This window comes from Ovis canadensis, chromosome 1 (genome assembly GCF_042477335.2).
Source record: "Ovis canadensis isolate MfBH-ARS-UI-01 breed Bighorn chromosome 1, ARS-UI_OviCan_v2, whole genome shotgun sequence".
NCBI classification, from domain to species: domain Eukaryota; kingdom Metazoa; phylum Chordata; class Mammalia; order Artiodactyla; family Bovidae; genus Ovis; species Ovis canadensis.
In genome coordinates, this window is record NC_091245.1 from 180,233,528 (window position 1) to 180,377,706 (window position 144,179).

The 144,179-nt window shown below is 37.8% G+C and overlaps 1 protein-coding gene and 1 long non-coding RNA gene across 2 annotated transcripts; both read right to left on the minus strand.

The window, feature by feature from the left end:
- Nucleotides 1-5,989: 5,989 nt before the first annotated feature.
- Nucleotides 5,990-12,477, minus strand: LOC138929763 (uncharacterized). The gene is made up of 3 exons (XR_011445954.1): nt 12,059-12,477; nt 10,206-10,293; nt 5,990-6,113 (listed from the first exon to the last, which is right to left on the minus strand). It is a non-coding gene; the product is annotated as an uncharacterized lncRNA (long non-coding RNA).
- Nucleotides 12,478-18,486: 6,009 nt separating this feature from the next.
- SLC9C1 (solute carrier family 9 member C1) lies at nt 18,487-120,864 on the minus strand. The gene is made up of 25 exons (XM_069592633.2): nt 120,670-120,864; nt 119,012-119,112; nt 116,229-116,357; nt 107,886-108,051; nt 99,654-99,782; nt 90,037-90,198; nt 85,021-85,120; nt 81,498-81,641; nt 79,335-79,509; nt 69,082-69,163; nt 67,005-67,171; nt 62,901-63,026; nt 59,552-59,649; nt 55,666-55,785; nt 47,722-47,917; nt 42,837-43,025; nt 41,620-41,769; nt 38,615-38,666; nt 37,251-37,399; nt 33,231-33,356; nt 31,862-31,960; nt 29,868-30,041; nt 21,920-22,051; nt 21,601-21,786; nt 18,487-18,618 (listed from the first exon to the last, which is right to left on the minus strand). The coding sequence occupies exons 1-25, from the start codon at nt 120,812-120,814 to the stop codon at nt 18,487-18,489; spliced, it is 3,429 nt and encodes a 1,142-aa protein (XP_069448734.2). The 5' UTR covers nt 120,815-120,864.
- Nucleotides 120,865-144,179: the final 23,315 nt, after the last annotated feature.

Consider the following 144,179-nt stretch of genomic DNA (forward strand, 5'->3'; position numbering starts at 1 on the left):
ACTGACTTAGTGGACTTGAGTTTGAATAAACTCTGGGAGATAGTGAAGGATAGGGAAGCCTGACATGCTGCAGTCCATGGGATCACAGAGAGTCAGACATGACTTAGGGACTGAACGACAGCGACTAATATATACAACAACATGGACGAATCTCAAATGAATGAGTGGACGAATCCAGTCTTAAAGCCTATCTTTTGTGACATTCAAGATGAGGCAAAACTGTAGGGACAGATAACACACCAGTGGTGGCCAGGAAAAGGAGTAGGAGAAGGTTTGAACTTCTAGGACCAGGGAATTTTTTTTTGTTGTTGTTGTTCTGTATCTTCTGGTGGTGGAGGCATGATTGTTTTCATTTCTCATGATTCGCAGGGCTGTATACCCCAAAGTGTGCATTTTACTATATGTAATAATTATATCTCAACAGACAGAGATTTTAAAAATGAAAGAAGTTAACTTGGGGACAGGGATTATGGATTTTTAAAGTTGTTCTTATAGTTGGTGGTTGGTTCCAGTTTGGTCGCTTATCTGTTCTTCACTCCTTCAGCAACTATATGTTGAGTGCCTACTGTATGTTGATCACTGTGGATTCTGTGATGAACAAAGCAGATATAAGCCTACCCTCATGGATCTCCTTGAAATGAAACAAAGGGCCAGAAGACTTGATTGCTTGTCCTAGAGTAATGTAGAGGTCATACCTACAACAGAGGGCAGTGTGGGGAGGCAGCTCAGAAGAAATCATGTTAGAGAAATTGGGTATTAGTTGTATAACACCAGACCCATCACTCTTGCCCCCGTGGATCAATCCAGGCTGTCTCTGTGAGGGGTTTCCTGGAGCAATTTCTCACAAACTGACTGAGAGGTGGACAAGCAATCCAGGAACGTTTCTTCCAGGCCCTACGGGCCATCTTTTGAAAATTCAATCTCCATAGAAGACAAGGCTCTTATCTCCCAGTTTTCCTGGGAGGAGAGGCATCAAACTTCAGCTAGTTCCTGGCTCCAGATGGCAAACCTACCCCCAGGTAAAACGGTAAGAGGAAATTTTATCTTTTAAGGACAATCAGCAAACATACTACCAAATGAAGTCAGGATAACTAATGTGTGACAGATAATGCAGTCAAGTCCTCTTATTTGAAGACTAGACATTATTTATTCGGAAAAAACTGTTTACAACATTTTGAATTAGTTTGGCTATATATTAATAAAAGGGCAAGATTTCTTTAGTTTTGTAATCTCCTTGAAGTGAAGTGAGATCACTCAGTCATGTCCGACTCTTCACGACCCCATGGACTGCAGCCTACCAGGCTCCTCTGCCCATGGGATTTTCCAGTCAAGAGTACTGGAGTGGGTTGTCGTTTCCTTCTCCAGGGGATCTTCCCCACCCAGGGATTGAACCCAGGTCTCCCACAGTGTAGACAGACGGTTTACTGTCTGAGCCACCAGGGAAGCCTGGAAGCTATCCTCAGTGGATAGCCAATGATCCTCATTACATTCTGGTTTAATATTTATTCAATATGCCAGCTTTCCCAGAGCACAGAGTACCTTATTCTTGATCTCCACCCTGAACTCCTTTCAGGGTGTGTTGAAGGTCAGCAACTGCACTGGCTAATGATTCAATTCTTGCAGAACCAGATGGCGAATGACTTTTAGTTGGAGCTTTCAAAGCCAATCTGACTTTAGCTGCCAAGGCAGGTTAGAGGCCTTTTGGATAACAGTGATTCTTTGAACTTTTTCAGTCTCAAAATACTAGATGGTATAAATCTAGCTCTAGGTAGTCCTTTTTAGACTTTGCAATTAGAAATAGAAGCTGAGAAAGCTATTTATGCTAAGCAAAATAATTTTGGAACATTTTATGACAGGGAAAGAACTGGTTTATTTAAGAATGCTTGTAGAGTCAGGAATATAATAGCTTAGTTAAGACTTAGTTAAGTTTTAGTTAAGACCATTTTTCTTTTCCTTAAAAAAGTCTCATAGAGAGAGTGAAGGCTGTGTGATGGATTAATATTGAGATGTTTTCCTGAGTATAGTTTTCTATATACTTTTGGGTACAGAATATGAGTTGATTAGGAGTCCTAGCTAATGTCAGAGAGTTATGTGTTTGAAAACTATGACTGTTAATTGCTATTATTCCTCATAAAGGAGTTTTTAACTGTTTTTATTTTTTTAAATTTTGTTGAAATGTAGTTGATTTACGATGTGCTAGTTTCTGCTATACAGCAAAGTGACTCAGTTATACACAATATCTTTTTTTTTTAATTTTTTTTTTATTTGGTTGCACTGGGTCTTAGTTGTGGCATGCAGGATCTAGTTTACTGACCAGGGATCGAACTCAGACCCCCCTGCATTGGGACCCCAGAGTCTTAACCACTGGACCACCAGGGAAGTCCCAGGTATATATATATATATATATATATATATATATATATATATATATATGTCCTTTTTCATCTTCTCTTCCGTTACAGTTTATCACATGATATAGAATATAGTTGCCTGTGCTATATAGTAAGACCCTGTATTTTCTTTATTCATCTGTGGATGGACATTTAGTTTGTTTCTGTATCTTATTTATTACAAATAGAGCTACTACGAACATAGGGGTGCATATATCTTTTTGAGTTATAGTTTTGTCTGGGTATTTGCCCAGGAGTGGACTTGCTAGATCACATGGCAACTCTGTTTTTAGTTTTTTTGGAAACCTCTGTACTGTTTTCCATTGTAGCTGCACCAATTTTTATTCCCAGCAACAGTGTAAGAGGGTTCCCTTTTCTCTGCACCTTCTTCTGCATTTGTCATTTGTAGACATTTTAATGATCGCAATTCTAGTTTTAAAAGGAGGCAGTAACACAGTTCCAATCCCTCTAAGTGAATTTGGGGCTGGAATTTTGCTATCTGGTGAAGGGGTGTTAGCATATGACTTCCTGGTGGCAATAATACCACAAAAGATTATTTTTAATAATAAGGGAATGGTTTAGAAACAAAATGGGAATTTTTTCAGCTCACTGAGAGGGCTCCTACAATGTACCCAATCAGGTGGATGGTATAGCACTCTTCCTTGGCATTGTTTGGACTATTTTTTCAGAATGGATGACCCTTGGGAAGAATGTTCTTTTTTTCTGCAAAGTTTCCTATTTTTCGTTAGTAAGACTAACATGGAATATGGAAAATTAAGTTATATACATGGCAAAAAAATACAAACTAGGCTTAACCATTGTAAAAGTTAAAAGCTAAGCCAAAAATGAAGTCCCAAGGGTGAAAAGACCAAGTAAAGCCCTTGTCTAAAAATATTAAAGGCAGACAGGTATGCTTCCTCTGAGGAGTCTAGTGGAAATGAGCTCTAAGCGCCCTTCTCAGTCCAAAATCTGCATTAGATTCTTTCTGGTGAAGGAGGAGTTCTGGGCACACAACCATCATATGCTGAGCAGGGTGGTATACACCTTGCAAGGTACTGAGTTTATTTCACATCTCAGTGCCTTGTGCAGGCTTCTTTTCCCACGTGGAGATGTTTACACTCAAGGACATGTTCCTAGTCAGACATTGACAATGACTAATATTTGTGGAATATGTCCTTCTCTTCTCCAATGGCTTAGATTTCCAAAATAAAATCTAGAGAACTTAAAAAGCATTGTAAAGTATTCTGAATTCATTTGGGGGATGTAAGTCCAAGTGTCCTCACGTCTAGCTGTGACTTTGAGTAATTTTCTGAATTCTTCAAGCTCCATTACTAGCGCCTACCCCCCCACAGTTTGTGTAGTGATTGCCCAAGCTGAAACGAGGGCAAAGCTCTCAGAAGAGTGTCTCGTGCACACTGCTCTCACTTTCAGTGGTGACTACCACTGGACAGCCCTTCTCCCTCCTGGTGTCTGGTTCCAGATCAAGGGCTTCACCCTCTGTTGCCTTAGCATTCCTGGCCTGTCACCACCTCCTCATTCATTCTGCTGAGGTGGAGTGGCTGGCTTATCAGGTTGAATTTGGAAGCAGAATCTGGATGTTCTTGTTTGGCCCCTTCTTTATGATTTCTATTGGGAGTGATCTCACCCTTAGAAACCTTAGTTTTTGCTGTTCTCAGCTATGTAGTAAGCTTAATGACAAATGCTCACAGTAGTCAAACTGTCCAAATCTGGGGGTCAAAAGGCAACCATGCATTGTAAGTCAATTCAGTCACTAATAAAGAAGTATGTGTGGGGAGGGCAGGGTGGGATATGTTTGTTTTAGGTTCTAATTGCCTCAATCCTTTGTCTTAATTTTCACTTGGTTCAGAATTCAGGAAAGGGTACTCATTAATAAGATCCTTACGGTATTATGCTAAGTGAAATAAGTCAGACAGAGAAAGTCAAATACATATAACTTATATGTGGAATCTAAAAATAAAATGAGCTAATGACTATAAAAAAAAAGGAAACAGACTCTCAGATATAGAGAACAAAGCAGTGGTTACCAGTGAGGCGGGGGAGAGGGGAGGGACAATATAGGGGTAGGGACCTAAAAGATACAAACTATTATGTTTAAAAATAAATAAGCTACAATACAGGAAGTATATCCAACATTTTATAATAACTAAAAATGAAATATAACCTTAAAAATTGTGAATTACTATGAGGTACACCTGTAATATATAATATCCTACATCAACTACATCTCAGTAATAAAAAAGTCCTTCAGATATTAAAACAGCTGTCATGTAACTATCACCGGAAAAAACAAATTGTTGAGGTTAGTTTTGGAGAGAAGTGACAGCAGTTTTTCTTTTTCTTTTTTTTTTTTTAATTTTTGGTTGTACTAGGTCTTCATTGCTGCATGTGGGCTTTCTCTAGTTGTGGTGTGCAGGCTTTTCCTTGTGATGGCTTCTCTTGTTGTTGAACACAGGTTTTAGGGCTCACATGCTTCAGTTGTTGGAGTGCGTGGGCTTAATTGCCCCGTGGCATGGGGGATCTTCCCAGACCAGGAATTGAACCTGCGTCCTCTGCATTGACAGGCAGATTCTTAATCACTGGACTCCCTGAGAAGTCTAATAGCAGTTTGATTTGACTTCTCAACAGCAACAAACCAAACTATCTCCTCCACAAGCACATTTTATGAATGGAATCGCTACACTTGGCTTCTTTGAAAAATGTGCCTACCACCAGTTGTAGCAAGAACAAAGTTTGGAATAACATTTCCCAACCTCTGGGTGGAGGCATGATTGTAAAGATATATATTTAAATTTTTATTAATTCTTCAGGTGTTTATTTAGGACCTACCATACTGCAGGTGTACATGGTACAATCACTAATTGTAGACTTGTTATCAAACTTCTGCTCTGTCTCTTACTAGCTATGAGGTTTTCCACAAAGTACTGAATTCACTCATTACTCATTTGTAAATTGGAAATAATAGTACCTACCTTATATGATTACTGTGAAGATTACATAAGTTTATAACTGTAGAGCATTTGTTATATAAGAGCATACAGAAGCAATGCAGTACCTCTTCACTGTTAAGATTATTTTTAAAAATCATGTGCTGCCTATTGTAAATATAATCATGAACAAAATGGACACCAAAAGTTTTATTTAAGGCTAACTTACATGGTTAAGTCTTTCTATGGGTAAATCCTTTCTATTTGCTATTTTAAATCACTGAGGGCTTCCAGGATGAGTGAAATGCAATAACACTTCACTGAATGAAAGACAAAAATCAACACTTGGTTCAAGAGCAACACTTAAAATACTTTTTAATTGCATTTAATTTTCATAAAGTGAATCAAACCATTTTTTTTTCCAAGAGTAATATACAAACTATCCAGGTAGCATAAGCTTATTTTCTGGTTCTAAAATTAAAACTTACTCTAAGATATTCTGGGGTGTTTTAGATATTTTAAATAATAGATATTTTAAATCCAGGAGATTTTGCAATATATATATATATATATATATATATATATATATATTTATATTGAATGAAACAGTTGCAAAGTCCAAATTTCTTTCAGTGTGGCACCAAGAATATCCACATAGGATTCAACTCAAAGTTGCTCCCTCTTGAGGTAGGGAAAGGTGCTTCAAAAACAGGAGGCATCGCATGACAGCAGGGCTACTACACGTGCCAGTCTTCTAAACAGCCTTGTCAAAACATTTCTAAAAGAAACGGAAATGAAAGAAAACAATCAGACCCAAAAGAACTCCGGACTCTTTTGGCACTGACCCACAACCCAGGATAGGATGTCCTGGAGGGTCAGTTTTATTGCCACAAGAAATATCTGGTCATTATTAATGACACCAAGGAAGGAAGCTGAGCAATTGAATGTGAATCACTTGTCATCATAAGGGGTGGTAGCATGATTTAAACAGGGAGTATGAATCCAAGAAACCCCTGGGATCTGTTGAACTGGGTGTGGAAGTTTATGGACTAGCAGGAGGAGGGTTTACTATTGTGGGAATAACTGACTGGAGTCATTATCACTCACTGAGTTTTGGCTCTGTCTATTACCATCTGGTGGCTCAGATGGTTAAGAATCTGCCTGCAATGCAGGAGACTAGGGTCCGATCCTTGAGTTGGGAAGATCCCCCAGCTGAAGGGAATGGCAACCTACTCCAGTCTTCTTGCCTGGAGAACTCCATGGACAGAGGAGCCTGGCATGCTACAGTTGCAAAGACTTGGACACGACTAAGCAACTAACACTTTCACTTCCACGTTTCCTAACAATATGGATTTCTGAGTGTAAAATGTGGTACAAAAGACAACAGACAACTTTCAAGTAATTTATATTTGAATAATTCTTGATGGTTTTACAGTCATATTTTTCATTATGAGTAATAAAACCACATAAAATAAGAGAGATAAATAAGACCATCCCTAGTCTCCCTTTCTTAATTACATCATTTGGATTTACTTTTCTGGCCTTGTTTACACTAAACATGTTATATGTACAGTTTTGAATTCAGCTTTTACATTTTATGTTGAACTACTCAACCATAGTAGTATGACACCCCTTGCTTTATGGATGTTCTGTAGTGAAATTATACATTTTTTCTTTGTTGAACACTTTGGCGATTTAAAATGTTTTGTCACTAGAAATGGTAGTGTATTAGACATTTTGCACATTTGTCTACTTGTATACCTTGTATTTGGAGAAGGCAATGGCATCCCACTCCAGTACTCCTGCCTGGGAAATCCCATGGACGGAAGAGCCTGGTAGGCTGCAGTCCATGGGGTCGCGAAGAGTTGGACAGGACTGAGCAACTTCACTTTCACTTTTCACTTTCATGTACCGGAGAAGGAAATGGCAACCCACTCCAGAATGCTTGCCTGGAGAATCCCAGGGATGGGAGCCTGGTAAGCCGCCACCTATGGGGTCACACAGAGTCGAACACGACTGACGTGACTTAGCAGCAGCATACCTTGTATTACTTTCTTTGAATTGATTTTCAGAAGAGAAATCACTGAGGCAAACTGTGTGAGCATTTTTATGACTCTTGTTGACAAATTGCTTATCTACCAGCTAAATATGAGAAAATAAGTATCATTCTATTTTCATTTATTTCAAAGAAAATAATTCTACCATTTAATAAAAATGGTTCTTTAAAAAATGTTAAATCTTTGTTGTTGTTTAGTTTTGCTTTTTTAATTTTTTCCACATTTTGGGTATCGTCTTTTCCCTGAATTGGCTGTTCATAAGTTTGCCTGTTGGTATCATAGTGTTTTCCTCATCATTTTGTACACATTTTCCCAAGGTAAAGATATTCATTGTGTTGCAAATAATTCTTTCAAACACCTTTTAGTTAGCCTTTAAATCTATTTTAAAATATGATCTTTGTCAGAGAAAGTGGTATTCAACAGTTAATGTATTTTAAATGGAGATAAAAAATTTATCTGAAGGTCATACAGTTCAGTTCAGTTCAGTTTAGTCGCTCAGTCATGCCCAACTCTTTGCGACCCCATGAATCGCAGCACGCCAGGCTTCCCTGTCCATCACCAACTCCCGGAGTTCACTCAGACACATGTCCATCGAGTCAGTGATGTCATCCAGCCATCTCATCCTCTGTCGTCCCCTTCTCCTCCTGCCCCCAATCCCTCCCAGCATCAAAATCTTTTCCAATGAGTCAACTCTTCTCATGAGGTGAGAAAGTACTGGAGTTTCAGCTTTGGCATCATTTCTTCCAAAGAACAACCAGGACTGATCTCCTTCAGAATGGACTGGTTGGATCTCCTTGCAGTCCAAGGGACTCTCAAGAGTCTTCTCCAACACCACAGTTTAAAAGCATCAATTCTTCGGTGCTCAGCTTTCTTCACAGTCCAACTCTCACATCCATACATGACCACTGGAAAAACCATAGCCTTGACTAGACGGACCTTTGTTGGCAAAGTAATGTCTCTGCTTTTGAATATGCTATCTAGGTTGGTCATAACTTTTCTTCAAAGGAGTAAGCGTCTTTTAATTTCATGGCTGCAGTCACCATCTGCAGTGATTTTGGAGCTCAAGTCTGACACTGTTTCCCCATCTATTTCCTATGAAGTGATGGGACCAGATCTTCGTTTTCTGAATGCAGAGATTTAAGCCAACTTTTTCACTCTCCTCTTTCACTTTCATCAAGAGGCTTTTTAGTTCTTCTTCACTTTCTGCCATATGGGTGGTGTTATCTGCATATTTGAGGTTATTGATATTTCTCTTGGCAATCTTGATTCCAGCTTGTGTTTCTTCCAGCCCAGTGTTTCTCATTATGTACTCTGCTTAGAAGTTAAATAAGCAGGGTGACAATATACAGCCTCGAGGTACTCCTTTTCCTATTTGGAGCCAGTCTGTTGTTCCATGTCCAGTTTGAACTGTTGCTTCCTGACCTACATACAGGTTTCTCAAGAGGCAGGTCAGGTGGTCTGGTATTCCCATCTCTTTCAGGATTTTCCACAGTTTATTGTGATCCACACAGTCGAAGGCTTTGGTATAGTCAATAAAGCAGAAATAGATGTTTTTCTGGAACTCTCTTGCTTTTTCGATGATCCAGCGGATGTTGGCAATTTGATCTCTGTCTGCCTTTTCTAAAACCAGCTTGAAAATCTGGAAGCTCACGGTTCACGTATTGCTGAAGCCTGTGCTCAAACAGTCTTCTATCTTAGCACACAGGACTATAGTCTTCTCTGCTCCCCACCCTGACATATCCTTTTATTTATTAGACTGTGAAAATCTTGTAGCCAGGGCTCATGTCTAATTCAGCCTGTCTAAACAGCACATAGTGCAGGCGGCTGCAACCGGCGCACATAGCGCGGCCGAGAGGAGCTACCCGACGTCCGAGGCCAGGGACAGAAGCCGGGAGGACCCCATGCCCGAGGGGCGGCGGCCAAGAGGTGTTACCCCACGACCGAGGTCGGGGGCAGCGGCCGAGAGTGCCAGGCTGCGACGGTGCAGGAACGGCCGGGAGGAGCAACCCCAGGTCCAAGGAGCGGTGGCTGCGCGGGTGCAGGAGGGCCTAGAGGAGCTATTCCACGTTCAAGGTTAGGAGGGGCGGTTGGTGAGGAGATACCCTCATCCAAGGTAAGAAGCAGCGGCTGCGCTTTGCTGGAGCAGCCGTGAAGAGATTCCCCAGGTCCGAGGTAAGAGAAGGTCATACAGAGCACTTATAAACAGAAATATTTCCCCAGACACGACATTTTGTACTGCCAACAGCCAGGTTGGTCTACTCATTGTTTCCTAAAAGTCAGTCTCTTGCGTCTTCTGTTCTAAGCATCAGCTTCTTTTCTCTAGGAAGACTTTGCTATGCTTAGTAGCTATCTGTTTCTTTTGAATTCATTTAACTTCAGTTGACACTGTCCACCGTGTTTCTGGTATTGTGATTTAATTGCCTTCTGTGTGGTATGTTTTGCCTCCTTAACTAGAACATAAATTTTTGAGCATGAAGTCATAGCTTATTGTCTGCTTATATCTTCCATATTACATGGCTGCCTGTAAAACAACCTACCAAACTGGGAGCAACTAGTGTTGCATGTGAGATTAAATGGCAGAATAAAGAGAGGGAACCATGAAACTATAGTTTCCAGAAATTCAGATAAAGGAATCTTATTTTAAAGTTAATTTTCCCAGTTAGAATTTAGAATTAGTGCCAGTAGAAGAATCTTCTGGCTAGCAGAAGGTGGTATAAGCGTATTATCACACAAAGGCAAATAAACTGTCTTCCTTCTACATCTCCAGGAAGACGTATGCACCCACTCATGTTGGGAAAACTGAACCTGCTTACCAGACTTCCGTTTAGGCTTATTTGAGGTGTTCTTATAGATGCTCTTATCCATCATGATCTTAGCAATTGATTTCCTAGGCTCTTGATTCTAAAAATGGAGATAGGAGTTAAGTTAATAAGATGTATAAAACAGAGCTGGTGTCAAATCTGGTCTGTAGGTCAGGGGACCTACAGCTGGGACTCCTGGCAGTGGCAGCACTGTATGGGGACCAAAATGCTCTGTAAGGAACCACTTAATGTTGTGACAGGCTTTTTAATGATGTAAAGGAAAAGCTACAGTTCTGGGCTGGCAGTAATCAGGGAAAACTTTGAGGGGAGAGGGAAGGGAGTTGGCTCAGAAACACTACCAAGATTTACCATCAGGGAGAACAAGCATTTATTAAATAACAGAATTTGTTGATCTTCTCTGTATGTCTAACTAGCTGATGTTTCTACCATTTAATGGACTCTCACTTTCAAACTACTTCTTCTGTGTTAACAACTCTCATGCAAATCATTTTCTTTTTAATTAAATAAAAGCTGCAGTTTGGGACATTATATACTGGGAGAGCATTAGCTTTCCTGGCTCCTCCCTTCGTTCCCCCAAATACGCTATTAAGATAAATCCTACAAGCTTGGCAGCCTACCAAGGCTAAGGAGAAAGATGGCTTAATCAGTAAGCAGGAAGGAGCCATCTTGTATTTTATCTTAAGTGTCTTACTCATCATTTTTTGTTTATTTATTAACTGTAATTTCCCTTTGTTATTTCCTAGTCTTTAGCAGAAACTATGTTTGGGAGAATTAGAGGAGGTGATTATATTCATGGTTTTTTTTAAGGAAGTTAATATGGGAAGAGCAAAAGACATTTGGAGAAGCAGTTTACAATGTTAAGAAGCAGTCTCAAATACTTTGTGGTGTACCTCCCATTTCTTTAATCTCCATAGCAGCACCATATGAAAGTGACTTATTATTTTATCTGTTTTATAGACAGGGAGAGTGATGCTAAGGCAGGTTGACAGATTTGTTCAAGGTCACATGGCTAACTGTGATGGAATCAGTAAGCAAACCAGAGACTTTCATGCTACACCCCACACTCTCAACCCCTAGGCTACTGAGTCAGCAGTTTGAGGCAACAAGCAACAACTAGGGAGGGTTTGAGGGAAAACTTCCCCAGGAAGACTCTAAAACTCAAGGATAAACTGAACTTCCTGCTTTTATGTAGAATGAGAACTTATGTATTAAAGAAGAGTGTTGGGCTCTTCAAGACCTGAGAACTTGGACACATTTGAGTTAAAGACAGACATGAATAAAATACCTTCAATGTCCCTCATGGAACTTTTAATAACCTTTCATTCAACATGTACTCGTGAGGCAAGTTTCGGGGGAGAAGAAGAACGTGTTTTGAGTTTGATGCCTTCTGCTAATAGAGTAAGTGGACTGAATCGATGTAAAATGTCTTTAACAATCAAATATACAATTTTCTGATGTATTCATTTGTAGCAGCTATTTCTCATATTCTGGGTATTATAATTAGCATCTCCTGGGACAATACTACAAGCTTGGAAAAGACTAGAAATAAAAGTAAATTCTCTACCTCACTTGAAACTCACTAAAATCCAGTCTGCAGTTAGGCTGGTGGAGATCTAGTGAGGTCCAGGTAGGCTGGTGGAGATCTAGTGAGGTACAGTTGTCTCTAGGTACTTGCAGGGCCCTGGTTCCGGGACAGCACTCCCTCTTCCCATGAATACCAATATCAAGGGATGCTCAAGTCCCGTATGTACAATGACATAGTACAGTCAGGGCCCAGGAGCCACATGTTCCGTGTTCTAGGATATGAAGAACTGACTGTATTTTCATTCTATTTCTCAGTTTACCTGAGTATATGTCTCTTCTTGAGAGAGATTTTCACTTGTTCCACTTTTGGCTCCTTCAAAATCAATATGTGTCTCTTCTTGAGAGAGATCTTCATGTGTTCCATTTTCACCTGCTTCAAATTGAGTATGTGTCTCTTCTGGAAGGGGATAGTCACATGTTCTGGACTCAGCTCCTTCAGAAAAGACTGCATTAATTCAAACACTGAAACAAACAACCATATTAATTAGTCCAACTATCCAATTCAGCCAAGTTCAAGTCACTGTGATCTGAAATTGGTGGCAATTTCAGCTGGTAGGAAATGGGGTCACTTAAAAAAAAAGAGATTAAAAGTCTTTTATTATAGAGATTGTGTAACAAATGTGCAGAAAGTTTGGAAAGTACAGAGACTTTACTGTCCTACCATTGCCAAAGTACTTTTATATCAATATGTATTGAGCATGCCAGGCCCATTGGTAAGCAATGGGGATACATAAGAAAGCAAATAAATGATCATCTGTGCTCTCTTGGAGAAGATGGATCAGCAAACATACGAACAAAAAAATACATGATGGGAAAATAGGACTGTGTGCATAATGGGCTATGGGAGCACAGGGAAAGTGCAGTTCTGTGAATTTGGGATGTATTGGTGATGCTGAGATTTAAGGAACAATAATTTTACTCCATGGAATGGGGAGATGTGGGGCAAGCACTTTTAGAGGGTTCTAGGCAGAAGGAAGGGAAAAAAATGTGCAAAGGTTCAGGAACGAGAGACCATGAGGTCTCTCATATTATGTGAACCATTAGCCATTTGGTATGGCCACATTTTCGATTGTGGGGAGGGAAGGTGTCTGAAGAATGAGCAGATGATGAAGTTTCCCGTACTATGTCCTAATTCTGCTTAATATGAAGATCAGTGGGGACCCATGAAATGACAGTATTGTGTTCACATGGATTCAAAAGCTTATAATTGTAACGCAATAAAGATAAAATTTGTTTAAAATTAGCAAGACAATGTTGTATCAGTGCTACTTTTACGTGACATGTATCATTGGTCTTTTCCAAGGTACTGCCTGGGAAATTAATTGTTTAATGCTTATTAAGCATTCAGTTGTGTTAATTTAATTAACCAATCATTTATCATTAGACATTTTGATAACTTCTGATTTCTATTCTTATAAATAATGCTTAATTACCTTAATTACTTTTTTAAATTAATTTTTTATTGAAGGATAATTGCTTTACAGAATTTTGTTGTTTTCTGTCAAACCTCAACATGAATTGGCCATAGGTATACATATATACCCTCCCTTTTGAAGCTCCTACCCATCTCCCTCTCCATCCCGCCCCTCTAAGTTGACACAGAACACCTGTTTGAGTTTCCTTAGCTATACAGCAAATTCCCATTGGCTATATCTATTTTACATATGGTAATGTAAGTTTTCATGTTACTCTTTCCATACATCTCACCTCCTCCTCTCTCCCCATGTCCATAAATCTATTCTCTATGTCTCTATGTTTCTCCATTGCTGCCCCGTAAATAAATTTCTTCAGTACCATTTTTCCAGATTCCAATATATGCATTAGAATATGATATTTATCTTTTTTCTTTCTGACTTACTTCCCTTTGTATAATAAGTTCTAGGCTCATCAGTCTCATTAAAACTAACTCAAATATGTTCCTTTTTATGGCTGAGTAATATTTCATTGTGTGTATGCACCACAACTTCTTTATCTATTCATCTGTCAATGGACATCTAGGTTGCTTCCATGTTTTAGCTATTGCAAATAGTGCTGCAACGAACAATGGGATACATGGGTATTTTTCAATTGTGATTTCCTCAGAGTATATGCCTAAGAGTGGGATTGCTGGGTCATATGGTGGTTTTATTCCTAGTTTTTTAAGGAATCTCCATACCGTCTTCCATAGTGGCAGTATCTATTTACATTACTACCAACAGTGCAAGAGCATTCCTTTTTCTCCACACCCTCTCCAGCATTTATTGAGTGTAGACTTTTTGATGATGGCCATTCTGACTGGTATGAGGTGATACCTCATTGTAGTTTTGATTTGCATTTCTGTAATAATGAACAATGGTGAGCATTTTTTCATATGTTTGTTAGCCATCTGTATGTATTCTTTGGAGAAATGTCTGTTTAGGTCTTTTTCCCACTTTTTGATTGGGTTGTTTGTTTTTCTGGTATTGAGTTGTATGAGCTGCTTGGATATTTTGGAAATTAATCCTTTGTCAGTTGTTTTATTTGCTATTATTTTCTCCTATTCTGAGGGTTCTCTTTTCACCTTGCTTGTAGTTTCCTTTGCTGTGCAAAAGCTTTTATGTTTCATCAGGTCCCACTTGTTTACTCTTGTTTTTATTTCCATTATGCCATGAAATTAAAAGACGCTTACTCCTTGGAAGAAAAGTTATGACCAACCTAGATAGCATATTCAAAAGCAGAGACATTACCTTGCCAACAAAGGTCCGTCTAGTCAAGGCTATGGTTTTTCCAGTGGTCATGTATAGATGCGAGAGTTGGATTGTGAAGAAAGCTGAGCACCGAAGAATTGATGCTTTTGAACTGTGGTGCTGGAGAAGACTCTTGAGAGTCCCTTGGACTGCAAGGAGATCCAACCAGTCCATTCTGAAGGAGATCAGCCCTGGGATTTCTTTGGAACGAATGATGCTAAAGCTGAAACTCCAGTACTTTGGCCACCTCATGCGAAGAGTTGACTCATTGGAAAAGACTCTGATGCTGGGAGGGATTGGGGGCAGGAGGAGAATGGGACGACAGAGGATGAGATGGCTGGATGGCATCATTGACTCGATGGACGTGAATCTGAGTGAACTCCAGGAGTTGGTGATGGACAGGGAGGCCTGGCGTGCTGCAATTCATGGGGTTGCAGAGTCAGACACGACTGAGCAACTGAACTGAACTGAGGAGGTGGGTCATAGAGGACCCTGCTTTGACTTATGTCATCGAGTGTTCTGCCTATGTTTTCCTCTAAGAGTTTTATAATTTCTGGTCTTACATTTAGGTCTTTAATCAATTTTATCATTGTGTATGGTGTTAGGAAGTGTTCTAATTTCATTCTTTCACATGTAGCTGTCCAGTTTTCCTAGCACCATTTATTGAAGAGGCTGTCTTTACCCCATTGTATATTCTTGCCTCCTTTGTCAAAAATAAGGTACCCATAGGTGCATGGGTTTATTTCTGAGCTTTCTATCTTGTTCCATTGGTCTATATTTATGTTTTTGTGCCAGTACCATACTGTCTTGATGACTGTAGCTTTGTAGTATAATCTGAAATCAGAAGGTTAATTCTTCCAGCTCCTTCCTTCTTTCTCAAGACTGCTTTGGCTATTCAGGGTCTTTTATGTTTCCATATGAGTTGTGAAATTTTTATTCTAGTTCTGTGAAAAATGTTATTGGTAATTTGATAGGGATCACATTGAATCTGTAGATTGCATTTGCTAGTATAATAATTTTCACAATATTGATTCTTCCTACCCAGGAACATGGAATATCTCTCCATCTGTTTATGTCATCTTTGATTTCTTTCATTAGTGTCTTATAATTTTCTGTGTACAGGTCTTTTGTCTCCTTAGGTGAGTGTATTCCTAGCAATTTAATTTTTTTTGTTGCAATGGTGAATGGGATTGATTACTTAATTGCTTTTTCTGATTTTTCATTGTTAGTATATTGAAATGCAAGTGATTTCTATGTATTGATTTTGTATCCTGTAACTTTACTAAATTCACTGATTAGCTCTAGTAATTTTCCGAGACTATCTTTAGGGTTTTCTATGTCATGTCATCTGCAAACAGTGAGAGCTTTACTTCTTTTCTGATCTGAATTCCTTTCATCTCTTTTTCTTCTCTGATTGCTGTAGCTAGGACTTCCAGAACTATGTTGAATAATAGTGGTGAAAGTGTATACCCTTGTCTTGTTCTTGATCTTAGGAGAATGCTTTCAATTTTTGACCATTGAGAATAATGTTTGCTCTAGGCTTATCATATATGGCCTTTACTATGTTGAGGTAGGTTCCCTCTAAGCCCATTTTTGAAGATTTTAATCATAAATGGATGCTGAATTTTGTCAAGGGCTTTTTCTGCATGTATTGAGATTTTCATATGGTTTTTATCTTTCAATTTATTAATATGGTGTATCACATTGATTGATTTGCATATATTGAAGAATCCTTGCATCCCTGGAATAGATCCTATTTGATCATGGTGTATGAGCTTTTTGATGCGTTGCTGAATTCTGTTTGCTAAAATTTTGTTGAGGACTTTTGCATCTATGTTCATCAGTGATATAGGCCTATAGTTTTCTTTTTTGTGTTGTCTTTGTCTGGTTTTGGTATCAGGGTGATGGTGGCCTTGTAGAATGTTTGGAAGTGTTCCTTCATCTGCAATTTTTGAAAGAGTTTTAGAAGGATAGGCATTAGCTCTTCTCTAAATGTTTGATAGAATTCTCCTGTGAAGCCATCTGGTCCTGGGCTTTTGTCTTTTGGGAGATTTTTGATCACAGCTTTAATTTCAGTGCTTGCAATTGGGTTGTTCATAATTTCTATTTCTTCCTGGTTCAGTCTTGGAAGATCAAACTTTTCTAAGAATCTGTTCATTTCTTCCAGATTATCCATTTTATTGCTATATAGCTGTTCATAATAGTCTCTTATAATCCTTTGTATTTCTGCATTGTCTGTTGTAACCTCTCCTTTTTCATTTCTAACTTTGTTGATTTGATTCTTCTTTCTTTTTTTCTTGATGAGTCTGGCTAAGGGTTTGTCGATTTTATTCATCTTCTCAGAAAACCAGCTTTAGTTTTATTAATCTTTACTACTGTATAGACATTTTGATAACTTCTGATTTTTATTCTTATAAATAATGCTTAATTACCTTAATTACTTTTTGCTTTATTTATTTACAATAAATGTCTAGAAATTATATTATTAATTTATCTTTATTGAGATATAATTGACATATTTAGAAATTCCATGATTTAAGCAAGGGGTATAAATACTTTTAGGGCTTTTGGAATTTTGTGATAAACTTATTTGATCAATTTGTACTGGTGTCAAGATAAGAATGTATATCAGAAAAACTACATTTTAAAAAGTTTTTGAATTTATTTTTAATTGGAAGATAGTTGTTTTACAATGTTGTGTTGGTTTCTGCATTCAACAACATGAATCGGGCATCAGTTAGTTCAGTTCAGTTCAGTCGCTCAGTCGTGTCCAGCTCTTCGCGACCCCATGAATCACAGCACGCCATGCCTCCCTGTCCATCACCAATTCCTGGAGTTCAAACTCATGTCCATCAAGTTGGTGATGCCATCATACTAGCTCATCCTCTGTCGTCCCCTTCTCCTCCTGCCCCCAATCCCTCCCAGCATCAGAGTCTTTTCCAATGAGTCAACTCCTTCTCATGAGGTGGCCAACATACTGGAATTTCAGCTTCAGCATCAGTCTTTCCAATGAACACCCAGGACTGATTTCCTTTAGGATGGACTGATTGGATCTCCTTGCAGTCCAAGGGACTCTCAAGAGTCTTCTCCAACACCACAGTTCAGAAGCATCAATTCTTCGGCCCTCGGCTTTGTTCACAGTCCAACTCTCACATCCATACATGACCATCCATATGCATGAATCAGGCATAAGTATACATAAATCCCCCTTTCTCTTAAACCTCTCTCCCACTCACTACATTTTTTGAGCTTTAGTAATTATAATACTTTAAAAATCTCATAATGAAATAGGCTAATATTTAATTTCTGTTTCTTTAAATATTAGTAGTGTTGAACTTTTGTCTACATTTTGTTTTCAATAAAACTTTTCTTCCATGAACTGTCCTTTGTTGATCTCTTGATTGGTAATATTTCAGAGAAGTAAAAAATATTAAAGAATATTTATTCCATAATTCAAATATAACTCAATTTTTAAAACTATCTCAAATTTATTTTCCAAATTTTAATCAATAGCTTATAGCAGTTATTAAATAATCATTTATATTATGATTCAATTTCATTCATGCAAAATTTGTATGGAGAATAGGCTTATAATAAGGTTATTTATTCAGGTCTATGATTTATGTCTCTGTTATTCAGACAACACAACAACATTTTCATTATTACTGCTATATAAAATGTTTTAACTTTTGGAAAGAACTAGAAATTTCCTCATCAATCTTTTCTTCATTTTATTTTTATATACTTATAATGTTTATAATATATGATACTTATTATAATTATGTATTTATTTTATAGATTAAGTATAGAATAATTTCTAACTATAACTTAGATATTCTCAGTCATAGTTCACACATTGGATATCAAATATGGTAGTTAAAAGATTCCTCAATACTTTAGGCAGAGTGCATACAAGTTTCCAAATACTATAGGGTTATTTCATAAAAGAAAAATAAGTTCCCAATTATTCAAAGAATTCTAACTTACATACCTGATGTTGTTGGATGAGCTGGTTTATGTGAAGCTATATACTTTCTAGTGTTCCACCTGAATCTTTTCGAATAAATCGAAGTTTGAACAATTGTTACCTTTGTGAAATCTTCAGTGCCTTGTATCTGAAAATCGACAGATTACAAGCTAATTTCTAAGTAAAAATCTAACAATGAAATGTTCTCTAGTAAGCTCCTATCTCAGACCTTCTCTAAATATCTGGGCCTGAAAACTGACACTGTAAATAGACATTGAAGTGAAGTGAAGTGAAAGTCGCTCAGTTCTGTCTGACTCTTTGCGACCCCATGGACTGTACAGTCCATGTAATTCTCCAGACCAGAATACTGGAGTGGGTAACCCTTCCCTTCTCCAGGGGATCTCCTGAACTCAGGGATTGAACCCAGGTATCCCGCATTGCAGGTGGATTCTTTACCATCTGAGCCACCAGGGAAGCCCAAATAAACATTAGATATAGCTAAATACTTGGATATGTTAGCTTTGTGAAAGTCAATATTCTCTATACTCTCACTGATTTTAAATTATTTTGTCCATTTTTATTACAAATGAGAAAAACAGTGAAGACTTAATTATCCATGACCCTTTAAAATATCACCCAGAGTATTTTTCTATGTGGCAAAAAGAAAGTCTGAATGTCAATGGATTTCAAGACATCTTCCAGTCCAAACTCATAGTGAGGAGAGCTTTATGCCCAGGACAGTACACAGAGTTGGGCAGGTTTGGGCTGCCTAAAGACTCTCTTTCTTGGTTATCTAAATTCCCAACCCAGAATCCCTAACTAAGCTCTATTATCACGTATTCAGGAATAGAGGTAGGGAGTACCATAGTTAAGAATAATGTTTCACTTCCTCTCACTGGCTATCAGATTAGTGGTATCCACGTGGAAAATTTTCTTATGACCATTTCTCAGTTCAGGATTCCTCTTATCTCCAATACATTTTTCTTGTGTCCCATATTTACCTTTTAAGCACTTCTATCATAACGGGACATGGAACAACAGACTGGTTCCAAATAGGAAAAGAAGTACATCAAGGCTGTATATTGTCACCCTGCTTATTTAACTTATATGCAGAGTACATCATGAGAGATGCTGGGCTGGAGGAAGCACAAGCTGGAATCAAGATTTCCAGGAGAAATATCAATAACCTCAGATATGCAGATGACACCACCTTTATGGCAGAAACTGAAGAAGAACTGAAGAGTCTCTTGATGAAAGTGAAAGAGAGCGAAACAGTTGGCTTAAAGCTCAATATTCAGAAAAGATCATGGCATCCAGTCCTATCACTTCGTGGCAAATAGATGGGGAAACAGTGGATACAGTGGCTGACTATTTTTCTGGGCTCCAAAATCACTGCAGTTGGTGATTGCAGCTGTGAAATTAAAAGACGCTTACTCCTTGGAAGGAAAGCTATGACCAACCTAGACAGCACATTAAAAAGCAGAGATATTACTTTGCCAACAAAGGTCCGTCTAGTCAAGGCTATGGTTTTTCCAGTGGTCATGTATGGATGTAAGAGTTGGACTATAAAGATAGCTGAGTGCCAAAGAATTGAAGCTTTTGAACTGTGGTGTTGGAGAAGACTCTTGAGAGTCCCTTGGACTGCAAGGACATCCAACCAGTTCATCCAAAGCTCAGTCCCGGGTGTTCATTGGAAGGACTGATAGCTGAAACTGAAGCTCCAGTACTTTGGCCACCTGATGCAAAGAGCTGACTCATTTGAAAAGACCCTGATGCTGGGAAAGATTGAGAGCAGGAGGAGAAGGGGACGACAAAGGATGAGATGGTTGGATGACATCACCGACTTGATGGACATGGGTTTGGGTAGACTCTGGGAACTGGTGATGGACAGGGAGGCCTGGCGTGCTGCGGTTCATGGGGTCACAAAGAGTTGGACATGACTGAGTGACTGAACTGAACTGATCATAGCTGTAAACATTTATGGATCTATTTTTACATATTTCTTTTTGCTTGATTGAGAGATCTCTTGAGGGCAAGTTGCAAGACTCATTTGTTTTGAACGCTCTAGCATCTAGCATTGTGTCTGTCATGTGTGTGAAGTCACTCGGTTGTGTCCGACTCTTTGCGACCCCATGGACTGTAGCCTACCAGGCTCCTCTGTCCATGGGATTTTCCAAGCATTAGTACTGGAGTGGATTGCCATTTCCTTCTCCAGGGGATCTTCCCAACCCAGGGATCGAACCCAAGTCTCCCACATTGTAGACAGACGCTTTACCGTCTAAGCCACAAGCCTAAAAAATACTTTAATTAAATCTAGGTCTCTCTTTCAATTTACTTTCTTTAGCAGTATTTTATGTGTCCTCTGATTCCCGCAGACATGTACCTCTCTTACTCTACCCAAGTCCACACACATACATGCACAAACACACACATATACTATGATATTCCTTCATTCTCTCTTTCTTTTTATGGCACAGTTTTTCATTTTAATTGGGCTTCCCTGGAGGCTCAGACAGTAAAGAAACTGCCTGCAATGCAGGAGACCCAGGTCCTGGGGAAGGGAATGGCTACCCACTCCAGGATTCTTGCCTGTAGAATCCCATGGACAGAGGAGCCTGGTGGGCTACATCCATGGGGTTGTAAAGAGATGGACATGACTGAACAACTAACCACACACGTAACTCAACAGCTTAAATATGAGAAAGTCCTTCATTGTTACATTCACTTTCAAAGTAGCTGAAGAAATACCAGTAATACTCACTTCAGCTTAGGACTGAGAGAACTTTTTTTTACAGCACTGTTGAAATAATCCAGAGAGAGTAGTCCTGCAATATGTACATGAACTGAATAGGTCCTCTTTTGCTATTTACAATTGTACCAAAATATAACTGTGGTCAAAATGTATAGCTTGGCCTGATTCATTGATAGTGAATAGGAACAGGTTGGTGTTTGGGCTACCCAGTGCTAAAGCAGTCAGTGAACTTGGAGCGTGTGTGCTATGTGTGTGTTCATGGCGTGGCAGGGGAATGGGAGAGAATGGGAAGGTGGCAAAGTGATTCTTTTTCTACTATTAACTCATTGTTGGACAGATGGAATATTGACCTGAAGATATGAATCAATATTTCTTTACCTGATGACATGTTATAGGAATTAAGAAAGGAGCCTTATAAGCTTTGCGTAACTGACAGTCTTCCACAGCTCCATGGATGAGGATGACATAAATTACTGTTTCATCATAGATATCGGTTTTGGTATTCTTTGGTATATCTTTTACATAAATGTTACTGAGTTTTAATTGCATCTTGTAATTCCAATCCTATAAGAAAAATACAATTTCACAGTCTATTGTTTATAAAGATTAATATAAATTCCTAAATAATTAATTTCTAACAATACTTTAATTCATTTTCATTCAGAGAGAAGGACAATTTCACATAAGCACCTCTTACCTCATAAGATAAATGTTCCCTGATTTTTTTGGCAGTAATAGAAAGTCCAAGTTTTAGCCACATTCTGTATTCAATGTGAGGACAAAATTGTTCAAAAGCTTCATACAAGTGATTTTTGGGGATAAAACATGTCTGGAAAAAAAGAGGATATAAACTTACTATTTCATTCTGTGCATTCATGATTCAATGAAATGAAATTTTCTCTTATATACATGTAATATTAAAGTTAATAATACTTAAATTATGCAGATTCATTTTATTGCCTGAAAACCTAATGAAATGTATCTATTTAGTAAATATTGGTGCAGTCTTGTTATATATTAAGTATTAAAAGGCTGTATGATTTAATGAGACTTCTTTATTATCTTATAGATTCTGAAAAAAATAGAAAACAAAGACTCAAAGATCATTTAACCTTTTAAATAAAGACATAAATATTTCTAAAAACATTATTTGGGGGGAGCAAATATTTTGGTCAGTAATAAAATTCTCATACTAACAGTGATTAGACTACTGACTCTTAGGAATAAGCTGCTATGAAGACACATGAGATTGTGTTTGTTGGTTTTAAATTCTCTTGGTAATCAGCCATGAGTATGTTTGCTGGGTAATATAGTAAATATGTTTTTTTTTTTTAGTTTTTTATTTTTTAAATTTTAAAATCTTTAATTCTTACATGCGTTCCCAAACATGAACCCCCCTCCCAGCTCCCTCCCCATAACATCTCTCTGGGTTATCCCCATGCACCAGCCCCAAGCATGCTGTATCCTGCGTCAGACATAGACTGGCGATTCAATTCTTACATGATAGTATACATGTTAGAATGCCATTCTCCCAAATCATCCCACCCTCTCCCTCTCCCTCTGAGTCCAAAAGTCCGTTATACACATCTGTGTCTTTTTTGCTGTCTTGCATACAGGGTCGTCATTGCCATCTTTCTAAATTCCATATATATGTGTTAGTATACTGTATATGTATTTAAAATAAACTGCTAAACTGTTTTCAGATGAGGTTGTAACATTTTACCCTTTATTTAGCCACATATGAGAATTTCAGTTGCTTAACATCCTTGCTAATACTTTGTGTTCAATCTACGTAGTTTTAGCCAATGTAGTATGTATTTAGTGATACCTTATCATGATTTTAATTTGCATTTCTCTGAGCATTAAAAGACGCTTACTCCTTGGAAGAAAAGTTATGACCAACCTAGATAGCATATTGAAAAGCAGAGACATTACTTTGCCAACAAAGGTTCACCTAGTCAAGGCTATGGTTTTTCCAGTGGTCATGTATGGATGTGAGAGTTGGACTGTGAAGAAAGCTGAGCGCTGAAGAATTGATGCATTTGAACTGTGGTGTTGGAGAAGACTCTTGAGAGAGATCCAAGCTGTGAGGAGATCCAACCAGTCCATTCTGAAGGAGATCAGCCCTGGGATTTCTTTGGAGCAAATGATGCTAAAGCTGAAACTCCAGTACTTCAGCCACCTCATGCGAAGAGTTGATTCATTGGAAAAGACTCTGATGCTGGGAGGGATTGGGGGCAGGAGGAGAATGGGACGACAGAGGATGAGATGGCTGGATGGCCTCACAGACTCGATGGACGTGAGTCTGAGTGAACTCCGGGAGTTGGTGATGGACAGGGAGGCCTGGCGTGCTGCGATTCATGGGGTCACAAGGAGTCGGACACGACTGAGCGATTGAACTGAACTGAACTGAACTGAACTGAGCACTAATGATATTGAGCGTCTTCTTCATATGTTTATGGGCCATTTGTATATTCTTTTATGAAGTATCTGTTCAAATCCATTGCGCAATTTTAAATCCTGAAGCATAGTTGATTTACAATATTTTATTAGTTTTAGGTGTACAACATAGTGATCCAATATCATTATAGATTATACTCCATTTAAAGTTATTACAAAGTATTGACCCTATTTCCTGTGCTGTACAATATATCCTTCACACATGGTAATTTGTACCTCTTAACCCCCAAGCAAGAATACTGAAGTGGGTTGCCCTGTTTTGTCCTACCCCCTTTCCTCTCCCTACTGATAACCACTACTTTGTTTTCCATTTCTATAAGTCTGTTTCTGTTTTGTCATATTAACTTGTTTTTTTTTTTTTAGATTCTGCATAAAAGTGATAACTTAAAGTACTTGTCTTTCTCTGTCTTTCTATTATTTCATTAAATATAATACCCTCCAAGTCCATCCATGTTGTTGCAAATAGCATAATTTCATTCTTTTTTGGTTTAGCAATACTGTATATCTCAAATCTTCTTTATCCGTTCATTTGTTGATGGACATTTTGGTTGCTTTCACATCTTAGTTGTTATAAATAATACTAGTGTGAATATGGAGGAACATGGATCTTTTCAAATTCATGTTTTTATTTTCTTCACATACCTATCTAAGAGCAGAGTTCCTGGATCATATGATAGCTCTATTTTTAGTTTTTTTGACCAACCTCCATACTGTTTTTCATAGTGGCACAAATTTACATTCCTGCCAACAGTGTAGGTTGGTGGTGTTGTAGTTGTTTAGTCACTAAGTCATGTCTGACTCTTTTGTGACCCCATGATCTGCAGCTTGACAGGCTCCTGTGTCCATGGGATTTCCCAAGTAAGAATATTGGAGTGGGTTGCCACTTCCTTCTTCAGGGGATCTTCCTGACCCAAGGCTCAAACCTATGTCTCTGGCATTGGCTGATGGATTATTTACTACTGAGCCACCAGGGAGACCTTGGAGGGTTCCCTTCATCCACATCCTCACCAATATTTGTTATTTGTAGACTTTTTGATGAGAGCCATTCTGACAGAGGTGAGGTAATAACTCACTGTAATATTGACTTGCATTTCTCTGATATTTACCAATGATGAGCATCTTTTCATGTGCCTGTTGACCTTCTGTATATCTTATTTGGAAAAGTATCTATTCAGGTCTTCTGCCCATTATGTAACTGAGTTGTTTTGATATTGAGTTGTATGAGCTGTTTATGTGTTTTGGATATTAATCTGTTATTGGTCATGCAATTTGCAGATATTTTCTACTGATCAATAGGATGACTTTTTATGTTGTCAGTGGTTTCCTTTTCCACGGAAAGGCTTTTAAGATTAATTAGGTACCATTTGCTTGTTTTTGCATTTGTTTCCTTTGCTTTAGGAGACATATTCAAAAAAATATTGCTATGGTTTATGTCAAAGAGTGTTCTGCCTATGATCCCGACTAGAGTTTACAGTTTACAGCCTTACATTTAGGTCTTTAATTAATTTTCAATTTTGTATTTGGTGTGAGAAAAAGTTATAATTTCATTATTTTATATGTATCTGTCCAGTTTTCCCAGCAACACTTATTGAAGAGTCTGTATTTTCTCCATTGTATATTTTTGCCTTGATTTAGATTAGTTGACCACAAGTACATAGGTTTATTTCTGGATTCTCTGCTCTCTGTTCCATTAACCTGTGTCCCCTTTGCCTTTAGCTTCTCTTCTTTTCTCAGCTATTTGTGAGGCCCCCTCAGACAACCATTTTGCCTTTTTGCATTATTTTTTCTTGGGGATGGTCTTGATCCCTGCCTCCTGTACAATGTCACGAACCTCCATCCATAGTTCTTCAGGCACTCTGTCTATCAGATCTAATCCCTTAAATCTATTACTCCCTTCCTCTGTATAATCGTAAGGGATTTGATTTAGGTCATACATGAATGGTCTAGTGGTTTTCCCTATTTTCTTCAATTTAAGTCTGAATTTGGCAATAGGAGTTCATGATCTGAGCCACAGTCAGCTCCTGCTCTTGTTTTTGCTGACTGTATAAAGCTTCTCCATCTTTGGCTGCAAAGAATATAATCAGTCTGATTTTGGTATTGACCATCTGGTGATGTCCACATGTAAAGTCTTCTCTTGTGTTGTTGTAAGAGGGTGTTTACTATGACCAGCGCATTCTCTTGGAAAAACTCTGTTAGTCTTTGCCCTGCTTCATTTTGTACTGCAAGGCCAAATTTGCCTGTTACCCCAGGTATCTCTTGCCTTCCTATTTTTGCATTCCAGGCACCCATGATGAAAATGACATCTTCTTTGGGTGTTAGCTCTAGAAGGTCTTGTAGGTCTTCATAGAACTGTTCAACTTCATCTTCTTCAGTGTTATTGGTTAGGGCATAGATTTGGATTACTGTGATATTGAATGGTTTGCCTTGGAAATGAACAGAGATCATTCTGTCATTTTTGAGATTGCACCCAAGTACTGCATTTTGGACTCTTTTGTTGACTATGATGGCTACTCCATTTCTTCTAAGGAATTCTTGCTCACAGTAGAAGATATAATGGGCATCTGAATTAAAATTGCCCGTTCCAGTCCATTTTAGTTCACTAATTTTTAAAATGTCCATGTTCACTCTTGCCATCTCCTGTTTCACCACTTCTAATTTACCTTGATTCATGGACCTAACATTCCTAACAAATCAATACTTTGTTTTAAAGTCTGTATTCCTGATGTGAGTATTGTTACACAGCTTTTTTATTTCTATTTGTGTGAAATATTTTTTCCCATCCTTTCACTTTCAGTCTGTGTATATCTTTAGCTCTGAAGTGAGTCTCTGGTAATTAGCATTGTTTTTTTTATCCAATCACCTAACCTATATCTTCTGACTGGAGCATTTAGTCTATTGACATTTAAAATGATTACTGATAGTTCAGTTCAGTTCAGTTCAGTCGCTCAGTCATGTCCGACTCTTTGTGACCCCGTGAATCGCAGCACGACAGGCCTCCCTGTCCATCACCAACTTCCGGAGTTCACTCAGACTCACGTCCATCGAGTCAGTGGTGCCATCCAGCCATCTTATCCTCTGTCATCCCCTTCTCCTCCTGCCCCCAATCCCACCCAGCATCAGAGTCTTTTCCAATGAGTCAACTCTTCGCATGAGGTGGCCAAAGTGTTGGAGCTTCAGCTTTAGCATCAGTCCTTCCAATGAACACCCAGAACTGATCTTTAGAATGGACTGGCTGGATCTCCTTGCAGTCCAAGGGACTCTCAAGAGTCTTCTCCACAGTTCAAAACCATCAATTCTTTGGCGCTCTGCCTTCTTTACAGTCTAGCTCTCACATCCATACATGACCACAGGAAAAACCATAGCCTTGACTAGACGGACCTTAGTCAGAAAAGTAATATCTCTGCTTTTGAATATACTGTCTAGGTATTGCCACTTGTTTTCTGTTTTTTTTTTTTTTTTTTCAATTCTTCTCTGTCCCTTTCTCTCCTTTTAGTTTCTTCCTTTGTGGTTTGATGATTTTCTTTAGAGGTATGCTTTGTTCCTTTTTTTCTCTAGCTTTATGTGTGTCTAGTTTAGGTTTTTGACTTGTGGTTACTATCAGGTTCATATATGTTAACCTGTAACTAGATCTACTTGTTTTAAACAGATAGTCATTTAAGTTCAAACATATCCTAAAATTACTTTCTTTACTCTCTTCTCCCAGGCTTTATGTCTTTGATGTCATATCCCTAACTATTTATTCTAGTCCTGGTTAACTTTACAATTTTTTTGTCTTTTAATCTTATAATAGCTTAATTGACTGATCCACAGGCTTTACTATATATTTGCCTTTACTAGTCAGTTATTTTTCCTTTCTTGACCTTTTTTACTGCCATCCCCAAACAACTCTTTTTAGTTCTAAAATGTTCATTTGATTCTTTTCTTCAATATTTCCTACGTCTTCTCTCATAAAGACTATCTTTTTCTTTAGTTGCTTGAACATGTTTCCTTTTAGTTCTTTGAATCTATCCTTAGCTCTTTAGTGTCTTCATTTAGTCCATAGTCTGGGTAATTTCAGGGTTGTTCCACTCCCCCTTTCCACATTAAGGGTCACATTTTCATGTTTCTTTGCTCGCTTGGTAATTCATGATTCCTGAAGATAAATTGTTGATATTCCAGATTCTGTTATCTCCCTGTGATCATTGCTGATGTTTGTTGCAATAGACCCCTTCATTTACTGTCTGATAACCTTGACTTTGTACAGGTTGTGTTTTACGATTTGTTTTGTTTAATCAGTAGAAAACTCTAGGCATTTTCCATGATTGTGTAATTTCATGGTACTTAACTTCCAAACTGAAATCTGCCAGGGCTTGCTCTCAGGCTTGTTTTAGTAAATTTAGAGTTAGTCTTCCTAGGCCATGATACTTGCTCTTAAGGTGTATTCCTTCTGGTCGCTCACCTGCATGCCAGAGGTTTTAAAAAGTCTCTCTTTTCTATCAAAACAGAACCTTAAATTATCTCAAATCCCTGATACTCCTTGACCTTTAACATCTCTGTTCCATTCTTACCAATCTGGCGATTTAGTTTTGTCTAACCTTGTGCATTTGCAGCCTATCCCTCAACCAAGGACTTGTGGACCACACAGATTCCTCAGGTCTCCCTCTGTGAACTCTGATCCTATGCCCCGCTCTACAGATTCCAATCTACTTTAGCTGCCGCAATTTCTAATCTCTCTCATCTTAGTGCAGCAGAATCATTATTTTCCATTTGGATTCTTATTGAACTGCAGTCAGGAACTGTCCCAGTCAGAGGGTGGAGGTGGATGTGGAGCTCATCTAGTGAATTTTTCTTCTCTTGAGGTTTCCAGACTTAACATTGCCTGTTTTCCAATGGTTGAAAATATTTGCCTCATATATTTTGTCAAGTTATGGTTATTTATGGTAAGTGTGCCCCTATGTTCTTAGTAACTTCCTTATATCCAGAAGCAAAAGGCTAGAGTATTTTTATGCAAATGTCAGATATCATATAATTTCACATAAATATTCTAATATGCATTGTTGAATGATAGAGACAAAATTTTCCTTTGCCATCTTCTTCCTCCCCTTCCTCTTCCCTTTTTATTCCTTTGATTTGTTAAAAAATAAATGGGTTATTGGCCTGTTGACATCCCACACTCTAGATTTAGCTAATTATTCTCTCTTGGTGTCAGTTAACTTGTTTCCTGCATTTTCTGTAAACTGGTTGGACCTAGAGGCTTCAGGTTTTCTCTTTTCTTGTGCAAGAAGAGTCCATGGTGCTAGTACTTCTGTTGCATCAGATCATGAAGCATGTGATGCCCAGTTGCCATTGTTTTAGTGATGCTAAGATTGTCTGTAGGTGATGTTAGCATGCTTTTTCATTATAAAGTGTGCTACTTACATTCCACTCAGTAGTTTTAGTATCAATTGGTGGTTATTGCGTAGGTCCATTATTTCACTGGGGCTGGCTAAATGGAGATATTTTAATTCTTTTATTCTACACTTATTGGTTTGAATTCTTCTATCAGAATAAGTTTCCTCATCTTATTTTTTTTTGTAGTTTCTTTGAAAGAGTTCATAGAGGAAAGGCAAGATAAATGTTTAATTATTTCTTTTTTAAAATAAGCAATCCATTTTTAGAGACATAAGTTGATATCCTAGCAATCTTTTTAAAATAAAAAACTTGATACCATTATCAACTTATGAATTTTTATATGTTTGTGGTTTCATTATTTACAGTCATGTTCTTTTTGAATTCACATTAGGCCAGTGGGAGCTCCTGTTGCTTTGAGGATTTTGTTGTGAATTGTGTGTCAGAAACTTCTGTTCACTGTGCTCAACTTTCTATTAATAAATCCCAGCTCTTTGACTTTTTCCCTTCTTTGCCCTCCAAATTATGGCATTGACATTTAACATATCCCATCTAATTTCCCATGAGACATCTCATACAACCAGTTTCTCTCGTTAAATCCTTGTTCCAATATGGTAGGTTAACTTTTGCAAACCATTTTGCTAGGGCACTACATTGTGTACATAAAGTTCTGTAACAAGTTTTATTCCTTTATTATTCTTATTTCTTAAAATATTTTCATTAGACTACAAATACATACAAATACAAAAATAACTTTAAATTTGGTACTAGATATTTAACAAGCTATAATAATAAGACATAAGGTGACATTTTCTGACCTCTACTACAGTTTTGCAGGTGGCAGAATAGTTCATGGGTGCATTAGTCAAGCAGTTTAGCTCTCCTATTACTGCCCCACTGATCACAAAGTCTGTATAAGTTATCTGGTAATCTTTCTCCTCTGACTCCCAGATTATTTGATCAATTCCCAAACCTGGCTTTGATCTTTGAAGCTGTTCAATAACAAAGAAAAAAAAAAAATACATGTACCAGTTAACTTACCAAAAGTATTTAATTTATGGCTTTTCCCTTTAACAATTTTAATATTTAATGTATTACTCATAACTTTTAAAGTGAATTTAAAACATTCTTAAATACTCACATCTTTCTGATTCTACCAACTCAACCAATTAATACCTGTCATAGAATAGCTAAATGCCTAACTCAAATATAAGATAAACAACAGCTTATCTTAATAACTTTCAACCCTAATGCTGATCCTTTTAAAGTTTCTTGTTATCTATGGGAAAGTATGATGCTGGGAGCCAGCATGGGGAATCCTGCCCATGGCAAAGGTCATGAGGAAGGGGGCCTAGCAAAAAGCAAAGGCTGAGATCAGGCCTCAGGGGTACCCCTGGATTTTCCTGAGCATCTACCCCTAGAACCAAAGTCTGCCTGCTTTATTGCGCTATGCTTTCCACCTACTCTTCTGATGTAACAGGGGACTATCCCCTACCACCTTTCTCTGGAAAGAGTTAACTTAGAGATCCAGATAACAGTCTCCTGCATATAAAAGGAGTGTCTCAGCTCAAACCCCTCTGACGGCTCTCTAACTTGCCTGACAGTTAGAGACTTTTACAACTTGTGATAGTTTACAGCCCCCAACCGCGAGAGGCACGAAGCTTAAAGCATCTTAAAGATATAGAGCCTTTTCTAAAAGGCAAAAAATTATATTGGTGATGGATTTCACTGTTGAGTCAATGACTGCTGCCAGGCCTCCATATTCTTTATCTTTTAGGCACCTGGAGGATATTAATCAATGTAATTGGGATATAGAAAAAGGAATATAGTAGTTTTGATGTTAGCAACACTAGACTTTTGAGTTAATGAATTTTCTCTTTGTTATAAATCACTGCACTCCTCTTTCTTTGTTATAAATTGTTGTGTCCTTGCTATGTAAGAATGTAACCTTAATTAGTGCTTTCTGAGAGTGGCACCAGACTTTAGTAAGAACAACACTTTTAAGGCAAATAAGTTTTCTGGTTGACGGACCCTTATCAGAAAAGGGCCATAAAATGCTAATAGGCCTCCTGGCCAGAAGATGATGTATATCACCTAAGACTTGTGTATACAGCTAGGTATACAGAGAGAAAGCCTGGTCTCAATAAGAGTCAGGTCTGCTGACACTGCATAATTTTGTATTACCCATTGATCTCTATGTATAACCAAAAGTATAAAAAGCTTTTCTGGTCAATAAAGGATGGGCAAGTGCCTGGAAAGACTGGTTCCCCCATGTCTTCTTTTCTTTCTTACTTTATTTTCTAGCTGATTCCCATCTGGGGCATAGAGGCTAGCCGTGTCTACTTATTTGCCTGGGCTTCTAAGACCCACTCAAGAGGGAGCCCAAGACGGGGTACCCTCTGCTATTCAAGCGGGCACCGGTGGCCTACGTAGGTGGTGCAAGTTTCTTGTCTTGAGACTTTATTAGCTTCCCATAAACCAAGTTATTCAGCCTCTTTTCTCCACTAATTTTCCTACTACGCTATTCTTTCCTAATCTCTCTTTTCTAATTAAATAGTCCTTTCTAAGACGCCGACTCCATTCCTGCTTTGAATTCCCTGGATCCACTGGGGCTGGACCCCGACAGTGTGGCTTAACAAGTGATAGCTGGTGTTATTCATTGTGTTTGAGGAAGAGAACTGTTGTTTGGATAGTAGCTGCTGTCCTAAAAAAAGGATTAATAGAATTCTTACCATTGAAAGAGATTTATTCCCAATTATGTAATGTTTTTAACTAATGCTCACAAGTGCATTTATAAATATCTCTGCCTTACCTTTACCATGCCTGAAATAATTACATAAATTCCTTTAGGCTCATCACCTTCTTCAAATATATCATTTCCACAATCAAATGTTACAACTCTGGATCTTTCCTAAAAAATGTCACCAAATACATAAGCTATAAATAATATTTTAGCAGTGATTTGAGTTTACATTTTAATAAAAGTTTTATGCTTTAAAGTAAATATTACTCAAAAAGATCTGAGACATTGTATTAGTAATAAATTGTAAAAGAAAATAGAAATTATGGCTAAAAAAGAGAAAGTGGATATTAATGAATATATGTAATTTCAGGTGGGGTATTTATACATAAATTGGAAAACAATCTAACTTAGGAATTAGAATGTATGGAAAGGTGAAAATATTTCTTTGGATGAAAAATAATCTGGACACATACAAGCTAATGGCACATATATGTCTTAGATATACTTATGCTCTAAACAGCTGATGAGGTAATAAAAATTTAATCATTCAAAATATTTTAACCAGGTGAAAAAAAATATAGTTGGTCTTTTGGAACTTACTAGATATAGTAAGAACAGGTTAAATCCATTTATTTGTTCATCCCAGAAACACTTATTGAACACCAAGTATGGGAGATACAACATGATAGGCACTGAGTAGTCAAAGTTTAATGAGGAAAAAATTATAGAAGGGAGGAGAGGTGTAAAGGTAATAATTGTAATTATGCTATAATAAAGGTGTATAATGGAGGCAATGGTGACATCTTTTGTCCTCCAAACATAGGTTGGTCTTTTACTGGTATCTGACTCTAAAGCCTGCTTTTTAGAGAATGTTTCCAGAGAAGAAATCAGCAGAGGCCGTTTGGTGGTGGTGGTGGTGGGGGTGTGTTGGTGAAAACATTTTACGATCAGTATATAGCACTCATAGAGAAACAGAACTTAAAAAGCATAAAGTTCTTGGGGTATCATGAGTGAAACAAAAGTGAAAGTGTTTAGTCACTCAGTCATGTCCAATTCTTTGCGACCCCATGGACTGTAGCCTGCCAGGCTCCTCTGTCCATGGAATTCTCCAGGCAAGAATAGTGGAGCGGGTAGCCATTGCCTTCTTCAGGAGACCTTCCTGAGCCAGGGATTAAACCAGGGCCTCCCGCACTGCAGGCAGATTCTTTACCCTCTGAGTTGGGGTATATGACATATGGATAACTAAAGGTAAAGATGGAGAGATAAGTAGGGGGCAGATTATGGGAGAACTTTGCATGTCATTCAAAGGGATTTTGATTTTGATGTTACTCTATAGGTAATCAAGAATAACAAAGAGTATCATGGCTAAATCTTTAATTTTTAAAAGATCATTTATTGGTACATTAGAGATATTGTTAGCAGGAAATACAAATATTACCTGAATGAAGCTTATATGTTCTTTGTCTTTATGTAGCCATGGGATATGATAGAGTGCTTCATCAACAGTAAGAGGTTTATATGTAGGTTGAAAATCAAGTATGTCTCTTTTTTTGGCCATTATTATCTAAAACCACCAAAGTTAAGAAAGGAGGTGAACAAAACTGGTGTTAATGAAATGTTTAAAACAATTATGATTTTGTACCATTTCCTTTTCTTGATCTCCTGAGATTTCTGTTCTTCCATGGAAAACTTCAACCTATCCCCTCTTGGAGCATTTTTCTATGTTATCTTTATTCTGAAGTCATAGATTATTTTTAAAAGTAAATCTTTTTACGGAAGTATAGCAGATATGCAAAAGTGCACAAGCCCTAAACGTCTGCTCAAAGAACATTTACAACATAAAAGCATTTGCGTAACTATAACCAAGATTAAAAACATCTATTGCACTAAGGTGCCTCCTTTATGTTCTCTAGTCATTACTTCTACCCCAAATTAACACTCTTCTTCTATTACCATGGTTTAGCTTTTGTCTAGTTTTGAGTGGTATCTGCATGAAATCAGTGTATGTACTTGTTTGTGTTTCATTTATTCAACATTATGTTTCTGAAGTTCATCTATAACGTTCAGTTCAGTTCAGTCACTCAGTCATGTCTGACTCTTTGCGACGCCATGGACTGCAGCACACTAGGCCTGCCTGTCCATCACCAACTCCCGGAGTTTACTCAAACTCATGTCCATTGAGTCAGTGATGCCATCCAGCCATAATCTTGCAAGGAGCAAAAATTCTTTCCATGTTCACTGTTGTGTAGTGTTATGTTTTATCAATATACCACAGCTTTATTTATCTATTGCTGATTGACATTTGGGCTGTTCCAGTTTGGAACTTTTGAAATGCCACTTGCTATGAGTGCTTGTTCACTGTACATATGTACACATTTCTGTTGTATACCTGATTATATAATTTAATTTCTATGTCTTAAGATATGTATATGTCCAAATTTAGTAAATTCTGCCAAACAATTTTCCAAAGTGATTGCATCAGTTTATACTCTCTTTCTAATGTTCCAGTTATTCCACATCATTGCCTACATTTGATATTGTCAGGCTCTTTTTTTTTTAAGTACTTTGATGATTATGTATTGGTATTTTATCTTAGTTTTTTATTTGCATTAAGCTTATGATGATGACACTTGGCATCTTTTCTTATATTTACTGGGTACTAGAATGTTCTCTGTTGGGAAGTGCCTGTTTAAACTTTTTGCTGTTTTTTTAAAAACGTGAATTTTCTGTCTTGTTCTTATTGATTTGTAAGATATATTATGAAAATAAGCCCTTTGTTGGATATATTTATTTTGAAAATATCCTCTACCTGTTTTGTGAACTGTCTTATCATTATCTTGTATCTTTCTTTGCCTCTCATCTTCTGCATTACTGTCTTCTGTATTTAGTTAATTTTTTTTGTAGTGAAACACTAGAAACTCCCTTCTTGCCTATTTTTATGTAATTTTTTAGTTATTTTCCTTTTTATTACCATGGGAATTACATTTAGCATCCTAAAATATAACTCTCTAATTTGAATTTATACCAGTTTAACTCCCATAACATACAACACTCTGTTCCTTTAACAGTTCCATCCTTACCCCTTGTAGTTGACATCACAAAATTATATCTTTGTATGTTGTCTATCCAAAACATAAATGAATATTTTAAAATGCTTTCATCTCTTCAATTATGTAGAAAACAAAGTATAGCATTATAAGTCAAAGATATAAAACTGTAGATTTTGGACAAATAGTTACTTTAAAAAATGTATTAGTGTCTTAAATCATGTCGAAAACAAAAAGTAGAGTCAGACATCCTTATTACAACAATACTAGCTTTAATAATTGCCCATGTACTTACCTTTATTGAGGTTTTTATTTCTTCATATAGATTTAAGTTATTATCCAGTGTCCTTTCATTTCCATCTGCATGACATATTTTAGCATTTCTTTCAGGGCAGGTATAGTGGTAATGAACTCCCTCAGCTTTTGTTTGTTTGAGAATGTCTTCATTTTCCTCTCACTTCTTAAAGACAGTTTTGCTGGATATAAGGTTCTTAGTTGATTTTTGCTGCTGCTGTTTAGTCACTAATTTGTGTCTGACTCTTTGTGACCCCAGGGACTAGCCCGCCAGGTTCCTGGATCCATGGGATTTCCCAGACAAGAATGCTGGAGTGGGTTGTTATTTTCTTCTTCAGAGGATCTTTCCAGCCCATGGGTCAAACCTGTGTCTTCTGCTTGGCAGGCAACTTCTTTACCACTTAGCCACCTGGGAAGCCCTCTTAGTTGACTACTCTTTTCCTTCTAGTACTTTGAACATATCAGCCCACTTTCATCTGGTCTCCAAAATTTCTGATGAGAAATCTGATGATGATCTTACTGAGGATCCCTTGTATGTGATGATTTTTTAATCTTTTGCTGAATTCAAAGTTCTCTGTCTTTCAGCAATTTGGTTATAATATGTCTTCGTGTGGGTCTATTTGAGTTCATCTTACTTGAAGTTCACTGAGCTTCTTAGATGTTAATATTCATGCTTGGTGTCAAGTTTAGAAAGTTTTAAGCCAATACTTCTTTAAATTTCCTCTCTGTTCCTTTCCCTCTCTCTCTCTCTCTCTCTCTCTCTCTCTCTCTCTCTCTCTCTCTCTCTCGTCTTCATGGGACATCTACAATGCGTATGTTGGTCCACTGATGGTTTCTCACTGGTCCCTTAGACTCTGCTCACTTTTCTTCAATTTTTTTCTTTCTATTCTTCACATAATATAATTTCCATGGTCCTGTTTTCAAGGCGACTTGTTTTTCTACCTGCTTAAATGTGCCTTTTAGTTCCTGCTACATGTGTGTTACATATAGTTTACCTTCAGTTCAGCTTAAGATTTAGAGTTTCTGATTACTACTGTGAATACAATATTTTTCCACATTTTCTTTAGTTGTGGAATATTTTTAATGTTGATCTTGTTTCTGGAAGCCCTGTTGAATTATTTTATTGGTCCCATATTATCGATTTGAAGTTAATTCTCAGGGTTTTAGATTAAACAATCAATAAGCAATAATAGTTTTTCCATTCTCCAAAACTTTCATGTTTCAAGTTCCTTTTGTTTTTCTGCTAAGACCTACAAACACAGCTTTCACTACTTGGAATGAACTACTCATTCTTATTTTTTCCTGACTTTAATGGGAATATTGCTTAATGTTTTACCATTTAATACAATGTTTGCTCCATATTTTTAATATATATTCTTCATCTAGTTAAGAATGCTACTTCTTTTACTAGCCTTTGGACATTCTGAATAAGAGTTGAATTTTATCAAATGACTTGTCTTCTTCGATCTCTCAATAAGTGAGTTATATAGCTATTTTGGGAGACAAAACCTTTTTAGTTATAGCATATCATGCTTTGCCTATACTGCCAGATTCAATTAGCTACTATTATGATAAAAAGTTTTATATATGTATTCACAAGTATAATAGCTTTATTTTTTTTTCTTATACTATTCCCGATTTGGGGCATAAATTTTATACTTACAGAATGAGTTGGGACCCTCTCTATCTTTTTTACATTTCCAAATACCATTTAAACAACTTGAAGAAAGAAAATTTAATTAATTTTTACCCTATAATTGAGTGTTCTTATAAATCACAGTTTCTATGGGAAAATTATTTCGGTGTCACAGATAATTGCCAGGAACATACTAATACTCAGTCTAGCCTAGGATGAGGAACGATTTCCTTATACCTTTGTTTTGGGTACAAAGCATAGAAAGATGTGGTCCCTCATTGTGGCAAGAAAGGAAAAAGAAGTTGACCACTAGAGTTGCAGGAAGGAAGCTCTTCTAGTAGGTATTTTTCTTTAGACAATTCTTTCAAGTTATGTGTTTACATTGTAGAAATGGCCTATATTGGAAAGGACTGAAAGCAGGTTAGACGATCATAAATGACTATCAAGTAAGTATATTTGCTTTGAAAATATTCCACCATACCTTATTAATTTCAGAACCTTCAATTTTATGAAGAATGCCTTTTAATCTGAAAACTTTAACAATTTCTTTAGCTAAACTGAGCATGACATTAATCTCCTCCTTTGTTTTCATAGTGACAGCAATTTCTGGGTGATCATACTCTAAGTAGCCTGAAAAATAACAAAATATTTTCAAATGAAATAGGACATTGCTTAAATATTTCATGTGGACAGTAAGCTAATATTTATTTTCTAAACCCATGGAGCACAATTCTTATCCCAGGGAAATGTATCTCTCCCTAAAGAGATTTCTGCAATCGATCAAAATTCACCCATAATTGCAGAGTTCTGCCTGACATTCCCTTGTCGGCAGCCCATACTATGTCTAAGCCCATGAAGAAGGACAGACAACCCTAGTCCTAGGATTAACAGTTATACTAATGCACCTACGCTGGACACTGAGAGGCTCTCCTGGGCTCTAGGTCTAAAGTTTATGACCCAATTTTTTATTCTGTTTGAATCAAGACTTCTGATGATGGATTGTGTGCCTAAACATGGCTTCTGATCAAGTCCTCTCCTCATTCTGGGTCATTTCCACCCATCCTGCCTGGGCATCTAGACGATGCTTCCATCTATGTTCCTCTGCTAATGTGATGTGGGTTCTTGGGTGCCCATGAGAGTTTCATCCACTTAGGAGTTTTTCTTGGCCATGACCTCTTGTCTGGCTTGACAACTATCTGCCATGCATGATTGGGCTCATTGCAGATTTGCTGTGTTCTTTTACTGTCCGCCATCTGGTACCAAACTCTCTATTCTGAACATATAAACACTATGCCGTAGAGATGTCTGTCTCATTCCCAGGATTTGTCTTGCACTAGGATCATGACCTGGCACAATTCAGAGAACACGCTGTTGTCATGTTTGAGCACTGAGCCTTCTAGCAGCCAAACCAGCAATTCCATGAGATTCTGTTCTGATTTCAACTCATTTTAAAGCCTAAATCCTCAGATGGCAACTCTGTGGCAAACGGAGAAAAAAATAACTTCTTTCCTTGTGTGGCTCAGGATAGTACGTTTGGAAGAAAATAGAATTTATAGCATGATAAAGACATGTACAATCATGGCATGCTAATGTGTTTTCTTTAAACAGAAATGAAAAGGTCTTCATTGTCACATAAGGCAGAAAAAACAAATGTGGAGGGGTAATACTACACTATTCTCATTCAGTCAAGGATATGATCATGTTGATTGTTGGAGATATTCACTTTATTATTGATAAGAAGTAGATCTCCTCAAAGATCGGTTTAGTTCTCAAAACCATTTCCTCTCTAAAGGAATGATGATAAGCAGACGGTCCTGCTAGATCTTTAAGGTGAGAGGTACCTACCTAGTTCTTTCATAGCATGTCCTGTGTTCTTCGTTACCCTCCTTAATAACATCTACGGAACAAAAGAAATGTTATTCCTATTGGAAAACAAACTGGCATAAAAAGCCTTTACATTTGCAACAGATTAATTTTTTACATAAATTAATAACTGTAAAGAAAAATATGATGGAAACTTTTCTGGAATTAGAATTGAATTTTGTGCATGTGTGCCAAGTCACTTCAGTCATGTCCAACTCTTTGCAATGCTGTGGACTGTAACCATCCAGGCTCCTCTGTCCATGGGATTCTTCAGGCAAGAATACTGGAGTGGGTTGCCATGTCCTCCTCCAGGGGATCGTCCTGACTCTGGAATTGAACCCATGTCTCTTGTGTCTCCTGCATTAGCAGGCGGGTTCTCTATCACTAGTGCCACCTGAGAATTTTGTGCAATGAATTTTATTTTACTCCTGCAAGAGTGGTGTAGAGGATGAGAAGTGGCATTACTTAGGCTGATTTTGAGAAACCCAAAGGTAAGTCATGTATTTTTTCTTAAAATAACTTACTCTAGGATACTGTTGATTCTGAAAAATACAGGCATGTGAGGTATTTCCCATTCAGTTTTTGAGAACCTCTGAATTTAGGAAATACATGTGGTTTTCAACCTTAAATGAGATAGAAGTTTTAACAAAAATATGTGGGAGCAGAAATGAAGACTGAAACTGGCCACTATCTTAAATATTCAAGTTCTTTTGTATTTTCTACTGTGTATCCTCAGTATGAGTGAGTATAAAAGGTAACAAAATTCAGCAAAGTTGTTTTAAAGTTACAAGTGGTGAAGAGAGAAAAGATACAGTGATTTGTGTTCAACTACATATTGAGTGTTCAATGTTCTCAACTACAGAACTTTGGGCATATGACATATAGCATTAAAATGTTCTAAATTATCTTGATGACTGTCTAATTTCACTCAATGGCAAACTTAGGGGCACACTTCAGTGTTAATCTGACTCAACTGAGAAAATGAAAAATAAAATATAGAACTTAGGCCCTAGCATTCTGTTTGCTGTTTACTAGTTGTGTATGTGACTTTGGACATAATCATTAAATTAGCTTCATTTCTTGGCTTCATTTTTCTTATCTTGTTGTTGGGGTCCTTTAATGGACTTGGACCTGGCAGTCTGGAGGCGATGATAAGAAAGTGAAAGAGAGAAAGAGGCTGATATTCCCTGGTTTACGCAGAAAACCAATAAAGTCCCTGACACAGGACTTGTGTCTCTCACAAAGGCACTGGGCGCCCTCTCGAGGTGGGGTGAAGGCACAGGGCGCCTTCTCGAGAGAGTCTTAGAAGCCCAGGCAGGAGAGTGAGCAAGACGGGTCTCTGCACTCCAAGGAATCAGCTGAAGAGAGAGAGAGAGAGAGAGAGAGAGAGAGAGAGAGAGAGAGAGAGAGAGAGAGAGAAAGCTCTGATGGAGCAAAGGTGCTTTAATGATTTTTCTGAGTATATATAGGCTGTAGTACAAGAAGTTTCTTTCGTCAATGATAAAGATCAGAAAACCAAATGTACAGTAACCGTTACCAAGGGAACAGGGATGATGATGGCCACAAGGTCAGGAGACAATCCATATCTCAAGAAAGGGGATCGAGACTAAGCAGTTTTGTCGTAAAGAGAATGTTTACTAAAGGAGATTCAAGCCTGTCTCACACAATGACCCCAGTTCCTAGGAGCAGCGTGGTGTTCCGCTTAAAAAGAAACAGAGGACTTGTGAGAAACCACACGTAGGAATCCTCCTGTTAAACATTCCCTGACAATCTGTAAAATGGGGGAATTAGATATGGTTTCCCTCTAAATAAGTTACTGGTACTTCTTTTGACTTGTCAGATCCCCATCCTTCATTTTCACTATTTACTGTGGGAAAATCAAGCATATAGAGACACAGAAGGAGCTTTGGAAATTATGAGGAGGGTCTGTCTGCTCAATCCTGCCATCACTTATCATCCACCACTGTTTCCTATTTAATACATCTTAGCCCTATAGATCCTGGAACTTGCATTGAGAGAAGCTGATTTGTGCACATGGGTTTCATGATAGCTCCAAAAGGACCAAAATATGTGCTCCAAGAGGTTCGTAACTTGTTTTTTTGTTTTTTACTCATTCAAAGTATACAATTAAATGGTTTTTAATACATTCATGGTATTGTGCAATCATCCTCACAATCAATTTTAAAACATCTTCATCCTCCAAAAAGAAATTTCATAACCATTACAGTTCCTCCTCATCCACACCCACCCCCCACCCCCAGCCATAGGCAACCAGTAGTCTATTTTCTGTCTGTACAGATTTGCCTGTTCTGGACATTTCTTATATATTGAATCATACTGTAAGTGCTTTGTGACTATCTTCTTTCAGTTAGCATGCTTTCAAAGTTCATTCATGCCATAGTATTGATACTTCATTCTTTTTATTGCTTAATAATATTAGTATTCCATTGTGCAATTACATCACATTTTATTTATCAGTTCAACAGCTGGTAGACATGTGGGTTGTCTCAACTTTTTGGCTGGTATGAATAACGCTATTTACAATAGTCAAGACAGGGAAGCAACCTAAATGTCCTTTGACAGATGAATGGATAAAGATTATGTGGCACATATACACAATGGAAGCCGACTCTTTGCGACTCCATAGACTGCAGCCTATCAGGCTCCTCCGTCCATGGGATTTTCCAGGCAAGGGTGCTGGAGTGGATTGCCATTTCCTTCTCCATAATAAGAAGAAAATACTCTTATTTGCAGAAACATAGATGGACCTAGAGGAGCCTCATAACTTGCTAATGTGTCATAGACACTTCAGTAAGGAGTCATCTGAGTAATATAAATGTAGATTGGTTTCTGTTTTTGCAAAAATTTCTCAGCAAACCAGGAGTCAGAGATCACCTCTACATATGTAGAAACAAGACATGATGGGTGAGGGCAACTGAGGAGTGAGGGAAATAAACCATTTTCTTAGTATTTAAAGTTTTCCTCACCTGTTTAACCTGTTTAGAACTTGCAATCTTATCAATTATAGTCATTATATCTGCTTCGCCTTGGACATATCCTTTTAGTATAGCATATCTAAAGGACAGCTGATGACTCATCCTTTTATCTAATATTTGCAGCAACCTTGGTGTTACAAGCTGAAAAACAAGACTATATTTAATATAATTTCTACAAATTATGGTTGATTTTATTTTGGCTAGTTTAAAATAAGTAGTAATAAGAAATGACATACTCTCTGGTAACCATAGCAACTTGTCAAGATTTTTAGTTATTTTATTCACAGAATCTCTGTAACTTCATGGTTAGAGCTATTTTCCCATAACTAATAATATTAGATGCCTATGTGAAGTTAAGACTTTAGTTTTTACTTATTTCCGTTGTAGAGAATTGCATGATATTTTAAGTGGTTTTATTCTTGGAAAACAACGTGGTTAATCTTCTGGGCTTAGGTCACAAAATGACTGTCTGTGAAGTACTGCCACTTTTACCTACTAACCCTCCCACTGAACTTTTCACTAGATGATTCATAGTTCATTTGAGTTAGAGCTCACCACAACTATGGTCCTTATTTGACCCCACAATTAACTTCTCATTGTTTCTTTGCTGAGGTCTCCAGCTTATCTGTCACCACTGCACTGTCTGTCTCCTAGCTTCAGCAGAACTGGCCGGTCCCTATATTTTCCTGTCTTTGCTCCACAGTGCTCCACACTCATACAGAAAATAGTTACTTGTTATATTGCTATAGAAAGACACATTAGACAAGTAAATGTCATTTTAGATGCTGTGATTTTATAATACTATGAGTTTATATAACACAAAATGTGTATTTTTCAGTTTCTTAATTTGTATGAATATATACTACTTGCATTGTCACTACAAACATACATGGTTTGCTTTGCTAATTCCTATCATTTATTTCAGGTATTCATAAGAATAAATGTTACTTTGGGGTTTCCATGTGCTTTCTACTAAAAGGAAAGGCTGTGATGAGTATTTCCGTACTTTCATGTGCTAAATGAATCTCTACTATAATTTAGATATTCATAATACAATCTGTTATGAGACTTAAGTTGTCAAAAGAATCTTAATATAAACATCAGCCCAACAGAAAGTGGAAACCACAAAACTAGTAAGCTGACTTTTATCCATACTTCATAAAGTAGTTAGGAGAAATTTGAAGTTGCTTGATTTAATAGTTCTTTACCTTCAAAATGCGTAGGATGCGAAGAAATCTAACAACTTTCATAATAATGGCTGTTTGTACCAAATCAAAAATATAATAATTAATGGAATTTGTCTCAATCAGCATTACATCTATGATGCCAACTAATGTAATTGTTAGCTCAAATAGATTCCAGGCATGGAAAAAATATTCCTTCCTCATTGCTGCAATCTGTTGATTTAAAAATAAATTGTACTACCTTATTTGTTTTTGCTTTCACAACATTATTTTTCATAATAACTGAAACATGAATAGTTAAGTTTTTCTCTGATCTACCTTAAGACTCTACTTGTCTGAAATACTAGTAAGTGATCACACCAACTTGAAATTAAATGGTTAAAACATTGAAGCATCTATTCCAAGACAGAAAATATTCAAAATACCTACTCATTCATTCATTCTTTATTTATTTAAAAATATTTTATTGAAATCTTACTATAAATAAGCAGGTCAAGAAGCAACAGTTAGAATCAGGCATGGAATAATGAACTGGTTCAAAATTGGGAAAGGAATACATCAAGGCGCTATATTGTCACCCTGTTTATTCAACTTATATGCAGAGTACATTATGCAAAATGCCAGGCTGGATGAATCACAAGCTGGAATCAAGATTGCTGGGAGAAACATAAACAACCTCAGATATACAGATGATACCCACTCTAATAGCAGAAAGTGAAGAGGAACTGAAGAGCCTCTTGATGAGGGTGAAAGAGGAGAGTGAAAGAGCAGGCTTAAAACTCAACATTCAAAAAACAAAGATCACAGCATCTGGTCCCATCATTTCATGGCAAATAGATGGGGGAGGGGAAAGTGGAAACAGTGTTAGGTATTATCTTCTTGGGCTCCAAAGAAGCCCAAGTCACTGTGGATGCTGACTGCAACCGTGAAATTAAAAAATGTTGCTCCTTAGAAGAAAAGCTATAACAAACCTAGACAGTATATTAAAAAGCAGAGACATTAATTTGCCAGCAAAGGTCCACATAGTCAAAGCTATGGTTTTTCCATTAGTCATGTACAGATGTGAGAGTTGGACCATAAGAAGGCTGAGGGCCGAAGAAGTAATGTGTTCAAATTGTGCTGGAGAAGACTCTTGAGAGTCCCTTGGACAGCAAGGAGATCAACTCCTTAATCCTTAAGGAAATCAACTCTGAGTATTCACTGGAAGGACTGATGCTGAAGCTGAAACTCCAATACCTTGGCCACCTGATGCAAAGAGTCAACTCATCGGAAAATATTTTGATACTGGGAAAGACTGAGGGCAGGAGAAGGGGGTGACAGAGGATGAGACGGTTGCATAGCATCACCAACTCAATGTACATGAATTTGAGCAAACTCCAGGAAATAGTGAAGGACAGGGAAGCCTGGTGTACTGCAGGTTCCATGGGGTTGCAAAGAGTCAGACAGGACTTAGTGACTGAAGAACAGCAACTGTAACTAAGAGAGTGGGAACAGTCAAAAATGATTGTGGATTCCAGCTTGGGAAATTAGATATCCAGTGGAACTTTGAAGGAAGAGTAGGTTTAGAGATGATAAATTTATTTTGAATAAATTATTTCAGGTGTTGTTTTGTTGTAGAGACCCAGTCATCAGTTGTCTATATGATGTGAGGCTCTGAACAAAATCCAAGTAGGAGACATAAGTTTGGGAGTCATGAGACTATGAATGGTAGTTGATGCCAGAGAAGTGACTGAGATAGCCTGGCCCATGAGACTCTATCTTATAAGTCATGTCCGTGCCTCTTGTTTTATTTTCCATATCCTCCACGCATATTTAACATCTCTCCAGTCTTCATCCTGACCAACCCGTCTCTAAGCGCCTGTCCTTAGGAATAGGGTTCCTTGTGTGTGTCCCATTGTCACTTCTGAGTTTTCCTTTGTTCCTGTTGCCTATTCCACTCCATACTGAGATGTTCCGTCTCTACTTTTACTCCTATTCATTCTTCAAAGCACAGCTCAAGCATCTCCTTTCCTTAATAGACTTGTTTCTCTGACTCTACTATTCTGTATAAGAAATTCCCGTGTTTTCCAATAGCACCCTGTGTATTTCTTTATCATAATACTTATACTAATTTGTAATTTTGATTAATTTGTTGTTTTTAGCAACCTGATCTTCCTACTCACTATAATTCAGAGAAAGTGAAAGAGATAGACATATCTATGCCAGGGAGAGCAAAAGCTTCATTGTAAATTAAGAAAATGTCATTAGTTCAGTTCAGTCACTCAGTTGTGTCTGACTCTGTGACCCCATGGACCACAGCACGCCAGGCTTCCCTATCCATCACCAACTCCCAGAGTCTACTCAAACTCATGTCCATCACGTCAGTGGTGCCATCCAACTGTCTCATCCTCTGTTGTCCCCTTCTCCTGCTGCCTTCAATCTTTCCCAGCATTAGGGTCTTTTCCAATGAGTCAGTTCTTTGCGTCGGGTGGCCAAAGAAATTGTCATACTTGTTTGTAAACAGTCAAGTGGTAGAGGGTTTAATGGTATAGAGTCATTTCTCTTGAGTATGCTCTCGTTTGGCCAGGCTGAAGAAAGTCAATGTCTGAATCTAGGGAGCAGAAGGTCAGATCCTGGTCCCTGTGAGGTCCTGTGCAAGACACAATTTAGCTACTCTAAGTCTCATTTCCTTCTTGTTGCAACAGAGTATAGGTGAGTTCTTTTTTTAGGAGCTTGAAAGAACTGCTATAAATAGTAAGACTTTATCTAAGATACCAAGTATTCAGAAACATGAAGGAGTTATTTGGAGGTCAAAGAATACAGCCACTCGGGCTTCCCTGGGGGCTCAGATGGTAAAGAATTTGCCTGCAATGCAGGAGGCACAGGAAAGGAGGGTTTGATCCCTGGATTGAGAAGATCCCCTGGAGAAGGGAATGGCAACCTACTCCAGTATTCTTGCTGGGAGAATTCCATAGACAGAGGAACCTGTGGGCTACAGTCCATGGGGTTGCAAAGAGTTGGACATGACTGAGCTGCTAACACACACGCACACACACACACACACACACACACACACACACACACACAGAGAGAGAGAGAGAGAGAGAGAGAGAGAGAGAGAGAGAGAGAGAGAGAGAGAATACTACCATAGGAGAGGAAGAGCTTGGTATAAAATGATAGCACAAGCTTCAAAGGAAGAGAGATCTGTCAAATATAAAGTTGTTAAAGCCTCTGGCACTCCAATGCAGAAGAGTGATTATCTTTCCTCTGAGAAAGTTTTAAAATATTCATTACTCTAATAGGTTGAGGAATATTGGGGAAAAGTTTGAAAATATAAGAAGGAAAGTTTAAGGCAGAATTATATATAAGAAAGAACACAAACTTTGAGGGATTGGATCCCAACTCTCCTATTCATTAGCTGTGTGACCTTAAACAAGTTACAAAACTTCTCAGAGACTCAGGTCCCTCATCTGTAAAATGCAAGACATAATATCTACATTAAAGTGTAAACAAGGATTTGAAATGTTATAATTGCAGTGATACTGATATAATGAATATTTTTAAAGGCATACTACAAAGGGGGAAGAACTGAACTAAATAGAAAAAAGGGCAAAGAAAATAAGTGAAGGCAAGTTTGCAAACTAGGCAGTGAAGATGAATCTTGAGTTAAACAGAAAGGAGAGGCAAACACAGGATTGAACAGTTGGGAGTGTCCTCTCAGCTATGAGGATTTAGGCCAACCTTGATATTTTACAGAAGAAGAAACTGAAGCTGAAAAAAGTTTAGTGACTTGGTGAACAGCTAAGATTTTGTTGGAGAAAGCCAAAACCCGACTCAGGTCCGCATCTGGGCTCATTGTTCTTTCCAGTATAGTACGTGTTAAATGATTTTAGGGAACACTTTACTCTCCCCCTCACCCTCACCCTAGTACTAATGCTAACTCTAATTGCTTTATTTTTGCTTAACTCTGTGACATCTCCTATGGTTTTTCCAACTAGTTGGAATTTATTACATACAATGATTAAATGTGAATCCATTCCACTCCTCCCCAGTAATCATAGCTCTAGTATTTTAATTTTCCAGTTATGATTTGAGATTCATCCATTTTGTCCAAGTATCAAATTTAACTCCTCTATTTAAATCATCTGGATAAAAATATTTTGTATACAGTTTGATCCATATGAAACAATTTGTTGTTGTTGTTTAATCGCTAAGTTGTGTCTGATTCTTTGTGACCCCATGGAGTGGACTGCCAGACTCCTCTGTCCATGGGATTTCCCAGGCACAAGAATACGGAAGTGGGTTGTTGTTTTCCTCCCCAGGGAATCTTCCCAACACGAGGATTGAGCCCATGTCTCCCGCACTGGCAGGTGGATTCTTTGCGGCTGAGCCCTTGGGGAAGCCCCATATAACACAATACTGTTGTCAGTTTGTGGACATATATTTCCATCATTTAACAGCTATCTTTACACTAAATTAAAAAAATCAAACGTTTTTAAAGTATAAATGAATCTCTATCAGTCTACTTATCCATCTGTTGTTTTATGAAACATTTTTAAAGTATAAATGAATCTCTATCAGTCTACTTATCCATCTGTTGTTTTATCTAGTATAAAAATAAATTAAAAAAAAATCCAGGTGCTCACCACTTTGCTAAGCTGAAGGACATTGCCAATACCCTTGTAACTCACTCTGCACTTCTTTGACACACATTATTTGAACATATACAAAATCAGTCCTTAAAGTATAAATATTTATTATTGTCACCGTAAAAATCACCTTTAAAAAATAAAGTTTGTTTGAGGGGTGAGGGAGAATTTTATACAATCTTATAGAAAACTGTCTGTGCAGCTAGGGTAAAAAATGAAGTTATGAAACCTCCCTCTTAGACATACCACACACACACACACAAAAGCACATTTAGCTTTACCTTAAGTAGTGCCTCCATGATGTAAAATGCAAGAAAAGAGTAGTTAGCATATGTTAATTCTGTCTCATAGATATCGTTTAACACAGATATACAAGAAATTATAATAGGAAACATATTCATTAGTATAACAAGGTATCCGATGCACTCAAACTCATCAGTAAATACTATTTTATGGCATGCACGAAGAAAGCAATGTCTGCAAAAAAAAGTTTAAAAAAGAGATAATTTTATCTGATAAAATAATTACACTGAATTAATTTCATCATATACTCAGTCCTGATCTAATCATCAGTAGCCACAAAGCCCAGCTTAATTCTGAGAAATAGCCGTCACTACCAAACACTTGCTGGCATTCTGCTTCAGATACTGGTCCTTTAATTTCCTCCTCTGTAAATGTCCTCAGGCTAGTTTCCCCTTTTTCTCTCCTTCTTTCCTCACCTCTCATTCATTTTTACTTATACTTTTAGTAGAAATACTTCAGATCATAAAACAGAGATAATTCAAACTAGAGACATTAATTTTAAAAAATCTCTCCCACCTTCTAATCAATACACTTCTCAGAGATGGCTACTATTACCAGTTTTAATATTGTTCCAATATTTTTGTTTATATAATCATTATCTATGAATGCAAAAAGAACTGTATCATGTATATTGTTCTATAACCTGCTTAGCAATGGATCATGAGCATTTTTCCTTGTCAAGGGATATAATCTGGCACAAATCCTAATATGTGTGGGAGTGAAACAGGATAGGTCCACATTTTATCAAAAACTTTAACATACGTGCTTTGAAAAATTATTTTTATACTGAGTATGCTATAGAGTAGAATTGTGGGTAAAAGGATTTACTTTATGGAGTTTTAATTTTATTTTTAAATTATTCAAGTAGTATAATAATGCATTATTATTGCTAAAACTCAAACGAAATGATTAATCAATTATTGACTAAAGAGCAGGTGAGTGCTGATTACTTCGTTTTTTTTAAAGTTAGACCCATGTTATGCAGGACCTGAAATTTTTACAATCTTTATGATTTGGATCCCTATTTAATAAAAATGAGATACATCATAAATGCATATATGATCCTGTCATCAAATTGCAAAAATCCTCCAAGGTCTCAGGCAGTGCCAGAGAGAGGGAGACCTATAGAATATAAACCTTGTTAACGTCAAAGTAACACTTCCCTCTCAGCTGTCTCTTCAGACTGTTTTTCTTTTCTTTTTTTAAAAAATTCAGTCCTATTGAGGTATAGCTGACATGTAAAATTGTAGATATTGAAACTGTCTATCCTAGTGGCTTAATATACGTATACTTTGTGAAAGGATTCCTCCCATTTAGTTAATTGATACATTCATCACCTCACATGATGTGTGACTATTTTGAGGTATGACTAAATTCTTTTCTCAATTATAGTCACTATGTCTTACATTACATCTTCAGATCTTATTCATCTTATAGCTGAAAGTTTGTAACCTTTTACTAATCTCAATTTCCCTAAACTCTCAGGTCTGGTAGGCTCTTTTTCTACTCTCTGTTTCTATTAGTTGACTTTTAAAAACCTATTATTTCATTTCATTTTACTTATTTTTAGAGTCAACATAAGAGTGATACCATGCAGTATTTGTCTTTTTTGGTCTGACTTATATTTAGCATAGAACTGTCACAATCCAACCATATTGTCACAAGTGACAAAAATTCCTTCTTTCTCCACTGTATTTTCTTTATCCATTCATCCTTTGATGGATAGTTTATTTTTATATTTTAACTATTGTGAATAATGTTACTATAAAATATGATTGCAGATTTCTTTCTGCTATGTTGTTTTTATTTCTTTTGGATATATACCCAGAAATGGGATTGCTAGATCATATGATAGCTTCATTTTTAATGATCTGAGGAAGCTCCGTACTGTTTTCCACAGTGGCTGTACCAGTTTACATTCCCACCAACAGTGTATTATGGTTCCCTCTTTTTCATGTTCTTGCCAATACTTCTTTTTTTTTTTCATGATAGGCATTCTAACAGGTATGAGATGATATTTCATTGTGATTTTGATTTGTACTTCCCTGGTGATTAGTGACACTAAGCACCTTTTCATGTTTGTATTGGCGTTTTGTATGTCCTCTTTGGTAAAATGTCTATTCAGTTCCTCAGGCCATTTTTAATTGGATTGCTTGTTTTTTGCTATTCAGTGTATGAATTCCTTATATATTTTGGATACTAACCCCTTATCAGGTATGTTGTTGTTCAGTCGCTAAGTCATGTCAGACTCTTTGAGACCCCACGGACTGCAGCAAGCCAGACCTCTCTTTCCCTTACCATCTCCCAGAGTTCACCCAAGTTCATGTCCATTGAATCAGTGATGCCATTCAACCATCTCATCCTCTACCACCCTCTTCTTCTTTTGCCTTCAGTCTTTCCCAGCATCAGGGTCTTTTCCAATGTGTTGGCTCTTTGTATCAGGTGGCCAAAGTATTGGAGCTTCAGCCTCAGCATCAGTCCTTCCAATTAATATTCAGGGTTGAGTTCCCTAAGCATTGACAAGTTTGTTCTCCTTGCTCTCTAAGGGACTCTCGAGTCTTCTCCAGCACCACAATTTGAATGCATTAATTCTTTGGTGTTCAGCCTTCTTTATGGTTCAACTCTTACATCTGTACATGATTACTGGAGAAACCATAGCTTTGACAATACAGACCTTTGTCAGCAAAGAGATGTCTTTGCCTTTTTTTTTTTAAATTTTATTTATTTTCTTTTGGCTGCTCTGGGTCTTTGTTGCTGCAGGCAGGCTTTCTCTAATTGTGGTGAGCGGTGGTTACTCTTTGTTGCAGTGCTTGGGCCTCTCTTGTTGCAGAACATGGGCAATATCGAGGGCTTGCAGGCTCAGTAGTTGTGGTTCATAGGCTTTGTTGTCCTGCAGCATATGAAGTCTTCCTACAACAGGGACTGAACCCGTGTCCGCTGCATTGGCAGGTGGCATTCTTAACCACTGGACCACCAGGGAAGTCCTGTCTTTGCTTTCTAATATGCTGTCTGGTTTGTCATAACCTTCTTTCCAAGAATCAAGGTTCTTCTTCCAAACAGGAACCATCTCAGGAATATAATTGCACCAGCTCCAAATGTCCTCAGCAGAATGTTGAAAACTGAATTATGGCTAAGAACTCTGTGCCAATAAATTTCTTCCCAATCTGGCCTTATGTTGCAGCCCTCTGGTCCAGTATCCTCAAGATCCATTCTCTTATATGTTCTATTAGTATTTACTGATATCAGTCAAATCCTGTAATTCTTTCAGTTGATAAGTTGTACTCTTCAATGCCAAAGAATGCTCAAACTACTGCACAATTGCACTCATCTCACACACTAGTAAAGTAATGCTCAAAATTCTCCAAGCCAAGCTTCAGCAATATGTGAACAGTGAACTTCCTGATGTTCAAGCTGGTTTTAGAAAAGGCACAGGAACCAGAGAGCAAATTGCCAACATCCGCTGGATCATCAAAAAAGCAAGAGAGTTCCAGAAAAAACATCTATTTCTGCCTTATTGACTATGCCAAAGCATTTGACTGTGTGGATCACAATAAACTGGAAAATTCTGAAAGAGATGGGAATACCAGATGACCTCACCTGCCTCTTGAGAAACCTGTATGCAGGTCAGGAAGCAACAGTTAGAACTGGACATGGAACAACAGACTGGTTCCAAAGAGGGAAAGGAGTATGTCAAGGCTATATATTGTCACCCTGCTTATTTAACTTATATGCAGAGTACATCATGAGAAACGCTGGACTGGAAGAAACACAAGCTGGAATCAAGATTGCCGGGAGAAATATCAGTAACGTCAGATATGCAGATGACACCACCCTTATGGCAGAAAGTGAAGAGGAACGAAAAAGCCTCTTCATGAAAGTGAAAGAGGAGAGTGAAAAAGTTGGCTTAAAGCTCAACTTTCAGAAAATGAAGATCATGGCATCTGGTCCCATCACTTGATGGCAAATAGATGAGGAAACAGTGTCAGACTTTATCTTTTTGGGTTCCAAAATCACTGCAGATGGTGATTGCAGCCATGAAATTAAAAGACGCTTACTCCTTGGAAGAACAGTTATGACCAACCTAGACAGCATATTAAAAAGCAGAGATATTACTTTGCCAACAAAGGTCCGTCTAGTCAAGGCTATGGTTTTTCCAGTGGTCATGTATGGATGCGAGAGTTGGACTATGAAGAAAGCTGAGCACCGAAGAATTGATGCTTTTGAACTGTGGTGTTGGAGAAGACTCTTGAGAGTCCCTTGGACTACAAGAAGATACAACCAGTCCATTCTGAAGGAGATCAGCCCTGGGATTTCTTTGGAAGGAATAATGCTAAAGCTGAAACTCCAGTACTTTGGCCACCTCATGCGAAGAGGTGACTCACTGGAAAAGACTCTGATGCTGGGAGGGATTGGGGGCAGTAGGAAAAGGGGACGACAGAGGATGAGATGGCTGGATGGCATCACTGACTCAATGGACATGAGTCTGAGTGAACTCCAGGAGTTGGTGATGGACATGGAGGCCTGGGGTGCTGCGATTCATGGGGTCACAAAGAGTCAGACAGGACTGAACGACTGAACTGAACTGAACTGAACTGACTCTGCCTGAAGCAGCCACTATATTTTCCCCTCCAGCTATGTTGAGACTTGACCTCAGTAATTACCATGGAAGCAATGAAAGGTGGTAGAAACTAAGAACAAGCTTTATCTCATGATGTCTCTGCAGCGCTTAAAGGTGATACAAGGTTATTGTTCTCCAGCAGAAGAGCGATGGCTACTTCTGTCAAGCCAGGGTATTCACGAGAATGCGGAAGTTCAAGATTCTCAGGTTTACCCACCCAAGTGCCACCACTTCAGATCTCATAGTCCTGATCTTTTCCTGTCAGAGGCCCAGCACTGATAGAGAGGCCCTGCATTTATTGTCATTGTACAGCTCTACCTGCATCCCTCCAATTAGATATATCTGGTGGCTCACTGGTAAAGAATCTGCCTGCCAATGCAGGAGATGTTGGTTCCATGCCTGGGTCAGAAAGATCCCTTGGAGCAGGAATGGCAACCTGCTGCAGTATTCTTGCCTGGGAAATTCAATGGAGAGAGGAGCCTGGTGGACTACATGGGATCCCAAAGAGTTGGACACAACTGAGTGACTAAGCACACAAGCGTATTATCTTTTAATTCTGAAAACTTAAGCTGAATTTTTAATTTTAAGAATTATATCTATTTTCCATTTTTCTATTCATTTTCTTTTGGTGATTGACCTTGCTCATGTTTGTGATTCCATCACTTGCTAATTTCAACATTTCAGTAATACTTATAGTCCTTATTGGATAATTTTAATAACTGAAATCTTAGGGATATAAATCTGCTGCTGTTATTTCTGCTGATTCACTTTCATGATTATTTCTTTTCTAGTGTGCTTGTTCATCTTTGATAGTGACTTCATCCATTGGCTAAAGAATTCAATTTTTAATCGAGCACTATTTAGCGCTTACCGGTAAATGCTAATATTTAAGTGCTTAGCTATCGTTATTCTCACCATGATATTGATATAGATAGCATATTCAAAAGCAGAGACATTACTTTGCCAACAAAGGTCCGTCTAGTCAAGGCTATGGTTTTTCCTGTGGTCATGTATGGCTGTGAGAGTTGGACTATGAAGAAGGCTGAGCACCGAAGAACTGATGCTTTTGAACTGTGGTGTTGGAGAAGACTCTTGAGAGTCCCTTGGACTGCAAGGAGATCCAACCAGTCCATTCTGAAGGAGATCAGCCCTGGGTGTTCTTTGGAAGGAATGATTCTAAAGCTGAAACTCCAGTACTTTGGCCACCTCATGCGAAGAGTTGACTCATTGGAAAAGACTCTGATGCTGGGAGGGATTGGGGGCAGGAGGAGAAGGGGACGACGAAGGATGAGATGGCTGGATGGCATCACTGACTCAATGGACGTGAGTCTGAGTGAACTCTGGGAGTTGGTGATGGACAGGGAGGACTGGCGTGCTGCGACTCATGGGGTTGCAAAGAGTGGGACACGACTGAGCGACTGAACTGAACTGAACTGAACTGAACTGAACTGAAGTGCTTCTACACACACAATTTATGTCATCTTTACAACAATCCTGTAAGGTAGGCAAAGGAGAACTCAACTAGCATATACTAGTACCTACTATGTGTCAAATGCTTTATCAGTTAGCTTTAAGAATATGACATAGATATTACTTTACCCATTTTTCAAGTGAAAAAACTGAGACCTGTAAAGCTCCTTCAGCCAATAAATGATTTAATAAAGACTAGGATTCCAAATTAAGCCACCTGACTCCAGAATCTGTATGACCCACTATGAGATGAATGATATTAAGAGACAGCCTAAAAGGTAGATTGACTATAAATGTTAGTTTTTCGAATCTCCATTTCTTTGTCACATCAACAGAAATGATTACTCAGGTAGTTGCAGCTTAAGTCACTATTGAAGGCTTTAAAAGAACCATTGTGTATTTATTGATACTTCTGTTGAAAAGAGGAAAACCTCTCTTGAATCTAAGTAAAGAAAAGACATCCCAATTGAAAAGGAAGAAGTAAAATTATTTCTCAATGACAGGATCTTAAATATAGAAAATGCTAGAGAATTCACACAAAAAAGTAAAACTATTAAACGAATTCAGCAAAGCTTCAAGATACAAGATCAATATACAGAATGATTCATATTTCTATACATGAGAAATGGACAGTACAAAAATGAAATTAGGAACAAAATTTTATTTAAAATAGCATGAAAATACATAAGATTACATTTTACTGAAGACATGTACACTGAAAACTATAAGACATTTCTAATAGGAATTAAGATCTAAATAAATGAAAAGCCATTCTATTTCATAAATCAGAAAGTTTAATATTTTAAGATGACAATTTACAAGTTAGAGGCAATCCTTATGAAAATCCAAATGAAATTTTTATGTGCATAAAAAGACAAGCTAATCCTAAAATTCATATGGAATTGCAAGGAATCCTGAATAGCTATACCCATCTTGAAAAGGAAAAGTAAGGTAGATGGACTCACATTTCCTGATTTCACAATTATCTAGCAACTGTGGAAAACAATTTGGTGTTTCTTCAGTAAATTAATTAAATAATTTTTATTTTCATATGATCCACCAATTTTACTCCTAGGTGCATACCCAAAAGATGGAAAGCAAGAATTCAAACAAATATCGGTATATAGGACCACAGGAGCACTGTTTACAATAAATGTTCAGAGGAGTATGATTTACAGTAGTCAAAGGGTGAAAATAACTCAACTATCCATCAACCAATGAATGGATAAAGAAAATACAGCACATCCATACAGTAGACTACTATTATTCAGCCATAAGAAATAAAGTATTGTTATTGTTGTGAAGTAGATGAACCTTATGCTACTGATGCTACAATATGGAAGAAACCTTATGCTGAGTGAAAGAATCTAGAAACCAAAGGGTGTGATGTTGTATAATTATATCTATATGAAACAGTTGAATAGGTAAATTCATAGAGATAGAAAGCAGACTAGTGCTCTCCAGCAGTTGGGGAGAAGAGTGAATGGGGAGTGTCTGCTTAATGGGTACTGGGTTCACATTTGGGGCAATTGAAATGCTTATGAAATTTGATAGAGGAAATGGTTGTCCAATTTTGCAGATGTCCTAAATAACACTGAATGGTACACTTTAAAATGGTTAATGTTTAATCTTGTATGAAATTTACATCTATAATAAAAGTTATTACACTGTTATCTTTTTTCTTTAGGTAACTTTTATATATATTTACATAGATAACTTAGTTGTAAACTACCTCAAAATATTTTACAAAGTATCCAGGATATAAATTTTAAAAAATAAATAGAAATGGCAAATGAATATAATAGCATGTCTAGTAAGGTTTAAAAGCACTGACCTTGATGGGATCCCTTTTTCCTTTTTCGTATTATACACCCAATTGAGCAATACTCTTCTTGTAATGACAAGAATTTTTTTGCTTTCAGAATAATTCTTTATTGTCTCAGCATTCATATACCTTAAAAAAGGAAGAAGAAATCTTTAAACATGCTTTAAAATTTTTGAGATAAGTTTAATGCAGAATTATCAGAAGGCAGGAAAACTATTTTGTTCCATGATGACAGGAAGTGAGACACTTTCATAGGCGTAGGTCCAAGTCACAAAGATGTTGATAAAGGTGGATTATATAATTGTGACGTTAGGTTGCGGAGCTTTAATTAATTAATTAGAAAGTATAAAAATTCACTTATTAATTAGAGAGTATAAAAATGGTTCAATATTAATCAGAGGGTATAAAAAATCATTCAATAAAAATTGGTTTATTAATCAGAGAGTATTAAAAAAAGGTTCCATAAAAAATTGGTTTATTAATCAGAGTATAAAAAAGTGGTTCAAAATAGAGAAGTCGTGCTTCAGGAAGAGAAAGCACATCATGATTAAAATACTTGGGATTCAAATATATGTGGGTTTTCATGTTGGATCCTCCATTATCTGGGTAGCAGTGAACTAAATACCTCACTAAATTGTTTGATCTGTAGAATGGAGGTAAGATTACCAATGCCAGCCTGGGAAAATTAAATGAGAACATCCACAGGAGGCATCTGGCCCACCTCACATATCCCCCCATCTCTTTTCTTTCACCTTCTGGGCAAGTGATCAGGGAATTTATGGGGGAAATACAAGTGGTGAAGTAAAAGAGTAAAAATGGTTACTTGGAAGACTTGGTGCTCATAAACCCATCAAAGACTTTTGTCCCCAAGTTGCCTGTAGGTTTTTTCTGTTTTTTTTTTGTTTTTTTTTGTTTTTTTTTTTTTTGAGACAGCTCAGATCTGTGTGCTACATGTAGGTCTTACTCTTCATCAGAAGGAGGTTAGGGCTCCATCCCCGGGTATGAGGCCCTACCTTAAAATGCAGCTTAATAGAAGGGCATTTCTGACTTTAGTTCAAAGGAAGGTCTTGTTCTTCCTATAGCTTATAATGTTCTCACCCTAAAAGGTGGGCAATTTCTCTGTTACAGAGATACTGACATAATTAAAAAGAAGGAAGTTAATCTGTTTTATGTGATTAATATAACAATGTGGTAATGGCATGGAAAATCATGAATGTATATATGACTTGATTCAGTTCTGATTGTTAAAATATTTGATTGAGCAACTATTATGCTTGATAAATGCATGGGGTAAACCATTAAAAAAAATTACTGGACTCTGTTCGCAAGACTTCTAAAGACTAGTGGAGTGAAATATGCCAACAACAATTGCAGTTAAGTGTAGTAAGTGTTCTGCACAGGTAATAAATAAAGGGGCACTCTGGATCCACACAGGGGCTGTCTAATATAGTCCTGGGAAACCAGGAAACCGAAATTAATGTCTAAGTTAAGATTTGATCATTTTACGAGTTCCTGTGGATCCTAAAATTCTGTGATATCAGTGCATGTGATATTTTAACAGCCCAAATTATCATGTATATCAGGCTCCTGGGTTCCTATTTGATATGCTCTAAACATGTTCACTGTTTAGACTTGATTTAGGAAAACAGTATGATCTCTTTAACTGGATAGTGAGGTAGCCTGGCTTTGAATCTGGGCTCTGTAATTAATTAGTCAAATAACCTTGGGTAAATTATTTAATCTCTGTGCCTCACTTTCCCCATTTGCAAAATAAAGGTAACAATAGCACTTATAGGATTTTTACCACCTTGAATGGGTAATACATGTAATATATTTAAAACTGTATCTGACATAAGACCATAAACATAATCTCTATTCAAAGGATTGTTTCTTAGGTAATTACACAGGTGCTTAGTACAGGTCCTGGTACCTCTGTTTAAACTCCCTACTCTTTTTATCTTTAGACTTGTTTCCTTGCCACAAGATACCCTCAACACATGGGGTTACAGATAGGAATGATCAGCAAATGGTAGAATCAGCTCCAAGGCAGCCCAGCAAAGAAGCAAGTACTGAACTTAAGAGTAAGTAAGAGAGACTTCTGCTCTGATTTGAAAGCCATTTCACTGATCTCGATATTCCCAGGGCTGGCATATAGTTTTGCATGCATTTAGGATTCAGTATTTATCTCTTGCTTGTCCAAATGAAAATGTAATACATTTCAAAATTTGCCTTTGTTGTCTGCTATGAACCATTTCGACCTTAACCCCCTTTCCCCACAATTTGCCTCCTTTTTGTATCCATTTACTCTGGGTCCTCAGAGGCAGAATTTGATTCTGCCTTTGTGGATTTTAAGAGGAAAAATCTATACTGTTTTATATGTGTTCTATATATGTTAACCTCTCTTGGAAAATGCAGTGTCCAGGACACTTTCAGATGTCATTTTCCATTCATTTAAAAATTTCTGCTGTACACAGTGCATCTGTCTTTAAAGTATGAATCTTTTAAATTGATCACATCTGCCCAGCCCTCTCCTTTTACTTCACTAACATCCATCAGGTCCCCTAAGCTTCTGGAGGGGCTCAGAGCAAGAAGGTAGGTTGGGGCTCTTGTATCATATATGGAAATATAATGTGATAATGATTTGTATGGCTAGGCTTGAAATTAAAACTCTTAGGCTCTTTGACAATCTGTACTCGCACTGCAATGGGAACATGCCCCAGTATCTGGTTGCTTCTCTTCCCACACAGGGGTTTATCTCTCACTACTAAACCTCCAGCCCGAAGAATGCTGAAGAACTGATGCTTTCAACTGTGGTGCTGAAGATGTCTGAAAGTCCTCTGGACAGCAAGGAAATCAAACCAGTCGATCTTAAGGGAAATCGACCTTGAATACTCATTGGAAGGACTAATGCTGAAACTGAAGCTCCAGTAGTCTGGTCACCTGATGCGAACAACCAACTCATCAGAAAGGTCCCTATTGCTGGGAAAGATTGAGGGCAGAAGAGGAGAGCATCAGAAGATGAGATGGCTGAATGGCATCTTTGATGCAATGGACATGAACTTGGGCAAACTTCAGGAGATGGTAAAGGACAGGGAGGCTTGGTGTACTGCAGTCCATGGGGTTACAAAGAGTTGGACATGACTGGGTGACTGAACAACAACAAACCTCAAGCCAGTGTATGTGAGTAGACACCGGGCTGCCACACCTCTTAGGCTTTGAGGAGTGGACACCAAAGACCCGGTTTGCTTGTAAGATGATGACCTAGGGAAAAGGTGCACGCAATCCTAGGACCATTTGAGCAGGAAATTTTGGTGTTCATGGCACCAGAAGAGAGATCTAGAACAAGAAGGCATGTCTGGGTCTGGGGTGGTCACTGCTGCAGCTGCGCCGCAGTTTAGCTCTTCCCTCTGCCCAACCGTGCATCCTTCCTCCTCCTGCGGGGGATGGTCTGAGGGCACTCGCTAACACACTGACTCAGGAACTCACTGCTGGCTGTGGAGGCTCACATCCAAAGAAATCAATGTAAGTATGTCAAGAGAGGGTATGCATTGGGAAGATGTGCCTGGAGGGTTGAAGGAAGTCTTTGACCTCAGCTAGGTGTCTAAAAGAAGAGTGGTTTCCCACAGTTTAGCTTTAGGAGCGGGGCAAAAGGAGAAAGAGAAGGTATCAGTCAGAAGGAGCAGCTTGTTCAAATGCACAGAGGTGTGAGTGACTGGAGCAAGTCTGGGAAACTGGAAGCAGGTGACTTGGCCTGATGGTGGGATGGAGAACAGGCAGTGGCTCAAACGCATGAGACTGGGGGATCTCAGGTTACCAGACAAAAGCAGAAACTCACTCGCACAATTTCCTAAATGCAATGGCTTAGGATGAAGCTTTCTCTTGAAATCATACTTACTCTACCTTCTTCTCTCCAAAGCTTCCTGCTGCACCTACCAGCACCTGGACTGCGCTCTGGGACAGAGTCTCACTCCTGTATTGTCTCTGGTAGCTCGCCTAAAAGGAATGTTGAATCAAATCGTTATATAACATGGATCAGAGTGACAACTTATGGAAAAATAATCCATGAGAGAGAAGTCAAAACCCCAAAATAACAGTATCTTTATTAAAAAAAATTTTTTTCAGTGGAGTCCAGACCACGAGGTCAGTGCAGAAGGTATGTCTGAGCTTTGTGTGGAGTGAAACAGATTATGCAAGAAACTAGGTTCCCGATAGATGTTAATTACGTTTTCAAAAATAAGTGGAGTTCTTGTGGTCAAATAAGCATGGGAACTGCTGCAAACTACCCCCACCTTAGAAGTTTATAATACGTATTTGAATTTTAAAGCCTCTGAGAAGTTTTACAGTAAGGTATCTTGGTTTATGTCTTTCTTTAACTTCACTTAGCCAAATATTTTGACAACAGAACTCTCTTGTCTCCAATCTATTCCCAGCATGAGATGACCTGCTGTTATGGTGCAAAACACATTCATTTATTCATTCAGGCCATATACTGAGAGCCCACTCAGCTTCTGTGTGCTGAGCACTGTTGAGAATCGATTTCCTGATTTGGAACGTATGAAATGACTAAAGATTCCCAGTTCCATAGAAGACATTCTGTTTGCACAATTTATGAACATTGAAACATGTTTTGCTCTTGGAGGATACTAGAAAGGGATAGAAATAAATTTTAGGATGAAAGATCAAAATGCTAGTTGTCCATAATAACAAGAATTCAATAGAGCATCATTTCTTCTTAAACTTCATTAAAATACCTATAAAATAATGTAAAAGTAAAATATTTTCAGTATTCTCAAAGACAAACACTGCAGTCTGTAGGGAAAATAAGAAAGCTGAAAGTAATATGGAACTCATGAAAGCTTAGCAACACAAGTAATTACCAGTTCAGTACTAGAAAAATGTTAATTCTTAAATGATCATTTGTACCAAAATGTAAGAATTTAGAGAATGGCTGATTCCTAAAAATAACTGCCATCTATGAGCTCCCTAATATACTATTGGATTAACATAATAATTTTTGTTCTACATAAAACTATTTAATTCTTGCAACAGCTTTATGATGAAGGTATTCAAATCTGTATTTGATAGATGAGAAAGATGAGAATCCTCAAGGAGCTAAGTAGTTTTCTCAAGACCATATTAGAAACTCAGTTCTTTCTGAACTGAAAGCCTATCCTCCCTTCCTCTAGCTATACTGCGCCGTCTCTCCTTCGCCACTGTCTTGCCATGGAGTGGAGGAGATATTGCTCCATTAACCTGAACTGGCTGAGACTTAAACAAAGAACTCTCAAATTTTTGAAAACTATAATAGCTAATTAATACTGTTGGGACCAGTGAATATTAGGATGGAGATTGCAGAAATCAAATCAACAAGCCAAGATACACATGAAAATACATCTAGTACAAAGAAGAACTAAAAATGTACAAGGTGAGATGAAGATCTGGAGAATAGAACAGAGAGATTCAATGCACTTTGTTTTTTTATTTTATTTTATTTATTTATTTTTTTAGTTTTTTATATTGAAAATAGGACTTCTGGATTAAGACCTAACAGCATAAAATCAATGAAGATATAATAGTAGAAATAGGAAAAAAATTAAAGGGAATAAATAAAAAAGATACAGAAAGTATATATTATATAAAACATAGGATATCACGGGAGGAGGACTCTAAGAGGTCATTTTGGTAGCATGTTTCTCCTTCTACAGATGGGGAAAATAAATAAAAAAGAATAAGTTCTCACTATGGAGAACAGTGTGGAGATTCCTTAAAAAATTGCAAATAGAACTACCTTATGACCCAGCAATCCCACTTCTGGGCATACACACCGAGGAAACCAGAATTGAAAGAGACACATGTACCCCAATGTTCATCGCAGCACTGTTTATAATAGCCAGGACATGGAAACAACCTAGATGTCCATCAGCAGATGAATGGATAAGAAAGCTGTGGTACATATACACAATGGAGTATTACTCAGCCGTTAAAAAGAATTCATTTGAATCAGTTCTGATGAGATGGATGAAACTGGAGCCGATTATACAGAGTGAAGTAAGCCAGAAAGAAAAACACCAATACAGTATACTAACACATATATATGGAATTTAGGAAGATGGCAATGACGACCCTGTATGCAAGACAGGGAAAGAGACACAGATGTGTATAACGGACTTTTGGACTCAGAGGGAGAGGGAGAGGGTGGGATGATTTGGGAGAATGACATTCTAACATGTATACTATCATGTGAATTGAATCGCCAGTCTATGTCTGACGCAGGATGCAGCATGCTTGGGGCTGGTGCATGGGGATGACCCAGAAAGATGTTATGGGGAGGGAGGTGGGAGGGGGGTTCATGTTTGGGAATGCATGTAAGAATTAAAGATTTTAAAATTTAAAAAATAAAAAACTAAAAAAAAAATAAAAATAAAAAAAAATAAAAAAAAAGAATAAGTTCTGAGCCACATATCATATTAACAATGAAAGCAAGACTCAAAATGGAGTCTCCTGCATTGATTTTAAGGGTTCCTGAATACTATATTTTCCTCAAAATAAAACACCTTCTGTTTAAGCTAATTTGAGTGGATTTTTTTCCTCTTTTCTTTCTGCAGTGAAACAAATTCCTAAGACAATGCCAAACTTCCCTTTACCTTTGTAAACAATCTATTAAGCTGTGCAGGTAAGCATAACCAAGGTGTATTAAACAAGGGAGAAAGTTTTCAGTATAATTTTAGCTAATAACTTAAATTTTTAGTATAGTACTGGCACAAAAAACAGACAAGTAAATCGAAGAAACAGAGTAGAGAGCCCAGAAATAAACCCATGCACCTATGGTCAATTAATCTATGACAAAGGAGGCAAGATTGGGGAAAAGACAGTGTCTGTAATAAGAGGTGCTAAGGAAGCTGGACAGCTGTATGTTGAAGGATGAGATTAGAACATTTTCTCACACCCTAAAATACAGAAATAAATTCAAAATTAAAGGCCTAAATGTAAGACTGGAAACCACAGAACTTCCAGAAGAAAACACAGGCAGAGCACTGTTTGACATAAATTGTAGCAACATTTTGGGGGCTCTGTCTCCAAAGGCAAAACCAAAAATAAACAAATGGTACCTAATTTAAACTTAAAAGCTTTTGCACAGCAAAGGAAACCATTGACAAAATGAAAAAATCTACTGAATGGAGAAAAATTTGCAAATGATATGAGCGACAGGCCAATTTTTTAAAAATGGGTAATAAAATACTAACTATTTGTGCCGACAAGAGACGTCTGTTGGCCAACTCTGTTGCTTCAACGTTAAGGTTATCATCTATTTCCTTGTTGCAGTGTAGACATTTCACTTTTTGATGTTCTTTTGTTTCTCCTTGGCCCAACTAAATAAAATACAGATGAAAACCAAAAAATAGTACATGAACATTAATGTATTGTTTAGCATAAACCTCAAGCAATTCACATACCAGTTTGGTTTAAGAACTCACAGAAAATCTGCTAGTTACATAAAAATGTTCGGATAACTTTTGTACTTACACAGTCATCTAGAAGGCAAATAACTGCCAGGTTTTTGGGGAAAGAATTGTATCATATCTTTACCTTTGCATGGCATTGGTAAAAGTTTACAAAAACGACTACATTTTTGATCATACTTTAAAGCACTCGTTCTGAAAGTGTGGTACCCCAGCACTGTAGCATCACCTAGGTACTGTTAGAAAGGCACATTCTCAAAGCCTGCCACAGATCTGCTGAAGCAGAAACTGTCCTGTATTTTATAAACACATTCCATGATTCTGCTACAGCTAAAGTGTGACAACACTTGAAATTAACCACTTACAGTAGAATAACAAGTGAACATGGCTGTTAGGAGATGGGAATACGGATACCTCCATTTTATAGATGAGAAAAGTTGAAGCTTCGATAAAATACAAGTTCTATAAAAGATCACAAAGCTATTTATTAAGTAACAAAACTAAGATATGAACCCAGGTTTTCTGAGTCCAAGGCCAACATTCTATCTGTAATACTAGAATATCTCTCATGTCTGCATCATAAAGAAGAGAATGTAGTTGTTTATTTATCTGCCTTCTGAAACAGATCAAGTACCAGAGTTTGACCTTAACTTTGAGTTTGCATTAGAATTAGCTGGGTAAATGGATTAAAAATACATATTCCTCAGACCAACTGCATCAGAACCTCCTGGATAGAGGTTGGGAAATCAAGGCTGTGTACTCTGTCACTACAGTCATATCTGACTCTTTGCAACCCCATGGATTGTAGCCCGCCAGGCTCCTCTGTCCATGGGACTTCCCAGGCAAGAATACCGGAGTGGGTTGCCATTTCCTTCTCCAGAGGATCTTCCTCACCCAGGGATTGAATCGGAGTCTCCTGCATCGGCAGGTGGTCTCCTGCATTGCAGGCAGATTCATTCCTGCTGAACCAGCAGGGATTCCATATTTTGAATAAGCTTTCCAGGTGATTCTAATGCAACCAGGTTAGCAAAAGGCCAGAGTTAGATATTGAGAACTACTATTAAAAAAATCCTTAGATTTGACTTGATACTTTTCTTAAGCAGAAATCCTATCAGTATTTCTGCAAACATAGGCCTTGATTCTGGGCCTCCATCTGAAGCCTCAAGCACCTCTTACAGGATATAAAATGGAGCTTTGCAAATCCTACTTCATAGCAACCAATTCTGTCCACAGTCTTAGCAGTTTTCCCTTCATATTGTGTGATGCAGAAAAACACTGCAGTGAAAATTGGACATGATAGGCAATGACAAACCAGAAAAAGCAACGAGCATATCTCAGGACAACTTTTATTATTTCTCCAGCAGTCATGACTGCTGATGAATTATGTTCTCATATATGAATAAGAAGTCTGATCATGGAGATTCTAAAGTATGTCTCAGAAGCAAGAGGTGATATTTCACTATATCTAATCTTATGATGTGTGTGTTAGTCACTCAGTCGTGTCTGACTCTCTGTGATACCAGCTTTTAATTCTATTTTATGATAAAAAGTAACAGTAACCATAAAAAAGGCTTAGCAAATACTTCAATATATAATGGCCTAAATAAATACTGAATAAATGCTGTCCATCCTCAGTCTAGCAAAAAAAAATCTAGCTGCTTTCTAAAGCTCACTCTTTTATTTTTATACTATCTTTTTAAAGTAGCTCTTTCTTTTGAATTTACAATATTCAGTTCAGTTCAGTCACTCAGCCATGTCTGACTCTTTGCAACCCCATGGACTGCAGCATGCCAGGCTTCCCTGTCCATCACCAACTCTCAAAGCTTGCTCAAACTCATGTCCATCGAGTTAGTGATACCATCCAGGCATCTCATCCTCTGTATGCCTCTTCTCCTCCTTCCTTCAATCTTTCCCAGCATCTGGGTCTTTTCCGATCAGTCAGTTCTTCTCATCAGGTGGCCAAAGTGGCCAGCTTTAGCATGATTCCTTCTAATGAATATTCAGGACTGATTTCCTTTAGGATTAACTGGTTGGATCTCCTTGCAGTCCAAGGGACTTTTTTTTTTTAGTTTTTTATTTTTTAAATTTTAAAATCTTTAATTCTTACATGCATTCCCAAACATGAACCCCCCCTCCCACCTCCCTCCCCATAACATCTTTCTGGGTCATCCCCATGCACCAGCCCCAAGCATGCTGCATCCTGCGTCAGACATAGACTGGCGATTCAATTCACATGATAGTATGCATGTTAGAATGTCATTCTCCCAAATCATCCCACCCTCTCCCTCTCCCTCTGAGTCCAAAAGTCCGTTATACACATCTGTGTCTCTTTCCCTGTCTTGCATACAGGGTCGTCATTGCCATCTTCCTAAATTCCATATATATGTGTTAGTATACTGTATTGGTGTTTTTCTTTCTGGCTTACTTCACTCTGTATAATCGGCTCCAGTTTCATCCATCTCATCAGAACTGATTCAAATGAATTCTTTTTAACGGCTGAGTAATACTCCATTGTGTATATGTACCACAGCTTTCTTATCCATTCATCTGCTGATGGACATCTAGGTTGTTTCCATGTCCTGGCTATTATAAACAGTGCTGCGATGAACATTGGGGTACATGTGTCTCTTTCAATTCTGGTTTCCTCGGTGTGTATGCCCAGAAGTGGGATTGCTGGGTCATAAGGTAGTTCTATTTGCAATTTTTTAAGGAATCTCCACACTGTTCTCCATAGTGGCTGTACTAGTTTGCATTCCCACCAACAGTGTAGGAGGGTTCCCTTTTCTCCACACCCTCTCCAGCATTTATTGCTTGCAGATTTTTGGATCGCAGCCATTCTGACTGGTGTGAAGTGGAACCTCATTGTGGTTTTGATTTGCATTTCTCTAATAATGAGTGATGTTGAGCATGTCAACCACTTGTAAAAGAATGAAACTAGATCACTTTCTAACACCACACACAAAAATAAACTCAAAATGGATTAAAGATCTAAATGTAAGATCAGAAACTATAAAACTCCTAGAGGAGAACATAGGCAAAACACTCTCAGACATAAATCACAGCAGGATCCTCTATGATCCACCTCCCAGAATGCTGGAAATAAAAGCAAAAATAAACAAATGGGATCTAATTAAAATTAAAAGCTTCTGCACAACAAAGGAAAATATAAGCAAGGTGAAAAGACAGCCTTCTGAATGGGAGAAAATAATAGCAAATGAAGCAACTGACAAACAACTAATCTCAAAAATATACAAGCAACTTCTGCAGCTCAACTCCAGAAAAATAAACGACCCAATCAAAAAATGGGCCAAAGAACTAAATAGACATTTCTCCAAAGAAGACATACGGATGGCTAACAAGGGACTTTCAAGAGTCTTCTCCAACACCACAGTTCAAAAGCATCAAATCTTTTGTGCTCAGCTTTCTTTATAGTCCAACTCTCACATCCATACATGACTAATGGCAAAACAATACACATTTGCTATATTCTCAAAGTGTGTGTTGGGGGGCTTTTCCCTGCTAGCTCGGACAGTAAAGAATCTGCCTTCCAATTCAGGAGACCCAGGTTCGATCATTGGGTAGGGAAGATCCCACGGAGAAGGGAATGACTACCTACTCCAGTATTCTTGCCTGGAGAATCCCATGGACAGAGGAGCCTGGTGGGCTACAGTATGGGGTCGCAAAGAGTTGGACGTGACTGAGCAATTAACACTCACTTTTCACTTTCATATACCCAAAAGGGTTGTCACTTCTACTTTGTCTCACAGTGATAATAAAATTCCCTAAGAACTGTGAATTAACATTTATAACCTTCATACTTAAGATGAATCATATCCACTTTGAAGGAATAAACAAAAGATATTACTTTAAAAAATACTACTTGCTTACCGCATATGGGTTTTGAAGTATAATTGTTTTTTCAACTATGTTCCAATCTGCATTAGCAAGATCTCTGTCAAATTTGAGTGCAGAGGCTACAGATTTGGTTAGTTCTTGAAAGTGTTGAAATGTATAATACAGTGACTTATACTTTGTTGATGTGACATCACGAAGACCTTTGATAAAAAGAACACATTTTATAAATAGTGGATATCATTTTGATAGTATGTACAGAATATATGCACATATACACACATAAATGTGTAGGAGATACATATGTAGGAGGTAAAGATATACATATGTGTACATAGAAATATGTGCACTTATATTTATTTCCTATGTATATGTAAGATTATATATATATTTGATATATATTTATTTATCTCCAGATATATATAGTTGACCTTTGAACAATATGGGATTCAGGGATGTCAATCCTCCATGCAGTTGAAAATCTGCATATAACTTTGCAGTTGTCCCTCCATATATGTGGTTCTGCATCCTCAGATTCAATAAACTGATGGTGGGTTGTACTGACGTACATATGAAAAAAATTCACATCCACTTATAAGTGGACTGACATAGTTCAAATTCATTTTGATCCAGGATCAGTGGTGATATATACTATGTATACAGACCTCATTAAGGTTTGAAGGACTCTTACTATCAAACACAGATTTCCTGTTTTTGAGACATAGAAGTTTCTTCGAAAAGCAATAATATTCCATGAGCAAATGTTCGCTTTCCTCAGTACAAGTAAACAGATGCTCTACAATAAGAGTTTTAGGTTTATTTAGCTACTAAGTAGAACATCTGAAGGCCTTCCACAGTGGCTGAGTGATAAAGAATCTGCTTGCAATGCAGAAGACGTGGGTTCGATCCCTGGGCTAGGGAGATCCCCTGGAGAAGGAAATGGCGACCCAATCCACTATTCTTGCCTGGGAAATCCCATAGACAGGATCTGATACTCTGCAAAATGTTACCCCTTTAATCTGTTCTTCTCATTTTACTATGTTAAGGCCCAGAAAAGACAAAAGTAAATGGCAAAAAGGATATGGTTGCAAACATGAGAATGAAGATTCAATATTACCCATAAAGATGAAATTTAAGATTGGTTAAGAAGATGCCATATGAATGAAACAGAAAAGGTGATAGAGCTGTTAAGAGTAAAGCAGCTTAAAAGCATTAGAGGAATTTATGTTTAATTTGTTAACTGCCATTACTGAGTTGTGTGATCTTAGACAAGAAATGTTAACTCTTTAGATCTCAATTTTTGGATCGTTAAAAAGTAGGAGGTTGAAACAGTCATACTGCATAAAGCAGTTGCCTCCTAAAACTGGTATTTCTGCTTCTACTCTCTTCATAGGCCCCAATCAGCTACCCAGAGTTGTCTTTTTAAGGACCTTATTCATAAAATTATACTTACTTGCTTAAAACCAACCAAGAAATCCATTTACCTCTTAGAATAAAATCTTAAAATTCAAGGTCTTTCACGATCTAGCTCTTTCCCTACCTCTCCCATCTGGACTTCCTCCACTATTGACATAGTTCTCAAAGGTTCCAGCACCTTACCTCCTTTCCGTGAACACGCTTGGTTTCTAACTTCCTCAGGAATCTACCACATGTTGTATTTCTATTTTCTTTATATGTGGTTTGAGTAGTTTCATACACAAATGACACTCTGATATTACCTTATTTGACTTGTTTACAGTCTGTCTCTCCTCTCTCCAATTTAGCTTCAACAATTCAGACTTGTCTGTCTTCATAATGCATCACTATCAGTTAGAATAGTGCCTGGCATGTAAGAGGCTCTTAATAAAAAGTTTGTTGAATAACTAAATAGACGTTGTATTATTTCACTTAAACTGGACTAATGTAAATAAGTAATCTTATTTATAAGATTATTGCTTATTGGCCTAATGAACTTATCAGCCTTAATGATTCATGTGACTTTATATTGAGATCCAATTTCCTTTTCAGTTAGACACTTTTGATTTGTATTTATATGGCTTCCTTTTTCATTATTAGCAATTCTTTAGTATATTTGGAATATTTTTCTTTTTACTCAGGAATTAGCAGGGCTTACCAAGTTTAGTAACTGCCATTGGCAAAATAAATCTATTGACAATCAAGCTAATCAAGGATACTGACACGCCATGAAATAATATCTGGAATAGAAAAACAAACCAAAGTAAGTTTTCATCATAATTTTATATAATATACTCTATATTTACCAGCGTAAATTAAGCTAAGTTGTACTGTGTCAATATTCGGGAAATATAACGACTTGCTTTGACAAGTATTTGTATACTTATAAAGACATTAGGAAAAAAATTTTGTTCTTAATTTCGATTTCTGAACTTCTTGCATCCTGGGAATATCCCTGTACTTTATCAGTTCTCATCCACCACATACACTTCCGTGTACATAGCCACACAGTTCTCTGTTCAACATTACCAGCACATCTGTGTTAAATAATTCTCCCCACCTAGAAGAAACAATACAAGGCCTTGGTATGTTTGTTCTACCACATACTTTGCCTCTCTGGTATCCCTTCATTACCAGAAAAAAAGGGAAAGTGAAGTTGCTCAGTCATGTCTGACTCTTTGCAACCCCATGGACCGTACAGTCCATGGAATTCTCCAGGCCAGAATGCTGGAGTTGACAACCTTTCCCTTCTCCAGGGGGGTCTTCCCAACCCAGGGATCGAACCCAGGCCTCCCACATTGCAGGCGGATTCTTTACCATCATTACCAGAAGGGAGGAGCAATTGATGCCTTTGGTGTCACTTTTTTTTTCCTCCTCTTATATCTCAAGTTAGTCTCCACAGACAGATGAAGGAACACTTCAGTCTGATATTACATATTTCCATTGATTTATGGAATTCTAACTTCCAGAATTTATTTTAAACTCTTAGCCGGTCCTCTATCTTTGGCTACAGATGGAAGTTAGAGACAGAATGTGAAACACACCAGAGGCCTTCACGGCTGCACTCTAGGATCACTTGAGAAATTTTAAATATTGGTGCACAGGACGCTCTCACTGAATATTCCATTTAATTCCTCAGGGGGGCCACTCCAACACTGGTCATTAGGAAAATCAAGGTATAATCTACACAGAGTGAAATGTACTTGTGTATCTGATAAGTTTTGACAGTGCATACATCCATATTACCCTCAATCCTTTCAAGATGTATAATATTCTCATATCCTCTAAATTTCCCCAGGGCTGCTCCAATCAATCCTCACCAGACAAGAGACAACTACTGTTTCTATTTCTATAGATGGGATATGCCAATTCTAGAATCTTCATTTAAACTAAATATTATGTTTCTCATTGTAGTTTTAATTTGCATTTCCCTAGAGTAATGATGTTGAGCATTTTAATATGCCTAGTGGTATATACACTTCTTTTTGAAACATTTGTTCAACTCTTTTGCCTGTTTTTAAAATTGGGTTGCTTTTTTGTAACAAAATTGTAGAAATTTTGAAAACTATATTCTGGATAGAAGTGTGTTGTCATATAGACGGACAACAGACACATGAACAGAAACTCAATATTGCCAGTTATTAGAGATATGCAAATTGAAACTGCAGTTCAATCACCTCACACCAGTCAGAATAGCCATAGTTAAAAAGTCTATGAATAATAAGTCCTGGAAAGAGTGTGGAGAAAAAGGAACCCTCCTACATGGTTGGTGGGAATATATCAATAAATTGGTGCAGCCACTATGGAGAACAGTATGGAGATTTCTTAAAAAGCTAAAAATTGAGCTACAATATGATTCTGCAGTCCCATTCCTCAATATATATCTGGAGAAAACTCAAATTCAAAAATACCTGTGCCCCACTGTTCACTGCAGCACTATTTATGATAGCCAAGACATGGAAACAACCTAAATGTCCCCTGGCAGATAAATGGATAAAGAAAATGTGGTACATATATATGGTGGAATATTACTCAGCCATAAGAATGAATGAAATAACACCATGTGCAGTAACATGGCTAGACCTAGAGATTAACATACTAAGTGAATAAAGACAAATATATGATACCATTTATATGTGGAATCTAAAAAAACTACAGAAAATGTGCATATCAGATATATGACATATGTATCATGAGTACTTCCTCTCAGTTTGTGACCACCTTCCATTTCAAAAGTTATCTTTTGATAAGCAAACATTTTTAAAGTTGAGAACTCCAATTATTACTGTTTTTTTGTTTTAAAACCTTTTGTCTATTCCAAGGCTGCAAAGGTATTCTCTTGTTTTCTTCCAGAAGTTTCAGAGTTTTTCATTTTATTTAAGACTATGATCCATCTCCAATCTGTTTTACATATGGTTTGAGGTAAGAAATAAAAGATTTTACTTTTATTTATCTTATAACTGGAAGTTCGTACCTTTAGACTGCCTTTATCCGTTTCCTCTATCTCCACTTACCATCTATGGAAATCACTAATATGTTCTCTCGTTCTATGAGTTCAGTTTTTTTTAGATTTTACAAACAATTTTTTGAATGTTAAACTAAAATTTTTGGACATATTTTTGGATGAATACTTGACCATAATGTCTTATACTTCTTATATATTTAAAATTAATTGGCTATATATTTTTAAAGAATTTTTGCGTCATGTTTAATCAGTGATTTAATCAGTTTTTTGTTTGTAACTATCATTGTTGGTGTCTAGTATCACACTGGGTGGCCACATAAAATAAGAAAGTGTTTCATCATTCTCTATTTTATGAGAGAGTTGGTTTAGAATTGTTATCATTTAATCATTAAATGTTTGAAAGAATTCACCAGTCAAGCCATCTCGGCTTCTAGCTTATGAGAAAATTTTAATTTATATACATATAATTTCTTTAACACTTAGAGGGCTATTCAGAGTTTATATTTTCTTTAGTGTCAGTTTAGGTACATTGTGTTTTTTGAAGAATTTAACCACTTTCACCTAAGGTGTTGAATTGTTTGGACAAAAGTTAGGCATGCTAAGTCGCTTTAGTCGTGTCCGACTCTGTGCAGCCATGTAGACGGAAGCCCACCAGGTTTCCCCGTCACTGGGATTTTCCAGGCAAGAACACTGGAGTGGGTTGCCATTTCCTTCTCAAATGCATGAAAGTGAAAAATGCAAGTGAAGTCACTCAGTCGTGTCTGACTCTTAGCGACCCCATGGACTGCAGCCTACCAGGCCCCTCCGTCCATGGGGTTTTGCAGGCAAGAGTACTGGAGTGGGGTGCCATTTTTATTTATTACTCCTTTAATAGCTGCGTAGTTTATAGTCATGGTCTTTTTCATTACTGATATCAATCATTTGTTTCCTCTTTCTCCCTCTTTTGTTCTTTTTAAATATTTAACATTTTAAGATAGTTGTAGATTCACATACAGTCTTAAGAAATAGGTCCTGTGTAATATTTAGCCAATTGCCCCCAAAGGTTACATTTTTCAAAGCTATAGTAGAGTATCACAACCAGGATATTGACAATGACACAGTGAAGATACAGAACAGTTCCTTTACCATAAATATTCTTCATGTTGCCTTTTATAGTCACTTTTATTTCCCTCCTGTCCCCATCTCTTTATTGCTGCTGCTGCTAAGTCACTTCAGTTGTGTCTAACTCTGTGCAACCCCATAGACGGCAGCCCACCAGGCTCCTCTGTCCCTGGGATTCTCCAAGCAAGAATACTGGAGTGGGTTGCCATTTCCTTCTCCAATGCATGAAAGTGAAAAGTGAAAGTGAAGTCGCTCAGTTGTGTTTGACTTAGCGACCCCATGGACTGCAGCCTACCAGGCTCCTCCATCCATGGGATTTTCCAGGCAAGATTACTGGAGTGGGGTGCCATTGCCTTCTCCGTTCTTTATTCCTGGCAACCACTAATTCAGTTCAGTTTCGTCGCATCTGACTGTTTGCGACTCCATGGACTGCAGCATGCCAGACCTCCCTATCCCTGAACTCCCAGTTCAGTTCAGTTCAGTCGCTCAGTCGTGTCCGACTCTTTGCGACCCCATGAATCGCAGCATGCCAGGCCTCCCTGTCCATCACCAACTCCCGGAGTTCATTCAGACTCACGTCCATCGAGTCAGTGATGCCATCCAGCCATCTCATCCTCTGTCATACCCTTCTCCTCCTGCCCCCAATCCCTCCCAGCATCAGAGTCTTTTCCAATGAGTCACCTCTTCACATGAGGTGTCCAAAGTACTGGAGTTTCAGCTTTAGCATCATTCGTTCCAAAGAAATCCCAGGGCTGATCTCCTTCAGAATGGACTGGTTGGATCTCCTTGCAGTCCAAGGGACTCTCAAGAGTCTTCTCCAACACCACAGTTCAAAAGCATCAATTCTTTGGCGCTCAGCCTTCTTCACAGTCCAACTCTCACATCCATACATGACCACAGGAAAAACCATAGCCTTGACTAGACGGACCTTTATTGGCAAAGTAATGTCTCTGCTTTTGAATATGCTATCTAGGTTGGTCATAACTTTTCTTCAAAGGAGTAAGCGTCTTTTAATTTCATGGCTGCAGTCACCATCTGCAGTGATTTTGGAGCCCCCCCAAAATAAAGTCTGACAAGCAAAATGGCTGTCTAGGGAGGCCTTACAAATAGTTGTGAGAAGAAGAGAGGCAAAAAGCAAAGGAGAAAGGAAAGATATAAGCATCTGAATGCAGAGTTCCAAAGAATAGCAAGAAGAGATAAGAAAGCCTTCTTCAGCGATCAGTGCAAAGAAATAGAGGAAAACAACAGAATGGGAAAGACTAGAGATCTCTTCAAGAAAATTAGAGATACCAAGGGAACATTTCATGCAAAGATGGGCTCGATAAAGGACAGAAATGGTATGGACCTAACAGAAGCAGAAGATATTAAGAAGAGGTGGCAAGAATACATGGAAGAACTGTACAAAAAAGATCTTCATGACCCAGATAATCATGATGATGTGATCACTAATCTAGAGCCAGACATCCTGGAATGTGAAGTCAAGTGGGCCTTAGAAAGCATCACTATGAACAAAGCTAGGGGAGGTAATGGAATTCCAGTTGAGCTGTTTCAAATCCTGAAAGATGATGCTATGAAAGTGCTGCACTCAATATGCCAGCAAATTTGGGAAACTTGGCAGTGGCCACAGGACTGGAAAAGGTCAGTTTTCATTCCAATTCCAAAGAAAGGCAATGAACTCCCAGAGCTTGCTCAAACTCATGTCCATCGAATCGGTGATGCCATCCAATCATCTCATCCTCTGTCGTCCCCTTCTCCTCCTGCCTTCAATCTTTGCCAGCATCAGGGTCTTTTCCGATGAGTCAGTTCTTCACATCAAGTGGCCAGAGTATTGGTGCTTCAGCTTCAGTATCAGTATTGAATATTCAGGACTGATTTTCTTTAGGATTGACTGGTTTGATCTCCTTGCAGTCCAAGGGATTGTCAAGAGCCTTCTCCAACACCACAATTCAAAAGTGTCTATTCCTTGGCACTCAGTCCTCTTTAAAGTCCAACTCTCACATCCATACGTGACTACTGGAAAAACCATAGCTTTGACTAGATGGACCTTTGTTGGCAAACTAATGTCTCTGCTTTTTAATATGCTGTCTAGGTTGGTCATAACTTTTCTTCCAAGAAGCAAGCTTTTTTTAATTTCATGGGTGCAGTCACCATCTGCAGTGATTTTGGAGCCCAATAAAATAAAGTCTGTCACAGTTTCCATTGTTTCCCCATCTATATGCCATGAAGTGATGGGACCAGATGCCATCATCTTGGTTTTTTGAATGTTGAATTTTAAGCCAACTTTTTCACTCTCCTCTTTCACTTTCATCAAGGGGCTCTTTAGTTCCTATTCTAATCACTAATAATGTTCTCAATTTTTATATTTTTGTCTGGCCTCCACTCATCTGTTCTCAATTTCTACATTTTCATAAGAATGTTATATAATTCAAATCACAAAGTATGTATTCTGTTCTGAATAATTCTCTGGAGATTTATCAAAGTTGTTGCTTATATTAATAGTTTGTTCCTTTACACTGCTGAGTATCATTCCAAGGTGCAGTTGTACAACAATGTATTAAAGAAAGATTTACCTATTGAAGGACATCTGAATTGTTTCCAGATGTCTGGTTATTATAAATACAGCTACTATAAAAATTCATGTACAGGTGTGTGTAGACGTAAATTTGCCTTTTCCAGGCTAAATCCCCAGGAGAGCAATTGCTGTATGGTAGTTGCATATGTAGCTGCCAAATTATTTTCTTATTATTTATTTTTAATTGGGGGATAATTGTTTTACAATGTTGTGTTGCTTGCCAAATTCTTTCCCAGAGTGACTGTACTATTTGATATTCCTACTAGCAGTCTCTGAGTGGTCAGTTTCTCTGCATCCTTACCAGCATTTGGTGTCATCACCATATTTTATTTTAGTCCTTCTAATAGGTGGTATCTTACTGTTTTTTCAGTTTGCATGTCCCCAATGGCTAATGACACTGACCACCTTTTTTATCCTTATTTGTCATCTGTATATCCCCTTCAGTGAAATGTCTCTTTCTGTATTCTGTGTGTTGTACTGTTAAAAGTTTTTAATTTTGAAGATGTGTAACTTCTTTTTTTTTTCTTTTCTGGATTATGCTCTTGGTATCTTTGTGTTACGATAGGTCCCAAAGATTTTACCCCAAGTTTAAAAAAAGTTTTCTGGCTTTACAATTTATATTTAATTCTGTGATCCACTTTGAATTAATATTTATAGAAGAAGTGAGACAGGTCAAGGTTCTTCTTTTTTTTTCATATATGAATGTCCCATTCTTCAGCATCATTTTAAAGACATCATCTATTGAATTACTTTTGCATATTTATCAAAAATTGTTGGGGATGTTTGTGTGAATCTATTTCTGAGTTCTCTATCCTGTTCCATGTTTCTTTCTCTCTCTGGCAATACTACATAATCTCCATGGCTGTAATAATACCTTAAAACTGGGTATACTGATTTTTCCCAGTTATTTTACTCTTTCAAAATTGTTTTTGTTGTTTTAGTTCCTTTGCTTTTTATTATTGTACATGGCATTGTGTCTTTAATTTTTGATTCCTTGAATCAATTGCTAGTATATAGAAATACACTTGATTTTTTATACTTATACATTGAGGCCATACTAAATTCATTTATTAGTTCTAGGAAGGTTTTTTCCCCTCTTCTTTTTGAAGACCCTTGGAATTTTCTATATAGATAATCATACTATCTGCAATAGGAATAGTTTATTTTCTTCCTTTTGAATATTCATGTTTTTTTTCTCCCTTTTTGTCTTATGGAGCAAGCTAGAATTTCTATCATGATGCTCAGTAAAAAGAATGAGGGTAGAGATTCTTGATTGTTCATTAATTAACTGAGACATTCTTGGATTGTTCCCAGTTATAAGGAGAAAGCATCTTTCACTATTAATTATAATAATTTATTAATTATACTTGTAGATTTTTTTGTAGATGTTCTTTATCTACTTTAGGAAATTCCCTCTTATTTCTACTTTTTGAGAGGTTTATCATAAATGGATATTGATTTTTTTTATGCTAAGTGATTTTTCTTCATCAGTTGATATGATTCTATAAATGTCAGTTAGATCCTGTTGGTTGATGGTGTTGTTTAGTTCTTTCATATCCTTGCTAATTTTTTTAGTAGTTCTAGCTTCCCTCATGGCTCAGTGGTAAAGAATTTGCCTGCCAATGTAGGAGATGTGGAATTAGGCCAGAAAGATCCCTTAGAGAGGGAGATGGCAACCCACTCCAGTATTCTTGCCTGGGAAATCCCATGGACAGAGGAGTTTGGTGGGCTACAACCCATGGGATTGCAAAAGAGTCAGACACCACTTAGTGACTAAACAAACAAACAAAAAATACTTCATAAACAAATTAAGGAAAGGAGTGTTAAAGTCTCCAACTGTAGTTTGTCTATTTCTCCTCTTAGCTCTCAATTTTTGCTTCATATATTCTATATACTTGTTTGGAACATATTCAATTTAATCACTTAACTTGTGAGTAGTAGAGACAGGATTAAGTTAATAATTTAAGCTTTCATTGTAGTGCCTTTTTTTGAGTATTAATAAATTAGCTGTAGGGGTCACCCAAATTAAATTAAAGGACTGCTAATTTCTTCTCAACTAATTACCACTACTGAAACATCCCTCGAAATGATTTGATTGACCAAAGTTTTATTTCAAAAGATGTCTACATAGCATCATCGTCATTGTCATCGGAAGTCAGATTTACTGTACATTTACTAGATGCTAAAGCTCAACATTCAGAAAACGAAGATCATGGCATCCGGTCCCATCACTTCATGGGAAATAGATGGGGAAACAGTGGAAACAGTGTCAGACTTTATTTTGGGGGGCTCCAAAATCACTGCAGATGGTGATTGCAGCTATGAAATTAAAAGACGCTTACTCCTTTGAAGAAAAGTTATGACCAACCTAGATAGTATATTCAAAACCAGAGACATTACTTTGCCAACAAAGGTCCGTCTAGTCAAGGCTATGGTTTTTCCTGTGGTCATGTATGGATGTGAGAGTTGGACTGTGAAGAAAGCTGAGCACTGAAGAATTGATGCATTTGAACTGTGGTGTTGGAGAAGACTCTTGAGAGTCCCTTGCACTGCAAGGACATCCAACCAGTCCATTCTGAAGGAGATCAGCCCTGGGATTTCTTTGGAAGGAATGATGCTAAAGCTGAAGCTCCAGTACTTTGGCCATGTTATGTGAAGAGGTGACTCATTGGAAAAGACTCTGATGCTGGGAGGGATTGGGGGCAGGAGGAGAAGGGGATGACAGAGGATGAGATGGCTGGATGGCATCACTGACTCGATGGACATGAGTCTGAGTGAACTCCGGGAGTTGGTGATGGACAGGGAGGCCTAGCGTGCTGCGATTCATGGGGTTGCAAAGAGTCGGACATGACTGAGCGACTGAACTGAACTGAACTGAAACAATGTGTTAAGCTTTTTATGTATATTTTCAATTTCTCATAATACCCCTTTGAGATAGTAGAGACAGTAAGATAGCCAGATAGGCCTGGCTCATACCAGTTTGTGAATGCTGATCATTACATTTTCAGGAAGTTTATAGGCTGACTTATGTTTTCTTGGTGCCAATGATTATGGAATAGAAATTTGGCAAACACTCCCCCTTTCCAAGATAGTTACCTGTTAAATATTTACTAGCAAACCATTGGTATTATTGCAGACTGCTTTGGAATGAGGAAACAGACACGTGGCAGGGAGTGGGGGATCGGAATTAAATAACTTGTGGATGACCACACAATAAATAGCAATTAAAAATTTCAGAACCCAGATCCAAGTGCAGTGTTCACCATTACACTGGTCAGGACGTATGATGATGACACTGATTTTGATTGTCCAGACAAAGCGGAAATTAGTTAAAAGGAAAGAGGGGTGTGAATGTGTTAGTTGTACAGTCGTGTCCGACTCTTTGCAACCCCATGAATTGGGGCCCGCCAGGCTCATCTGTGCATGGGATTTTCCAGGCAAGAATACTGGAATGGGTTGCCATTCCCTTCTCCAGGGGATCTTCCTAACCCAGGGATTGAACCCGAGTCTCCTGCATTGCAGGAGCCACTAGGGAAGACTAAAAAGAAAGAGGAGGTCATGTAATGTTAGGTACGTTGGTTTTTAAAACAGTCTTTGAATATTTAGTTTTTTTTAAAATGCTTATTATTTACTTAGATACATAATAATAACCTTGACACAGTTCCCTTTACTCTTAGAATTTATGTTAAAAAAAAACCCTCACAATGGAAGTGTTAGATGTGTTGTGATGTCTACATAGAATATTTCTTAAAGAGTTCCTTGAAATCATCTTATTTTGAGATATGATAGAGGGATAGTCACACTTTATGTTCTACTGGGAAGAATTTGGGGGTTCTATCTTAAGAGGTAACTTTCTCTAATAATTAAAATGTTTTGGTTTCTAGATGTGGCTTTATAAAGTTACAGAAGGCAATACAACCATTCATAAATAGGTTTCTGCTTGTAAGTAGGTATTAGGAGTAAATTAAAAAAGGAAACATTTGTTGAGTGCATACTCTGTATCAGGTACTATTTTAAATGATTTGTAAGTTTTCCCTTAACTTTCACAGTAAACCTATTTTTTAGGAGTGTGATGAAGGAGTTTAAGGGTATCTAAGCTAGAATGAGGAAGAGGAAGGTTGCCAGTTGTTTTTTCCCTCCCTGGTTTCCCCATCATAGCTAAATTAATCCCACAGTCCAAGTGGGGTTGAGCCATCTACTACAATAGCATACTTTAGTACACCGAAACAGTTTTCATAAAATATTCAAATAGAAAAACCACATCTTTCTTTACTTGAGATTTCTCTCTCTCAGATCCAAAAGATTTTTCAAAGTAGGCAAGCAGAAGAGCCAAGTTTATATTAGGAGTCCCTTTCATTTCGCTCCAGACCATTATGAATGCCCAGCGCCAGCTGAAACCATGACCAAGTTGAGACAAAAGAGGGCTCAGTAATAGAAAGACCAGAAGTCTAAAAGGCAAAACAGATTTTAAAAAGTTATTTTTGTCGTAGAAATTTCTTTCCATCTCATTCTATACTACTCCAATCTATTCCCTGTGAAATTGCCAACTCTCAGAAGAATGAGCCATCTTTCACACACTTCTGGCATTCCACCAAAGGAAAGCAGAAGGGCATCCCATGCACAAACATGCCAAGGGAATGGGATTATTCTTTTCTTTCTTTCTGTTAGCTAAGCAGTAGAATAATTCCACATCACCATTAAGTGGTGCTTCTTCAGGTAGAAAAGAAAGTGCTAAAAATTTTTATAGATCTACTCTACTCTAGATCCCAGAAACAGATAAAAGCAAATTTAATAAATGGGAGAGAAAACAATATTCTCTCTTTTTCTTCATAGATTTTAATCATACTGAATTTGCCCAGTATCAGTTAATTCATTTCTATTTCTTCTTTCAGTCACAGATAATTCTTATATTTTATACTAATTGTACCAGATAATTTGCGATGAATTTCCATTTACTTGGCACTGGATGACTTAATGTTGTTATTTAGTCCTTAAGTTGTGTTGGACTCTTTTGCAGCCCCATGGACTGTAGCCAGCTAGGCTCCTCTGTCCATGGAATTCTCCAGGCAAGAATACTGGAGTGGGTTGCCGTTTCCTTCTCTAGGGGATCTTCCTGACCCAGGGATCAAGCCTACATCTCCTGCATTGACAGGCAGATTCTTTACCACTGAGCAACCAGGGAAGCCCAACTTAATGTTGAGTCCCAACTAATTTTCCTAGAATGCTAACAATTTGGGTGATATAATTGTTATAGTGGTTTTCCTCTTCTATATTATCTCCTTTTCAGTTATGTAAGCAGACGGCTTTCTGAAAGCCTTTTAACATTGGAAAAGGGGCCACAAAACTTATTTAGGCAAAAATGACATTTACAAGGAGGACTTCCTTATGATTTTCATTTTTATTTATTTATTTAGACATGAGATAATTTTATTTTTATCTTTTATGAATCAAAGCTAGAAAAATGGTACCTTGATCTTCAATACTTTATCTTAACGAAAAGTAACAACACAGCAGAATGCCAGAATCATAAGAACACTGAACAGAGCAGATAAATGATATGAAATAATAGTGAATAATCATTTAAAAGGAAAGAAAGACTATTTTTCTTTCTTAATTTTTATTGGAGTATAGTTGATTTACAATGCTGTGTTAGCTTTAGGTATATAGCAAAGTGAATCAGTTATACATATACAAATATCACTCTTTTTTTATTCTCTCCCATATAGGCCATTCTAGAGTACTGAGTAGAGTTCCCTGTGCTATACAGTAGGTCTTTATTAATTATCTATTTTATATCTGGTGGTGGTGGTTTAGTCGCTAAGTCATGTCCCACTCTTGCGACCCCAGTACTGTAGCCCACCAGACTTCTCTGTTCATAGAGTTTCCCAGGCAAGAATACTAGAATTGATCGCCATTTCTTTCTCCAAGGGATCTTCCCAACCCAGGAATCAAACCCAGGCCTCCTTCATTGCAGGCAGTGTGTAAATGTCAATCCTGATCTCCCAATTTGTCCCACTCTGATTTTTAAAAAGTTATTTCCAACTATACTTTATTAATACAAATTATCTGTCATAAAATATTAAGCAAATAAAACAAGTTAACATTTTAATTTATAATAGGTGTCTAACTTCATGAAACCTCATAGAATAAAAAACAGTATAAAACTCTGGAGGAAGTATGTGAAATATTAGTAGTGTTCGCCTCTAGGTAGTAAAGATTATGAGAGTTTTTTCTTTTTTTCAAAAACTTTACAATATGCTTGCATTGTTTTGAAATGCTGTTAAAAATCAAAAACACTAAGTGTTAATTTGCTGATGATTCCTTGGAAAATTTGAGTGAATTCTTCATTCCAGAATAAAACATTTCTGTCATTTAAAGAATATCTTCAGGATTAGTCAATGTTACATAAATAGAAAAATTCAAATGGCTTTCTTACCTGAACATAATAAGTGTTAAGTAGATATTTAATGAATAATATATATCAGAAAATGATATATATAAATATGTATGTGCAGGAATTAGAAGTCCAGTGAAAGTAAACACCATAAGAAAAGCAACAAATGATAGACAATTCCAGAATCTGCATTTTTAGAAAAAAATTAAATATAGTTGGTATAGTTAATTAAGTTAACATAGTCGATGCAAGGCTTATCTATGTGAGGCATTGTGCTAGGCATTTTGAAGAAAATAAAGATGAGTAGGAGTTTGTAATTTAACTGGGGAGAAAGGAGCAGTAAGATAAGTAAACAAATATTTCTAAAGCAATTTTAACCAGTTTGCACTGAATATAAATTAGTGTCTCTTTTTGGGGTTGACTTTGAAAGACATGTTAAGTTGTAGCTATGCTATTTGACAAAACTCATTCAGGTACTATGGTTCAAGTAGTTAGAAACTGTGGTTCAAGTAGCTAGTCCTAGTTTCATTGGGAAGAACTAAAATTATTTATTTTAAATGGAAATACTGAACTCCTAGCTTGATTTACATAGTGATAGAATAAAGCCTTTGCCCAATATCTAGCTAGCACTTAGAGAATGTGAATGAATCTTTTATTCCCTTTGTAGATTCTTTGTGGTTTCTGAGTCTGTGCTTATTCAAGTACTCCAGAGCCTAGGAAGACGGCATCATTCCCAAAACTCATGTTCTCAACAGTTGCAGGCAAAACAGTTTGAAAAAGCAGCACACTCAGACACCATTATTTGTCATTTTGGGTGTTGGGATCATAGCTATTTAAAACTTACTTCTCGTTATCTCTTTGTATATTTCCTGTCTTTAATTTGACATTATATGTATAGCAAAATAAATTCAAAAGCTTACAAGGGTATATGAATATTACTTCATGAGAGGAAATAGAGCTTGGTTTTACCCATATGCTGCCATTGAAAAACAAATACCTAGGTATTACCAGAGAAAATTTCATTATGAAACATTGAGGGGGGAAAAAAACTCAGTCTCATTAATTAGCACAAAATGTAATCAAATCAATTAAGCAACAAATATTGAGGAGTTATTAAAACTCTTTCATATGTAATAGAAATTAATGGGAGAAATTGGACGAGGAGGAAACCACATTCTCAGAGGAATCAGTGCCCATTATATTCAGAGTATATATGAGCCAAATAACCAAGCTCTAAAACCATCTAATATACCTGTGCATGTACACATGTGTGTGTACGTGTGCAATCAGTCAGCCACGCAGTAAAAAAGCTTCTGAATTTTTTAAAAAAGTCCCTTTTCTTTATTTGGTGATCATGAGTTGTCCCAACAAATCTAGATCTTTTATAGGAGCAAAGGGTTGCAACACTGTCTGTGTTTAAGTATTATCTAGGAAGAGTTTTTTAAAATCAGACATCCCATGCTTCACCCTCATAGATTTTGATATTATGGATCTAAGCATATGTGTCATTTTTATATCTTAATGTTGCATAGCCCCTAGCCTAGAGGAGTGAGAAGACCTTATGGCCTGGACATTTTAGGAACATCAGTTTGCCAGGAATAGAAGATTATACAAGTTGACAAGGAAATATCTCTTATTTGGGAATTTCTTTCTAAAAAGGTGATGTATGAATAGAAGCATGAAAGAAGTAAGGCAGCCACTTCTGCTAATATGTAAAGAAGCACATTTCAAGGGCAGAAGCACAAGGACACAAGGTCAAACAGGGACCTTCTTTGGCATTTTGAGGAATAGCCAAGTGTGATTAGAGCAGAGTGGGCGAGGGTGAGAGTGGCAGAAATGAATTACCATAGTCACAAGAGGACAAACAGATCCCCTGTTTGCCATGAAAACAACCTTGGTTTGTAGCCAAACAAGATGAGAAGTTATTAGAAACACAAGAAATGATCTGGATAAGGAGGGAGTGAGGTGGATGATGGTCAGAAAATAGCACAGGATCAATGCATTGTCTTCTTGGTGTGACTATATAATTGTTAGAATTGGAGTCCTAGGGGGGTAAACTGAAAAGATGGGAGACAGTATAAACCACTGTAGGGTTTAGTAGGATTTACCATTATTATCTTACATATTATATTTTAAATATTATAATTGTTGAAATTGAAATTATGAAGTGATTATTTGTATGAGCATAAAGTGGGTGGCTGAAGCAGAGTGGGAAATGTGATCACAGGAGAAGTCCTGGAATTGAAAGGTGAGGGAATAGAAGCATTAACTGTGAAATATTGACTGCCATCACTAAGAATGGTGACAGGGTGATGTTGGAATGTCACAGTGAGAGGGGGCCAAAATCATCACAAAATGGAGAAACTGGCTGCTTCTGGGGAAGAAGATAAATAGAATAGAAATGACTGAGGTACAGAAAGATCACCCACCTCAACTCTAGGCTTGTGGTACCAGGGATGCAGGTGAGAAAGACACTATAACCTTTAAGGAACACAAGGGAAATCACATCTTTAGGGGAGATCCAGGTTTCAGTTACAGCAAGAATGAAGGGAGCCTTCGGAATCACTCCCCATAGATATAAATACATGCATAACATGTCTAATTCTTCCTACAGTGGTGGCCCAGCTGATGCTACCTAGCTGCTAATACAACTGGCTTCCATTATAATTGACATGAAATTTTAGTGACATGCTCTCAAAGCTTGTAATCTGTATTTTTAAGTTTCTAACTTCTGAACTTATTTCATCTTTCAAAATGTTCTCCCAAATGTTCAAAAAAATCACTGATTAAGTTCAGGGCCTCTGTTAACACATATGTTGCTATTGTGTCATTTAGGCTAAGTTCCCATCCCATATATTGAAACTTTTCAGAAAGTATCTTTCTTTAAGACTAACACAGACTCCACTGACCCCTCAGGTAGGTGCCCTCCAGCAAGGTACAATTTGTACTTTTCTATTTTCTTTTTCAATGCTGTCAATTGTATTTAAATGCCCTGGATTACTTTTTTAATTGACTTTGCATGGCCTCTCTTCACTGTCCTTAAAATATTGGTCTTTCATTCTAGAGGCATTGCCATACTGATCCATATTGGCGCTTGAGGCAAAAGGAACTATTAGTAATATTGATCTTTAAAAATTTTGTATTTTCACCATGGATTTTTTGCATTAATTTCAGTGATTAAATATTACATTAAAATATTTATCTTGATTACTGAGTCTTTTGGCATCCTCTCAGATTTTGTGCCTGAGATGAGGGCCTCACTTGCCTGATTTTAACCCTGGCCCTGTCTAGGGGATCAGACTGAACATTACTGAGTAATATGGTCAGGGACATAAGGGAATTAGTAGTGAAATACAGTCAGTGCAAGCTCAAGGTAAGGTTACAAATTTTACCTGAAATCAGCGGTTTAGAGAACATAAGCAATAGAGTTTTTGAAAGGGGGGTTTTATTTTCAGTTGGCTAGTTTCCAAGTCAGTATCTTATTTTGGCCATGTAGATGTAGTTACAATTATAATATTATAACTTCAATATATGAAAGCAAAGTAAAAGTATGCTAGTCACTTACTCAAGAAGAAGTGCTTCAACTCCTGGTTTAAAACTTGTAGAATTTAAAAAGAGTCCCATAATGACAAGAGTAAATATTCCAGACATTTCAGTTAGCTCACCTATTTTTTTAAGGAAATAAATAAAAAGTATTAATTTAACATCAAGAGTGGTACCAATACTCCCAGAGATGAAAACATCCTGATATCTGATAGTAGGGACTTCATAAAGAGGCTCTCCCACTTGGTTTCCACTAAAAAATGTCACAAATGATCACCACCACGCACTACCCTTCCTCCTCAGGTCCACATTCAGTGTGCAGAAAAGTCTGTACTGGACAACCTTGCACCGCTTTGGCTTCTGATCATCAGCAACAATGAGGAACTCACAAATCTTTCCAGATACCCCAGTGAGGCTAGAGCACCCTCTAGAGGTCTGATTTTTCCAGAGCGGCTCTGGATGAATTAAGTGGAAGTAAGCTGATGAGCTCGCCGTGGACTAGCCTACTTCACATACTACTTCTTGGGAGACAGCAGGAGATAGAAATGGTTTGATTTTGTGGCAAGGCTAAGAGAGTAGAGCCAAGAGAAACCCAATACAGATCTGCTTCCCAGTTTAATTATGGTTTGGTACACTTACTGTCTGAGATGGAAAAGTGTAAAAAACTGGAAACTCTTGAATACTGTCAACTTTCATGAATTAGAGGGAAACATAGTTTTGGAAGTAGCTTATGAAAGTGACATCTTATCATCATGAAAAATTAAAATAATATAGTATAGATATTATATTTTTCTAAGAAAAAGGTGGTAGTTAAGTTGCTAAGTTGTGTCCCACTCTTGCAACCCTATGGACTGCAGCCTGCCAGATTCCTCTGTCCATGGGATTCTCCAGGCAAGAATACTGGAGTGGGTTGTCATTTCCTTCTCCAGAGGATCACCCTGACCCAGAAATTCTTTCCAAGATTCTTCTCAACCCAGGAATTCTTCCCAGGATTCTTCCCTACCCAGGAATCAAACCGGGGTCTTCTGCATTGCAGGCAGATTAGAAAAAGGGAACACCCGTAACTCCACTGCCAAGAATTCAGGTAAAATCTTGAAGAAAATTTTGACTGAAATTTCTATTGAGGAGAGGACTATATTTGCCTAGAAGAAGTCATTTGATAAGCTATTTGAGAGCACAGTATGAGACTGAAAACGCAACTCCAACCATTAAAGACTGCTTGCTGAATTTCTATATGGGAGACAAGTGGTAATTAAGCAGGAAATACAGAAAAGTGAGGAGATAATGGTAGCTGTCAGATCTTAGAATTGTGAACTGCACAGTGTAATTTTCTCTGTGAGCTCCCCTTGTTCTCACCTTCACTAAAGTTCACCAAGAAGCAGAAATTTTTATATATTTAGGAGGAGGCAGCAGAGATTATGAGGAAGAAAACTCCAGAAACTTTCAGAAATTTTGAGGAGGTATCTTTAGGTTGGGTTTTCCTTGTGGCTCAGTTGGTAAAGAATCTGCCTGCAATGTGGGAGACCTGAGTTTGATCCCTGGGTGAGGAAGATCCCCTAGAGATGGGAATGGCTATTCATTCCAGTACTCTGCCCTGGAGAATTCCATGGACTCTATAGTCCATGGGGTCACAAAGAGTCAGACATAACTGAGCGTGTCTATTGGAAGCTTAAGATAATTGGATCAGGATTTTAGGAGTGGAGTACCCAGTGAACACACAGAAGCTCATATCCAGCATACATATACATAAAGTCACACATTAAGAAAATCTACAGAGGGATTATCCCTGGAGAAGGAAATGGCAGCCCCTGCCATTATTCTTGCCTGGGCAATCCCACGGACAGAAGAGCCTGGTGAGCCCCATTGCATGGGGTCCCAAAGAGTCAGAAACAACTGAATGACTGAACACGCACCCAAAGGGGTTGTAGAGCAATACTGTTCTATAATGGGCTAGTTTTTTTTTTTTCTCTTAATGTTTAGCAGACATTGTTCTAGGTAACAGTTGCAAATTAAAATTTTGTTTTAATATTAAAGAATATTGTGGATATGCCACTTTTCATAGGCTTCTCTGGTAGCTCAGCTAGGAAAGAATCTGCCTGCAATGAAGGAGATCCCGGTTTGATTCCTGGGGCAAGTTCCCCTGGAGAAGGGATAGGTTACCCTTCCCACTCCAGTATTCTTGGGCTTCTCTGATGGCTCAGATGGTAAAGAATCCGCTTGCAATGCAGGAGACCTGGGTTCGATCCCTGAGTTGGGAAGATCACCTGGAGGAGGGCACAGCAACCCACTCCAGTATTCTTGCCTGGAGAATCCCCACGGACAGAGAAGCCTGACGGGCTATAGTCCATAGGGTTGCAAAGAGTCAGACACAACTGAGCGTCTATGCACAGCACACATTTATCAAATGGATCTGTTTCTTTGGTTTACTTTGTATTCCTCTGTTATAGCAGTTATATTTTAATTATTATAGGCTTATTAAATGTTTATTATCCACTTAGTAGGAAAAATCCTTCACTTAAATAGATTGTCATGCCATATGACATATGTCATAAACATAGTCTCACAGTTTATGTTTCCAGATGAATTTTTAAAAATTTTCTGTAAAATTTCACTTCCCTCCAAATTTCTATCATTATTTGATTCATATTGTGATAACTTTTAAAAATATTCACTTATTTGACAGGCCAGAGTAAAAGTTTTTTACATTAGATTTATACTTACTCATTATCCGCTTTCTAAAGTATTTATTGAGACATCTTGACTCTAAAAAATTTAAATTATTTTTTTGGAGATGGGGTAGGGGATTATAAAATACAAACTAGTATGTATAAACTAAATAAGCAACAAGGATGTCTATTGTACCACACAAGGAAATATAGCCATTATTTTGTAATAACTTTAAATGGGATATAATCTATAAAAATATTGAATCACTATATTGCATACTTGAAAATAATATAATATTGTAAATCAACTCCACTTCAATTTTAAAAATTAAATAAATAAAAATATTTCCTTGAGCATAACCCTTACTCTTTCTGTTTTAATGGTTAAAGATCAGATGAGAGTTTATTACAATGGCGTTGTTACAAGGATATTTAGTTATTTCTGTGACATACAACATTTTAGGATAATTAGAATTATAATAACATTGTATCAGGATGTATCAGATTTTTTGGAACTTCATGTAATTTCTAGAACAGTTATATTAATAACATTCACCCATATAGTATAACCTAAGAAGGTTTCTCAACGTTTATTTTAACCCTTAATCTTGAGGTTACTCTTACTTGATGATGTTAAAACAAATTATATTTGTTGAAATCTATGTTTTGTAGGTTTAGGTATGTACAAGGTAGTGCATAGTGAATGCATTTGTACTGGCTGATCATTCTGTCACTATTTATTAATTCATTAACGGATTCTGTAAACTCACTAGATTGTAGTTGGCTTAAATCCAGATTGGTTTGGAAACCTCAAATATCTGTGTTATGCCTTTCCTTTCTCAGACATGAAAATAATGAATTCTGGTGCTCTAGCATTTCTACAAAGAAGTTTCTCTTTGTCTCTACTGAAATTTTTACTTCTCAGAAAACTTGTGTAGTTTTCTGTTTGGGTCCAAACTTTTGTTAAGTTTATTCCTTGATGTTTCCTAACTTTTTGTCAATGTGAAGAGAATCACTTTTCATTGTGTTTTATACTAGTTGTGTGTGTGTGTGCTCAGTCACTTCAGTTGTGTCCAGATTTTTCTGACCCTATGAACTGCAGCCTGCCAGGCTACTTTCTTGTGGGATTCTCCAGGCAAGAATGCTGGCGTGGGTTGCCCTCTCCTTCTCCAGGGGATCTTCCTGACCCAGGGAGAGAACTGCCTCTCCTGTGTCTCCAGGATTGCAGGTGGATTCTTCACCTGTTGAGCCACCGGGGAAGCTCTTGAAACTAATTACTGCTGGTTTGTAAGAATGTTATTTGATTTATTAATTTTTAAAATATTTATCTTTTATCAAACCATTAAAGAGCCTTGCTATCTTAGTTTACTAATTAAGTCTCTTGGGTTTTTATATACTCTAAAATGTTGTGACTAATGTAACCATTTTTTCTTTAAAATATGCATAACCTTTATTTTTTTTTCTTACTATATTACCTAGAGCTTCCAGAATTATTTTTAATCATCGATATGAGGCTAGGCAACATTGTCTTATTCTTAAATGTAATGGAAAGATATCGAGTCACTTGGGAAGTTGGTATTATCACACATGCCAACTTCAAGTCATTTGTAGAGCTATCTAAAGGGCTGAATGGAAAGTGATTCTGAGGCAGTATCAGGAAACAGCGACATGGTTATCATTGTCTGCTGTACCTCTGTGAGAGGGCAGTTGTGGTAAATGGATTAGCAATGTGACAGAATTTTTAATATTAGCCTTCCTTGATCTGTAGCTTCTATTTTTATTACCTTCTTGATCTAAGAGTTACCAAGAACATTTTTTTTCAATTTCAGGCAGTTAGAATATTCATTTTTAAAGATCTTCCTTTGGAAGTAAGCGTTAAATTGAACTGTAGTTGAATAATGTTTGAAATTTTATTGATATGTTCTTCTAGTCTAGTTGATTTCTGTTAATGCCCACAGGTATGTGTAAAGAATAAGCATTCTGTTTTGGAAGATAAAACTCTATATATCTTGGGAGCCAAGCAATTAAGTTTTTATATAAATCGTAGCCATAGTCATTTTTTTAATCCAATTGGTTATGAAATTATTTAGGAAAGGCCTATTAAAGTTTCTCCTTGTAATTATGATTCTGTCAAGTTTCTCTTATTATAATTGTCTTTATGTACCTTGGTACATTGTTTCCTATTGTATACATATTAATATTTTCAATGTCTTTTGATAAATTATTTACAAAAATATTCCTTCTTGATCAGTTGCATGGTGGTTTTTTGTTTTTGTTTTTGCTTTCCACCCGGTAAATATTTCCCATATCTTTATATCTTTAATTTGAACCTTTTTATATTATTTAATTTTAGGCATAGTCCCCTTACTTACAAATATAAAAGATGAGGTACAGAAATGAAAAGCTGAGACTTATATGATTGACATCCTCTCCAAAAACAGTAGACATCCATAGTTGAATCAGTTTTGAACTAGCAAGTCCAAACGAGAAACTTACTATAAGATGTAACCAAATTTCTTTCATGATGATATAGGCTGAAAGAAAAGGGAATCAATAAAAAAATAATTAATAGAATTCATGTGCTTTTAACTTTAAACGATAATCTGGGTCAACTTATGTTTCTGACATTATCTTTTAAAATAGCTCATAGCCTTTGGGATAGATGTAGGGTATTTTCTTATTCTTAAGTTGAAAGAGTTTCTTTTCAAATGTCAAAAGTCACAATTAAATTGATAAAATTTGATCAGTTTAGTTTAAGAGTTTTTTAAGTCCCCATTCAGGAATACATATTTATTTACAATAATGAATAAGAAGTAGAAGCTCTCTAACTTCATGGAATTTAGAATCTACGTCTAAAATTATATACACAAGAAATTTAAAAAAAAAAGGGAATGCCTCTGGGTCACAGCTAAGTGAATCTCCTGTATTGTATTGGCCTGCCAAACCAATCCGATTGGTTCCTTACTATTGGACATTTCATTGTTTCCAGTTTTTCTCCTGATAAGCAATGTTGCGATGTATATTTCTATACATAAATTTTTGTACTTCTCTGATTGCTTCCTTAGGCCCCAGGAGTGGAATTACTACACTAAAGGATAGTTGAGCCTTTACTGATACTGTTGTATTTTGCCAAATTTCTTTCAACAGTCATTATGATGCCCTTCCCAGGTAAACAGGAAGCCTAAACTCTTGAAGGCATTGATTGCTGGAATCGGGCATTTTCAGTGGATGAGGAAGTCCTTCTCATCTTTGTAGGGTGAGGAACAAAGGAGAAAAGTTTTAAATCACAGATGAAAGTGGGTCTTAGGTGCAGGAAAGCCTGAAGGGTCAACTTCAATAGAACATGTGAAGAGCAAGAACAAAACCAAAACAAGGAATGGCCAACAGAAAACAGCAATAGCAACCACATCAAAAAACAAGGCTAAATTTGGGGAAGTAAATCCCAGAATGCCGGGGGCCAGCGTGAGGAATTCCGCCCATGGCAAAGGTCATGAGGAAGGAGGCTTGGCATACGCAAAGGCGTGATCAAGCCTCAGGAAACCCCCTGTTCCCAAGCATCTAACCCCAAAACCAGAGTCTGTTTTATGCTCTCACCTACACCTCTGACTTTACGGGGGGCTCTCCCCCATAACCGTTTCTCTTGGAGAAGGAGTAAACGTGCAGCTCCAAGGCAATAAAAATTCTTGGGCGTGACAAGAGTGTTTCAGCTTACGGACTCCTCTGAAGGTTATCTAGCCCACCTGTATAGGTTTGTCCGGCCACATGTGATTGCTTACAGCCTCCCAACCTGAGAGGCACGAGATGTTTTAGACTTACTAAAGGCAAATTATTTTGGGGAGTTAAAATTATTAGTATAGTTGGTTAGGAATTATATTGGTGAAGGGTCTCTTCATTTGTTGTGTCAATAATTGCTGCTAATTCCCTGCTCTGGGTGGGACAAGGATGTCTCAGGTCAAACCTCTCTGCTGACAGACTAGCTTGTGTGACAGGATTATCCTTACTGCCGCCACTAGGCACATGATTGTTTACTACCTCTCAACCATAAACAGCACAGAGAGTTTTGGAGTACTTTGAGAGTCTTAATTAGCGTAGGAGTTTTCTTGTTGAGTCAATGATCGCCGCCAGGCCTCTATATCCTTAGGTACCTGGGAATATATTAATCAATGTATTTGGAATATAGCAAAGGAAATATGGTAGTTTTTGATGTTAGCAATACTAGACTTTTTGAGTTAATGGATTTTCTCTTTTGTAATAGATCACTGTACTTTGTTATATATCACTGTGTCCTTGCTGTGTAAGAATGTAACTTTATCATATCTTAAGACTAAATAGATCTTAAGGGGAGCATTGGTGAAAGGATTTTCATTTGTTGGGTTGATGTTTGCTGCTAAATCTCCATGTTCCCTACTCTTATAATGAATATAACTAGCATATAGGAAGAAATAAGTATTAACCTTTAAGCATATAGGAGAAATAAGTATTAACCTTTAAGACTAATCATGGTAACCTTGGGTTAAATAAATTCCTTTCTTGATTGTAACTCACTACAGCCTCACCCTATAGGAATGTAACTTTATTTGGAGGGTGGTGCCTGGTTTAAGAAAAAACACCCTTGGAAGAAATAAGTTTTTTTGGTTATCAGAAAGAAAGGATCATAAAATGTCAGCAGGTCTCACTCATGGCCAGAAGATGATGTAATATCCCTAAGACCTTTTTTTTTTATATATTTATGTGAGGCACCTGATTTTGATAAAGGTCAGGACTGCTGACCCCCGCATGACTCTGTATTCATCCCTATGTGTAACAAAAGGTATATAAGCAAACCCAAAAATAAAGAAATCGGATCAGTTTCCGGAAAGACTGATTCCCTCATGTCGTTCTTTTCTGCTCCCCATTTTTCGGGCTGAATTCCCATCTGGAGCGTGGGTGTCCTCCAAGTCTACTTATTTGCCCCGGTTTTCAAGACCACGCGAGAAGGAGCCCAAGGAGGGGCACCTTCCGATATTCAAGTGGCACCGGTGGCCCAACGTAGATGATGCAAATTCCTTGTCTTGGAATTTTATTGGTATCCCACGTAAACCAAGTTATTCAGCCCCCTTTTTCTCTCCTACTATTTTCTGGCCGAATTCCCATCTGGTACATGGGTACCCGCCAAGCCTACTAATTTTGCCTGGGCTTCTAAGATCGGACCGGGGGGGCCTCAGTGCCACCTCTCCTTCTGGAGAACGGGAAGACGCCTGCGGCCTACGTAGGTGGTGATAGGTATCCCATGTGAACCAAGTTATTCAGCCTCTTTTTCTCCGCTAATCTTTTAATCCCTTTCTATCTGTAATTAAGTAAGTTATTTCCAGAGACGCCGACTCCATCCCCACCTTCGAATCACCCTGGATCCACCAGGGCTGGACCCCGGCACCAGAACAGTGCTCTGAGGTAGTAAAATGAAGGAGAAAGAATCCTTTTATGAATCCTTGATCATAGATGTCCACTGGTAGAGATGGCACTGTTAAGATTCCTGAGGTTATAGAAATTCCTTCTCTACCTAGTCTCATTCCTATGACTGAGAGTGAGCCATGGTTTCTAGATGTGCCAAGCAGAAAAATTTAACACTTGTAGGGATAGTGTGAACTTGAGAGAATTTTGTGAATGACTCTAGGTCCTGTCCAATCTAGGTATGGGGTTGACTATGGTGATAATTTTAGGAATCCAGCACCTCCTATAAATGAAACATATGCTGGATGCTGACACTGGTTTTAGAAGATGCAGAGAACTGGTGTTAAAAGACCAAGTTTAAAAGATGCTTTCTCTTTTAAAAAAGAAAAAGACCTCTTAAAGAATAAAATACTTACTGGATGGATTTACTAGGCCAGGAAATGCCTCAAAGCAAATCCATTATTTCTTACAATGTTCTTAAACTTCTAACATACAAGAAGGAAAAGGTAAGAACTCTGAGTATAGTAACTCTTCTTGTTTTTTCCTATTATGAAACATGCTCACTTCAAAGATACAGTAGGGCTTCTCTGGTGACTCTGGGCTTCCCTGGTGGTTCAGATGGTAAAGAATCTGCCTGCAGTGCAGGAGACCTGACTTTGATCTCTGTGTTGGGAAAATCCCCTAAAGAAGGGAATGGCTACCCCCTCCAGTATTCTTGCCTGGAGAATTACATGGACAGAGAAACCTAGTGGGCTACAGGCAATGGGGTCACAAAGAGTCAGACATGACTGAGAGACTAACACTTTCAAAGATATAGCAACACTGTTTCAATAACTACAAGTTATAAAATAATGATTACTAGGAAACTGCAGTATTGGAGAAGACTCTTGAGAGTGCCTTGGACTGCAAGGAGATCAAACCAATCAATTCTGAAGGAAACCAATCCTGAATATTCATTGGAAGGACTGATGCTGAAGCTGAAACTCCAATACTTTGGCCACCTGATGCGAAGAGCTAACTCATTAGCAAATACTGCAATGCTGGGAGAGACTGAAGGCAGGAGGAGAAGGGGACAATAGAGGATGAGATAGTTGATAGCATCACTGATTCAACAGACCTGAGTTTGAGCAAGCTCCAGGATATGGTGAAAGACAGGGAAGCCTGGCATGCTACAGTCCATGGGGTCACAAAGAGTCGTACACGACTGAGTGACCAAACAATGCAATACAATACTAGGAAAATTACTGTTTCACAATCATGCCAATGGATAAATAAAATACCAGTAAAACTTATCACAGATCTTTCTTAAGAGGAATTCTTCTACTAAAAATTCAGAGAAAGTCTGAATGGTGAAGAAAATAAGTTCATTGTTCTCTTCATCTTAGAGCAGAACTTCTGCTTTATTGTAGTTGTTACTATTACTATTTTAAGAGTGATTACTTAACAGTTTTTACTCCTCTGAAACCTAAACAAAAGCAAAATTCTATTACATTGATTATTGTCAAAATTGTGAGGTGCAAGCTCTACAAAAGCAAGAACAGTTATGTTCATGGCTGAAACATCAGGGCCTACAATAGGAGCTATCACATAGTACATAACAAATAATTGTTGGGTTATTGAGTGAATTATCTTCCACATAAGTACTTTTCTTTGTCTCTTTTTTATTTTTCACTCCCCATTGACTAGCAAATTCTTTTGATTATATTGTGGATATCATCTCTGATAAAGTTCCCTGAAATTCTGTGATTGTTATAGGGAAGAATTGACTCCATGGTGGATCTGTTTCTTTAACCTTAACCTTAACCATTGCTTCCCACTACTTATATTCTTTAAAAGGATACTGTTCACATGGAGTGGCCTGCCTCAGGGAACCCTGCCTCTCTGCCTGAATATTAAACCAAAATGCCTTTGTTCAGGACCCTGTCCACCTGTGGATGGCTACAGGAAAGAAAAAATGGACACATTCACTCCCTGAGGCTAGCCATTCCAAGGGATATCTGTAAGATTAATGGCCTTTTACTTTACCCCTTACCTCCCCCTACTCCTGTTCTGTAAAAGAACCTGGCATCAAGACCCTGATAAGATGGTTATTTTGAGACATTAGTCTGCCATCTTCTCAGTCAGCTGGCTTTCTAAATATAGTCACATTCCTTGCCTCAATACCTGTCTTTTGGATTATTTATGTGGTGAGCAGAGTAAGCTTGGACTCAGTAATATGAATGGTATTTACTATCTTAAATGGGACCTGGTATAACACTAGATCAGGCTTCTCTGGTGGCTCAGATAGTGAGGAATCTGCCTGCAATGCAGGAGGCCTGGGTTCATTACCTGGGTTGGGAAGATCCCCTGGAGAAGGGAATGGAAACCCATTCTAGGATTCTTGCCTGGAGAATTCCATTGACAGAGGAGCCTGATGGGCTACAGTCCATGGGATTGCAAAGAGCTGGACATCACTGAGCAGCTTGCACATAATACTAGATCAGGTATAGAGGTTGGACTTTGATCCTTCTGATGAGCATGTATGACTACACTTTACATTTCTCAGTTTCCCCCAAAGATGGTTTTTGAGCTTTTAAGATGCTTTTGAACATAAACATTTCCTTTTTCCTCACTTCAGTCATCTTTGGGAAGGCCATATCTGCAGCAGGTTTTATGGTAAAAACTCTCTGAGTACTGTATTCTGTCACCTCATTTTGTACTCTGCATTTTGGAAAATATTCTATGTATGTAGTTTGGTTTTCCCACACACCACAGAAAGGTTATATGAAGCATTTAAAGAGGATGTACCTTGCTATGCTAAACTGGGGTTCTAGGATCACAACAGATATTCCAAATTGCTATGGTTTGAGTAAACTAATTGGATACAAAAAACAAGGGTGAAAGTAGGTGCTTTTTATGCCCAAGTTGGGTAGTTGTCCACGACCTGGACCAGTTCTCTTGAGAAAGACATGAGTAAGGTGATTCTTTGCATGAAATATTCCCTTGGTATCTCCAATTTTCTTGAAGAGATCTCTAGTCTTTCCCACTCTGTTGTTTTCCTCTATTTCCTTGCAGTGATTGCTGAAGAAGGCTTTCTTATCTCTTCTTGCTATTCTCTGGAACTCTGCATTCAGATGCTTATATCTTTCCTTTTCTCCTTTGCTTTTTGCTTCTCTTCTTTTCACAGCTATTTATAAGGCCTCCCCAGACAGCCATTTTGCTTTTTTGCATTTCTTTTCCAAGGGGATGGTCTTGATCGCTGTCTCCTATACAATGTCACGAACCTCATTCCATAGTTCATCAGGCATTCTATCTATCAGATCTAGGCCCTTAAATCTATTTCTCACTTCCACTGTACAATCATAAAGGATTTGATTTAAGTCATACCTGAATGGTCTAGCGGTTTTCCCTACTTTCTTCAATTTAAGTCTGAATTTGGCAATAAGGAGTTCATGATCTGAGCCATAGTCAGCTCCTGGTCTTGTGTTTGTTGGCTGTATAGAGCTTCTCCATCTTTGGCTGCAAAGAATATAATCAATCTGATTTCGGTGTTGACCATTCTGAAGGAGATCAGCCCTGGGATTTCTTTGGAAGGAATGATGCTAAAGCTGAAACTCCAGTACTTTGGCCACCTCATGCAAAGGGTTGACTCATTGGAAAAGACCCTGATGCTGGGAGGGATTGGGAGCAGGAGGAGAAGAGGACGACAGAGGATGAGATGGTTGGATGGCATCACTGACTCAATGGACATGAGTCTGAGTGAACTCCGGGAGTTGGTGGTGGACAGGGAGGCCTGGCGTGCTGCGATTCATGGGATCGAAAAGAGTCGGACACAACTGAGTGACTGAACTGAACTGAACTGAAGGTGATTCTATTGGGCAAGGATTAGTCTTCTGGTATGGTATGCCAGTACCATACTGTTTTGATTACTGTAGGTTTGTAGTATAATCTGAAGTCAGAGAGCTGATTCCTCCAGCTCCATTTTCCTTTCTCAAAGTTGCTCTCAAGGTCTTTGAGTTTTCAAACAAATGAAAAAAATGTTTGTTCTAGTTCTGTGAAAAATGCCATTGGTAATTTGATATGCATTGCATTTAATCTGTAGATTGCCATGGGTGGCATAGTCATTTTGACAATATTGACTCTTCCAATCCAAGAACTTGTTTTATCTTTCCATCTACTTGTGTCATTTTCAGTTTCTTTCTTATAATTTTCAGAGTACAAGTCTTTGTCTCCTTAGTTATATTTATTCTTAAACATTTTATTCTTTTTGATATGGTGGTAAATGGGATTGTCTCTGGAGAATTTTTTTTTTTTTTACCATAAATGGATGTTGAGTTTTATCAAAAGCTTTTTCTGCATCTATTGAGATGATCATACAGTTTTTATTCTTCAATTTGTTAATGTGTATCACATGGATTGATATACCAATATTGAAAAATCCTTGCATTCCTGTGGGATAAATCCCACTTTTGGTCATGGTATAGGACCTTTGTAATGCATTGCTTGATTTGGTTTGCTAGTGTTTTGCTGAGATTTTTGCATCTATGTTCATCAGTGATATTGGCCTGTAATTTTCTCTTTTTTTTGTAGTATCTTTGTCTGATTTTGGTATCAGGGTGATGGTGGTCTTGCAGAGTAAGTTTGGAAGTGTACTTTCCTCTGTAATTTTTTGAAATAGTTTCAAAAGGATAGGTGTTAATTCTTCTCTAAATGTTCCATAATATTCACCTGTGAAGCCATCTGGTCTTGGACTTCTGTTTCTTTGGTTTTTGAAATCACAGATTCAATTTCAATACTTGTAGTTGGTTTATTCATATTTTCAATTTCTTCCTGGTTCAATCTTGGGAGAATGTATCTTTCTAAGAATGTGTCCATTTCTTCTAGGTTGTCCGTTTTAGTGGCATATAGTTGCCTGTAATAAGTAGTCTCTTATGGTCCTTTGTGTTTCTGTGGTGCCAGTTATAACTTCTTTATTTCCAATTTTGTTGAGACTACACTCTAAACTACTGAAAGGATGTGGTTTTGATTAGAAAGGGGCATATAAAGTGCTCACAGGAGTGCTGACAACTCTATTTTTTGTCCTGAGCCATAATTACTCATCTGTGTACTTTATAATCACTCATTACAGTGCACATACATCACTTACCTCATATACACATACATACACATACACATGGTAAGGGACAAAGTACGTATGGTTCAGGACTATCTGAATGTGGCAAATGAACTTCTAGACATTTTGCAGTCTCTCTGCTTACAAGCACTGTACTCTGGCCCTGTAGATGGCCATATAACTCACACTTTCTCCCTGAGCTGACAGTTTTCTGTGTTGCCTGCAGGGAGATAGTCACAGAGTGAAGGGAAGACATCTCCCCTTGGTACTGGTGGATTCCCTACTCAACTCATCTTTTGAGTTCATCTTAGGCAGATAAAAAAATTCTCTCATTCTTGTTATCAATAATTCTGGTTCAGTCTAGGTCTGAGGAATGTTGCATCTATAGGCATCCTCATGAAAAGTCCCAACTTAGCCTCACAACAAAACCATAACCAATATTAAATAAGGGATGTTTGTTACTTCTTGTAAATGGCCAATAATTATACTAATATGATTATATTTGCAGAAGTGCAATTTTGGTATTATAAAATCCATGTCAGAGGTCAGAAAATACAGTATTCTAGTTTTAAGAAATTAAGATTTCAGAAAATATGGGATTCTCATTTTATTTTTTTATTCGTTTTTTTTTCTTTCTTTCTTCATTATTATTATTATTTTACTTTACAATATTGTATTGGTTTTGCCACACATCAACATGAATCCGCCACGGGTGTACACGTGTTCCCAATCCCGAACCCCTCTTCCACCTCCCCCCCACACCATCCCTCCAGGTCATCCCAGTGCACCAGCCCCAAGCATCCTACACCTTGCATCAAATCTAGACCGGTGATTCATTTCTTATATGAATGTACATGTTTCAATGCCATTCTCCCAAATCATCCCACCCTCTCCCTCTCCCACAGAATCCAAAAGACTGTTCTATACATCTGTGTCTCTTTTGCTGTCTCTCATACAGGGTTATCGTTACCATCTTTCTAAATTCCATATATATGCGTTAGTATACTGTATTGATGTTTTTCTTTCTGGCTTACTTCACTCTGTATAATCAGCTCGAGTTTCATCCACCTCATTAGAAATGATTCAAATGTATTCTTTTTTATGGCTGAATAATACTCCATTGTGCATATGTACCACAGCTTTCTTATCCATTCATCTGCTGATGGACATCTAGGTTGCTTCCATGTCCTGGCTATTATTAACAGTGCTGTGATGAACATTGGGGTACACGTGTCTCTTTCAATTCTGGTTTCCTTGGTGTGTATGCCCAGCAGTGGGATTGCTGGGTCATAAGGCAGTTCTATTTCCAGTTTTTTAAGGAATCTACACACTGTTCTCCATAGTGGCTGTACTAGTTTGCATTCCCACCAACAGTGTAAGAGACTTCCCTTTTCTCCACACCCTCTCCAGCATTTATTGCTTGTCGACTTTTGGAATTTAAAAAATTAAGAAAAAATAGATCCTTACCTAAGGACTGGATCATATTTTTGTGCAAGCTAAGGTCAATATCCATAATAACAGTAAATGTAATTAAAGACATTACAGAGGTCATCAGACTTTCTCCATTAATTAAACTGACGAGGCTTCTAGAAAGACCTACAGAGGGGAAAAAAATTGTTTAAGGAGGGGAAAATTTCATAAATATTAAAAAACAGAATTTTATCAACAAGTAGAAGGATATTTTCAGCTATGGATTTATATCATGTACTTTTTCTACATACTTAAACATATGTTAGTCATGTTTGTAAAATCTGTTCAAGAAGATTTCATTATGTATTAACTTACAAGCCTAGACCATCATGAGTAGGTACCAAATTAATTGTGGTTGATTAGGAATCAAAGAAAGGGCTTCCCTAGTGGCTCAGATGGTAACTAATCTGCCTGCAGTGCAGGAGACTTGGGTTCAATCCCTGCATTGAGAAGATCCCCTGGAGAAGGGAATGGCTACCCACTCCAGTATTCTTGCAAACTAAAATGGAGAGGAAGGGGTGAATTTAACTCAGATGACCACTATATCTACTACTGTGGACAAGAATCCCTTAGAAGAAATGGAGTAGCCCTCATAGTTGACAAGAGTATGAAATGCAGTACTTGGATGTAACTTCAAAAACAACAGAATGATCTCAGTTCATTTCCAAGGCAAACCATTCAACATCACAGTAATCCAAGTCTATGCCCCAAACACTAATGCTGAAGAAGCTGTACTCAAACAGTCTATGAAGATCTACAAGATCTTCTAGAACTAACACCAAAAAGAAAAAAAAAAAGATGTTCTTTTCATCACAGGGGGTTGGAATGCAAAAGTAGGAAGACAAGAAATACCTGGAAAAATGGGCAAGTTTGGCCTTGGAGTACAAAATGAAGCAGGGCAAAGGCTAATAGAGTTTTGGTGAGAGAACACTCTGGATGTAGCAAACACCCTCTTCCAGCAACACAAGACATGACTCTACACATGGACATCACCAAATAGTCAATACCGAAATCAGAGTCATTATATTCTTTGCAGCCAGGATGGAGAAGCTCTATACAGTCAGCAAAAACAAGACCTGGAGCTGACTGTGGCTCAGATCATGAGATCCTTATTGCAAAATTCAGATTTAAATTGAAGAAAGTAGGGAAAACCACTAGACCATTCAGGTATGAACTAAGTTAAATCCCTTATGATTATACAGAGGAGGTGACAAATAAATTCAAGGGATTAGATCTGATAGAATGCCTCAAGAACTATGGAAGGAGGTTCATAACATTGTACAGGAGACAGGGATCAAGACCATCCCCAAGAAAAAGAAATGCAAGAGGGCAAAATAGTTGTCTGAGAAGGCCTTACAAATAGCTGAGAAAAGAAGAAATGCCAAAAGCAAAGGAGAAAAGAAAAGATATACCCTACTGATTTCAGAGTTCCAGAGATGGCAAGGAGAGATAAGAGAGTCTTCTGAAGTGGACAATACAAAGTAATAGAGAAAATAATAGAATGGGAAAGATTAGAGATCTCTTCAAGAAAAACTGGCGATACCAAGGGGACATTTCATGCAAGAATGGGCATGATAAAGGACAGAAATGGTAAGGACCTAACAGAGGCAGAAGAGATTAGGAAGAGGTGGCAAGAATACCCAGAGGTCTTAAAGACCCAGATAAACATGACGGTGTGGTCATTTACCTACAGCCAGACATCTTGGAGTGTGAACTCAAGTGAACTTTTAGGAAGCATTATTGTGACAAAGCTATTGGAGGTGATAGAATTCCAGCTGAGTTATTTCAAATCTTAAAAGATGATACTGTTAAAGCGTCACATTCAATATGCTATCAAATTTGGAAAACTCAGGGATGGCCACAGGACTGGAAAAAATCAGTTTTCATTCCAATCCCAAAGAAAGGCAATGCTAAAGAATGTTCAAACTATCATACAATTGTGCTTATCTCATACCAGCAAGGTAATGCTCAAAATCCTTCAAGCTAGGCTTCAACAGTACGTGAACTGAGAACTTTCAGATGTACAAGCTAGGTTTAGAAAAGGCAGAGGAACCAGAGATCAAATTGCTAACATTTATTGGGTCAGAGAAAAACCAAGGAATTCCAGACAAATACCCATTTCTGCTTCACTGATTCTGCTAAAGCCTTTGACTTCTGGATCACAACAAATTGTGGAAAATTCTTAAAGAGATGGGAATACCAGACCCCCTAATCTGCCTCCTGAGAAATCTGTATGCAAGTCAAGAAGAAACAGTTAGAACTGGACATGGAAAAACATACTGGTTCCAAATTGGGAAAAGAGTACCTCAAGGCTGTATGTTGTCACCCTGCTTATTTAACTCATATACAGTGTACATCATGTAAAATTCTGGGTTGGATAAATCACAAGCTTGAATCAAGATTGCCAGGAGAAATATCAACAACCTCAGATATGCAGATGATACCACTCTAATGTCAGAAACTGAAGAGGAACTAAAGAGTCTCTTGATGAGCATAAAAGAAGAGAGTGAAAAAGCTGGCTTAAAACTCAACATTCAGAAACTAAGATCATGGCATCTGGTCCCATCACTTCATGGCAAATAGGTAAAAAGTGAAAACAGTGGCAAATTTTATTTTCTTGGACTCCAAAATCAATGTAGATGATAAAATTGAAAGATGCTTGCTCCTTGGAAGAAAAGTTGTGACAAACCTAGCACATTAAAAAGCAGAGACATCATTTTACTGACAAAGGTCTGTATAGTTAAACCTATGGCTTTTCCAATAAGGGAGCTTCCTGGGTGGCACAGTGGTAAAGAATCTGCCTGCCAGTGTAGGAGACACAAGAGACATGGGTTCAATCCCTGAGTCGAAAGATTCCCTGGAGTAGGAAATGGCAACCCACTCCAGTATTTTTGCCTGGAAAATCCCATGGAGAGAGGAACCTGGTGGGATATATCCATGGGGTCACAAAGAGTTGGACACGACTAAGCACGCACACAAACGGTTTTTCCAGTAGTCTTGTATGAACGTGAGACTTGGACCATAAGGAAGGCTGAGTGCCAAAGAATTGATTCTTTTGAATTTTAGTGCTGGAGAAGACTCTTAAGGGTCCCAGGATCAGGTTACTATTTCCTATTCCAAGGGATCTTCCAAGGGAATAGAAGCTGCATCGCCTGCATTGGCAGGCAGACTCTTCACCACGGATTCACCAGGGGGAGCTTGTTTTATGTAAGTAAGATAATCAACTAGAGCTCTCATTTCTTGTTTCAAAGTACAGATGAAAATGTGAAATTTATTATTTTTTAATTCTGAGACTTGGTCTATATAAATATGTGCACCATGCATTTAAGACAAGACAAAAAAATAATGATAGTAGAGGGATAAGGCAAACTTATAAAGCAAAGCTCTATACTATGGTAACTAACCAAAGTATTAATGCAGTTGTCCAGGTAGTCAGACTGTAATTAGTAATTGTCTGACTTTCTCATATATCACTTTCAATGGTTTTAGAAATCAAGCTCCATTAATGGAGAGCATTCTGATATAATCTGTTTCCATCGTCACTTCAGTTCAGTCGTTCAGTCGTGTCCAGCTCTTTGCGACCCCATGAATCGCAGCACAGCAGGCCTCCCTGTCCATCACCAACTCCTGGAGTTCACTCAGACTCACGTCCATCGCGTCAGTGATGCCATCCAGCCATCTCATCCTCTGTCGTCCCCTTCTCCTCCTGCCCCCAAATCCCTCCCAGCATCAGAGTCTTTTCCAATGAGTCAACACTCCACATGAAGTGGCCAAAGTACTGGAGCTTCAGCTTTAGCATCAGTCCTTCCAAAGAAATCCTAGGGCTGATCTCCTTCAGAATGGACTGGTTGGATCTCCTTGCAGTCCAAGGGACTCTCAAGAGTCTTCTCCAACACCACAGTTCAAAAGCATCAATTCTTCGGCACTCAGCTTTCTTCACAGTCCAAAAGTCTCACATCCATACATGACCACTGGAAAAACCATAGCCTTGATTAGACGGACCTTAGTCGGCAAAGTAATGCCTCTGCTTTTGAATATGCTATCTAGGTTGGTCATAACTTTTCTTCCAAGGAGTAAGATTCTTTTAATTTCATGGCTGCAATCACCATCTGCAGTGATTTTGGAGCCCCCAAAAATAAAGTCTGACACTGTTTCCACTGTTTCCCCATCTATTTCCCATGAGGTGATGGGACGAGATGCCACGATCTTCATTTTCTGAATGTTGAGCTTTAAGCCAACTTTTTCACTCTCCTCTTTCACTTTCATCAAGAGGCCTTTTTAGTTCCTCTTCACTTTCTGCCATAAGGGTGGTGTCATCTGCATATCTGAGGTTATTGATATTTTTCCCGGCAATCTTGATTCCAGCTTGTGCTTCTTCCAGCCCAGAGTTTCTCATGATGTACTCTGCATATCTTAATCTCCTCCATTTATGATATTATTTCAAGTTTAGATATCTACCAATTATTATTTCTTTGTTGCCATTCAATGTTCCTGTGGGGCAACACTAGAAATGAACTTCTTTAATAATTTTCAAAATGTCCATAGGAAGGAAATATTGTTAAGGAAAGGGTAAAAACCTTTCTTGTGAACCAATCAGCCTATCCTTCTGATCACAATTTAATACAGTAAGTATGCTACTGGAAAAGAAGCAAGGCCAAGGCAGTCTGTCCCTGTAGAAACTCATTGCCTTGATCTAATTCCTCACCTGTCTCTGCATTCATGCCTTCTGCTAGAAGACTGAAGTTTCTATCACCAAAGAGTTTTTTTTTAATGAGACTTTATACAAGAAGAGGCTTGAGAAAGATTTCTGCTTCTACTCTCTCAGATCCCTGCCACCATCATGGCACAATTTCCTGGCTACTCTTCTGGAGGAATGTGAGAAATAATAGGAGAAATGATCTTCCAGGTGAGGTCGTTCTAGATCACTTAGCTCCCAGATGACCCTCTAGCTGACTGCAGATTCATTAGTGAGCCAAGCCAAGATCAGCAGAGCCCAGTTCATACCATCAAAGCTACCAAACTCATGAGAAATAAAAAATGATTGTAGTTTTAAGCCACTACACTTGGGAGTTATTTTAGTCAAAAGCAAAGACAAAAAACAAACCCTAACTGATACTGTTGTATAACTATTCCATCTTAGAAAATAGAGCTATAACAAAATGAATATTTGGAAATAAAGACAAGGAGCATAAGAGGAGTCAATAGATCATAAAAAAGCTCAAAACAATGTGAATGTATCCATGTACTCCAAACATAGGCCTGGCCAGATTTTATTGTTGAGAATAAAATAAAACATATATAAAAGTCTTTCTGTGAAAACTCAGGCAAAAATATTTCCAAGAGAAAAATAAATTTTTTATACTTTAAAAATGATGCAAAATGAGGAGAAATGCAAAATTACAAAAGTAACAGCAAGATGGCAAAAGATTACAAGAATAACTTTGTAAGTAAATCCAAAGAAATGATTTAAATTCAACAATGGTAAATCAGGAAGTCAATGGAATAACTAAACTCTAAGGTTATAAAGTTAGGAGGATTATGGAATTCTCTCTCTCATTACAACTGCTCCAAATCTCATGAGTATGAAAAGGAGCAGGAATTGACAGAGTCCCATAGCAGCAGGGTTGGGGGATAGATGCTGATACAATCTTAATCTCTTTGTCTTAAAGATCTGACTTTTCTTTATTAATATAGATACTCTTAGTATTTCTCCCCTACTCTCCTCCTACTTGCCTCAGATAGCTCTTTCCTTTTTCAGTTCAGTTCAGTTGCTCAGTCGTGTCTGACTCTTTGCGACCCCATGAATCGCAGCATGCCAGGCCTCCCTGTTCATCACCATCACCTGGAGTTCACTCAGACTCACGTCCATCGAGTCAGTGATGCCATCAGCCATCTCATCCTCTGTCATCCCCTTCTCCTCCTGCCCCCAATCCCTCCCAGCATCAGAGTCTTTTCCAATGAGTCAACTCTTTGCATGAGGTGTCCAAAGTACTGGAGCTTCAGCTTTAGCATCATTGCTTCCAAAGAAATCCCAGGGCTGATCTCCTTCAGAATGGGACGGGTTGGATCTCTTTGCAGTCCAAGGGACTCTCAAGAGTCTTCTCCAACACCACAGTTCAAAAGCATCAATTCTTTGGCGCTCAGCTTTCTTCACAGTCCAACTCTCACATCCATACATGACCACAGGAAAAACCATAGCCTTGACTAGATGGACCTTAGTCGGCAAAGTAATGTCTCTGCTTTTGAATATACTATCTAGGTTGGTCATAACTTTTCTTCCAAGGAGTAAGCGTCTCTTAATTTCATGGCTGCAGTCACCATCTGCAGTGATTTTGGAGCCCAAAAAATAAAGTCTGCCACTGTTTCCACTGTTTCCCCATTTATTTCCCATGAAGTGATGGGACCAGATGCCATGATCTTCGTTTTCTGAATGTTGAGCTTTAAGCCAACTTTTTCACTCTCCTCTTTCACCTTCATCAAGAGGCTTTTTAGTTCCTCTTCACTTTCTGCCATAAGGGTGGTGTCATCTGCATATATGAGGTTATTGATATTTTTCCTGGCAATCTTGATTCCAGCTTCTGTTTCCTCCAGTCCAGCGTTTCTCATGATGTACTCTGCGTAGAAGTTAAATAAGCAGGGTGACCATATACAGCCTCGAGGTACTCCTTTTCCTATTTGGAACCAGTCTGTTGTTCCGTGTCCAGTTCTAACTGTTGCTTCCTGACCTGCATACAGATTTTTCAAGAGGCAGGTTAGGTGGTCTGGTATTCCCATCTCTTTCAGAATTTTCCACAGTTTATTGTGATTCACACAGTCAAAGGCTTTGGCATAGTCAATAAAGCAGAAATAGATGTTTTTCTGGAACTCTCTTGCTTTTTCCATGATCCAGCAGATGTTGGCAATTTGATCTCTGGTTCCTCTGCCTTTTCTAAAACCAGCTTGAACATTAGGGAGTTCACGGTTCACGTATTGCTGAAGCCTGGCTTGGAGAATTTTGAGCATTACTCTACTAGCATGTGAGATGACTGCAATTGTGTGATAGGTTGAACATTCTTTGACATTGCCTTTCTTTGGGATTGGAATGAAAACTGACCTTTTCCAGTCTGTGGCCACTGATGAGTTTTCCAAATTTGCTGGCATACTGAGTGCAGCACTTTGACAGCATCATCTTTCAGGATTTGAAACAGCTCAACTGGAATTTCATCACCTCCACTAGCTTTGTCCATAAAAAGTGTTCGTGTGAGGGTGTGTGTGCATGTATGTGCCACATTAAAATTCTATCTTAAAACAAATGTTTCCATTCTTATTATAAAAATAGTCAAGCAAACATAAATTAGGTAATTTTTCCTGTTTTTGAATGCGACTCTTGGATTTTTTTTTTTTTTCTGGGTTACACTGACTTGGCATTTTACTTTTCAAAAGAGGTTTCTTTCTCCTAAAACAGTGCACACTGAAAACACTATATCATTAATGATTTTACTGTTTTTGACTCTAGAATTTTTGTCTTAATGGTGACAAAGACTTAATAGATAATTTTTTTTTTTTTTTACAGATAGCATTATCCAAAGAACAGTGTTTTCAACAGAAAAGAGGTGTTGGGCAATAAAAATATTACCATGAAATACATACAATATTGTAATGCTCCCAAAACTATCCTATTGGCTCAAGAAAGAAGTATGCATAAAGTCAAGCATTCCAAATAATGCCCTGCCCTAACCGAGGCATTGGTGGTAGAATTTTCACTTGCCACATGGGAGGCTGGGGATCGATTCCCAGCCTATGCAAAAGGCAGATTATTTTCGTTGGGCTTCCTTCGTGGCTCGGCTGGTAAAGAATCTGCCTGCAATGTGGGAAACCTGGGTTTGATCCCTGGGTTGGGAAGATCCCCTGGAGAAGGGAAAGGCTACCCACTCCAGTATTCTGGCCTGGAGAATTCTATGGACTGTATAGTTCATGCGGTCACAAAGAGTTAGACATGACTGATCGACTTTCACTTTCACTTTTCACTTTCATTCCACAGCTGAATGTAAGACTTAAAATACTAAGTAAGCCCATCACTGGCATTTCATTCTATTCTAAGAATCACCACAAGAATCTCTATGCTCAAACCTTAGTGTCCCAGCACCCCACTTCACATAGTAAGAAGCTATAATGAACAAAGATCTTAAAACTAGACAATTTAAACATGGAATATATTTTAAATATAGGAAAAGAGAGAAATACACCTACCCAGATCTTTTATAGCAGATGAAGTCAGCATGGGATCTAAACTCACAAGGATGGCTGAAAATAATAACCATGGGGTGGTTTTCAAAAGCAATTTATTCACAGATGCCAGATACCAAAGGATTAAGGTATAGTTAATCAGAAAGCCAGGAATCGTAATGAAAACTATCTGCAAAGAAATTTCATAGATAGAAAAATCAAACTGCATTTGTATTCCATTTTTAAAAGCAAAATCAGGATACTGAAGATGTAGGATCACATTAGAATCACATTAAATCCATCAAAGGGATATTTTCAATTATCTTACTTAACAACTATGTGCTTGAAACTCTGGAAATAAGGAAAAAATTGCAGTGAGAGTCTTAGAATCTTAGAAATCCTAGTTATAGGAAATATTATAATTAAAAAGCAACTTTTATACAAACTACTACATATAGATAAACAACAGGGTCCTACTATAAAGCACAGGGAATTATATTCCCAGGATATATATTATATATATATATATATATATTATATATCCTGTAATAAACCATAAGGGAAAAATAAATTTTTAATTACCTTGATAAAGACACTGAATATAGATATGTATGTGTGAAGGTATATACATAGATACCATATAAATATACTATATGTTACATATGTATAATATATATACACATTTAACAATGGAGAAAAACTGAAACATAGCTTATTAACACAGAAAAAAGAAAAAAAATTTAGAAAGAAGTTACAAAAGAGTGGGGGTGGGGGGAGGAAAGAGAAAAGAAAATAATAGAAAGAGTGCATGGAAATGGCAGAGGACCAGGGAAAAGATAGGAAGGAAAATTCTATTATTTCAGAACTGGAACCTGGCCTTCTGCCTTCCCACTCTTGGGAAGTTGCCTTCTATTTTCTCTTATTCTCCTGTGGTGGTTATTTAGCATGATTTTATGACCAAACAGACTTGGGAAAATATGCTGATTGTTCCTTAAAGTACCTGTGAGAATTCACAAATATACTCCCATGTTCACTACAGCATTATTCACAACAGCCAAACATTAAGCATCTAAATGTCCACCTATAGATGAATGGATAAGGAATATGCATTATGTACGCATATACCTGTATGGAATATTATTCAATCATAAGAAAAAGAAGGAAATCTTGCCATGTGCCACAATACAAGTGGGTCTTGAGGGCATATACAAAGTGAAACAAATCATAAGAGAAAGACAAACGCCATATAATCTCACTTATGTGTGGAATCTAAAGAAACAAATTCATAGATTTGGAGAACAGATTTATGGTTGACAGAGGCAGGCAATCAGGTTAGTTGGGAGATGAAGGTGTGAAATGCATAAAATTGGTCATAAGGCACCAATTTCCAGTTATAAAATAAGTAAAGCAGAGGGACATAGGATCAGTATGGTGACTACAGTTAACAGCAATAATGTATTTCAAATACAGCCAACAGTATATTGATCACTCATTCCTGTTTAAAACAAGAGTAGCTGTTGTTGAGAAAGGCCATAAGACTAGCAGAAAAGATCTACAACTAAAGATATAAAGAAACCATGACAACTCAAGTGCCCATTAACAGATGAATAGATAAGGGGATGTGTATTTTATATTCAATAGAATATTATTCAGCCATAAAAAGAATGGAAGGCAGCTATGCTCACCACTATACAACCAACGCAAGAATAAAATTCTGCCATTTGCAGCGATATGGATGGACTTAGAGAACATTATGTTTAGTGAAATCAATCAGAGAAAGATAAATACTGTATTATCATTTATATGTGGAATCTAAAAAATATATAAATGAATATATACGCAAAAGAGAAATAGATTCATAGATATAGAAAACAAATTAGTGCTTACCAAAAGGGAAAGGTAAGTGAGGTAGGGACGAATTAAGTGTATGGGGTTGACGGAATGTATAAAATAAGCAACAAAAACATACTGTATAGCACAGAGAATTATAGCCATTATCTCTTAATCTCAAAATATATTGATTCACTACACTGTACATCTGAAATTAACATAATATTTTAAATCAACTATATTTTTTAAAAAAAGAAAACACACAATGAGATGGGAAGAGGGGCCAGAGACACTATAGAGCCAAGACCCATACCCACAGTGAGTGAGCCACAACTAGAAGGAGAATTACAATTTCAGAGTTTCTCTCTTGAAGTGAAGAGTCCAGTCCCTGCATCAGGATCCCCGGCCTGGGGGTACTGCATCATGGTGATGATATTACTAGGACATTTGGCTGTGAAGGCCAGCAGGACTTGCTTTTGGAATAGACAGATGGCTGTGAGAAATAGAACCTCCACTCTTAAAAGGCACACACAAAATCTCAGATGCTCTGGGACCCAAGGCAGAAACAATAATTTGAAGGAGCCAGGGTCAGCCCCACCTGCTGATCTTGAAAAGTCTTTCAGAGTGGAATGATGCCCCAGAGACATAGACACAGCTGGTAGCCATTTCGGGGAACTTGTTGTACCATGTGGACACTGGTCCTGGCAAGTGTCAATTGGGAGTCCTTCGTCTAGCTTATTGATCTGCAGAATCTTGCCCTGCTTGTTGGCAAAAGTATTGGAACACCTCAGGACAAGCAGCTACCTGGGTGAGGATACAGCTTTGCCTACCAGTAGGCTAGTTTCCTTAAGACTCCTTGAGTACACAGCTAGCCTGGGACACAGCCCTGTTCATCAAAAAGCCTAGGATCCAACCCCATACATCCATATACTGGCACTAGTCCTAGGATCCTCTTGAGTCTCTACAGTCAGCTGGAGGAACCGGGTTTCACCCACTATCAAGCTGGCCCCAGCCCCAGGATGCATCCTCACCCACCAGTGGGTAGACATGAACCCAGGAACCACAACAGCACCAAAGCCATCCAGATGGACAGGATAGCACTTGCTCCAGGTCCCCCCTGGATCATGGCCCTGCCCATCAGCAAGCTAATACTAGCCCTGGAACCCCCAGCACCCAGCATATCAGCAAGCTGATACCAGCTCCAAGACACTTTTGATGCCTCAGCTGCCCACCCCTGGGATTCAGTCCTACTCACCAACAGGTCAACATGAACTTTGGAGCACCCCAGACCCTGTAATCAGCTGTATCAGGAACTGGACCTACCAACCAGCAGGCAGACACTAGATACAAGATCCCTGGTCCCACAGAAACCCATTCCAGAACACAGCTCTGCCTACCAGTGGGCCAGCCTTAGCCCCAGGACCCCCAAGGGATCTGCAGCCAGCTGCATGAGTCCATGCCCTTCCCACCAGCAGCTGGCAGCATCTACACAAGGCAGAGCCTAGAAAACAACTGAACTGGGGCCAGCCACATCTGTCAGACTTTCCATGGTAGTCAGCCTGCTGCAAGAGATGGACCCATGTAGCTCATGTAAGAAGAACCCCTAGAGCATGTAGCTCTGGTGAAGAGAGGGGAGAGTGTCACTGGGGCACAGAGGACTTCTCCTAAAAAAAAAACTTCCCCAAGGTTGGAAAATGCAATGAACTTATCAGATACATATAAACAAAATAGCATATGAGGCAGAATGAAGCAACAGTGGAGTATGTTCCAAATATATATTTGAAGGAAGAAGATAAAAGCTCAGAACTAAGTGAAGTAGAGATAAGCAAGAACACAAGCTGGTTTTAGAAAAGGCAGAGGAACCAGAGATCAAATTGCCAACATCTGCTGCATCATGGAAAAAGCTAGAGAGTTCCAGAAAAACATCTATTTCTGCTTTATTGACTATGCAAAAGCCTTTGACTGTGTAGATCACAATAAACTGTGGAAGATTTGAGAGAGATGGGAATACCAGACCACCTGACCTGCTTCTTGAGAAATCTGTATGCAGGTCAGGAAGCAACAGTTCGAACTGGACATGGAACAACAGACTGGTTCCAAATAGGAAAAGGAGTACCTCGAGGCTGTATATTGTCACCCTGCTTATTTAACTTCTATGCAGAGTACATCATGAGAAACACTGGACTGGAAGAAACACAAGTTGGAATCAAGATTGCCAGGAGAAATATCAATAACCTCAGATATGCAAATGACACCACTTTTCTGGCAGAAAGTGAAGAGGAGCTAAAAAGCCTCTTGATGAAAGTGAAAGAGGAGAGCGAAAAAGCTGGCTTAAAGCTCAACATTCAGAAAATAAAGATCATGGCATCCGGTCCCATCACTTCATGGGAAATAGATGGGAAAACAGTGGAAATAGTGTCAGACTTTAATTTTTTGGGCTCCAAAATCACTGCAGATGGTGACTGCAGCCATGAAATTATGAGATGCTTACTCCTTGGAAGAAAAGTTACTAGAATATACTAGATAGTATATACTAGTATATACTAGATAGTATATTCAAAAGCAGAGACATTACTTTGCCAACAAAGGTCTGGCTAGTCAAGGCTATGGTTTTCCCAGTAGTCATGTATGGATGTGAGAGTTGGACTGTGAAGAGGCTGAGCGCCAAAGAATTGATGCTTCTGAACTGTGGTGTTGGAGAAGACTCTTGAGAGTCCCTTGGACTGCAAGGAGATCCAACCAGTCCATTCTGAAGGAGATCAGCCCTGGGATTTCTTTGGAAGGAATGATGCTAAAGCTGAAACTCCAGTACTTTGGCCACCTCATGTGAAGAGTTGACTCATTGAAAAAGACTCTGATGCTGGGAGGGATTGGGGGCAGGAGGAGAAGGGGATGACAGAGGATGAGATGGCTGGATGGCATCACGAACTCGATGGACGTGAGTCTGAGTGAACTCCGGGAGTTGGTGATGGACAGGGAGGCCTGGCGTGCTGTGATTCATGGGGTCGCAAAGAGTTGGACATGACTGAGCGACTGAACTGAACTGAACTGAACTGAACTGAACTGAAGTAGAGATAAGCAATCTACCTGAAAAAGATGATCCAAGAATCCTGGAGAAGATTAAATGAATAGAGTGAGAAGATGGAAGTTTTTAACAAAGAGTTAGAAAATATAAAGAAGAATCAGAGATGAAGAATGTAATAATTAAAATTAAAAATGCAGTAGAAGTAATCGATTGGAGAAGGCAATGGCACCCCACTCCAGTACACTTGCCTGGAAAATCCCATGGATGGAGGAGCCTGGTGGGCTGCAGTCGATGGGGTCGCTAAGAGTTGGACACGACTAAGTGACTTCACTTTCACTTTCCACTTTCACGCATTGGAGAAGGAAATGGCAACCCACTCCAGTGTTCTTGCCTGGAGAATTCCAGGGACGGGGGAGCCTGGTGGGCTGCCATTTATGGGGTTGCACAGAGTCGGACACGACTGAAGCGACTTAGCAGCAGCAGCGGAAGTAATCAACAGTAGATTAGAAGGTAACAGAGGAATGGAGCAGCGAACTGGAAAACAGAGTACTAGAAATCACTGAAGCCAAACGCAAAAAAGAAAAACACACAAAAAGAAAGGAGGACAGTTTAAGAGACCTCTGAAAGAACATTAAACATACTAACATTAGCATAATAAAGTCTCTGAAAGAGAGGAGAGAGAGAGAGAAAGGAACAGAGGATATAGTTAAAGAAATAATAGGGGAAGACTTCCCTAATCTGAGAAAAGAAAAATAATGCAATTAATCTGTGGTCAATTAATATATGACAGAGGAGGAAGAAATATATAATAGGGGAAAGACAGCCTAGTTGATAAATAGTGTTGAAAAAACTGAATAGCTATATGCAAAAGAATTAAACTGTACTACTTTCTCACATCACTTCATGGGAAATAGATGGGGAAACAGTGGAAACAGTGTCAGATTTTATATTTTTAGGCTCCAAAATCACTGCAGATGGTGATTGCAGCCATGAAATTGAAGGACGCTTACTCCTTAGAAGAAAAGTTATGACCAACCTAGATAGCATATTGAAAAGCAGAGACATTACTTTGCCAATAAAGGTCCATCTAGTCAAGGCTATGGTTTTTCCAGTGGTCATGTATGGATGTGAGAGTTGGACTGTGAAGAAGGCTGAGCACCGAAGAATTGATGCGTTTGAACTGTGGTGTTTGAGAAGACTCTTGAGAGCCCCTTGGACTGCAAGGAGATCCAACCAGTCCACTCTGAAGGAGATCAGCCCTGGGATTTCTTTGGAAGGAATGATGCTAAAGCTGAAACTCCAGTACTTTGGCCACCTCATGCGAAGAGTTGACTCATTGGAAAAGACTCTGATGCTGGAGGGATTGGGGGCAGTCGGAGAAGGGGACGGCAGAGGATAAGATGGCTGGATGGCATCACGGACTCAATGGACATGAGTGTCAGTGAACTCCGGGAGATGGTGATGGACAGGGAGGCCTGGCGTGCTGCAATTCATGGGGTTGCAAAGAGTCGGACACGACTGAGCGACTGAACCTAACTGAACCGAACCGAAGTGTTCATTGATAGATGGATAAAAAAGGTGAGTATACATACATATGCACACAATGGAGGACTACTGAGCAACAAAAGAGAATGAAATCTCATCATTTGCAACAACACGGATGGACCTAGAGGGTAGTATGCTACTACTAACAGTATGCTAACTACAAACAACAGAACAGAAACAGATTCATAAAGAGAACAAACAGGTAACCACCTGGAGAGGGGATTGCGAGAAGGAAAGAAATAGCTGTGGGAGATTAAGAAGTACAAACTTTCAGTACAAAACAAATGAGTCACAGGTTTGAAATGTACAGTGTTGGGAATACAGTCAATAACTAATATTTTTGTATGGTGACATACTGTAACTAGAATTATTGTGATGATCACTTTGAAAAGTATATATATTGAATCACTATATTGTATAACAGGAATTAGCACAGTGATATAGGTCAATTATACTTCAAAAATAAATAAACTAGCAAACAAACTCATAGAAAAGGAGATCACAGTTGTGGTTACCAGAGATAGGGGTAACCACAGGGGAAGTGAGAAGGAGAATTGGATGAAGACAGTACAAAGATACAAACTTACAAACTTCTAATTATAAGATAAATAAGTAATAGGAATATAATGTATAACAACATGATAAATATGATTAACATTGCTGTATGTTATATAAGTTGTTAAGAGAGTAAATCCTAAGAATTTTCATTACAAAGAAAAATATTTTTTCTATTTCTTTAATTTTGTAACTGCATGAAATGATGGATATTCATTACACTTATTATGATAATCATTTCATGATGCATATTAATTATTATGCTGTAGCCCTTAAAGTTATATAGTGATCTGTGTTGATTATATCATAATAAAACTGAAGAAACAAAAAGATTCTGTAAAAATTGAAAGTCCAAATGAAAAAATAAAATGAACCTGAACATACATCTCATATCATTAAAAATTAGCTCAAATTAGATCATAGGCCTAAATGTGAAATATAAAATTATTAAACTTCTAGAAGAAAACATAAGAGAAAATCTTAGTGACCTTGAATTAGGAAATAATTTTTTAATATGACATAAAAACACAAATTCTAAAAGAAAAATTTTTCAATATTTGGTCAAACTGGACTTTATCAAAAATAAAAACTTTTGGAAAAAAGAAGACTACAATGGTACCAAAGCAGAGATTTACTATTTTTGATCGTGAATCTAAGACATACATGGAAGACAATGAAACTATTATGTAATTATTAAAGAACCAGCTAAAAACAATATGTAATGGATTTTAAAAATCAATTTAATTGAATATAATTTATCTTTCTTAGGGATGATTTTTTAAAATAATGCCTGTGAAGTCACTATGTAATTTTTTCACCTGGCATCTATTTGAGACTTTAAGAATAAAGCTATAGAAATCATCTCCTAATTTTTTCTGATTATTAATTAATATTCAAAAGAAATATAGTATATGGAAATAACAAATAATGAGAAAGTTAGTCATTCTACTTATACCCCATGACCTTGGAAATTACTGTCTATGCTGAAAGTCACATCAATATTTGGACAAATTTCTAAGGTAAATCAAATTAAATTGAATTATTAAAAAAAAAGGTTAGATTAGGGATTGACTCACTGATACATTGGTAAGGAACTGACTTCAGAGAAATTCTGAGGGAATTCTCTAGATTGATGAAAATTTTTATATCTTGATTGGGTGATGGTTACACAGGTATTTGTCAAAACTCATCAAACCATATGCTCAAAATGTATGCACACTGCTGCGTGTAAATTGTATCTCAAAATAGTTTTTTAAATGTAAGAAAAATTTTTTTATAAGAAAAAATTTTAAAGTTTTTAAAATGTAAGAAAAACATGAACATAGATAACATGTAGTAGCTTATGAGTGAATAATATTATTAAAAATAACATCTGCCAAAATAACTTCTTACTCTCCAAAATAACTTCTTACCTGCCAAAATAACTTGTGGAGCAGGTAAACATCCATATCAAATGCAACAGTAAAGATGATTATTGGTGTAAATAGATTAAAAAATAAGTGGGAATCCATCCATTGTATGGCATCTGCATATTCTTGGACCTAATAATATAAGACTGTTATTTTCTCACTTTCCCATTAGTCTATTAGCATGGAATACATGTCAGGCATTCCTATCTCTAGCAAAAAATAAAAAGATACATCACAACATAGTAAGTGCTTAAGTCTTAACTGCTGGATTTTTGTTGTTTTTCATCAGATCATTACCAGCTACAGCAAAAAGTTAATGGACATCTTTATGTCTAGTCTTTTTTTTAAAGAAAAAACATAGGAAGTACATTGACACAGGTACTAAAGGATATGGAGGAGATTTTCAGGCATACAAGAGAAAGAGATTTGGGGTAGATGGATCATCATGCACAAAATCCACAAAGGAGTAAACAGGTACATCAAATTCCAGAAATTACATAATTAGTCATGGCTTGTGTAGATGTGTATGAAAGAACAGTGGGACCAAGAGACTAGGAAGTTAATGCAGTTCATGAAATAATTAATTAGTGGCATTTATCATAAAATATTTAGTTGCAATTTTAAAAACTTTATTATGGGTGTCTGTAACTAAGCAGGACTCTATGGGGCCTTCCCCAGATAGACCCCTCCCTCATAGCCTCTGCTTTAGCTCCTCTCTGAAGTATCTAAATAATAAAGTCTGATGAATATCTGCTGAGTTATTTTACAGATGCTAAACTCTCACCAAATGAAAGAAATAAACACATCCCCTCAGGAGTCTGGTTGGCAACAGGAAATATTTGCAATGATTTTACTTTACCTCACCATCAACCAATCAGAGAATTGTGCACAAGCTGATCACATACTCTGGGACTCCCCTCATTTGCCTTGTTTTTAAAATGCTTTGCTGAAACCCATCAGCGAAGACTTTTTGAGCACTAGATGTCTGGTACTCCTTGTATGGCACCTTATAATAGATGCTTTCCTTCACAATAATCCACTGTCAGTAAACTGGCTTTCCTGCTTGAGGGTGAGCAGAGATGAGTTTGGTTCATTAACACATCCATTCAGCATTCACTCATGAAGGAAACACTGAGTACCTACTGGTTAGATGATACTCTTGTATTTGGAATGTAATTCTTTACTGGTCTTTTGTGTTTCTCTGTACATTATGGGTGGAGGCACTGATTGCTTTTCTTCCAGGAATATTTTCTTTCAAGAATATTTGTATGTACTAACAGCTTTGGAAGATACAGCAAGTGTCTCCCTCCAGAACAAAGGGCAGGTTTACTATTACTGTCCAGTGTAATAAGGATAATATCTCTCTCTGGAGCAAGGGGGAAGATGAGCTCACTGCCCATCATAAAATAAACTCAGATTTCCTCTCTTATAATGTAACCCATTGCATATGCAGATTTCACCTTGCCCTCTTTACTTCTCTTTATGGGGTTCATAGAATGGGACAAGAAAACCCTGGGCTCTGGATCCTGCTATTGCTATAAGTAATAGAGTAGTTTGTCTCTAGCCCAGGAGTCCCATGGGTTTTGTAGGATTGTGAAACTGTGGCAAGTTAATTTATGAGATTGAAGCCTCAGTAAAATTTTAGACCCTTCACAGTTCTAGACATAGGGGCCTTTCCTTTAAAGAGTTGTTGACAAATAGGAAAGTTTAGAAGTATTAAATAGAAGTATTTAAAGTCACACTTAAGTAAAATATCATATGATTATGAAACCTGTTCATAACAAATGAAGTAGTAATCTGCTTCCGATTTTTGCCTGTATACGTGGTTTCCATTATCACTTTTAACATCATTGATAGAATTTATTTGAGAAAGTCAATCATTTTTACACACATTCCTATTTACATATTGATTAACTAAGGCAGGTATTGGCAAACTATGGTCCCTGGGAACAAATCTGGCTCAATGCCTGTTTTTGGTAAATGAAGTATTATTGGAATACAGCTATGCCAATTTTCTTATGTATTGTCTGTGGCTGCTTTTAAATTACAGTGGCAGAATTGAGTAGCTGTGACAGAGATCATACAGCCTGCGTAGTCCAGAATATTCACTATATGGCTTTGTATAGAAAAAAACTTTGTTGCCAACCCCGGGGCTAGAGGACTATTTAATGTGCCAGTAATGCATTCTACATTCCTTGTAGTAAGTATATTCTCTCTTCTCTACCTGACTACTGCTGTTCCCAACTATTTAGTATTACTGTAGATACCTTGGCTATATAGTTTGCTTTTTCTCTCACTTCTAACTCCATGTAAGAGGTTCAATGTATGTTTCTTGATATATTCCAAGCCAAGCATAGAGAGAACCTCCATTCTAATGGGAACCCTATGAAACATTCCTGAGGCAATAGATTGGTTCAGTGTCAGAATTATCTTGGTAATAGAGTCCTGTATCGGTAGTTCAAAGTCTTTCTGGGTTTCTATGTTGTTAGCCAATTTCTTGTCTAAGGTTTTGAATTATATACTCAGCTACTCACACTCTCAGTAGCTATATGTGTATTCATTCTGAATTGCCTACCTAGTTTGAGACCTAGGCTCTGTTTTGACAATGTTAAGCTGGATTTCAGCTTTTTCACACCTGGGTCCTTTTTCTACACAGCTGATCTAATGTTATTTGCATCACAAGCATATATGGTAGAGCAGATACGCTTACAAATTTTCTTAAGCCACCTTCATATGAATCTTAGATATACTAAGGAAAATAAAATACACATATTTACTATACATACCTGGTCAGATGTATAACTTAGCATTTCAAAACTGCATCCAAGTAAAAATAATATCACAGGGAGAGGAATTGGAAAGTCTTTCAAGTGTTGGTTCAAAAGTGCTGCAAAAAATATGTCTATTGAAAGGCAATGAGATATCACACTTAACAGAACTTTAATTTGATATGACTTCTTAATATGAAGACAATGAAATATAGAAATATAGCAAGTAAGTGATGAAACAGTAACTGAAGCCCTCCTGCACACTTAAACACATAAAATCAGTATAATTGGTAATCTACTAAACTCATGCTTTACTTCTTTTATGATGTGCATAATTTCCTTAGAATCTTTAGTAAACATTTCTAATAACCATTGGTTCTTGGTTTACTACTAAAGTATTTGTAGTAATTTATGCACATGCTATAAATCAGCCTTCATTTCTTAAGCAATCCAGCAATGAGGGATTAATAAATAACTAAAATGAAATATCCTGGCTAATTCTCAATTTAACAGTGAGGAATTAGTATAACAATGAGGAAATCTAGCTACCTTTCCTGGTGGCTCAGACAGTAAAGAGTCTGCCTGCAATGCGGAAGACCTGGGTTTGATCCCTGGGTCGGGAATATCCCCTGAAGAAAGAAATGGCAACCCACTCAAAGATTCTTTCCTGGAAAATCCCATGGATGGAGGAGCCTGGCAGGCTACAATCCATGGGGTCACAAAGAGCTAGATATTACTGAGTAACTAACACTTTCACTTCACTACCTATTAGAAAGCCTATAATGAATACTTAACTTTGTTCATTCTCTCAAAGTGCAATAAGCAATATCACAGCATTTCCTTCAGTTTAATGTTTCCTAATTATTTGTAATACAATTCTAATCAGGTCAAAGGATGCAAAAATTGTGCTTTCTTTTGATTTCTACAGTGTTCTGTTCTTCTCAGCATATTTTACTGTTTGGATAAAGCCTAAGAAAACATCTGTGCTGTGCTGTGCTAAGCTGCTTCAGTAGGGCCGGACTCTGTGGCACCCTATGGATTGTGTCCCTCCAGGCTCCTCTATCCACGGGATTCTCCGAGCAAGAATACTGGAGTGGGTTGTCATGTCCTCCTCCAGGGGATCTTCCCCATCCAGGGATCAAACCCAAGTCTCTTATGTCTCCTGCACTGGCAGACGGCTTCTTTACCACTAGTGCCACATAGGAATCCCAAGAGAATACTTATCAAGGGGTTAAAAAGTAACTGAATCATTCAGAAGACCTATCACTTTGAAAATTCTTTTTCCAAGTAAAGAAAGATGTGGGACAGCTAACTTAAAAATATGGATGAAACTATAGTTTATGATAATGCAAGTTAACAATAAAATCCCTAACCTTTGATTTTCTGTTAATCTGATTCAATTCACCACATCACTTAAATCTAACCATAACTTAGCAAGTAAGAAGGTATGAACACTCTGAACTCAACAGAGGTGAAGAATATGAATCAGATTTACATGGTCTCTCTTTAGGGGCAGATTATTATTGGATTCATTTGATTGAAAATCTTGGGATAGAGGTATGAATTTAGAGAAGAAAACACTAATTTCTTACTATTGTTACCTTCCTTAATTCTATATGGTGACATATACAAAATACATCCACAGAATACACTGAAATAAAAAGAATTGCACCTACCTCCAATCATACAGATCAAAGACAGTATTATAATGATTTTCGGGAGTTCCTGAGAAGTTTGCAAGAATGAACGCCTAAAAACTTCCAGCCATTCATCAGTAAAATCTTTCCTAAGATAAGTTAAATTAGAAATTTGGCCATCCATCCTGTGGTTTCTCACAGGCTGTCTGAATCCAACTCTCAGGGCTCTGCAAAACTTGCCTAGAACAAAAACAAAGTTAGATGTTTCTTCTTGGTGGCCTCCTAAAGCTTTTCTTAAAAAGAGAGAGAAAAAGCCTATATTTGTCCTTATTTCCAGTAATTTCCTAGAGTCTGCCAAAATTAAGGATGCTTTCCTCTTCTATGATGTTTTCTATTTAAGTGATAAAGAAAAAGTGCAACCCCAAGTAATTGGGACTATTCAGTGTCATCCTGTGTTCTTATGATACCAAGCACTAATCAGCTATTATTCATGCTGCATCTATTCAACTGAAGAGAGGATTTTTCATCTAGCCAGTCACTGGGACTACACACTGCTACAGGTTACTTAGTTCTCAGGATGGACAACTGAGGGGTTTGCCCTCACTTATCTGAGCCTCTGGAAGCATGTTCAGGCAGCTATTCCAAAGGGGGAAGTGGTGGAGGGGGGCAGAATATTCTGATCTCATTTCTTGTTATATCCAGAGAGAAAGCAATAGACCATGATGATATTCAATAATAATCATCTTTTATCTGCTTCAAGACATTCATGGGCCAGGTTTTCTCCAATTTTTAAATATTTTTATAGCAACTAAGGACCTAAGAAAAATATTGAAACCAAAATGATTTAAAACAGGAGAATTGTTACATGTTTCCATTGCTACTCTTGGAAGAAGAACAAGGGCCATGATGAGTCTTGGTCTGAAGAAATAGGTGATAGCTGCAGTCTGCCAATCTCACTTGCTTCCCATGGTAAGGAACGTTTTACATCAGGGTCTTAAACTTCATGGAGGGCATTCTTCCACTTTGATCTCTCCTAATGTTGGTTTAACATTTTCTAGCATCTCTTAGCATCTCACCTTGCTGCCTTGCTAAGCAATCAATTAGTTACTACTAAACTTCCCCTAGTGATCCAGCAATGTCTTTTTCAGTTTCATATTTTATATACTTATTCGTTTTCTATATGCTCTTTTCTGACTATCTAAGCAACGCTTTTGAAGGAAAACTAATTAAATAAATAATGCTTTTGTGAACATTTTTGAAATAAATATATAAACAAACATTTCAAAAACAGGAAAAAATTTTGCACAATCATGTCATCTAGTGGCTCATATATTTTATTTACACAGTTGGGTTCATCCTTATATAATCATACTTTCTGCTTCTTTCCACATGGTATTATATCACCAGCATCAAAGAGCCTTGCAAACACTGTGCCATATTAGCACAAATGTGAAAGCGGCAACTCTCTGGTCTGACTGCGCACATGCAAAGGTCTGTTGGGCTGAGGCTTACAGCGTAAAAGACTCTGGATAACCTGTTGTTGGCTTCAGTTTTCTAACTTGTATAGTTTCCCAGTCTGTGTAATTTCTGTCCCTGTATCTATAACTTTCTTTGAAATCAGTTGGGGAGATATGATAACACTGGTGATGAGTCTTATCCCCACGACTCCTATTTAAATCAGTCTGTGTGGCAGCCTGGCTCCCCAAGCGATTTTAATGTGTAGCCAAGTTTAGTAACCACTGTGCTTCTCCCAGTTCAAAGGCAACCTTGCTCAATTTTCTGTCTCTAAGCCAACATTTTTTTCCAACATTCTTGAGTCAGGTATTTTGAGAAAGGGTATCAGTGTCCTTCTGGTGAAGACCCCAGAAACACATCTGTAGTTGACAAGTTTGGGGTATTATGTGTCTCAGTGAGGGAGACATATCCACCTTGGGGCACTGTAGTAGGGGGTTTCAGTAAAAGGATATTTGAAAGAACTAATTATGGATCTGGGTAGTATTGGAGAGGGATGGTCTAAGGAAGTGAGACTTTATTCTAACTTGGGTGCTGTCAGAAAGCAAGGACAATTCTGTGGTTGGGTATTCAATAACTCTTACCTACAGGGAAGGCAAACTGGAATGGGGACAAAGCTGTGCTGAGTGCAGAAGCAGCAGCCACTTAGTTTAGACAAGAATGAGAGGTGTTTGGTATTGGATGGGTTGCATGGTGACTTGTTCTGTCCAATTTTATTATCATCTCATAGTGACATCATTTGATTTTTATATTCTATGAGATTATTTATGTCAAATGAGAGAACAACATGGACTAGCTGTGAGCATCACACCAGCTTGTAGTAACACTGAGTGACATCTAGCCCTGAGTGTCAGACCAGTTTCCCCGTCTGGGGCTGCCTTTTTTTTTTTCTTTCACTTGTTGGTTTCGTTTTCCCTAGAATTTTTAAATTCCTTAACCTCATTGTTACATGTTAAGAACTGGGAGTAGACCAGAGGATCTTGATAATAGTATAGTGATACAGCAAAGTAAGCTCAGTTATCCTTCTAAGACAGACATTTTTAACCTTGGCTACATATTAGAATCAGAGAGTTTTAAAAATACAGGTATTTACCTGGGTGGCTCCCCAGAGGTTAATTTAATTGGTATAAAGTGCAGCCTGAGTATTGGGAACCTTAAAATCTTCCCAGTGATTCTAATAGTCAGTCATTATTTAGCAGCACTGCTCTAGGAGAAATCTGTGCCATTAGGGAAGAACACTGAAAGACTGGTGTATTTGCTCTCAGAATCAAACTGGTTAGTAAAATATTGTCAATGTCACCTATTAATTTTCTCACTGTTGCAAAGCAAAAGGGCTTGAACAAAAAGGAAAATATTTTCTGCATCATAGCTGTATACTCCTATATGCTCGCAGAATTTAATAGTTAAGGAGTCAATTGTTTTCCAAACTAAAAGCGGGGATACATGATCCCACAAGCAGGTTTCTCATTTCTAAAATAGCTTATTTGAAAACCTTAATAAGTGTTTGTATATTCAATTCTAATAAATCCCGTTTATAAAAGAATAAAATTACTCCAAATCTTAATTATACTTGAACTTTAGGGAAATATATGATCAAACTCAGCAGAATTTCACTGTTTGGCTGTGAAAACTCAAATCAGTTTCTTCAATCTCCACTCCAAATTCTCCTAACAAACCTTTACTCCCACAACATGATCTCAAGTTAGCATGTAAATGCTAATATTATTCAAGCTTGACACTTTAAAAAATATGGGTAAAGAAGTAGCAGTTTAGATTAAACAGATTTTCAATGTAATTACAATTATTATTATGCAGGTTAAATTGACTTTTAACGATTTTGAATGTTTATGAGTCCATGTCGCATGTATTAAGGAAAAATACTGATTTATCTTAAAATTGCCACATGGGTTTCCTACATTAACTTATCAGGAGAATTAAATAAAGCCGCAAATCTCTTTCTGTGTGAGGTTAATAATTGTCCTCTCAAATGGCACATGGATTTGTCCCCAGCATCAGTCAGCCTTGAGAAATTCTCTTTCCCATGGTGTGGAAATCATACTGATTCACTCTGTCCCTGAAAATGGTAAGTATTTCTTCCTTTTAATCACTGCTTTTTGCAGGAATTAAGTGACAAAAGTATCCCGAAAAGAGTGCTGTGGAAGCCCAGTAATCTTAGGAAGCTGCAAAGCGCTCAGGATTGATTAAAAAAAAAAAACAACAAAAACAAAAACTGGAGTTGGATTCTCTGATCACACAAAACAGCAGCTTCTTACAGACGCTGCGAAAGTGGGCGGTCTGTTGCCTTCCTGATTTCCTCACTAGAATGAGCCCTTCCTCGCTCTTGGCTCTGCTCCATACACCTAAGATTAGCCACGGCGTCAGTGTGGTTTCCTCTTAGTGCCTCGTCAGGCAAAGCGAATAAATACTAGGTAGGTGAGCCGTTTAGAAAGTTGATATGGGAAGTGTAATGGAGGAGGGGCAGGGGCTAAGGGACAGAAAGTCATACCGAGAGGCTGGTTGATCTTCGGGAAAGTCTGTGATTGGCTGCCATAGGAAAAGTGGAAACTACAAGACGAATGGTTGCTGAATCTGTAGGTGCAATACTGTGAAAGCATTTGTTTCCTCACCAGCGGGTAAGGGCAATTTCCTGAATGGGAAGCTAGAGAAAGACTCACCATCCAGAGCTTCAGGAGGAGTATCATGTAGTATGTGATAGGTGGAAGGTAGCTAATCCGTTCATCCAGAAACAGCCACAACCAACTGCAACCTCATTGACAGTTACTTGCTCTAAGCCCCGCCCCTGGCCTGCACCCATTGGCTTTAGGTTCACAACCCCTGACTTGATTGGCTGACAAAGTACAGTCGTAGAAAGTGCTACACGGCATCATTACCTCTGAATATCTATGGCAATCTTTGTAGTTTTAAGGCTGTTGTATTTTAAAAATAAATAAATACATAAGCAAGAGTGAAAAGGAAACTCCAGAAATTGTATTGCTATATTAATTTAAAGCTTAGGAACAGTAGATTAGTGGCAAAGAGCCAATGGACACTGTTTTCCCAAAATTCTAATGAAAGTGAGATTCCTAGATAAAATAGAGTTGTAGAAAATTTGAAATATGAAGATACAGGTTGCTGAATTAGGAAACAAAAAAGAGAGAGAGACAGTGGCTAGTCTAGCCGTATGATGGAATAGGAAATGGCAACCCACTCCAGTATTCTTGCCTAGAGAATCCTGTGGACGGAGGAGCTTGGGGGGTTGCCGTCTATGGGGTCGCACAGAGTCAGACACAACTGAAGCGACTTAGCGTGCGTGCATGCATTGTAGAAGGAAATGACAACCCACTCCAGTGTTCTTGCCTGGAGAATCCCAGGGACAGAGGAGCCTGGTGGGCTGCCGTCTATGGGGTCGCACAGAATAGGACACGACTGAAGCGACTTAGCAACCGCAGCTGCTAGCCATATGAACATAAAGTGAAAGTGTTAGTCACTCAGCCCTGTCTCTTTGTGAGCCCATGGACTGTAGCGGCTAGGCTCCTTTGTGCATGGAATTCTTCAGGCAAGAATACTGGAGTGAGCAGCCATTCCCTTCTCCAGGGGAGCTTCCTGACAGGGAGATTGAACTTGGGACTCCTGGATTGCAGGCAGAATCTTTACCAACTGAGCCACCAAGGAAATCTCATTCTAGCCATGTAGGAGAATGCAATCAAGACAGGCAAGGTAGAATTTAACTCCCCAGAGTTCTTTATCTTGGGAAATTTTTAGGAATAATAATAGACCTGTTTCTTTTTTCTAAACATACTATGAAAAGGATATTTTCATTGAAATTGCTTAGTTATAATACCATAGAGCAAATTTTCATATTCCCACTCTCATCGTAAAATATTTGGGGAGGAGTACTGGAATGATTTTGAAATTAAATACTTATTTGGCATGTGTGATACTTCTTTATAATTCTACTCACTCAAAGTCTGTGAGGCTATTTGAATGGCTACAAAAGGGATGTGCAGAGAAAAAAGGTCAAAGAACAGGGATTGAAACGTGAACTCACCAAAGACAGAAGAAGTAAGAGCTAAAGAAAGTGAAAGTGAAGTCGCTCAGTCGTGTCTGACTCTTTGCGACCTCATGGACACCAGGCTCCTCCACCCTAAAGAAGTGCTGATCAAATGATCCTTCTGGTGGGCAGAAAAACATTCAGAACCTTCATATGTGTACTTGCAGTGGCCACAAAACAGTAGTCTTTGTTGAAGAAAATCATCTTCCTAAAGTTAACAATGTAAATCCATTTGGCGCATGGTTAGTCAAAAGAAATTAAGTAAAGCTTTTAAAAGTGATAAAGTTCACATAACATTTTAATGAAATAAAAGACAAGATTGTTTCTGAGTAAATCATTTAGATGGAAATATAAGTATCACATGGAGGATTGTTTTGTTGTTGTTTAGTTGTTAATTTGTGTCTGACTCTTTTGCCACCTCATGGACAGTAGCCTGCCAGGCTCCTCTGTCCATGGGATTTCCCAGGCAAGAATACTAGAATGGGTTGCCATTTACTTCTCCAGGAGATCATCCATACCCAGGTATCAAACTTGCATCTCCTGCATTGCAAGCAGATTCTTTACTGCTGAACCACCAGGGAAGACCTTCTATTACAGCTAGAATTAAATTAATAAATGAAGCAATCACTATATCTATTTACTTGTGAGGATAATATTTTTATTTTATTTTCTGTTCTCTGTATATTTTCTCTTTCTCCAGTCCAACTGATTTCCACCCCTGAAGCTACAAGGAACAAGTATCTGTATCATTCTTTTTTCTTTTTTTATTTGTGTGAAATTCAATGGAAGATAATTTTGGTTTGTTTCTACAGTATCTACTGTGAATGATCTTATAAAATTACATTATAGAAATGTTTTTGCTATGTCCCATAGATTTGGGATCCTTGCGTGTTTATTTTTATCTCAAGGTACTTTTTGATTTCTTTGATTTTTTTCAGTAATCTATTGGTGGCTTAGTAGCATATTGTTTAGCCTCCATGTATTTGTGGGCTTTTGTATTTTTTCCTTGCAATTGATTTCTTGTCTCAAAGCATTGTGGTCAGAAAAGATGTTTGATACGATTTTAATTTTCTTACATTTATTGAGACAAACTTTGTATCCTAGAATATGATCTATCCTGGAGCATATTCCAAGTGCACTTGAAAATAATGTATATTCTGTTCCTTTTGGATGGAATATTTTTTATAATTCTACTAAGTCAATCTGGCTAATGTGTCATTTAAAGCAAGTGTTTCCTTATTACTTTCTTCCTGGATGATCTATCCATTTATCTAAGTAGGGTGTTACTCCAGGTAGCTCTTGACTTCCTACTTTTGCATTCCAGTCCCCTATAATACAAAGGACATTGGTTTTGGGGGTTAGTTCTAGAAGGTCTTGTAGGTCTTCAGAGAACCATTCAACTCAGCTTCTTCAGCATTACTGGTTGGGGCATAGACTTGGATTACTGTGATATTGAATGGTTTGCCTTGGAAACGGAAAGAGATCATTCTGTTGTTTTTGAGATTGATCCAGGTATGCATTTTGGACTCTTTTGTTGACTACAGTGGCTACTCCATTTCTTCCAAGGGATTCTTGCCCACAATAGTAGATATAATGGTCATCTGAGTTAAATTCACCCATTCCAGTCCATTTTAGTTCGTTGATTCCTAAAATGTTGATATTCACTCTTGCCATCTCCTGTTTGACCACTTCCTTGATATTGCCTTGGTTCATGGATTTAACATTCCAGGTTCCTATGCAATATTGCTCTTTACAGCATCGGACTTTACTTCCATCACTGGTCACATCCACAACTGGTTGTTGGCTTTGCTTTGGCTCTGTCTCTTCATTCTGTCTGGAGTTATTTCTCCACTCTTCTCCAGTAGTATACTGAGGCACTGGTGGGTCATGGTGGAGAGGTCTGACAGAATGTGGTCCACTGGAGAAGGGAATGGCAAGCCACTTCAGTATTCTTGCCTTGAGAACCCCATGAACAGTATGAAAAGGCAAAATGATAGGATACCAAAAGAGGAACTCCTCAGGTCATTAGGTGCCCAATATGCTACTGGACATCAGTGGAGAAATCACTCCAGAAAGAATGAAGGGATGGAGCCAAAGCAAAAAAAAAAAATACCCAGTTGTGGATGTGACTGGTGATAGAAGCAAGATCCGATGCTGTAAAGCAATATTGCATAGGAACCTGGAATGCAAGGTCCATGAATCAAGGCAAATTGGAAGTGGTCAAACAAGAGATAGCAAGGGTGAACGTTGACATTCTAGGAATCAGCGAACTAAAATGGACTGGAATGGGTGAATTTAACTCAGATGACCATTGTATCTACTACTGCGGGCAGGAATCCCTCAGAAGAAATGGAGTAGCCAGCATGGTTAACAAAAGAGTCCGAAATGCAGTACTTGGATGCAATCTCAAAAACGACAGAATGATCTTTGTTCATCTCCAAGGCAAACCATTCAGTATCACAGTTATCCAAATCTATGCCCCAACCAGTAATGCTGAAGAAAATGAAGTTGAACTTTTTTATGAAGACCTACAAGACCTTTTAGAACTAACACCCAAAAAAGATGTCCTTTCCATTATAGGAGACTGGAATGCAAAAGTAGGAAGTCAAGAAACATCTAGAATAACAGGCAAATTTGGCCTTGGAATGCAGAATGAAGCAGGGCAAAGACTAACAGAGTTTTGCCAAGAAAATGCACTGGTCATAGCAAACACCCTCTTCCAACAACACAAGAGAAGACTCTACACATGGACATCACCAGATGGCCAAAACCGAAATCACATTGATTATATTCTCTGCAGCCAAAGATGGAGAAGCTCTATACAGTCAACAAAAACAAGACCAGGAGCTGACTGTGGCTCAGATCATGTACTCCTTATTGCCAAATTCAGACTTAAATTGAAGAGAGTAGGGAAAACCACTAGACCATTCATGTATGACCTAAATCAAATCCCTTATGATTATACAGTGGAAGTGAGAAATAGATTTAAGGGCCTAGATCTGATAGATAGAGTGCCTGATGAACTATGGAATGAAGTTCGTGACATTGTACAGGAGACAGGGATCAAGACCATCCCCCTGGAAAAGAAATGCAAGAAAGCAAAATGGCTGTCTGGGGAAGCCTTACAAATAGCTGTGAAAAGAAGAGAAGTGAAAAGCAAAGGAGAAAAAGAAAGGTATAAGCATCTGAATGCAGAGTTCCAAAGAATAGCAAGAAGAGATAAGAAAGCCTTCCTCAGTGATCAATGCAAAGAAATAGAGGAAAAGAACAGAATGGGAAAGACTAGAGATCTCTTCAAGAAAATTAGAGATACCAAGAGAACATTTCATGCAAAGATGGGCTCAATAAAGGACAGAAATGGTCTGGACCTAACAGAAGCAGAAGATATGAAGAAGAGGTGGCAAGAATACACAGAACAACTGTACAAAAAGGATCTTCATGACCCAGATAATCACAATGGTGTGATCACTCACCTAGAGCCAGACATCCTGGAATGTGAAGTCAAGTGGGCCTTAGAAAGCATCACTACGAACAAAGCTAGTGGAGGTGATGGAATTCCATTGGAGCTGTTTCAAATCCTGAAAGATGATGCTGTGAAAGTGCTGCACTCAATATGCCAGCAAATTTGGAAAACTTGGCAGTGGCCACAGGACTGGAAAAGGTCAGTTTTCATTCCAATCCCAAAGAAAGGCAATGCCAAAGAATGCTCAAACTACCGCACAATTGCACTCATCTCACACACTAGTAAAGTAATGCTCAAAATTCTCCAAACTAGGCTTCAGCAATACATGAACCGTGAACTTCCAGATGTTCAAGCTGGTTTTAGAAAAGGCAGAGAAACCAGAGATCAAATTGCAAACATCCGCTGGATCATGGAAAAAGCAAGAGAGTTCCAGAAAAATATCTATTTCTGCTTTATTGACTATGCCAAAGCCTTTGACTGTGTGGATTTATTGAAGATATATATATGTATGTATATATATATATATATATATATATATATATATATGCACACCCCTTACCAGGTTTGCTCTATTAACATCTTGCATTAGTATGGTACATTTGTAATAATTATTAAATCAAATTTGATACATGGTTCATAACTGAAATACACAGTTTATTCAGATTTCCTTAGTTTTTATTTAAAGTCTTTTTCTGCTCAAGTATCCCATCCAACATACATTACGTTTCTTTGTTGTTTCTTCTTAGGCTTCTGTCAACTGGCAGCTTCTCAGAATTTACTTGTTTCTGATGATCTTGATACTCTTGAGGTGCGCTGGTCGAGTATTTCATAGAATTACCCTCAATCAAAATTTGTCTGATGTTTTTCTCATGATTAGACTGGGGTTATGAATCCTGGGGATGATGATCACAGAGGTAAAATGTCATTTTAATTATATCATGTTAAGTATATATAGTATCAACTTATGTTTACATAGGATACATTTGCAATAAAGTTAGATTTTCAGGTTACAATCTTTCCTCCTTGGGATTCTCAATTTTCTCATTAACTTTTAAATTGCGTACATTGAGGTTCATGTGCTGCAATGCTGAATATATCTTGACAGCTGCATAATGTCTCTTATTATCCACTGTAGTATCACACAGAATTGTTTTATTACCCTAAAACTTCCCTGTACCTCATCCATTCAGCCCTACTCCCTACCTTTGACCCCCAGGCCACTACTGATAATTTTACTGTCTCCATAGTTTTGGCTTTCCCAGTATGGCATAATTAAAATCATACTGTATGTATCACTTTTAGACTGGTTACTTTCACTTAGCAATATGCATTTAAAGTTTGTTGTTGTTTAGTTGCTAAGTCCTTTCCAACTCTTTGTGACCCCATGGACTGCAGCACACCAGGCTTCCCTGTCTTTCACTATCTCCCAGAGTTAGCTCAAACTCATGTTAATTGAGTCAATGATGCCATCCAACCATTTTATCCTTTCTCTTCCCTCTTCTCCTCCTGCCCTCAATCTTTCCCAGCATCAAGGTCTTTCCCAGTGATTCTGCTGTTCACATCAGGTGGCCAAAGTATTGGAGCTTCAGCTTCAGCATCAGTCCTTCCAATGAATATTCAGGGTTGATTTCCTTTAGGATTGACTGGTTTGACCTCCTTCCTATCCAAAGGACCCTCAAGAGTCCTTCAGCACTGCAGCTTGAAAGCATCGGTTCTTTGGTGCTCAGCCTACTCTATGGTCCAACTCTCACATCTCTACATGACTACTGGAAAAACCATAGCTTTGGCTACGTGGACCTTTGTGAACAAAGTGATGTCTCTGCTTTTTAACACACTGTCTAGGTTTTTCAAAAGTTTATCCATGTCCTTTTGTGGTTTAGTAGCTCAATTCTTTTTATGGCTGAAAAATATTGTGGTATAAATGTCATTTTTTAAAAACATTTACCTACCAAAGACATCTTGGTTGTTTTCAATTTTTTGTGATTACAAGTAAGGAGGTTATAAACATTTTCATGCATATTTCTGTGTCGATATGTGTTTTATAATAAGTTGGGTGAATACCTAGGAACACAAATGTTGGATTATATGGTAAGCCTATATTTAGTTTTGTAAGAAACTGTCATGCAAAGTAACTACATCATTTTACATTACCATTAGCAATAAATGAGAGTGCCTGTTTTTGGCCACATTCTCACCAGCATTTTAGTACTGTAATTTTTTAAACCACTCCAATAGTTCTGTAATAGAATTTCATTATTGTTTTAATTTTCAGTTTCCAGATTACAAGAGATTTTGTGCATATTTTCCTGTGTTCATTTACCATTTGTATTAATATATTTTCTTCAGTGAGGTGTCTGTTTAGACTTTAGCCTAATTTTTAATTAAGTTGTCTTTTTTCTCATTTTTAAAAAAACATTTTGGATAAAAATTTTCTTTGGTCTAAATGTTCATAACCCCCTCCAAATTCATATATTAAAATCCTAACTTCCAAAGGTTATGGTATGCGCAGATGGGGACTTTGGGAGGTGTTCAGGTCATGAGGGTAGATCTCTGATGCATGGGATTAGTACACTAAAGAAAGATCCACAGAGAATTTGGCCCCTATCACCATTTGAAAATACAGTGAGAAGTCAACAAACCACAAGAGGCCCTCACCCAATCATGCTGGCACCCTAATCTTGCACTTCCACTTTCAGAACTGTGAGAAATATGTTTCAGTTTTTTATAAGCCACCCAGTATGTGATATTTTGTTAAAGCAGACTGAAAGAACTAAGAAAAAGTCCTACCTTACATACATATTTTACAAATATGTTCTTCTAATCTGTGGCTTGTCCTTATAGTCTTTAAACATTGTCTTTCCCAGAACAAAAGTTTTTAATTTTAATGATGTCCAACTCTTCAAATTTTTTTGCATTCATGGATCATACTTTTGATATTGTATCTGATGGCTCATCACCAACCCCAAGATTACCTAGATTTCCTCTTGTTTTTTCTAGAAGTTTTACAACTTTGCATTTTTTACTGATCTGTAAATCCATTTGAGTTAATTCTGTGAAAGTTAGATGTCTGTTAATTTTTTGAGCATATTGATGTTTTGAAAGATCAATAACAACCCCCTTACTCCCATATTTATATCTACCTGGAACCTCAGACGTGATCTTACTTAGAAATAGGGTCTTTGCAGATAAGAATCTCCGGATGAAATCATCCTGGGTTAGGGTTAAGGACACCAGTAACTGATGTCCTTAAAGAATAGAATAAGACACACAGAGACAGAGTAGAACAGCATATGAAGATGGAGGCAGATATTACAGTGATGCGTCTACAAATCAAGGACTGCCAAGATTTACTGGAAACCATTAGAAGCTTGGAGAGAAGGAACCAACACTGCTGTCACCTTGGCTTAGGAGAAACTTGTATACAGGTCAAGAAATAACAGTTAGAAAGAGCCACGAAACAACGGACTGGTTCAAAATTGGGAAAAGAGTATGACAAGGGTGTATACTCTCACCCTGCTTATTTAACTTATATGCAGAGTACATCATGTGAAATGCTAGCTTGGATGAATCACAAGCTAGAATCGAGATTGCTGGGAGAAATATCAACAACCCCAGATATGCAGATGATACCACTCTAATGGTAGCAAGTGAAGAGGAGCTAAAGAGCCTCTTAATGAGGGTGAAAGAGGAGAGTGAAAAAGCTGGCTCAAGACTCAATATTCAACAAACTAAAATCGTGGCATCTGGTTCCATCACTTCACAGAAGATTCAGTTCAGTTCAGTCGCTCAGTCGTGTCCGACTCTTTGTGACCCCATGGACTGCGGCACACCAGGCCTTGCTGTCTATCACCAACTCCCAGAGTTTACTCAAACTCATGTCCATTGAGTCAGTGATCCCAAACAACCACCACATCCTCTGTCGTCCCCTTCTCCTCCTGCCTTCAATCTTTCCCAACATCAGGGTCTTTTCAAATGAGTAGGGGAAAAAGTGGAAGCAGTTACAGATATTTTTTTTCTTGGGCTCCAAAGGAAAAAGTGGAAGCAGTGACAGATTTTCTTTCCTTGGGCTCCAAAACCACTGTAGATGGTGACTTCAGCCATGAAGTTAAAAGACACTTGCTTCTCAGAAGGAAAGCTATGACAAACCAAGACAGCATACTAAAAGGAGAGACATCACTTTGCTAACAAGGGTCTGTACAGTCAAAGCTATGGTTTATCCAGTAGTCATCCGTGGCTGTGAGAGTTGGCCCATAAAGAAGGCTGAGCACTTAAGAATTGATGCTTTTGAGCTGTGGTGTTGGAGAAGACTCTTGAGAGTTGCTTGAACTGCGAAGAGATCAAACCAGTCAATCCTAAAGGAAATCAACTTCGAATATTCTTTGGAAGAACTGATGCTGAAGCTGAAGCTCCAATACTTTGGTCACCTGACCCAAAGAGCCGACTATTGAAAAAGATCCTTATGCTGGGAAAGATTGGAGGCAGAAGAAGGGGGCAACAGAGAATGAGATGGTTAGATAGTGTCACTGATTCAATGGACAGGAATTTGTGCAAACTATGGGAAACAATGGAGAACACAGAAGCCTGGTGTTCCGCAGTCCATGCAGTTACAGAGAGTTGGACACGACTTAGCAACTGAACAATAACAATAACAACTTATAGATGTAAAAATATTCTATCATTTTAATCAATCAAGTGTGTAATAGTTTCTTGTGGCATCCCTAGGAAAGTAACTAGACATCCAAGTGTCACAACGACCTCATTTGTTAAAAAGACTTTTTTCTTTTTTGAATTGTCTTTGTATGAAGCTAAAGGAAACTGGAATTAGGTCATTGTCCTTCTACCCACATGAGCTAGGCCTCTGGTAAAGTCTTTTCCTCTGGACAGAAGGTCTTTTTATGGAAAATGCACTGGGCTTATTTAAAAATGGAGACCTTCCTCTTTTCTTGCCAAAGATTAGGAGGTGATCTTTTTGGCTCTTCATCATGAGAACCTGGTGGAATTTCTGCTGGTGAAACCTATGGAACATGGTGGTCTTCCCTAAGACTGGGGCCCTGAGGAGTTTGTCACCTACCTAGGTCACACTCAGCCTCCAGAAATTTATTGAAATTATCATTACTCATTTTAGTTGGTTAATTTATATTGTAACTTTTGAATTTGATAAATATTTGTTGATTAGGTATTATACAGCAGAAACTATTTATCAATGGTAAATAAGATAGGAGGGTTCATTTTATAATGGGGGAAGAGAGGGAAATAAAAAGATAATTATAAAACAGAGAGAGAAGTGCTATGATAAGGGTAAGTCTAGGGTAGTATGAGGGCTTCTCCAGTGGCTCAGTGGTAAAGAATCTGCCTGCAATGCAGGAGATGTGGGTTCGACCTCAGGGTTGGAAAGATCCCCTGGAAGAGGTTATAGCAATCAACTCCAGTATTCTTGCCTGGAGAATCCCATGGATGGAGGAGTCTGGTAGGCTCCAGTCCATAGCTTTGCAAAGAATAGGACAGGACTGAAGTGACTGAGCAGGCATGTATAGGGTAGTATGAAAGTACATTTCGCTTTATTCATACTGGGTTTTATTTTCAGATTATCCACATAGGATAAAGCACAAAAATAATGAGACAGCTGTATTGGGAGAAAATGTGACAATTTTCTGCAATTTAACAACTCCAGAAGATGTCCAAATTACCTGGCAGAAGATCCAAGATTCTTTGCCACAAAATATTGGCACATATAGCCGTAAATATGGAGAAAAGATCTTCCACCATACACAGATTGGCTGCACTGCAAGGCCATTGAACCCAATTCCTCATTCATAACTATCCAAGAGGTGACATTTGAAGATGAAGCCTGCTACAAATGTTTATTTAATGTGTTCCCACATGGAAGCCATGGAGGATAAATCTGCCTTAACATTATAAGTATATAAATGTTTATGTGGGGTCAAAATTGTGGGGATTTGGTCTTTGATGGTTAAGACCCAGAGAAAGAATTTTAGAGAAGAAAAGACTGTAATAGAGCCATTCAGGCTCTTTTACTATATGGAAGAAAAAACAGAAGTCAATGATGATTACATAATTTGCCCATTTTTACACAGTGAAAGAGCAGGCATAGCATTTAGGTCTTCTGCCCTGTCATCTAACATTCTTTTTTTGTACTAGATTGCACTGGCTTCAAACCATTGGATAAATCTCATGAATGGCATGAGGGTTTTCACTGGGAAAGAGTCGAAAAGAAAAAGAAATAGAGAAGAAAGGAGAAAGAAGATGCTAAGAGAATAAGAATTTCCCAATCTTCAAACTGACAAAACATTGAAGGAATAGTAATAGTGTCATAGTGTTACCTCATTATGTTACTATAAATTTAAAGTATTAGGGGTTTATATAATGTAATTTTTTATAATGGAAGAATGATTTTTAAAAATATTTTGCCCAAGTTATGAAACATAGGTAGAAGTTTCTCACAGAAAATGCTACTAAAAATTCTTCTTAAAAAATTCTGTTTTGTTTTGCACAAAAGTTGATCAAATATTAAATATGCTCTTTGAAAATGAGAATCTACTCAGCATCACAAATAAAGATAAAGACTGCAGAGGAAATTAAGCAATGAGCAAATGAAGATATTATTATTCCTGCATTATAGTGTCAAAACTTTAACATTTGACTATTAAAAATGCTAACAATAAATTTCTAATTAATTTTAAATTTAAGTATTCAGAATGTAATTTTAAGATTGACTGGAAGTGGAGATCCCAATTGTTCCTCTCAGATTGAAGGATAGTGGATATAAGAGATGGAATCGGGAGGTTTTGTAATATGTGAGGAGAGCTATTTGTGAGAGAGAGGGACATCTTTTCAACATTTTGTTTTCTATAAAAAATTTTGGGGAAGTCCATCTTTAACACCACAGAAATCTAGGGTGACTTTTTAATATTTAATTTTGTTTCTCTCTCTTTTTGCCTCAGCTGTATCTGAATTAAGAACTGAACTCCAGTCCAATCTTGACTCTGAAAATTTTATGAGATTTCTTTACTCAGCTGTAGGAAAATCTGCTCCTCAAATATCTTTTTCCTATTACAAGTCTTGATCAATGCTCCAGAGGAATTCCTTGCTCTGAATCCCAATGGCACAGTTACTATCACTAAAATGTATAATGTTTCCTTGGAGATTGTGAGGTCCCTAAGACTCCAGCAACTGATCGTGCACATGGATCATTCTCTAAGGAATGAAGAGAAAATCATCCCTCTATCAGTTGAACAAGAAATGTAAGTAAAAGTAATAATCAACAAGGGGGACTATTACCTTTAAAAATCCACTCTCAGAAGTGTTTGCATAGTCATTAGTTTCTAAAAAATCTAAATCAGGATCATATACACATACACATGGTTAAAAGAATCAAATAATGAAGCAATGATCTACCCAGCCCTGCATCCAGGGGAAACTGCTCTTATGTGGCAAATTTTTAATTGATCTCTCTTACGTGTGTTCCATTGAATTTCTGCCACAGTTGAAGATTAGGCTCCTTCAACTTTTGTTCCTCCCAATATAGTTCATTTCCTCACAGTACAGTTCTTTTGCTGCTTACCTCTGCAAACTTTAGCAACATAGTTAAACCTGTTTTTTGTTTGTTTGTTTGTATCATGTACCATAGAAATTCTTTCTTAGCTACACTTCTCTCCACCCACCTTTGTTTCAAGCTTTGTCAGCTGTATCTTTTGTTTCAAAGCCATAGTTAAACAGAGCATAATATTCCTAAAGAATTCAAATAATGATTTAAATATATCTAAATTTTTTTGTAAATTTATTCATTTTAATTGGAGGCTAATTGCTTTAAAATATTGTAGTGGTTTTGCCATACATTGACATGAATCTGCCACGGCTGTACATGTGTTCCCCATCCTGAACCCCTCTCCCACCTCTTTCCCCATCCCATCCCTCTGGGTCATCCCAGTGCACCAGCCCTGAGCACCCTGTCCCATGCATCAAACCTGGACTGGTGATCCATTTCACATATGATAATATACATGTTTCAATGCCATTCTCCCAAATCACCCACCCTCACCCTCTCTCACAGAATCCAAAGACTATTCTATACATCTGTGTCTCTTTTTCAGTCTTGCATATAGGATTATTGTGATCCACACAGTCAAAGGCTTTGGCATAGTCAATAAAGCAGAAATAGATGTTTTTCTGGAACTCTCTTGCTTTTTCCATGATCCAGCAGATATTGGCAATTTGATCTCTGGTTTCTCTGCCTTTTCTAAAACCAGCTTGTCCATTCATCTGCTGATGGACATCTAGGTTGTTTCCATGTCCTGGCTATTATAAACAGTGCTGCGATGAACATTGTGGTACATATACACAATGGAGTATTACTCAGTCGTTAAAAAGAATTTATTTGAATCAGTTCTGATGAGATGGATGAAACTGGAGCCGATTATACAGAGTGAAGTAAGCCAGAAAGAAAAACACCAATACAGTATACTAACACATATATATGGAATTTAGAAAGATGGCAATGATGACCCTGTATGCAAGACAGCAAAAAAGACACAGATGTGTAGAGTGGACTTTTGGACTCAGAGGGAGAGGGAGAGGGTGGGATGATTTGGGAGAATGGCATTGAAACATGTATACTATCATGTAAGAATCGAATCGCTAGTCTATGTCCGATGCAGGATACAGCATGCTTGGGGCTGGTGCACAGGGATGACCCAGAGGGATGTTGTGGGGAGGGAGGTGGGAGGGGGGTTCATGTTTGGGAATGCATGTACACCCGTGGTGGATTCATGTCAATGTATGGCAAAACCAATACAGTATTGTAAAGTAAAATAAAGTAAAAATAAAAATAAAAAAAATAAAACCAGCTTGAACATCTGGAAGTTCACGGTTCACGTATTGCTGAAGCCTGGCTTGGAGAATTTTGAGCATTACTTTACTAGCATGTGAGATGAGTGCAATTGTGTGGTAGTTTGAGCATTTTTTGGCATTGCCTTTCTTTCGGATTGAAATGAAAACTGACCTTTTCCAGTCCTGTGGCCACTGCTGAGTTTTCCAAATTTGCTGGCCTATTGAGTGCAGCACTTTCACAGCATCATCTTTCAGGATTTGAAACAGCTCCAATGGAATTCCATCACCTCCACTAGCTTTGTTCGTAGTGATGCTTTCTAAGGCCCACTTGACTCACATTCCAGGATGTCTGCTCTAGGTGAGTGATCACACCATCGTGATTATCTGGGTCATGAAGATCTTTTTTGTACAGTTGTTCTGTGTATTCTTGCCACCTCTTCTTCATATCTTCTGCTTCTGTTAGGTCCATACCATTTCTGTCCTTTATCAAGCCCATCTTTGCATGAAATATTCCCTTGGTATCTCTAATTTTCTTGAAGAGATCTCTAGTCTTTCCCATTCTGTTCTTTTCTTCTATTTCTTTGCAATGATGGCGAGAATAGGTGCCTCTTGAGAAACTGATATGCAGATGAGGAAGCACCAATTAGAACTGGACATGGAACAACAGACTGGTTCCAAATAGGAAAAGGAGTATGTCAAGGCTGTATATTGTCACCCTGCTTATTTAACTTATATGTAGAGTACATCATAAGAAACGCTGAGCTGGAAGAAGCACAAGCTGGAATCAAGATTGCTGGGAGAAATATCAATAACCTCAGCTATGCAGATGACATCACCCTTATGGCAGAAAGTGAAGAGGAACTAAAAAGTTTCTTGATGAAAGTGAGAGTGGAGAGTGACAAAATTGGCTTAAAGCTCAACATTCAGAAAACGAAGATCATGGCATTTGGTCCCATCACTTCATGGCAAATAGATGGGGAAATAGTGGAAACTGTGTCAGACTTTATTTTGGGGGCTCCAAAACCACTGCAGATGGTGATTGCAGCCATGAAATTAAAAGATGCTTACTCCTTGGAAGAAAAGTTATGACCAACCTAGATAGTATATTCAAAAGCAGAGACATTACTTTGCCAACAAAGGTCCGTCTAGTCAAGGCTCTGGTTTTTCCAGTGGTCACGTACGGATGTGAGAGTTGGACTGTGAAGAAAGCTGAGCGCCGAAGAATTGATGGTTTTGAACTGTGGTGTTGGAGAAGACTCTTGAGAGTCCCTTGGACTGCAAGGAGATCAAACCAGTCCATTGTGAAGATCAGCCCTGGGATTTCTTTGGGAGGAATGATGCTAAAGCTGAAACTCCAGTACTCTGGCCACCTCATGCGAAGAGTTGACTCATTGGAAAAGACTCTGATGCTGGGAGGGATTGGAGGCAGGAGGAGAAGCGGACAACAGAGGACGAGATGGCTGGATGGCATCACTGATTCGAGTGAACTCCAGGAGTTGGTGATGGACAGGGAGGCCTGGCATGCTGTGATTCATGGGGTTGCAAAGAGTCGGACATGACTGAGTGACTGAACTGACTGACTGACTGACTGATATAGGGTTATTGTTACTATCTTTCTAAGTGAAGTGAAGTGAAGTGAAGTCACTCAGTCGTGTCTGACTCTTTGTGACCCCAAGGACTGTAGCCTACAAGGCTCCTCCCTCCATGGGATTCTCCTGGCAAAAATAATGGAGTGGGTTGCCATTTCCTTCTCCAGGGGATCTTCCTGACCCAGGGATCAAACCCGGGTCTCCTGCATTTCAGGCAGACACTTTAACCTCTGAGCCACCAGGGAAGCCCATACTATCTTTCTAAATCCCATTTATATGCCTTAGTATACTGAATTGGTGTTTTTCTCTCTGGCTTACTTCACTCTGTATAATAGGCTCCAGTTTCATCCACCTCATTAAAACTGATTCAAATGTATTCTTTTTAATGGCTGAGTAATACTCCATTGGGTATATGTACCACAGCTTTCTTATCCATTCATCTGCTGATGGACATCTAGGTTGCTTCCATGTCCTGGCTTTTATAAACAGTGCTGCGATGAACATTGGGGTACACATGTCTCTTTCAATTCTGGTTTCCTTGGTGTGTATGCCCAGCAGTGGGATTGCTGGGTCGTATGGCAGTTCTATTTCCAGTTTTTTAAGGAATTTTCACACTATTCTCCATAGTGGCTGTACTAGTTTGCATTCCCACCAGCAGTGTAAGAGGGTTCCCTTTTCTCCACACCCTCTCCAGCATTTATTGTTTGTAGACTTTTCTATAGCAGCCATTCTGACTGGCATGAAATGGTATCTCATTGTAGTTTTGATTTGCATTTCTCTGATAATGAGTGATGTTGAACATCTTTTCATGTGTTTGTTAGCCATCTGTATGTCTTCTTTGGAGAAATGTCTGTTTAGTTCTTTGGCCCATTTTTTGATTGGGTCGTTTATTTTTCTGGCATTGAGCTGCAGGAGTTGCTTGTATATTTTTGAGATTAGTTGTTTGTCAGTTGCTTCATTTGCTATTATTTTCTCCCATTCCAAAGGCTGTCTTCACCTTGCTTATAGTTTCCTTCGTTGTGCAAAAGCTTTTAAGTTTAATTAAGTCCCATTTGTTTATTTTTGCTTTTATTTCCATTACTCTGGGAGGTGGGTCATAGAGGATCCTGCTGTGATGTATGTTGGAGAGTGTTTTGCCTGTTTTCCTTTAGGAGTTTTATAGTTTCTGGTCTTACATTTAGATCTTTAATCCACTTTGAATTTGTATGGTGTTAGAAAGTGTTCTAGTTTCATTGTTTTACAAGTGGTTGACCAGTTTTCCCAGCACCACTTGTTCAAGAGATTGTCTTTTCTCCATTGTATATTCTTGCCTCCTTTGTCAAAGATAAGGTGTCTATAGGTGCGTGGATTTATCTCTGGGCTTTCTATTTTGTCCCATTGATTTATATTTCGGTTTTTGTGCCAGTACCATACTGTCTTGATGACTGTAGCTTTGTAGTATAGCCTGAAGTCAAGCAGGTTGATTCCTCCAGTTCCATTCTTCTTTCTCAAGATTGCTTTGGCCATATGGAGGTTTTTTTGCATTTCCATATAAATTGTGAAATTATTTGTTCTAGTTCTGTGAAAAATACCATTGGTAGCTTGATAGGGATTGCATTGAATCTATAGATTGCTTTGGGTAGCATACTCATTTTCACTATATTGATTCTTTCAATCCATGAACATGGTGTATTTCTCCCTCTGTTTGTGTCCTTTTTTATTTCTTTCATCAGTGTTTTATAATTTTCTATATACAGGTCTTTTGTTTCTTAAGGTAGATATAGTCCTAAGTATTTTATTCTTTTTGTTGCAATGGTGAATGGAATTGTTTCCTTAATTTCTCTTTCTGTTTTCTCATTGTTAGTGTATAGGAATGCAAAGGATTTCTGTGCGTTAATTTTATATTTTGCAACTTTACTATATTCATTGATTAGCTCTAGTAATTTTCTGGTGGAGTCTTTAGGGTTTTCTATGTAGAGGATCATGTCATTTGCAAACAGTGAGTTTTACTTCTTCTTTTCCAATCTGGATTCCTTTTACTTCTTTTTCTTCTCTGATTGCTGTGGACAAAATTTCCAGAACTATGTTGAGTAGTAGTGGTGAGAGTAGGCACCCTTGCCTTGTTCCTGACTATAGGGGAAATGCTTTCAACTTTTCACCATTGAGGATAATGTTTGCTGAGGGTTTGTCATATATAGCTTTTATTGTGTTGAGGTATGTCCCTTCTATTCCTGCTTTCTGTAGGTTTTTTTTTTTTTAATCATAAATGGATGTTGAATTTTGCCAAAGGCTTTCTCTGCATCTATTGAGATAATCATATGGTTTTTATCTTTCAATTTGTTAACATGGTATATTATATTGATTGATTTGTGGATATTGAAGAAAGAATCCTTGCATCCCTGGGATAAAGCCCACTTGGTCATGATATATAATCTTTTTGATATGTTGCTGGATTCTGTTTGCTAGAATTCTGTTAAGGATTTTTGCATCTATGTTCATCAGTGATATTGGCCTGGAGTTTTCTTTTTTTGTAGCATCTTTGTCAGGTTTGGTATTAGGGTGATGGTGGCCTCATAGAATGAGTTTGGAAGTTTACCTTCCTCTTCAATTTTCTGGAAGAGTTTGAGTAGGATAGGTGTTAGCTCTTCTCTAGATTTTTCTAGAGTTCCGCTGTGAAGACATCTGGTCCTGGGCTTTTGTTTGCTGGAAGTTTTTGATTACAGTTTCAATTTCTGTGCTTCTGATGGGTCTGTTAATATTTTCTATTTCTTCCTGGTTCAGTTTTAGAAAGTTGTACTTTTCTAGGAATTTGTCCATTTCTTCCAAGTTGTCCATTTTATTGGCATATAATTGCTGATAGTAGTCTCTTATGATCCTTTGTATTTCTGTGTTGTCTGTTGTGATTTCTCCATTTTCATTTCTAATTTTGTTGATTTGATTCTTCTTCCCTTGTTTCTTGATGAGCCTGGCTAATGGTTTGTCAATTTTATTTATCTTCTCAGAGAACCAGCTTTTGGCTATTTGATTTTTGCTATGGTCTCTTTTGTTTCTTTTGCATTTATTTCTGCCCTAATTTTTGAGATTTCTTTCCTTCTACTAACCCTGGGGTTCTCCATTTCTTCCTTTTCTAGTTGCTTTAGGTGTAGAGTTAGGTTATTTATTTAACTTTTTTCTTGTTTCTTGAGGTAAGTCTGTATTGCTATGAACCTTCTCCTTAGCACTACTTTTACAGTGCCCCATAGGTTTTGGGTTGTTGTGTTTTCATTTTCATTCATTTCTATGCATGTTTTGATTTTTTTTTCAATTTCTTTTGTGATTTGTTGGTTATTCAGCAGTGTGTTCTTCAGCCTCCATAGGTTAGAATTTTTATTAGTTTTTCTCCCATAATTGACATCTAATCTTACTGCATTGTGGTCAGAAAAGATTCTTGGAATGATTTCAATTTTTTTGAATTTACCAAGGCTAGATTTATGGCCCAGGATGTGATCTATCCTGGAGAAGGTTCCATGTGCACTTGAGAAAAAGGTGAAAATTATTGTTTTGTGGTGAAATGTCCTATAGATATCAATTAGGTCTAACTGGTCTATTCTATCATCTAAAGTTTGCGTTTCCTTGTTAATTTTCTGTTTAGTTGATCTATCCATAGGTGTGAATGGAGTATTAAAGTCTCCCACTATTTTTGTTATTGTTAATTTCCCCTTTCTTACTTGTTAGCGTCTGCCTTACATATTGTGGTACTCCTTTGTTGGGTGCATATATATTTATAATTGTTATATCTTCTTCTTGATCCTTTGATCATTATGTAGTATCCTTCTTTGTCTCTTTTCATAGCCTTTATTTCAAAGTCTATTTTATCTGATACGAGTATTGCTAGTCCTGTTTTCTTTTGGTCTCTATTTGCATGGAATATCTTTTTCCAGCCCTTCACTTTCAGTCTGTATGTGTCCCTTGTTTTGAGGTGGGTGTCTTGTAGACAACACATATAGGGGTCTTGTTTTTTGTATCCATTCAGCCAGTCTATGTCTTTTGGTAGGGGCATTCAACCCACTTACATTTAAGGTAATTATTGATAAGTATGATCCCATTGCCCTTTACTTTGTTGTTTTGG

Excerpts from the sequence above, each read along its gene's own strand:
- SLC9C1 (XM_069592633.2), bottom strand. The coding sequence starts at position 120,814 with ATGGATGGCCAAATTTCTAATTTAACTTATCTTAGGAAAGATTTTACT. Across the intron at positions 59,650-62,900 it reads GTCTCTTGTCGGCACAAATA|GCGAGCTACCAGAGACAATA; the intron begins GTTAGTATTTTA and ends CATTCCTTTTAG. Across the intron at positions 21,787-21,919 it reads GGGAACATTTATCTTATGAG|GATTGGAATTACAAGATGCA; the intron begins GTAAGAGGTGCT and ends TTTTTCTTATAG.